At 53.5% G+C, this 142,320-nt stretch overlaps 1 protein-coding gene across 2 annotated transcripts; it reads right to left on the bottom strand.

The window, feature by feature from the left end:
• Positions 1 to 89,376: 89,376 nt before the first annotated feature.
• On the bottom strand, positions 89,377 to 141,593 carry GRM4 (glutamate metabotropic receptor 4). Of its 2 annotated transcripts, none has more exons than XM_052815293.1 (11): positions 141,379 to 141,593; positions 132,097 to 132,879; positions 122,821 to 123,037; positions 110,902 to 111,037; positions 108,419 to 108,573; positions 107,974 to 108,114; positions 101,953 to 102,153; positions 100,917 to 101,053; positions 99,401 to 100,336; positions 93,497 to 93,743; positions 89,377 to 90,255 (listed from the first exon to the last, which is right to left on the bottom strand). In XM_052815293.1, exons 2-11 carry the CDS (start codon positions 132,613 to 132,615, stop codon positions 90,206 to 90,208), a joined length of 2,739 nt encoding a protein of 912 aa, XP_052671253.1. In that variant the 5' UTR covers positions 132,616 to 132,879; positions 141,379 to 141,593; the 3' UTR covers positions 89,377 to 90,205. The 2 variants fall into 2 exon arrangements, with proteins under 2 accessions (XP_052671253.1, XP_052671254.1); XM_052815294.1 differs by lacking the exon at positions 141,379 to 141,593 and adding an exon at positions 138,960 to 138,977.
• Between the last annotated feature and the right edge of the window lie 727 nt (positions 141,594 to 142,320).

Genomic DNA, 142,320 nt, shown 5'->3' with positions numbered 1-142,320 from the left:
TCAGCTAATCTGGGCGAGATGAGCGATGGCTCTGCCGACAGCCCTGCTTGCAGGGATGGCACCAAGCTCGGCACATAATTAAAGCTGGCTTCTGGAGCCAAGCTCAGCTTGCACCAAAACGTTCAACCCCAGCCCTTGACTGCAGAAAGAGCCTTGGCTCAGCCAAAGGGGCAAGTGCCAAACCCCAGCACCGGGTTCTCCTGCAAGGGTCCTATCAAAGCCCAGAGGAGCATCTTACCAGCCCCAAGATCTCTGTATGGCTTCACCAGCTCCTCTCCCTACAAAACCTCACCATGGTGCAACCAGCCCTTTATCAAGGGCAAAGCCCTGGGTGTGCCCTGCCTGCTGCTAAACCCCAAATTGCCCCAGCTGGGGCTCAGCCCCCTTGCAACACCCACCGGGGCTGCCAGCCCCCTCCCTCACCCTGCTGCCCTCCCCAGCTGAGCCTCCCCTGCTCCCTGCCCTCCTCATGCCCTTCTCTAGCAGCTTCACACCTGCTTTTCCCTGGTTTTTTGGGGGCAAGCGGGGCTGCCGGGCTTGTCATCTCTGCTACCGCTTATTGCTGCTAAAGATGCATATTCCCAAGGATCCAGGCCTTGCCCTTTCCCGTCACGGCTGTTCTGCCTCTCCCAGCGTGTCCCTGGTGCAGCTGCGACCGGTCTCATTTCTCCTTGCCTCGTCAGGCACCTAATTGAATTGCTCCCCTGATCCCACCAGCTTCACCATGCAGAGCCTGAGCCAGAATCTCCATTTCCCGTGTGCTGCTCTCCGAGGGGCTGCCTGTGTGCATGGGTATCCCAGCGATCCCAAAGCTGGCTTCTCGTGTCTGGCATCAGCCCCAGATGGAGTGGACAGTGAGATGTGACACCCCAAACCTGGGGACAAAGCACGTGCCGGTGTCCCCTCCATAGGGGCTGAGTTACAGCATACCCATTGCTAAGAGTGATGGTGAAAGAAACTGATAGCCCTGAGCTGGAAAATTGATGGGGTTTTATCTAAAAGTAACCAAGCAGCTCAACGGAGGGCATCCTCCACGTTAGGAGAAACAGCCCATGCAGCTCAGCTCCTCTCCATTGCTGGAGGAGATGGGCTGTCCCTGGGGAGCCACTTCCAGAGCAGCTCAAGCAAATATTGCCCTAATAGGGAGAGCAAGTGCGCTAAATCTGGAGCCGTATATCCTGGCCCCAGGCTAGACCATAATATACCTTCCTAGACCCGGTACATGTGTCCTATCTTGTTATAAGCCATGGTAAGGAAAAAATTTAATACAACTACTACATGGCAAAGAAAAAGCAGTGATGCTTGACAGAGATGTCTGCCCAGGCGGTGCAGCCTCGGGTGGAAGGGCTGGGCTGCACATCCCAGTGGAGATGCTGGACGAAACAAGGCATGGGGCTATCCTGGTGCCGGAGCTGGGATGGAGGCGATGGCACTGCCGCAGCCCCTTGGACAACCGGCTCCTGTGGATGAGTGGGGCTGGAGGCAGCGGGAGCCACACGTTGGGGTTTCCAGGTGCCCTGTCCCACGGCCACGTGTCCTCCCGGGTGCCACCATCAGCTGCGGTGTCTGATTCAGGAGCCGTGCAGGGTGCAATGTGCAGATGTTGGTATTTGCTTTAACGCGCTGCGTTTGCCAGGCAGAGCCAAGGCATGCAATTTTCATTATATGATATCAACATTTAGCTCTAGCGTTGGCAATGTCAACCCTAATTATTTTCAAGAAGTCTTGAGGGCTGCGGGGATAAATCAATATAAATAACAGGTTCATAAACTCTGAATCGTGTTCCTAACAGCATTATGACTTTAATTTGAATCTCAGAAAGAAGGAGCTTGGGTCAGGTGTCCCCCTCCCTTTATCTTTCCTTTATTAATCTTCGCGGTCTGTTTGTCTTCATCCCCCGCATCCCCCGAAGGAGGATGCTGCGGGCTGAAACGGGGAGAGGAGCTCGAAGCTGGGATGGCTCCGTGCTTTTCAGCAGCAAAAAGGAGATGGCGACCTGCCAGTCCCTCCCCAGGCAGGCACACGCATGGGACTGACGGACAGCCACCGGTCCGTGGCCAGATTCGGGGCCGTGATGCTCTTCTCCCCGGTGCTCGGGCAACCTTCTCCTCCCCGGGCTGCGGCGATGGGGCTGGCTCGCCTCCCCCGCCTGCGGTGCAGATGGCCCAGCATATGGGCAGCCTCCCCTCGCGCTCGCACCTTGTAAGCAGATTCTGTCAGGTTTAAAGAGGAAAAGCTTAATTAAGCAGTTGTGTGTGTACAATTACATCCTTAATTATCTCCGCGTTTCCCTTCTTTGTTGTTTCATGTTTGCGGGAAGTTTGGTAACAATCAGAGGCGACCGTTCCTTGAAGCAGGAGCTTTTCTTTCTCTTGTTTTCTCTTTTGCTCTCCCTCCTGCCTCATTTTAGGGATTTTTTCTGGACTGAAGTGAGCTGCAGAAAGAGCCTCAGCCAGGCAAGATGCCGCGAGCCCTGAGCCCTCCTTGCCGGAGAGCTGGGATCGGGTTCCATCGTCCTCAGCTCCCGCTTCAGTACCCAAACCAGAAGCAGGTTTCCAGAACCGCTGCATATGCAAAGTGCAAATTGAGCTGGTAAAAAGCTGGTTTAGCCAATTTTTATTATTTCATGCATTTGTGCTACAGCAAAACCAATGCTCCAGCCCAGCCCCAGCACAGGACTAGCTGGAAAGCACCACCAGTCCTCGCTCCAAACACCCTCGAGAATAAATAGACCCTGCGAGAGCATCATCGGGAGTGATGCTTAATTGCACCCACACCCAGGGACTTGCATCCAAGGGACAGCTCTGCCTAATTAATTCCTGCAATTACTCCACTCCACCCCATTTCCCAGCTTGGGCCAACTCTCCATCTTGCAGCACTCAGCAAGCCAGGCATCATCCCCAGGGACGTCCCGGTGTCCCCTCGCTGCCTCTTTGCTCCCGGGCAGGGTTTAGAGCTGCCTGCAGAGATCAGGGACAAGAGGTAGCAAAAGCAACTGGCTTAATTTGTGGCGGTGCTTTTATTTTATGTGAGGAGCACTAAACAGTCATAAACATCCAGAGCTAGATATCGGAGCTGGGAGTAATTTTATTGTTTGTAAGTCCTTGAAATTTTGCCATGTTTATGAAGCTTTTATTAAAAATAACCCCAAACTCTCGCTTCTCTAATTGAGTGTATTTCAAAAAACACATGCCCGCTTTTAATAGGCTGGTATATTTATATCACCATCAGTTAATTTTTATTTACCTTGTAGTGAAACTCATCTTCATCCTTAATTCCGAAGCCCGTGTTTGCTTTGAAATCAGAATCGGACCTAACAATCAGCCGTATATTTAATGTGCCATCAAATTTTCAGTTCCACTTTCACAGGTTTCAAACCAGTCGGCTTAAAATACAGCAGCGATCCCCCTTTTCCTGGCGTACCAGCAGGCCAGGCAGCGAAAATGAATCTTCATGCAGCTGAAAGATGTCAAGTGCTGGGAACGAGCCCAGAGAGAGCAACAGAAATGATTGGGGGGCTGCAAAGTGAGACCTGCGGGCAGGGATGGAGAATGCCGGGGTTGAGCGGTTCAAAGAAGATAGAGGGGAGACAGGATCACAATTTTCAAAGGTGCAAGAGCGCTGCGGGAGAGGAGAGGTATAATCTGTCCCCTGGGTGCACAGAAAGGACTAACGGGGGTCAGAGGTGGAGAGATTTAGGCTGGGTGGGAGGAGAAGCTCTGTGGAGGGTTGAGCAGGGGAGAGGGAGGCAGACGGGGAAGGCTGGGGTCTTTGGGAAGAGGCAGGACAAGCGAGCGGGAGTGTTGAGCAAAGCACAACCTCATCACGTCCCTCTGACCCCTGTGCTCTGTCCCAGCCCCGAGAAGGGGCTGCGTCCAAGCTGGAGCTGCAGACGGGGTTGTGGAGTTGGCCATCCCTGCCGCTGGGCTGGGGGGAGGCAGAAGAAACTGGGGACAACCCACTTTTCCCTATTGCCAAGTTTCCCTGAAAATCTGCTCACTCGGAGGGGCAGCGGGGAGGCTCCCTCACTTCTTCGGAGCACGGTGGGACATCAGCCTGTCCCCCCCCCGCCATCCGCCTGCCTGCTGCTGTGCTGAATGTGACATCCCCAAACGGTGCTCGGGGCAGCTCCGCTCCCCCCCCCGGCCCACTCCACTCCCCGTCCCTGCCACTGCAGGGAGGAACCACGGCAATGGAGGCCCAGATCCTTGATGTTGGCGAAGAGAAGATTAGGAGACAAGTGGATCACAGCTTGTAATTAAACACCCGGGGAGGAGGTCTGTGATGCCGGAGAAGCCTTTCATCCAGCAGTCAAAGCACAACTTCCCAAGGGATGCGGGGAAGGCACCAGCACTTGGAAGCTTTCATTGATGTCTCACCCCATCCTGGCTCCAGTTATCGGGTGCAGCAGGGAGAGGCTCTGTGCGAGGATCCAGCAGCATCGGCATCGGGATCAACACAGCAAAGTATCTGCTGCTTCCACCCAGCCCTCAACATCACCATGCAAGGGCGGCTCGGGATGCAGGTGATGCTCGTGGCTGGAGCACAGGGTGGAGAAATGCATCCGCACCCCAAAACCATGTCCCTGAGGATGCCGAGGAGCTGAATTCATGGAAACCAGGGCTTGCGCGGCCCTGCCTTCTCGCCTTCACTCCAATGCCTGCTACTGACCTGCCCAGGCATCGTTGCGCTCTTCGGCCGAGCACGCTGCAGAAATTAAACCAGGCAGCGCCGACAGCGAAAAGCAAATGCAATATTTTAAAGTCCTTCCCAGCATAACAATCTCGGGTACTATTAATAACACTTGTAAGGAGTAGTTCTTGAACAGATATGATTTTTATCTTGATGGCGTCTCTTTAAATCATTTTTATCCCCACGAAGTTTGCAAGAAGCATATTTTCTGTGCACCATTTATCTTGCCAAATATCCACCACCCCTGTTTATTACTCACTCCTCCGTTAACCACTACCAATGGGACTGGTCCCCACCCTCCACTTTGGCGCTGGTTCCCAGCTCATGATGCTTCTTTTCCCTCCCTCCCTCCGCCCCACAATTCCCCTTCGACATGTGTTTTATTGGTGGCAGCAAAATGAAATCAAGTGCTCAAATCTCTGGGGCTGAGAAGTCATCGGGAGGTAGGAAGGGGTGTGCGCTTGTCTGCCAAACATTCTTCCTGTCTTTGCTCCTCTCATTTCTTCAGTTAAAATTCAAGTTCATAAAAAAGCAGAAAATTCTCCATTTTTTCTCTGCAGAAAAGTGGCCACGGGCCCTTTGCTGCTGCAAGGAGCTCTTTCCAAAACAAGCCGGTGCATCGCGACATCCTCTCCCTGCCGCCTCCCTTGGCTGCTCCGCACCTTTGACATCAATTTTAGAGGCTCCAGCCCCCAGGAAGAGATCCCCGGAGTTATGATGAGCTGTCGGGATGGGTGGCTTTGGCAACTTCTTGATAAATTCCATGCAAAGGCAGCCTTGTGGCTCTTAAATCAACCCCCAAGGGGTGCACCCCACAGGGATAGCGCCCTGAGAGCAGAGAAGGGGCTTGCAGGGGTATTCACTGGGGCTTCTCCGGCAGCGGCTGCTTGGAAACATCTTGCTCTTTGCAGCTGGAGCCAGCGGGGTCGGGAAGGCAGCGCAGCCGTCGACGGATCGATCGGCACATCAGCGCACGCGGAAGCGAAGCAGCGAAGTGGAAACGCGGCAGAGACGGGGAGCAGCGGTGCTGCCTGCGGCTGCAGGGGAAGGGGCTGGGAGGAGGGTGCGGGGGCATCATCGCCCACTGCGGTGCTGAGCCTGCACCCAAGGGAGCCCTTTTATACAGGGGAGCAGAGCCCAGCCACAACTCCCTGGGGATGGGCTCCCGGCTAGCAGGAAATAGTGAATACAGTGAAGAGTGATATCATTTGGGACAGCCCGGATGGGCCAGCGCAGCCTCAAGTGCAGGGCTCAAAGGACATTTTTTCTCTGCCACTGCCTTGCAGGGGCATGAACTGCCTCAAATCCACGCTCCCTGCCTGAGCCACCCCCTCCCCTCTCCAATTGTAGGTCCTAAATCTTTCCCCCATGGCACGGAGACTTCGGTAATTGCCAGGACGAGCAGCCAGAGCTGGCACACCACGTCGGGCCCTTGTGCTCGGTGGGCTGCAGTCCTCAGGGAAGGACCGTGGAAACAGTGACTGTTTGATCAGCAGCTGAGTTCACAGCCACAGCAGTGTCACTGGCTGTCCCCAACAGCGTCCTCGGTGCGACAGATGGACAAAAGCACGTGAAAACCTTGGGGCAGGGAAGGCAGAGCCAGGCAGCAGGAGGGGCGGTGGCGGGGGGCATTCCTGCTGTCACATCCATCACTTGCTTGGAAATAGACTTTTTTAGAGGAGAACTGCAGAGAAAGGAGCAGATTCTCTGATACAACTTAGAAAACACCAATTCTGCTTTCAGATGGCCCATGCTACTCTCTCGGCGGGGCTGAACTCACCTCGGTGCTTGGGCTGGCACAGGGAGCCCAAAGGTGGGTGAAGGCGCCTGTCAGAGCAGGGCTCTGAGATGTAGGAGATGCAGGCACAGCACCGGGACCCTCATGGTTTTAAATGCCTAAAAGAAGAGCATCCCCATCAGGGACCGTGGCCTTGGAGGGTGCGACACAGTCGCTTTTTCTGCCCACCAGCCCGGGCATGCCACGCTGGCTGGCATCGCACGCCGAGATGGAGGAGACAGCAGAGCAGAAGGTGGAGCAGCCCCCGGTGAAAGCAATGGGTTGCAGCACATAATTTAATTGGAGCGAGATGGGAGGAGGGAAGAAGGAGCACCGCGCCGAACAAAAAGCAGATGAGAGCCGGGAGTAATAAAATATTCCAAAACTAGATTAAGAAATTACAAGTGGGGAAGGCAGAGCACTGGCTGGGCACGCGGTCCTGCTGCAGCTGGGACCGGAGCACACACCTCCCCACGGTATTGTGTGTTTTTATCGGATGAGGCAGCTTGCCATCCCGCTGTGAAAATGAATCTGCTTTTGGTGTATGATTAAAGCCAAGCACTCCCGCTCCCCTTGTTTCTGAAGGCTTCAGAGGCCTTTTTAAAGGAACACCTGTTACCAGGACCTGGTTAATGACTCATTTGGGGAATACTTGAGGCTCTTCTATGCTTAATAGGTTTTGCATGAGCAGAGGAGGGGATCCAGGAGAGACCGAGGCACCTGGAAGCAGCGGGGTTTGTCAGTCCCCACGAGGATTTGCTGCTCGAAGCGATTGCCTTCGTCCCCGGCCCCGCTCTGCCCTGGAGGGACAGGGACCACATCACGCAGCCGGGCTTTAGCTGGCACACCGGGGAGGTGTTCCCAGCCTGCCGGCAGCGAAGGAGCTGGCTGGCTGCTGATGGGCCTGGGAAAGGCTGGAAATTTCCAGGTGTCGACGAAGCCCAGCCTCGCAGCCGGCCCAAGCGGGAGGATCGGCCGGCTGGCAGCTGATAGCTCCTGACCTTTGCAGCGCTCAGCTGGAGCGATAAAAATGAGATTCATTATCTCCTTCCTAACACCAATTTTTGGTGAAAGACGGGAGCCCCCTGAGTGTTTGCATTGCCAGGCACAAGCGTCCTGCCCTTCCCTACACTGGGCCAGCAAGAGAGTTTGGGGTGATGCAGTCACAGGGTGCAGGCTCCATCTCATCCCACTCGTCCTGCCGAAAACCCATCTGTGGGGATGCCCACCCATTAGCGGGAGGCTTTGCTGCACGGCCAACCTGCAAGTACCATGCACCAGCGTTGTGCCGGGGCAGACAGCACCGGTGGGAGAGGTCCAGCATCCATCACTGTGTAGAGGGCATTGGTACTGGTGGATTTGGCATGGCTTTGTAGGATGGTGCCTTGAAACCCCACCATAAAGAGCCGCCCGCAGCAAGGACCCCCTGTCCCAGCCACGCAAGGAGCTCGCACAAGCCACATCCTTTAGGAAGGACAAGAAAGTGCTCAAGAGGTGGCAGACAGTGAGCAGAGGGACCACCTCGCTGGAAAATGAGTCCTGGTGGCGTGGAGGGCCAAGCAGGGGCTCTGCCCACAGGCTCCAGAGCAGCTGGCGGAGGAGCAGACGCTTCTGCACATGAAACGGGAATGGCTCCTTTTGTAGGAAGTTTTTCCTTCCCAAGGTGTGGGCAGAAGGCACCTCCCCGCTGTCAGCAGTGCTGCCGGTGCCTGGCAGTGGGTAATTAAAGCCTTTTATTTGGTGCCTGGAGGCACGGAGGCATCAAGGGCTCTTATCAAAGAAGAAACCCAGCGGGCTGGCTTTGTGCAGAGGGGAGGAAAAAGATGCCAAGGCTGCCTGTGTCGGTTTAAAGAAAGTTTTGGCTTCATTCTCCTCTACTAACTCTTTAAATCCACCTTGTGAACAACTAATCCACGTTTATAAGTTGCTCTGCAGCGTTCAGCTGGGTAGAGGCCAACTCCCCCTCCTGCAGTCGGGGCCAGCACGAGCGGTCAGCCCCGGCACGTGGCTGAGCGGCTCCAGCCCTTGGCAGTGGTCCTCACTCTTCCCTCCCTCTGGATCAGGGTCTGGGTTCAAAGGCCCCATGGCTGTACGTGCTAAAGGGAATTTCTCCCACTCAACCCAGTTATGCACCTTGCATGGGATGGTGAGCCAGGGGTTCCTCTAAGCAGCTCTGCCGTGGCATCTGGAGACACTCAGGCACCATCTGCATCGTGCAAAGGACAACAGCAGCCGCTCAACATGGGCAGGAGGATCTGCATCTGGGGATGGGAGGGACAAACAGCACCCCAAAAGTGCTGGCAGAAGTCCTGGCTGCAGCCCTGTAAGACACACATGTGCAACGCTGAGGCCACACACAACTCAGTGCATTGTGTGGGCAGATGCCCGCTCTGCTGCGGCACCCCAGGCACGGTGCCCTGAGTGGTATCCCCAGCCCAGGTCTGGGGCACCCGCGCCTTCCCCACAGGGTGAACATGCCAGGTCAGGGCTCAGCAGCCCTTGTCTTTTGGGGAACAGGAGGAGCACGGAGGGGACGTGGACAGAGCTGCAAGGTGGAGTGAATTTTCCAGCTCTCAGATATAAGGAAAAATCATAATGTCATTTATCATCTTTAAAGATACGCAGAGTTGGCAAGAGAATGAATTCTTCTTCATAAGCCAGTTCCCAGGATATTTTTACTGTGCATCATAAATTATAATACTTTTTTATTTTTGCTTTATGGCCTGTCCCTCGCCAATTCTGATGATCTACGTCCTCATTCCCCCCCACACTCCCCCCAGTGCTTTAGGAACAATCCCTGCCTGTCTCTCTCTTCCTCCCATCAGTTCCCCAATCTCTCCCCTTCCACCATCTCTTTTTCCCCTTGCCCACCCACGCGCTGCACCGAGACAGGGCTGGAGAGCTGTGAGCATCCCCAGCCCGGTGAGGAGCGAACGGTTGGCACCTCTGGGCTACTACAGAGCCTTGGGCGAGCGTAGCCTGTGGCCACAGCTCCAACCCACCACTCCTGGAGCAGCACAAGCCCCCATGCAGCAGGAGGGAGACCGCTGCTAGCTCCTGCTAGTGCTGCACCAGCCCGGCAGCTCTCTCGGGACCTCCTCGGGTTGCTGAGACAGCCTTGAACATATCCTACCCCAACACACCTTGTTTTACAGCACAACTCCAGATGTTTTCAAGGCTGGGATGGCTCTGAGCTTGCTTAGCTTGGCCCTGCTTCGATGCAGCCTGCTCTCTGTTGTGCATGGTTTTTGGGTCCCGTTTGGTTTTCTGCACCAGTAACAGCTCAGGAGAGGCAGCGGTGTGGGCCAGGGTGGGGATTTCGGCTCTGTTTGCATCTGAAATCCAAAAGGGAGCAGCCCAGTGCAGGTGAATTTATGTAAAACTGAGCAGCCCTGCCTGAGCCAGCTCAAGTGCTCCCAAACCCTCGGTATGAACCTCAGAGGAGATGTAGCCCACCCAGGACAGCATTTCACACCACCATCGATGGCTGCTTACCGCTATGGTGATGCCTGGGAGCCCACGGAGATCCCACTGCTCGGCTCAGCGTCACCATGTCCGTAGCACAGCGATCTCGGCAGCCGTCACTCGCTGCCAGCCTCACCAGCGTCCTCCCGTCCCCACCGCCGGACAGGACCAGCCCAGCTGAAAGGTGCTCAGCGGTATTTCCCCCAGCTCCTTTCTTTGCAAAACCCTCTCCCATCGAAGAAAGAGCAGTTTGCAAACCACGCTGGGTGTGCAACCCCCTCCCCCCCGCAAGAGAGGGGGTACAGCGAAACAAAGAGACTTTTTGAGTGGCTTCAGCATCCCTCCAGCAATTACAGCCTGACACTGCACCCATGGTGGAAAATCAGTCATAAAGCAGAAGACAGAGGGAGGAGAGGTGAGTGTTTATCCCTGAGAAATATGGAGATTTGCTGCGATGAGGCTGGCTAAGAACATTACATTCGGCATGTTAAGCCGGAGAGTTTCAGCAGGTTTATTCAGGGCTCAGGCGTTAGGCTCCCTATCAGGAGAGAAGCTTTAAGCGTGTCAGGGATTTACAGGCAACAAGAGAAGAAAACAGCTGGCTCCTTGGGAATAGCTCGGCAAGGCTGACGTCTCAGACAGGACTGTAATTTCCTTGCACTATAAGATGTTTAGGGGCAGTGACTGCCTTTCTGAGGCTGATACGGGATTTCTAGGACTAATGCAAAAAACTCAGTCACAGTCATTCACATTTTCCATCTTTTTTTCATAGAAATTTGTAGCCTGAGCTAAATGCCCGGCAATAGGAAGTCTCTTTTGCACAGACCCATGTGGATGCACCCTCCATGCCCTTAAAACCAGCATGTGGGATGGGCAGAGAGGAATAACAACTGCTAAATGCGTGGCTATGGGCAGCTGGCAGCAAGTCAGCGGCAGGATCGGAGCTGCGCTTGGCTCCCATCCTTCCCCACCACATCTGGGGCTTCGCTGAGAAAAATTAAGAGTACGGGAGCAGGTTAACAGCCAGGAAAATTATTGCTAACAACACGACCAGGGGCTTGTTCCTTCCCTTTTTATTGGAGACTGAGTGATTACTTGTAGGTAGTTAAAAGGCAGGAGCTGTGTGTTATTGCAGGGGATGCTCGGGAGTAACGGGAGGCTAATTAACGAGCAGCTCTTGCTCGCTGCCGGGGGAATGTTCCCAGGGGCCGTGCTGCAAGCGGGAGAGCGACGGCAGCAGAGTGGGTTTGAGCGAGTGTGCCGAGGTAGCGCGGCACGGGGGGATGGAGGAGGCTGGGAATGAACCTGTTACTCTGCGAGCGATGCTCCCGGCCGAGGTTTTGCATGGGGCACGGTGGGCTGAGACGCTCGGGGTTGGGCTGCAGAACGATTCAAGCCAAATTCCCACTTCAGCCCGGGGAAAGGGAGGACCTAAGAGGCTCATTGGCATCCGCCAGTGGGTTTTGGTGGAGCAAATGGGTCATCTCAGCCTCGCTCAGCCCTGGTGCATCGGCATCAGCGTGCACCGGGCTCAGGGGCTGCCTCTGAACGCAGCCAGGTCTGGGGGGTCCCAAATTGTGATGGGGCTGTAGAGATGGGGGCTGGAAGCAATGGCTCCATGCATGCCCTAGGACATTTCTAAGCAGATGGAAACAGGAGAAGACCTATGGTGCCTGAGGACATCGGGACACACAGGCCACGGGGCTGCCACAAGCAGCTGGCCCTGCGAGATGAGCACGCTGGGAGAAGGGCAGGTGGGAACAGGGCAGCAGTGACAAATGAGTTTAATTCCTAGGCAGACTCCGATGGGAGGGGGTGATTAATGGGAGGCACACCTCGTTGCGGCCTCAGGAGCTCAGGGAGCTGTTTTGGCAGAGGATGGAGCAGCAGGAACCGATGCTTGGAGGCTGCAGGCTGGGAACCGAGTTAGAGACCAGCCTCACAGCTGGGGGACAGGAGGTGACAACCATGTACAAAGTCCCTCTCTCTCCTGCCCACACTGTCCCTCTGACCATCTCCCAAGTCTGGGTCCTCCCCAGAGGTTCACGGGCAGGATTAAGACCCTTCAATCATTTCTCCTGTCCTCTTCTCTCCCTCTTACCCAGTCAAACACGCACACTGGCATGTCTAGGGCTGGTGCATGTTCACTCCAGGACCCTGTTGCTCCCAGGGAGAGATGCCAGCCAGGGGACAAGTCACCCAGAGGGATGGGGATGGCCTGCTCCCGTGGGAGGCTGCTGCCTGGCCCTAAGGCTGAAGCTGAGCCGCTGAAAGAGCAGCAGAAAATATGGGAGGCAAAATATTTCATGTGGGTAGCTGCGCAGAGGGCCATAAAGAGCCTGATTAACACTGCAATCATTGGCCACTATTTCACAGTAACAATAAACCGCCCCAGCTGCTGCTGCTGGTTTTGGGTGGCCTCACAGTGCAGCAATGACCGGGTTTGAACAAGAAGGTCCATGCGTGCAATGAGGAAACCTCCGTGCAAGCACCATTGCATCGCCAAGAGGTGTTTTGGAAAGTCCTGTCCCCACAACCCATGGCAGAGCACTCAGCCCTTGGATGTCCTCTCTGTATGTATCCAGCCGAGAGAGGGAAAGGGCAATGTGTTTTGAGCCTAGTTTTTAGAGCAATAAACTTGGTTCTTGCTAATTCAGCTGAAAGCCAACAGCAGCTGGACCCCATGGGAGCAGGGACTGTGAGGAGCAATAGCAACTTACGCTAATACTAGGTTTGACCCCACAGCGGGGATCCAGGAGATGCTGTCTGGGACGTGGCTCTGCAACCGCAGCACAACCGTGGGACAGCAGCAAAACCATCAGACTGAGCAATTCTCTACTGCAGCTAGTCAGACCCTCAGCACCAACAGCCAGCTCTGCCCCAGCAACCTGTACACATCCCTGCCCATCGGCACCCGCCTGCTCCCCGTCTGCAGAGGGGGACTGAAACACAGTCCTGGAGATTGCAGCAGGACAGACTGTGCCAGGGCACCCGTCACCTTCCCTCCTGCCTGCGGCTCCTCGCCTGGGCTGATGCTCTGGCATTTGCCTGCCTCCGGCCCCATCCAGCTCTGCCTCTGCCTGCAAGACCAGTGCAGAACTGGCTAAACCGGGAGCTGGACAGCCTCTCCTGATGTATCCACGCTGAAGGATTTGCACTTCCCAGAGACAGAGCGATGCCACCAGCGCTGGCTCAGCTGCAGGACCACAAGCAGCCTGGTTGGGTAGCAGCAGGTCCATTCCTCATCCCTGTCCCCTGTCTGGAGCTGCCAGTGCCCCCGACTCCCCCCAGTGCCCCCAACTCCCCCCAGTGCATTACTCACTCAGCCTTGGTCCGACTCCAGCTGGCTTCTCCGACTGATCGGGGAGACTGTCCTGGGCTGACGGCTCACCACAAGTGCCAGGAGCAGCCCCTCGTGCATTGGGCACAGCAGCTGTTAGCACTGATTAAAAAAGGAGAAACCCAACAATTATCAGCCTGTGACAGCCAGTTCTGCTGCCTGCAGCCAGGGCTGCCGGAGGCAAGGTGGGGGGGGCCGGCCAGCCCGGGCAGGGAGGTTGGGTACCCGCTTCGTCCCTGGGATCCCGCAGCGGGACAGGGATATGCCAGAAAACACACGTGTGCAACTTCCACACCACTTGTGACCACAGCGTGCACATACCAAATGCGACAACAAGCTCCATAATGTAACGTCTGCGTGTGGCCATATATGCATATAAATCCGCAAGGACACAGCACCCAAGGATCAGGTTGTGCCGTGCCCGGCGTGGGCTGGCTGTGCCCAGCACAGGGCGCGAGCACACGGGCAGGTGAGCGCACGCTAAGCACACGTGTGCCGCCCTGCGTGCACCCGGCTGCACAGCTTCTCTGCCTGTTCAATCATATCTGTGTTAATCGGTACACGGCTGGACACGCATGTTGCTGCCACGCACACGGTGAGCCCCCAGGAAAGCACGCAGATGGGGCTGCAGCCACAGCCGCTCCTCCGGCTCGTGGTTTTTGGCAGCCCCGTGTCTCTGCAGAGTTTCTGAGCAGCCTTCTCTCCCACCGTGCCTGGCCTCCTCATTAATATCTACCGGTTGAATTATTTATTACAAACAGATGTTAGAGTTTAAAGAGTGTTAAGAGGATACCCTTGGCTAATCAATTTATTTTTAACTAGTTTATGTATTTATTACAAACAGAATTTGGACTTCAGCTACCATTTTAAATTATCCCTCATTCATCATAGTGCTGCTTCGATGCTCGTGCTGTGTCCCTGGGGACCATGAGTGAGCCACAAATCTGGTGTTTGCTGGCCAGGGAGTGGGCTTGCTTATTCCCTCTTGTTTCCAAACACTACATAAAATTCAGACACAGATCTGAAACACATTGCGAACTCCCCGGCAATGAGCTTTGCCTTCATGGGCAGCAGAGAGCTGCAGCCAGGCTGGGTGTGGGGAGCGGGGGGTCTTCTGAGGAAAGCAGAGAAGAGAGAAGGGAGATGTTGGTAACAGGTAGAAGGACTCCAGGCCACAGAGGAAGGAGGGGGAGATGGACTTTGATCGTCTCTCTCCATCTCCCCTGTCCTTGCAGCCCTCCCCAGAGCCATTTAGGCAAGCCCTTTGCCTTACCACCCTCCCGTACCAGGTGCCTCTCTGGGAGCACTCCGGGATGCTTCTGATTCACGCCACTGAGAATCTGACCCTGAAAATCCCATAAAGGTAATTCTGGGATGAGACCAAGCAAAAGCCAAGACAAATTATGTTGGTGTAGTTTGTGCCCCACAGTTGCCATACGCAAACCTGATGACCATGAACCCTGTGTGGTCTCCAACCCCTGAAAATATTAAGAGCAACTGGGAAGCAGGAGCAGGGATAAGGGAGCATCTTCCAGAGTCCAACCATGACCAGGGGCTCCCAGTCCCCACGCTGGGCTGTTACAGCCTCTGCTGCAACCTCAGCCCACTCCAGGGCACGTTTGGGAGATGCCAGTCCCAAAGCACACAGGCAGGAAGGCGGCTCATGCGAAAACACAGCCCCCATCCCGCCGGACATCACCACCTTCACCAAACCGCACACAACCAGCAACAGATGCTTTGCCACTCGCTGCCGCAGCCGTCACAAATGCCCCGGGCGAATCCAAGGCGTCTCCGCACCAGTTCATCACCCGCTGGGAAAGCACCAAAGTCTTAAAGAACCTGTCAGCTGTGAGGGACTTGAACAGCATTTCAGCTTTCAGCTTGTCACCATTTCCAAGAGATATTGGGGAAAAAAACAAGAAGGGGAGATGCTGTAGGAGGAGGAAGATAAATAGTGCCAGGAAGAAGGAGGGGGAAGGAGAGAGATGGGAGACAAAAAAGAGGAGGGAGGGAAGCTGTACATTGAGCACAGCAATTAAAGCCACCCTGAGCTCACCCAATTAAACTGACTGGAGAGAGGAAGAATCCCAAAGGATAATTTCCTGGCAAATTGCTTGTTTGTCTCTCTCAGTCTCCAATGCTGGAATGCTTTTGTGTCAGTCAAGCCACGGAGCTGAGCCCTGGGGAGAGGAGAGAGAGATGTTGGTAATTTAGCGGGCAAAAGACATCTCTTCCGAGAAACCTCCTCAAACATGCCATAAATCTGAGTAAACCTTATCCATAGCTACTACAAAGCAGCGAGAAGGGACACGATGAGGAGAGATGGGGATGGATGGAGTGCCCTAACCCTCCTTGGTCTACTGGATGGGCTTTCTGTCTTGTTACTCCCATCGGGGCATCGCTCCTCATCCGTGCTGGTGCTCCCGGGTGGCATTGCCCCTCTGGCTTGGGTCTGGCTCCCCTCATCTCAGCAAGAGCTGGGCTTGCTACAGCCCGTGCAAAGACTCCATTCTCACCTATGAAAGAGCAAATGTGCTTATGTGTATGGGAAGGATAGAGAGGAGTTAGGGGATTACTGCAGAATAAAAAATGCCAGGCAAATCAACAAGATAGGAGCCTGTCCCAGCGTGATGGATACCAAGGCTATCTTGCTCCTCTCCTTGGCTCATCCATAATTCACAGCAACCTCGAGAGGGCACAGCGGAGGAGCACAGCCACCACGGCCACGGCCCCACGGTGCCCATGGCTGGGCTGCTCCAGCCCACAGAAACACCAGGACCGCGCTGGGGATGGGGAACGAGGTGGGCAGCCGGCTGGGAAGGGCCATGGGGTTTGGGGGAGTTTTTGCTGAGCTGCGGCAAAGGCCATGTGTCCAACTCCTGTGGGACATCTCTGCAAGACAGGGGGTTTGCAGGGGAGACACTGGAGCATCCAGCCTTGTTCATACAGTAGTCCTGCCCTGCAGTGCAATCCCTACAAAGGCCCACTGCATTCACCTTTTGCAAGGATCTAAACATCAAAAAACTCCATCAGATGAGCAAGGGCTGGATGAGGTCCCAACCCTGTGTTTGCAGTCTGAGGCAGAAACCATCCTCTTCCAGGGAGGTGCAGAACGGTGTCCCAAGGCCTGAACAAACAGTGGGTGTTGCTGGCCATCCTTCTGCGCAGAGCTCCTCAGACATCTTCATTCCTCGCACGTGGCCCCAGCCATTCCTCCATGCTGTCAATAAAGCCAGAGGCAAACAAAGACCTGGAGATTTACTGCTGTTCAGTGCTAAGGGCCATGCTGGGTGCTTAAACCCTGGAGTTATGGGAATCAGCAGAGTGCTGTAATACCTGGCTAGACACAGATGAGCAGCTGCCATGGTGAATAGTTCTGGCTCAGAAAGTGCCCAGGGAGTTGGAGGAGATGCAGAACCCCAGAGCATCCAGAGACAAAGCCCAAACCGTGGGCCAAAGGGAGGAGACAGAGCTCAGAGAAGCAGCTTCAGCTCCAAGAAAACCAAAACCCACCCATAAACCAGGCAAGACCTGCAAAGCAAGGACTTTATTGCAGGGGCCTGAGGAGCACTCAACAGTTTTAGCTCTTGGGACACCCATGGGATGGGTGGGAGCTGGGTTAGACCCTGAGCCTCGCACGGTGCATCCAGGCTTCCCCCAGCAGCTCGCCCAGCGGGCAGCCAGCAACGGGGGGAGCCCCATACAGGCACCGTCCCCCTCCCCAGCCCTCCTTCCCCGCTCCCCACAGCAGGCAGATGCTGGCAATCAGTGGGCTCCAGCCGCTTTGCCAGTACCAAGTCTCAGGCAGTCAATCAAAGCATCAGCTTGAAAGTGTTAAAGGCCCATGTCTGTCTTTATTATAATCACAGCACTACACCTTGTCGCCGCATGTGCCCTAATGCTGCAATATTTTGCGCATGATTTCACCAGCTGCTGCTGGAGGCATTAGGGAGCTGATGCTCCTTCGCTGCTCTGGGTGTTTTCTTGCTTGTTTGCAGTTAAGCCTCTTTTTATACTGACTTTTCTTTATTTATTCTCCTTTTGCTTTACAGAGCGGTTGCCCCCTCCATGGCTGGTAGCGCCTTTACCGACACTCAGCCAAAAAGCGCACAAAACATCAAACAAGGAAGGCTTGGACCCAGGGCGGGAGAGGCTCAGCACTGCGGTGCTGGGGGCTTGAGTTAATGTACATCGACTTAACATGAGGATTCAGCCTTGTTGTTGGCATTCACCACAATCCCTGGCCCAGCGTGGTGTGCAGGAACTGGTGGGGCAGGACAAAGCTGCTCTGCTCCCCAGTGGGGAGAGTGCAGGGGGGTCTCCATCCCCCCGGCTCCTCTGCTCTCCCTCTGGCCCCAAAAAGCGCACAGGGTATGGTCCGGAGCCCTTCCCATCCTGCTCCCTGGTCACAGGGGAGGAAAAAGCCTTGTTCAATAGGCAGCCCAGCCTGGGTGTCCCCAAAGAGCTGAGTAAATAACAATAAATGTGGGGATGAACCATGGAAACTTGATTAAAGTAGGATAGCACCCACCTGATAGCTCCATAAACACGGGGCTTTTCTGCCTGACCCTAATGCAGAAAGATCTCGCAGGCAGCCACAGCACCCAGGTGTGCAGCATGGCAGGGACGGTCTGCTTAGCAGGGCACCTGTTGGCCACAGATGCGATGGTCCTATGGGTTATCCAAGGATGCCCATCCAAGGATGTGCACCCACAGCCTGAGGGCACAATGAAAAAAAAAACCTCACCTTTTTTTATTTTCCCTAAATGCCATCACTGTCCTCTGATGGGCTGTCCCTCAAGACTGTCCCCACTCCGCCATTGGGTGCAAAACTGAATATTGCAGGAGATTAATGACCTTAGAAAAATATAATTACACAACAGGGCTCTGCTCTTAATAACTGCGTATTTTACTTGTCAATGTGCCTTAATTGAAAATGAGTAGGCGATACAAGTTGCAGTGGAGTTGGCTGGCAAGCCTTTAACGCTATATTAATTGTAGTAATTAGCAGTCACTTTATGTTGGAGTCATCTATAAATAGGGGGTCCATTAGTTTAGCAGAGACTGTGATTTAAAATGCAAATAAAATCCCAATTATACATATAAATCACTTCTTTCCCCCTGCCCCCCAAATTTACAGTCACGAAAGGGCTGTGATGATGCTCTGGGTGAGCTTTGGTGAGTTTGCCCTTAGGAAGGGAAGTGGTTTGGTTGTTTGCCATCGCAGGAGCAGCTGGGATGATCTCAGCAACCCAAGGAAACCCCGGCAGAAAGGTTTGCCCCCAGCAGTGACTTTGCTTGGTGTTTCCTCAGCTGTGGACCTTTGCCAGGCTGCTGGGTGACGGGCATCATCTAAACCAGCACCCCGGCACTCACCGTCCCACGCCTCCGGCTGCTCAAGGTGGTTGGAAAGGCACTGGATAAATCCCAAGAGCCACGTGGCGAAGAAGCAGACCACAAAGCCAAGTGCTCAGCATCTCTGTCTTGGAGTGGTGGGAATGCTGCCAGGACCACCTTTTGGGGAGAAAAACCACCCAACAGCTGTAAAGACATAGGAAAAAGGAATGCAAGCACCGGCCGGAGTGAGCCATCGCTCCAGCGATGGGGGTCCCATTGCACCCAGACACGCTCTGGTGCTCACAGCCCATTAATGACATGCTCCACTTACTTGATTATTATCAAAGGAAGAACAAGTAAGAGAGAAAGAAGGAATATTCTTTTATTAACACAGAATCACATTAAATTACAGCCTGTACTAGCAGGGACAAAGTAATGCACTAAAATAAAATACTGGCTCCAAAAATCCCAAAAGCAGAGCTATTAAAAATTAAAAAACAAACACAAAAAAATCTTTTTCACTGCTGACCAGTTCTTGGTTTAAAAGAGATCATCCTCTCCCCCCCGCTGGCATGGCTCCTGCCTGCTGCTGGGGTGCAGATCTATTCCTGCACAGCTATTCTTGAGCAGGAAAGAAACAACTATCTTGGGGAGAAAAAAAGGAGAAAAAAAAAAAGAGGGAAAAAAAAAGAGGAGAAAAAAAAGAAAAGGAAAAGAAGATGAGAGGTCTGTATCTGCCACAGGAGCAGCTCCCATTCAGGTGCTGTAAAAAGCCCCAGCACATTCTAATTGAAGATACATTTTTATTAACTCTTCACAGAAGATTTCACGCATTCAATAATTTATCTTCCTCAAAAGTGACTGTATCACAGAGATGAGAGAGGGGAAAGGAGCCGCCAGCTCCTTTCCTCTCCACCGCTCCCCACAGGCACCACAGGCTGAGAGAGGAGATGGGTCGGGACCCTTGAGCCCCCTGCTCCGCTCACCCTCCCTCCACCCCGACACAACACCTGGGAGAGGGGCTGCGCTCCGGCTGCCCCCACCAGCTCTTTTTTGGCTCCTAAGTCACTGGACTGAACAAATATGGACTGAATAAATCCCTCCAGCTCTTCTCCCACAGTCATCCCCCCATGGCCCCCCTCGTCCCTTCCTCCTGCCCCCTCCTCCCTGTGCCATGAGCGGCTCCAACGATGTTTCCCCAGAGAGGAGAAGGAGGAGGAGGAGGAGGAGAGCGAACCCCAGGGCACCCTCAACCCCTGCTCACGGCACAGCTCTCCGACCAGCACAGCCCATCTGGGAGAGAAAATCCCGTGGTATGCAAAGGGGAAGAGGAATAAGGCTTCTCCATCCACATAATGAAAGGCTTCTCGAGACATAACAGACAGGAAAAGCCCATCGGTCCCAGCCTTTGCAACGAGCTCCTGCTAATTATGGCTTTAGCTCCGAGCACGTTCCCTCCTGCCAGCACCGAGCGCCAGGGCCGTGCCGGGGAGGCTATCTGCCACGGTGACTCACCGGTGATGTCAGGTCAGGACACGGTCCCCCCTTCCCGCAGGAGGAGATGCACAAAGCCACGTTGTCGCATGGAGCAGCAGCAGCACGAGGGGACGACTGAGTCTGGTGGGGCGGGAGGAGACTGCTCGGCTTCAGGTCGGCGAGGGGAAAGCGTCCTTCTCCATGTGCCCGAACCGTGGAGATCTCGGAGTCCCCATGTCCACCAAATCAGGAGGAGCAGAGGACAAAGACAAGAGTGAAGGGAAGGTGGAAGAGCTCATATGGATGTTTTTGAGCCCCAAGCGCAGTAGATGAAGAGTCCCGCACCCCAGCAAATTCCCATTCTGCTGCTTGACAGAGACGCAGGAGTTTCGGCCACTGCTTCAGCGAAAGGTGAATGAGCAGAAACCAGAGCAGGGGACTGGGCTCCAGTTCTGTCCCAGTATGTCCAGCAGTACAATCAAGGTCCCCAGTATCACTGCTGTGAAGTCTCATTGGCTCCCCAGGGAAGGACCCGGCAGGTCTGCACTGATGGTGCATCAGGCACAGGGGAACTCAGCACATCCAGCTCACCAGGTCCGTGGTTCAGCTCTGCCTGGAGCCACAAAACACCTTAGCTCAGCCTTCCCCACGCACTGGGGCTCAGCAGCCTGGCTCTGTGCTCTCCTTAGACAGCTTCAAACCACAGGCGATCCCCTTTACGTGCGTGGGGTGATGCCACCTACCTCTGGCTTAAGGGAGATCAGAGGCAAAGCCCTCGAGCCAGCGGAGCTGGGCTGACGGGCTTCAGAGACCAGCATTTCTTATCAGGATTCTTGCTAAGTCTAGAGAAAAAAAACACACAGAGTATTTCTTGCAGTTTACTCACAAACACAGAGCGACCCGATACAGAGCAGTGATTTGTCTTCAAATGCTTTCCTCTGGCCCATACTTCAGCCATATCCGTGGGCTCTTTGGTGCATTCATAGGAAAGGCCAGAATGAAGCTGAATATTTGTAGATCCACCATGGTTGCTTTGCCCCTGGCAGCCAGCTGGAATTATCATATGGTGAAGAGGTGGAAGGAAACAATCAATAAAAAGGATGGGTTTTTCCCCCCCAAATCTTCCCCAAACTTGGAAGAGCAACTCAAGGTTCATCAGACACATCAATACTCAAAAGAGGCGACAGGTCTTCTGCTGCATACTGCCTTCTCTGTAGGAGTGTAATGGAGAACCTGGGATTTACACTGCTAAAAACACCCTCAGGCATGAGTCCTTCGAGATGATGTGGCTTTCGCTGACCCTTCTGCAAATGTGTCCTCTCCAGGGCCCGAAGGAAGGGAGGAATGGCTCCGTAAGCGGAGTGAGCTGTGCTTTGAGTGCTGCCTCTCAACGACATGCTTATCATAAGAGGGACGGGGGAAAAAAAGATGAAATAACATAAAAATAAATACAGAAGCAACTTTGGCATGGAAGGCAAAACAGGATTGATCTTTTGCTTGACTTACTCTGAAAATTGCTTCTCCACTGCCCGTTTATGCACATTAATTGAACGTGTGGCCCGGCTGCATGTCTGTTTAAGTCCTCAATCAATCCGCTTTCAGATGATTGCTAGATCAATAGGGTGGTAATTTAATAAAGGACATTTTCAGTTGGTTTTTAAAAGCCACTGATGGGATTTAATTCCTTCCTATTTTTTAAGAAGAAAAGGGGCAGTGGGAGAGGAGAACCAGGGGTCGAACCACAATCCGGTGCTTTCCCTTCCCAGCAGCATCCTTTTCAGACAAGGCTTGTGGTGAACTTCACAACACTCCTAGTTGTTGTTCTTCCTTCTTGAGACGTGGCACAGCCGCCTGTGATCAACACAACAGTCCTGGTGTGACACTGCCTCTACAGAGCTCCCACAGGTTGGCAGCAATTTCTAGGAAGCAAGTTTTAGGATCGCGCCCTCGTGCACCTCCCAGGAGCAGCAGCAGTGAGCTAGAGAGCAATCGGGAGCCCGTCTCATCCTCTCCCTCACCAAAGTAATGTGAGTGCATTTGATGGCACTGCTGGGACATATGAGAGCACCCTCATCTGTCCCCAAACTCCAACCCTGCTCTCAACATTTGCACTACAAGGATCAGTCCTCCAGCATCTTCAGAGATCCTAGCACAAGGTGAGCTTCAAGCCAGCACACCACAGTACTGGGGACCACATATCCATCTCCTGTGGCTTTTCCGGGCTGAAGAAGCTGCCAAGTTCAAGGCAACTAATGATGCCTCAGGTTGTCTGTCCCTTGCAAGAGGTTTGTCCAAGGGAAGAGGCATGTCCATGCTGGATGTTTAATTGCTAGGTTGAAAAACCAGAGGCAGAAGAGCTCTACCAAAAGCTCCTTTGGATTTATGAATTGTATACATTAGGGCTTCACCAGGCAGGGATTAACATCTTCGGGCCTCCTCCAACCCCTTTGCTCTTGTGCTGCTTGGTTTCAGCCCAGAACTGGTCCCGGTGCCGGAGTGCCTGGCTGGCCTTTGACGTGCATAAGCCTCCTGCTCTGTTTAATGCCATTCTTTCTTCCCAGCGCCTGCACGGTTCAGCGATGAGAGCAATTCCCCCGATCTGCAATGTGCCCTCGCACCAGCATAGCCAGATTCCCCCTCCCCAGCCTCCCATCTCCAGCCTGTCCATGTTTAATTTCCTCTAATCGCTTTCTTCACAGCCATCCTCTCTAAACCCTTTATCTTCCTCCAGGCTGCAATTCCCTCCCTTTGCTGCTTCTCCATTTCCTTTCTGTGATGCTTTGCCCACAGCTATCTGCATTACAGTGGTTTAACCAGCGCTGTGCTGGGAGAAAGGATTATGTCCTGCCCTTCTGCTCGGCTGTCCCTGGCCACATATCCCAGGACTGCCTTTCCCTGCTAACAACAAGCGTTCATCCCAGAGGCCATACCAGAGCCAGCTCTGCCCGCATTGCTTCTGTCCAGCACCACTCAATCATTTTCATCATCGATATGTGGCTTTTAGATCATATCCTCGTTAACCTGATTAACCGTCTCCCGGCTTCACGCATCTCTGCGCTGCACTCAGCTCCTCGCATGGCTTTGCCGGACTGTGGTCAGAGGGCAGAGCGTCCCCCCAGCCCAGTTTGCTCCAACCCTTAGGCTCAACCCCCGGCTTCAGCAGGGCACCATGGGGCTGGTGGGGTGAGGGAGAGCGAGACGTGGCTCCCTTCCTCCCCATCCTGCTGGGTTGGTCTCTTGGAGGAACTTGCTTGATGCCGATACCACTGGAAAACCCTTGATTTGAGGGCAGGCAGGTAGGCAGCGAGCTGTGGTTTCTCCACCAAAAACATCCATGCGATTTGGCTGCAAAACTTCCTATATTTATTTTCTTACAAGCCCTCATCAGCGTGCAGGGAGCTGACACAGCGCCCGATGGCATTCCTGCCGCAGCGTGGTCCTGAAGGCTATTCCTCGAGAGAGGCTCTGGCCGAACACCCTCCCTCTGCTCCAGAGCAGCAGCCACACATCGCAGGAGAGAAACTGGAGGAGCCCAAATCTATAAATAAAAGACATGAATTAAACATGACTCTTGCATTTTCAAGGGTCAAATGAGTATTCGGTCACTTAGCAATATCATCTACTCCCACAGAGGAAAAAAAGGGAGAATAACAATAAGTGTTTATCATTACTTGTTGTTTATCAAGTGACATTTTGAAGGACCAAATCTCACCCCTGCTGCAAGCGTGGAAGCAAAACTCAGTCCCACACATGTTTCCTCTTAAACACACAAACCTCCTCTAAAAAAGGCAGGTGATGACTGTCCCCATTTTAAAGCTGGGCAAAAATTTTCACAAAGATGCTAGATAGATTAATTTGACATACTTTGGCAGAGACGGGAATGCAGCCCAGCCTCCTGCCTTTCCAGCCTGCTTTCCAGGCAGGGAGATAACGAGACCCACACATCTCTGAGGGCAATAGTGGATCTTCCTTCATTTGGTAGCAAATGCACCCTACGATGGCAGTTCCCAAATTTCAGGCGCTCCTCTGAAACCCCTTATAAACTCCCTAATTTTTCTTCAGTCTGCACAAACAAACCTCGCAGAACACTGCGATGCAGGCACTACTGGTGGAGCTGAAAAGGCCATGAACACCACCTCTCTAGCACTCCCCAAACACCAATTGCCAGTCCTATCAGGGAGCACAGAAAAAAAATGAACGGCGATGGATCGGAGGTGTCAACAGCTTTTCTGCTCCATTGCAATCGCTACAAATCACAGCCAGATTTTTCATTTCCAGGCTGGTAATAGATGATAAGGGACCCAAGCCAAGCTCCCGACGCCTGAGACTCTCCCCATCTTGCTGGAACAAAATAACTTCGCACAACCCCATCCAAGCTCATCAGTGGAGAATGAAGCCATAAAAGTCAGAGCTGCACACCCAGCCTCGCATTCCCAGCTTTTGTATTTCAGGACTCTCTCAAGCACGAGAAACTCCTTCTCGTGCTGAGACTTTGCATGATGAAACTCGCCCAGAGTGAGCTAAGTTGGGGACTCCTGAAAACTGACAGTGCTTCCTGCTCAGGTGCCCATCACCATCAGCTACAACTGCACCGGTGACGTGCCCTAATTGGTTTTAACACACAGGCAAGGTTGGATAATGAAGGGAACCACCTATTTATCTGCTCATGGGGCTGCTTTATCCATATGTCACTCCCCATGTAGCAGAAATTTCATGTAACATCGTATTTCCTTTGGGTTAATTTACTTACAGGTGTCAGATTGACTTAATTCCTGGTCTCCTTAATTGGCCCCACTGTTAATACCAGCTCACATGCCTCTGCTTCTCCGAGGTCTCTGTTGCTTTTGCTGTAGCAGCCGCCACCTCCTTGTCCTTCGCCTGCCAAAAATATCCCAGTGCCAGAGATCTCCTGCGGCAGGTGAGACGTACCCCGTGTGTGCGACGGATCGGCGGCGACCTGAGATTGAAGCTGCAATTAAGAACAGCAAAGGCACAACAAGATGTTCACCCCCAAACGCAATCTGCTGCCTCGGGAGTCTGGCACCACGGCAGACATGGGACTGCACAGAGGGGTACGCTCCAGGAGGCTGGGGTTTCATCTGTATTTTTAAAAGAATAAATACACTGCTAAAGTGGATATTATCAAGAGCAAGGTGCACATCAGACTTAAGCAGGAATTAAGCCTTTGGCCCTAGGAAATGCCTTTTTACAAGGGCATGTAGTGATAGGACAAGGGGTAATGCCTTTAAACTGAAAGAGGGTAGATTTAGATTAGATGTAAGGAAGAAATTCTTCACTATGAGGGTGGTGAGGCACTGGAAGAGGTTTCCCAGAGAAGTTGTGGATGCCCCATCCCTGGCAGTGTTCAAGGCCAGGTTGGACAGGGCTTTGAGCAACCTGGTCTAGTGGAAGGTGTCCCTGCCCATGGCAGGGGGGTTGGAACTAGATGACCTTTAGTGCCCCTTCCAAGCCAAACCATTCTATGATTCTGTGAAATCCTTGCCCAGGCATTGCAAACACCCCCGACCTTCGCAGCCTGCCCAGGTGAGAGCCCCCAGCCCCAACCTGCTTCCAGCAGCCCCCGGGATTTCGTGACTCAGGTGTTTATTGGGAGTCCAGCGCCGGCTGCGTGGTGCAGCACCTCATCCCCGTCCAGGGTACCAGCCCAGCCTTGCAGATGCTGCAAGCAGAAACCCGCACACACATGGAGCTTTTCCAGTCTCAGACTCCTGAAAACACCTTCAGAGTGAGCAGCACTGTCAACAAATGTATTTAAATTAAAAAAAAAAAAAAAACACACCAAACCCAAGCCTGATGTGCTTTTAAATTGGAAAATAAATTAATTGCACAGAAGACAGAACAAAAAAATTATTAAAATCTATGTAGTCTTCCATATTTTCCTCCCCAAATTAGGAGGCTGGATGCTCAGCTGGTGTAAATCTCCTTTAAATGGCACTCATGTTAATGATCCTACACTGATTTACACCACCGGAGAAATTAGCTTCCTCTATGCCTGGGTCTCTCTGCACATCTGTCCTTTGAGAATCAATAAATAAAACTTGAAACTAATATTCATCCACCATTTATTCTGCTTAATTATTTAAACTTCAGATTCTGGAAATAATAAAGGAGTAATAAAGAAGAGATTTACCATCCACCGCAATTGCTGGAAGCATCCCATGTTATTTCCTCCTTTACTTTTTAATCTCTCCCTCTCTTTTTCTTTTTTTTTTTTTGGCTCACCAAATTGAATCAATTTATTAAAGTTGTTGCAAAACTGATTTGCTCTGATCTATTGGTGGTGATGAAGAGAAATGGGCTGCTCCGCTCTCCCGTGTCCCCCAAGCCCCACTCATTAAGAAGGATAACGCTGTGCCATCTAGGGAACAGTTTGCAGCATGCCTGAATGGTAAAGACTGATTAAAAGCAAGATGTGACTTTGGAGGGTAAATGATACTTGTGATGACGAATTGCAAGAAGGATCCAGCTAAGAGATCCCAGCTCCTAGAAGACAGGCTGCAGAAGACCGGCTGCAGAAGACCAATCCCTGCAGAAATCTGACGGAGCTTCCACAGTAACTTTGGAAAGTTGGGATGGGCAAAGCCAACTTACTTTAAAAAAGAGACTTTCCTTGATCTCGGGCCTCCCTAGAGCAGCTGGACCGGTAGCAGGAGACGAATCATCTTCCCCACTGCCCGACAAATGGCTGGAGACTGTTTCTGGATTTTTGGGGCTCTGAGTCTGGATGGTCTTGGATAGATCCATCCCTCCAGGCTCCATCAGGACCTCACAACCCAGACCAAACTCTGCCTGAAAAATCACGCCATGCTTCAGCTGCTGGAGGATTAATGGACCTGCCGGCAGCGCCAGATGAAAAGGAAAAAAATAGCCCAGTGAGACAGGAGCTGATAAAGCTGCGTTTCTGAGAAACGTCGGGGGCTCGGATGAGGAAGGGTCCTGCCCTGCCTGTGCTCCCGCCGGCAGCCGGGCTGCGGAGCAGGGACAGCCCGCAGCGTGCCAGCCCCAGCTCCTGGGCGAGCCGTCTCCCCGGGGCCGTTAGCGGGAGCAGCAGGCGGCTGTCTGAAATGAAAACATCAACGCGCCGGCTGTGACGGGCTCTAATCCCAAGCGTTTTGACAGGCCTGTCGCCTGCCATGTTCTCCCCGTGCCCCGTGGAGACAAGCCAGGCGGCCTCGCCACGCCACGATACAGCACGAGTTCCCCGAAGCATTGCGGCGGCTCGGGGGAAGGAGCTGTGGAGGGGTTGGGATGAGCGGGCTGGCGTTGGGCACCCCGGTCCGCTGCTGCTCCCGCATCCTCGCTAGCGAGCGGGGATGTTATTGTGCACCGTGCGCAGCCTGTGTTCCCGAGGTTTCGCGCACGCTTCAGAGCCCACGCTGAGATAACCTGCAGCACTGCACCCTGCTCGCGTGGAAACCTTCACCTGCGAGGGATGGCTTTTGGCCTCTGACAGGGCACGCGTGGCAGAACTGTGTCCGTGCCAGGGCTTTGGAAACACAAGGACATGCCATTTTTTCCTTACCAACGTAGAAACAGCATTAAAACATTTTAGCCCAGACCAGTGCTATTTAACCCGTGCACCCAGATCAGGTTAATTAAGGCTGCCATGCGCTCCTCGGGCAGGCCAGCTCCCGCAGCCCACGGCGCTGAGAGCACAGTGATGCCCCAGGTTCAAGCCACGTGTTTGCTAAGATTCTTTCTGGTCCCACCATCACCCTGCCCGCAGCACCGCATCCCTGCCGTGCTGCAGCAAAGTCCTAAGAGAAACCAAGAAGCAACCAGGTATCCTACAATCTGGCAAAACCCCAAGAGGGTTTTGCTGGTGCGTGTCCTGGGATCACACACCTCCACTCACCCCCACGGCCACCAGCTTGGTCAGCACATCACCGGTGCCGGACCAGCACGACACACGGCAGGATTTAGTCCACAAGCTTCCCCCCGCTCCCCGGCTGGCCTCACGCCGCCGAGTGCCTCCTCTCTCCCCGGTTTCTATTTCCAGCCGCCTGCACGTCTGCGCGCAAAGCCCCAGCTCCCGCCGGCAGCTGCTTTGCCAGATGGGCCAGCAGCTGCGTTGCCACCACTGCCATGCTCGGCACCGACCCGCTGGCAGTCCCCCATCCCACTGCGGTCCCCCGATGAGCCAGCACTGATCCTCTGCTCCGCGGCAGCTACGGCTCCTGCAGAGAGCATTGCTGCAGAGGCCGCGGGACTTCGTGACACAGAGAGCCCCTGGGTCTGGCTTTTTTGGGGTCTCAGTTGCGCATAGAGCTCTCTGCTTGCAGGGCAGGTCAGCCTGCAGCCTGCTGCTCTATCCGTGGGGTAGGATGTCCAGAGACACGGTCCTCGACGGCGAGTGCCGCTTTTGCAAGCAGGGGGACATTGCAGCACCTGCCGACACCTCGGGGCACCCAGTCAGCAGCAGTCGCCGGCACCCATCGCCAAGGTGGGTTCCCACCCCAGGGGCTTGGCAAAACCCCCATGGCAGCCCCATGCAATGCAGGGCACCGGACAGACCCACTGACGAACCCGCAAAGCAGCTTCCCTCGCGTTCTCCGCCTGGCTGAGTTACTGCATCGCTTCCCAGAGGCGGCTGGCAGCGGGACGGCTCCGGCAGCACCGACACAGCTTCCCTCCTCCCCCGCTCCCCGACCCATTTCCCCGAGACCGCTTTTGCTGGGTGCATTCGGAGTGACTCGCGCCATATGCCGCGGATCCGAGCGCCCACCAGGTTCTGCCGGCTTTTGAGAAACAGGCAGCAAAGTGTCAGGACTCGCATGTTATATGAAGCAATTCAGTATCAGAAAGAGGGCAAAGCTGCCACGCGCCTCCTGGCAGCCTGCCTGGGGTCCTGCTCGGTGGGATGCTCGAGCCAAGGGGAGGCAAGGAGAGAGACTGGCTCTCGGGACGCATTGCAAAGGGGAAAGGCACCCGTTCCTGCCCTTCCTGACCTCATCATGGCCCTCTTGGTGCTCAGCACCTTTCTGCTTCCACAGGAAAACCAGTTAAGCCCCTTCCAGCAGGCAAAGGCAGATGTAACAGCAGGGTCTGCATTTCCCAGACCAAAAAGGTAGAGTTTGGAGTCCTGGTCTCCATGCATTGGTGATGTTAGCTGAAGGGGGAAGCTGAGACTGGGCTTTTGGGGCACAGCACTTGCTGCGAGGCAGACGGTGGAGCTTTCCGAGGCCATAAATCCCACCCAGGGTTCATTTTTGCTGTGCTGAAGGAATCAGCACAAGCACCACATCCCTATTTCGGAAAGAGTTTCACCAAACATCAGCCAAATGCACAGTTTGAAAGAGCAGCAAGACAGTCCCAGGTGACAGGTACAAGCTAAAAAAAGTGAACAAAAACTATTCGTAAGATCACAGACCCTAATTCCCGAGTCTCCAGCAACAAAGGTCAAACAAACAAGCCACAGCCCAGCGAAGGATACGCCAGGGCCGGGGATCCCAGTCCACCACCTTCCGTACAAGGTCACCGCAAGGTCACCTTTCCTCTCCCCAGAGCCACAGAAATAAATTAAAAATTAAAAAGATGGGAAATTTTTCACCATGGAGATTTTGAGAGCCAACGATTAATAAATAAAAATAAGTATTGCTAATACTGGGCTTTTATACAGCATTTTAAATTCCAAATTACTCTTGAAGCCTGTATTATTAATTAAATCATTTGCATCCACTATGGCCCTAATATATAATTATTTATCCTGATAAATAATTTGTGGAGGAATGTAAGGCTGCACTAGACTTGCAATAAGATCTTTTCAGCAACTGGACTGAGCCTGCTTGCTGCAAAGCCTCGTCTATATTTATAACCACTCAGTTCCCAGTGTCCTCCCGAAAGGCGGGCGGCCGACTGCTGTCCCCAGGTACACAGGGACCTTGGCAAAGTCCACACAGCCCTGATGGAAACCACTGTAGGATGTTTGGTTTGTTTGTGCATTTTGCATTCGGTGATCTGCTGGTGGCCCTGGGACCAGCTGTGCAGCAAGGAAGAGGGATTGCCGTATCAAGCTCGGCTACCAAAACCCCTGCAGCAGCCACTGCTCCAGCAGAGAAAGCTACCTGAATCCTTTCAGAAGATGCTTTTGCAATCCCTTCTCCCTCTGCCAGCGCTGCCCTGAGCAATGAGGCTGGTTTACGGCTCAGAGCATCTGATCTCCAGCTTCTGTGAACACAAACAACAATTTTCCATCCCACATGCCTTTCACAAAAATGCCTTGTTTTCGGAGGTGCCAAGGCCCGGAGGCATTTTGAAGGTTGGGAAACGGTGGTGAGCTCACAGCCAGATGGATGTTTGGACTCTGTCCTTCCAAATCCCACTAGAGGCCCCAAATCCATGTCTGTCATCCTCAGACCCTGCAAGATTATAAACCGCTGGAGGAAAGATGCTGTCCTGGCTCGCCGCTGGATGGCTGGAGAGGACAGGCTGGAGGCTCGAGTGGGCTCTGCGGTCCCTCAGGCTGCTGCCTTGCGGCTGCTGCCGGATCCCAGACAGACCCAGGGCAAAGATAAGAGGCACTCAGCTGTCTGAAACCAAGGACAGACCTTGAGTTGGGGGGAAGGAGGTAAAATGAAGGAACCCCCCTACATTAATTACCGTAGGCTCAGAGACCAGTCTCCATCCCAGTGCCCAGCATCCCGTGCCGGGGGCTCCAGCTGGGACGTGAGCTCTCCCCCCGAAGGGGAGGACCAGGCAGCCCTCCCTGCAAGAGATGCAGGCTCACGTTTCACTTCGGAAAATGAATCCTTTCAGCAGATCCATCCCCTCCGCAGAGGTTAATTTATTAGCAGGGGAGGGAGGAGCCCCGTTGTTTTAATGAAACGTTTTGGCTGGGTGCACAGAAAATGTATTCACCTAATAGACCTATTATTCCTCCTGTATAGCAGACCAACTTCCCCATTGTGTTTTATCCTTTACTGCATTAGAAATTTAGTCTTTTATTCTGCCTTCAAAGCAGAGGCTGCCAGGCAAATGAATGTACGGGAAGGTTTCAATGGATATAAAACGCAAGGCATCCCCGCGTGCGGCAGGCATCTCCACCAGGCAGCCTGGAGAGGCACGAGGGACGCATTCGCCATGAACCTGTGCTCATTCTCCCCGCACTCTTCCCCAAAAATCCATCTCAGCAGCCTCCCCCCTAATAGACCCATCCCTGGGGCGGCTCCACGTGACAGCTGCAGTGAATACTTTCCTGCCACAAGATGTTCCAGCGTATCTGTCCCTTTGGTGTGTAAATTACAATTATTTTCGGTGCAAGGGAAAGGGAGATGAAGTTAGCTCTGTTTTCCAGCTTGGAGGGCCTGGCTGAAAAATTACACTATGCTTTCACAGCTGTTTCTCGTCCATTAGACTTATCTATTTTAAAGCGGTCCTCACCAGAAGCGATCACTCACAGGGGATTTCCTTCACCTCCTGCCCCAGCTTGCCGGATGGGGAGTCAGGATTTCTGTCTGGGAGGCTGATGCAGAGGATGGCTGTGAGCAAGGCTCCTTGCCTCCACTTCCCCGCCTGCAAAATGGGGCGACCGACCCAAATCCCAGAGGAGGCACAGCGTGGGGTGAATGCAGACCAGGGCAGGGAGCAGAGTGCTGCAAGAAATAGCATCTCCAGGGCGTTTGAAAGCTGTAGAAAACAAGACAGACAGAAAGAGGGGAGAGTTTTCAGCACCTGCTCTTGCTTTCGTAGCACTGCTGCAGCTGCCTCCCAGCAACAACACCAGGCTTAAATCAATGTACGCTGGCAAAAAGTCTCTGTTGGCACAAACTGCACAGTGCCAGCACCAGGTATCATCGAATATTTGTTCTGGATATTAAAAATACAGCTCTGATAGGAGCTGAGGGAAAACAACCTCCAAACCCATAAGAAACCTCCCTTACCAATCAGTAGGTTTTTAACTCCCCCCACCTGGGAAAAAAAAAAAGAAGACAAAACCCAGAAAAACAACCCCACAACTAACAGATTAATCCTGTCAAAAGAGGGGGGAAAAGCCACCTAACAATCACAGACTGAAAAGTTACAAACTAGCAATAGGTGACAAGTAATTATAGAACAGGAAAATGTATAGGGAACTCATTTGGGTGAGCAGCAACTGATTAACAGTTAGAACATTTATTTTCTTTATTTATGGCCTGGCATTGCAGAAAATTGATACGAAACACCCCATATACTACACGGCTGGTGACATGTTCAGCAAATGAAGAGTCTGGGAAGAAATCAACCTGAATTATACCCACTGTTACTCAACATCCCCTTCGTGCCTCTCCCATCCTTTATAGAAAGGAGCGGTGGTGACACAGCACTGCTGTGACATCTCGGCATCCCCTGGCTCAGCAGTACGTGGGGAACAGCCAGGTCACATCTTCGTGGCCATCACCTCCCGGATAGAGGCCCTGCAGCTCCTCGGCTAGTGACCATGTTGTCGGCAGCAATGTGTATCACCTGTCCAGGTTATGCTATAAGAGATATTGGTGCTTAGCTCAGCAGCTGCACTGCCTAACGTCCCTCTGAACCCATTTCCCTGGAGGGCACATGGCTCACTCTGTGGCGTGGAAGTTAATTGGGGTGGGATTTAGCCCACAACCCTCACACCTAAACACCCTGGCATCTGACAGAGGTGCTTAAATAGGAAGCAATCCCCATCCTCCCTCTGCTTTCAGCTCATTGAAAAGCATTAAACATTAAAATTAACATTTGAGCTTTTTGCCCTTCGATGGATGAATAGCAGCAGCTCATCGCAGGCAGGTTTTGCTCCAAAGGGAAGAACATGAATGCGCTGTAGCCCATCTTCACGGTACCAAGGGTTGGAGCATTCGTGGGGCAGGACGAAGCCCACACCCCATCGGTCTCTCCCTCTCCAAGCACCCGAATCCACATCCTACAAGGAGAGCTGCCCCATTTCCAAGATAAAAGTAGGACCATGAAAGGCTCCCAATCCCCTAAATCGGCTGTGGTTAAAAGGCTGTTCTCACAGGCAGCTTTCCCCAGGGATGAAAGGCAGCAGCAGCTTTGATGGAAAACTCACTGTCTGCAAACAAAAGCAACTGCAAGCGAACGGCACCTTGCAGAGTGCTCTCCTTGGGGTGCAGGGGGGGCCCAGGCATCCCCATCGGGAGGGGAGACAATGCTGCAGGTGGGCTCAGGAGGCAGAACAAGCAGTGCTGAGTAACTTCAGCTCCATCACCCGGAGACCCAGCGAAACAGGCCTCCAGTGCAACGTTTTTTGCATTGAAAAATGGCTTTTCATAGAAACTTCTCAACAGCAGTAAAAGTTTCTTACATTTGGAGGGGGAGATTTCCAGCACGCTCAGAACAGAACATCTTCTTGTGTGCCTTCAGAAGTGCCATCTCTTTTTCAAGATCCTGTGTTTTGTGCTGGAGCGTGAATGGTTTTAGTACAAAAAGGAGCTGAAAGGAGAAAAGCTTCAAATTTGTTAAAACCAGAATACTTCAATTCATCCAAAACAGTTTTAAAAATGTATAATTTCCTTACATTCTCTGCACTACAAATATTTCCCTCTGCTACTGTTTCCCAGTTTCACCCAGGTTTGGACATGCCTGCACCTACTCTGATTCTGCTTAGGTTGCTAACAGGGTCTCCCTCTCCTCTGCCCGGGCAAATCCCCTCATCTCCCTTGTGCTACCTCCACTCTGCCTGCTCATGCCAGGGCTGGTCAGCCACTGTTGGCACCGTGGAGGACTCCGGGATGCTCCAGCAGACTGAAATACATGGGTGAGGGTCAGTAGGTACCACCTGTGAGCAAAAAAGTGACATTATTAGCCCCCAGTTTGAGCAGGATAAGTAAAAGTCTCCTCTAACCTTTCCCCCGAGTTAGGCAAAGCTCAGAGCACCCCTTTAAGAGGGATGCTCAGTTATGAAACACGGTTGATTTAAATGCAAATTACTGAAAAAATACAACTTACTTTATTAAAATGCAAATTGCACTTCAAGCCTGCTGCCTCCTGCACGTCTCCCTGGCTGCTCGACAGCCGCTCCAGTCGAAGCCCCGGGACTCCCAGGTGCTGACAGCACACGGTGCCTCGTGCCATCATCCCGGCGTTTTGGCAGAGGAGCCGGCGCGGTGACTGCCGAGGGGACGGCGTGCCATAGCTGGGCTGCTCTGGAGGAACCAGGTGGGCACAGTCCCGGTGAGCATGGCACAGAGGAAAGTGCTGCCTTGCCGCACAGCACGTTTCCCAGCCCGACTGCCTCCCTCCGAGCTCTGTGTTGTGAAAGGTGTCAGTCTGCTACAGCCTCATTTTAGAACAAGATGTGGAGATCAGGTGTCCCAGAACTGCTATTTTGAAGTGAATAATTATTGTTTTCACATTTCCTGAGATCTTTTCAGATAATTTGTTCCTATAGGAGCGGAAAAGGAAAAAAAAAAGTGACCAGGATAGATGCCAGGGAAAGCAGAGACACTCGCATCTCGTAGCAAGGGTAGGTCTTTGGCCAGCAACACCGTTGGCACCAGAATGTTGGGTGTCCATCTCGCCCAGGTACCTTCCCACAGCGGTGTGGTGCAACCAGGCTCTTAGTCCCAACGCAGTGAGGGGAAAGTAAAACCCACAACCATTGCTTGCAGGATCAGGAACCGCTGCTGAGCAGTGGGGGAGCTGGCACCTTCTATACACTCGCTGCACAGCTTCAAGCAAGGCCACCACCTTGTTCTTCACCAGGACACTGCGGAATCTGGATTCTTGGGATGCTTAGGGACTGAGGCAGAGATTCCTGGGGGAGTTTCTCCCTTGCAGCGTTTCCCCATAACACCCCATCCTTGCAGAGCTGTGCGGTACCGAATAACCTGCTTGCAACCCCATGATTCGCCACTTTGCCCAACTCCTCTAGGAAGTCCTGGCTGTTGCCTTCAGCCACCAGCTGGCTCAAGTTGCTGGAAGATTATTAAAGATAGCAGGGACTGGAAAAGGTCCAAAGTGGCTTGTTCTTTCCAGTAAGCCCGTTCCCCCAGGAAAGCATTTAATTGCTTTTTGAATGATCCCACAGCCTCTTGCAGGAGCCTCGCCTGACCACCCAACCATCCTGGTATTTATTCCTCCACAGGGCCTGATTTGGACTTTGTTTTCCTTTCACTTCCTATTACTGTTCCCCTAGTACTCTCCTCCAGCCCTTTCCCATCCTTCATCCTGCATCTCTGCTCTGCCCTTCCTCACTCTGGCTTTCAAACATCCTCGATCTGATATTTAGCAAGGGAAATGTCACCACAAGACATTGCGGGCCTTAGAGATGGACCTGAAATCAAATCCCTACATGTAAACAGCCCAGAGCGTTGGTGGGATGCAGCTAACCACACAAAGTCCAGCAGATCATGACAGGACACGAGCAAACCTCTAATTAATGACCTGAGGAAGGGGGTGCCCCGGGTACGTCTTAACTCCCTGCTGCAAAACTCTCGGGGCAGGGACTGACCACACAGCCTGGGCTTGGGGCAGGTCAGCTCCCGTCCTGGTCACCTCTTCCATCTTGCACGTTTTGTAGGAACAGTGATGGCGGAGAGGAGGCAGGTGCTGGTCTCCCCACCACAGACAGAGCCTGTGCCAGCTGGTATGGGAATGCTAAAGAAACCAAACCCGGGAAAGCACCATAGGAGGACAACTTTCTTACTTTCAGCTATTTATAGAAACACCCGTTTTGCTTAGGCTATTTAAAAATATATGTATAACAAAACCAAGGACCAAACAGACCCACGAAGCCCCCACACCTCTGTGCAACTCTGGAGGAAGTTTTGCTGAGCGAAGCCCCCCAGAGTTGTCTGACAGGTCAAATTTTCCATCCTCCACCCCCCTCCTTCCACACCACCACCGTTTGATCACCATTTGGTATTTAGCATCCAGCATAATAGGCTCATCGTCAAGCATATGCCAGCTTCGTGAAGCATTACTTCATCTATCATTGTCTCCCAGGCTGTCTCACCTACCTCCCAGGCATCATTCCTGCACCTCCCGAAACACTTTGTGCAAAGCCACCAAGTGGGCTCTGAGCCAGCGCAAAAGTTACAGCTCCTGAAGAATGAGCTGGACTTGCTGCTCCCTAAACAGGGCCCCGTCTGTTGCTAGTAGAGCTGATATATTTATTTTCATTAAATTTAATCCAGGGATGTTCTTCTCCTCCCACCTCCCCTCCAGTCCGGTTGCTGAAGCAGCAGGGCTCGGGAAAGGAGCCACCTTCCAGTTGATTTCTTATTCAGAGAAGCCAGGTCCATGTTCCTGTCCCATTTAATTAACATAGAGAGAGAATTGGGTTGCACTGGAAATCATTGCGCTCTGCCTCGCTGCACATCGCAGAAAGCTGCCGTTGGGTTTCCTGCTCCCGGCCTCAATGCAGGAACAGCGGCACCGGGTCGGGGCAGAGGTTCCCCCCGCTCGGTCCCCCCGCTGTGGGGCTGTCACCTCCCACCCAAAAACCCCTCGTGCCAGCTGAGCCATCATCCCCAGCTAGAATGGGGATACTCCAAACTCCTGCCCTGAGATTTGCTTTCAGGCTCCAGCTCCTCCCAGCCCAGGAGATGAATTACACCAGCTCTCCCTACCTGTCACCCAGCCTCTCCCAGGTGGCAGGATCTGAATCACAAATGAAATATGTCTCCATCCCCCACACTCCCCTGCACCTGGTTTTGAAACAATAGCTAAATAACCTTCCTCTCCTCAGCTGCATAAATCACCTGGACAGGCTGAAGTGACACGGGCAAACAGCTGAGGTTTGAGGCAGTTTTTCTGGCCAAGGATAAAAATAATTAAAATAAGAGCTAGAGAAACTCTGCGATCAACTTGACTTCCAGTGCCGGGCTAGGGTTTAGCTGAGAGAAGACACATTTGGGGTTTTGGTGGAGCTGGCACAGCTGCTGCGTGTGGGCACAGCACAGGGATGCAGCCAGTGGGAGCATCTCAGGGTTTGCCGCTCCCTTGATGGAGAATTTATGGGACCCGATATTGTTTCCCTGCCCTGCCACAGGTTGCTGGAACAGCCCCCGGCAAGTCCCCTAAGCAGGATCTGCAGCACCTTCAGTGTGCAATGACCTGCAGCACTGAGGTAAGCTGGCATGGGAAGGAGGGAAAGTTTTAGGGCTAGACAGAATAAAATACTTGTGTAATCAGTGCTAAATTATGTAGCATAAGTTACAGGGGAAATATCCTCAAAGACTAAATTTCCCATTGTGAAGAATTGCTCCCTGTTTAGAAGCACACTAATTATTCCCTTAAACAAGGATGAGCTATAAGTAATTGAAGGGTTTTATCACTCACACTTTGCAATAATATAATTGAGCAAGTGGCAATAAATAAATACCAGAATAAAATGAAGGTGGCAGATTCCCCTCTAAGAGCAAGCAAGGAAGCAGGACTGCATTTCCCGTGGTCGCTACAGTCGGTGGGTTAGGAAGAGATCGGGGTGACCCAGGGGCCGAGGGAGACACTGCCCAGTGAAAGCTCTCCCCCAGCTCAAGCTGCAAAGAAGAGATGTCAAGGTCCCATCCTGCCCATCACCGGTGTTCAGTCACCCTCTCCTTGCTGGGTCTGATGCTTTCCAGACCTGGCAAAGCTGTCGAGCTCTACACGGCAGAGAGCCCCATGGCTCTGGATAGCAACTAAAGAAGCCCTTTGCCTCCAGACCTGTTGATCTCCCACACTAGTGATTATATTTATCCTAGGCATGTGTTTAGGATGATGGCTAGATTTCACCTGGTGAATGATCCAGCTGCTCTCAAAGTCAATGCAAGGAGGTCCCTCCCATTCAGCTGAGCTATGGGTCAGGCCATGGACTGGTAAAGAACAAAAGTCTAATCCTGAATTTCTCACCCTGCGCTCCACACACATTTCAGAGCAGTTTCTGCATTGACTTTCAGAGCCTTTGAATCCGGCTTTCCCACACTGGAGACCCAGGCTGGGGCTACGCGTTTAACAAGAATGCAATAAACTGCACCTCTCCCCTAGTAGTTAATTCTCATTCAACGCATTCTTAATATTCAATTACTATTTATGTAACATGCGGCAAAGGATTATCCTATTAAACCTAAATTAAGTGCTTCGTTCATTAATTAATACATCTTATTTCAAGTGTTGCCAACATTTATCCCTGGAAACGTAATATTTAAAACCAAAACACACAAATGAAGGAAAAGGAGCTTGTTTGCTTGTTGCTTTTACATTTGCTTAGAGATGCTAATGAGTTATGGAGCCTGTAAAGTATTCACCACCAGCTCTGCAGGAGGGGGACTTTCCTAGAAGAGCAGCAGAGCAAAGAAGTCTGATACTTTGGAGATAGTGTGTTGTCTCCCTTGGTAAGGAAGCACTGCAGGGTCAGCCCCTTCCATCCCCGTTTCCTCCATTTCAGTTTTAACACAACAGGGAAAACTCTTCTTCTCCCCAGCCCTATGTCCATCTTGAGAGTCTGCTCCGCTGGGCAAACACGCATGCAACCCCCAGCTCTGGTTTCCTCGGGGACCCCAGGTTGTCACTATCCCACGGACACAGCAGCATCGTTGAGCTCCCAGCGCTTTGTGGGGTCAGACCTCAGCATGCAGCTGTTTGTGGCCAGTGCTGCCTGCGCTCAGATCCTCTGCAGCGCTGTGATTACTGCCAAGGGACCACTTGCTGGTTATCACATCCCTAAGCTCCTCAGAGAGCCACATCCCGGCACCACTTGACCTCCGTGGAATTACCCCAGGGAGAAATTGGCCCATAAGACCTACAACACTGACAGCAAGCACTAGGAAATAGCATAAAATCTAAATTAAGTCGAGAGTCTCTTTTCGAAACAAATTCCTTCTTGAAGAACCAAACCCAGACTTCATTACAACAACTCAATTATACACAAGGCTGAGCTCCAGTGCGCTCGCAGAGACAAGAAGTTCGCCACGAGTATTTCATGCTTCGCTCAAATTATAACTTCCCTTCAATGCAAATGGGAGGTTCGGCGAACAACACGCATTTCCCCAACACCGCTTGGAAAACAAATTACAACAACGTCTATTCAGAGGCAGAACTGGCGCTTCTGTATCGGCAGAATCGGTCCTGGGCTGGATTTCTGTAAGCTCACTCCAGGGCCACTTTTTAGGGTGGAAAAGTAGAGTTTGATCCCCAAAGTCCCCCCATCTCTCAATAAGGGGAAGAGCAAATATGAGGCATGAAAGCTGTAAATAAATTTTTAAAGCCCCTGGGTCTCTCTCTGCCAAAGGAACTCAGTAGGATTAATTTTTTTTCAAGCCATCTTTCACTCCAAATGATGTCTTCTGAAATAAAACGACACTTCTGGCAGGCTGCAGCCTTGCAGGAGGAGAAACCATGCTCGCAGAGGCGCTCGGGCCGGGCCGGCTGCCCTTCGCCCGCTCCTCCTCCCCGCCAGCATCCCTGGGGCTGCAGGAAGCTGAGCACCCCACTCGCACCCCCAGACACCTTTCCTGCATACCCGGACCACGGGCAGAGTCCCGCTGGCAGTGATGGGTGCTGGCTCAGGCGCTCCGCCGGGAGCCTCCCTGCCACCAGCTACGCTGCTGCAAAACCCCCATCCCAAAACCTGCACTTTCAAGAGACCAAAACTCAGAGCAGCAACTTTTACCTACCAGCAAACAGGGACCCAGGGCCCCCTCCTGCTCCAAAACCCAGCTTATGAAATACAAACGGGTGGCCTCCATCCCTTTTTAGAAGCACCAAGGAACATTTTTGTCTCCTTTCCCTCCTGAGTTTCCAGCTGCCGCTATCTTGGTTTCCATCAAAGCAGCAGCTTCCCCTGGGCTCGCGGGGAGGTCATAAGATTTCATGTTCTTTACAGAAATCCATCAAACCGCCTCAGAAAAACAAAAAAAAACCCTGCAGGAAATCTTCCTGCCCGTTATTCTTGGGGACGAAGGAAGAGGGGAAAAAAAAACCAAACCAAACCTAAAGGAAGAAAAATTTACAGGTAATTTCCTTGTCAAAAGTTCCTGTCTATAAATATAATCAAGATAAGACTGACATTGCAAATAGCTCCTTTCTCTCCTGAATGAATTATTCAATTCACTACTGATCCTCTCTAACTGCTTTATATTGCCTTCTGCTTTCCTTATTTATTTTACTTTATTTAGTTCTGTAGAGAAGCGCTGCCAAAAATTGAAATGAATTCAGGCAATTGCAGGATTCAACAAATCCCTGCCGCAGCCCCCAGCAGCTCAGCCCGACCCCCCGAGCTCCTTGCCTGGCCCCTTCCTCACTCTTCTCCCCAAGCTCCCACGAACCATCTCTAGGTCAAAGCACATTGCATTGATCCAGGGTTTCTTCTTCCCCAGGAGCAATCCCTGACAGCAGGAGCATCGGGGCTGGTGTCTGGATTATCCCTCCCTTGGGATGGGAGCTGTATTTTGGGAGAGGTTTATCCAATCTTGGGGTTAGGGGAGCCCTGTGCATCTGCCTTCCCATCCCCAAAGGATGGAGGAAATCCCATCCAACACCCAGGGAATGGCGATAACCCCGCTGAGCTGCAAACTAGCCCAAATCAAGCTGCAAACTGGTGGTTTAGGAGATCAGAGACAGCTAAGTGCAAGCAAATTCTCCTTGGTCGTGTCCCTTAATTGCTCATCCTTGGAGAGATGATAGCCTCTGTTAGAGAGCAGGGGGATTCACAGCTCCGCATGCCTGCGTAGAGTTTTTTAAGACAGACCGAAATCCTAGTAACACATCAATAAAGAGCCACGCTGTAGACAGCATTTGAAAGCAAGGAAATAATATTACTACTGAAAAAAAAACCACTCCACAACCGCACCAAAAGATAATAAAAATATTACTTGAGAAACAGAACTGTTTTGAAGCAGCCAAATAATATCCACGATGATGATTCAATTACACAGAAGATTAGTGTCGCTCTGTCTGTGGAGCCAAAGTTTCTCAGTGAGGTTTGAACCGAGGAGCGGGTGATAACTTCATAAACCTGGGTGTAATGGGGGTGGGGGGCCCAGAAGAACAGAAAAGGGGGGAAACCAAACCAGAAGCCAGACAAATAAAATCTCATTCTAATCACGAAACAAATCATGTGGATTTTTATTTTTTCCCTAGGAGCAGGTTTCAGCCAGGGCAACATTTCTTTAGGTTATTGATTAGCAATTAGAGAGGTGTTTTAGCTGCTTCTCTGCTGTGTCCCTGTTATTCCCTTCAGAATTTCAATTGCACAAGACCTATTTCCACCCTGCAGCAGGGCCGAGAAAACATTACTGCTCGACCCCACAGCCTTATGTCCAAGCCCTCGCTCTTGCCAAAAAGCCTCAGGGAGGAGTGTGGAAGGCAGCTTTTGGAAAAAGAAAAATACTCTGGAAAGGATAAGAAATAATCTCCATTCAATCCAGCAGGAAGCTTCCCCCGGTGGCTATTGAGAAGGAAAGGCTGCTCTTTTAGGGAGGTAACTGCTAATAAGGAGAGCGGTGCTGGGGACCACAGGCAGTGGCTCCGCAAAGGCACTGGGCATGGGGCGGGGATGCGGAGACTGCTCCGCTCCACGGACACATGCAGTTTAACCTGCCGGTGCCTCTGTTTGCCATCACCCACGCTGGGTGGCCCCATGAAATGCCACCGCAACGTCCGACAGCCATCGCAAGAGCAGCGTGAAGGGCAGGAGCCGGGAGCGGAGGCTCTGCGGAAAGGAGTGATGGAGCCTCGCATTAAAAGCCATAAAACCCCAAGCACATCCCCGCCAAGAATCAACGGAGGAAAACCGCCGGCGTCTCCAAGGAAGGAGAGGCCAGATGCCTTCTTTAACATCAATTTTCAAACCTTTTTATTTGGTTCCTCGTAAAAAGGGGAACTTAAAAGGAAAAGAAATAACGAACTGATTTCTCTTCAGATAATTCACAAGGGCTCCGAGTGCATTGTAAATGTATGCCTTTATCCAATAGGCAATTTGATGAATTTCATAGACTGCTTTTGTACTGCTGTTTGCTGAGCAACATCCGCTACAGAAATTGTGGCTGGCTTAATGCTCTCTTTAGCACACAGAATAATTGCCCCCTGCAATTTGTTGCCTGGAAAGGTTACCAAAGAAGAAAGGAAAGGAGAGAAGAACAACTTCCATGCCACAAAGATGATCAGAGGGCTGGAGCACCTCTCCTATGAAGACAGGCTGAGAGAGTTGGGGTTGCTCAGCCTGGAGCAGAGAAGGCTCCAGGGAGGCCTTACAGCAGCCTGCCAGTACCTAAAGGGGGCCTGCAGGAAAGCCAGGGAGGGACATTTTACAAGGGCATGTAGTGATAGGACAAGGGGTAATGCCTTTAAACTGAAAGAGGGTAGATTTAGATTAGGTGTAAGGAAGAAATTCTTCACTATGAGGGCGGTGAGGCACTGGAACAGGTTTCCCAGAGAAGTTGTGGATGCCCCATCCCTGGCAGTGCTCAAGGCCAGGTTGGACGGGGCTTTGAGCAACCTGGTCTAGTGGAAGGTGTCCCTGCCCATGGCAGGGGGGTTGGAACTAGATGATATTTAAGGTCCTGCCCAACCCAAACCATTTTATAATTCTATGAACTTTGTTGGCTGGGGAACAAGGGAGAAGGAGAGAGAAAAAGCCGACAGCATTTGAAACGCAATTTATTCTAGGCCAAGGCATGAAACTGCAAAAGGGCACAGCCCTAGTCCCGTTCCTCACAGCAGAGGGGCTTCCCCAGCACAGACGAAGCCATGGCTGATGGGGATCGAGCTATCTCAGCTCCTGGATGGACGGGGTCCAATAAGCCCACGTGTCCGAGGCAGCCTGTCCACCCACGGCGGCGTGGGCTGGACGTCCCCTCTCACCCTGCACGTACCTCCAGCCCACGGGACACACGGGCAGAGCAGCCCATAGACCCAACCGAGGGGCTGAACCGCAGACACCGGAGAGGGGGGAGCAGGAGGATGAATGGCAAAACCAAACGAGAAAGCCGCAGAGGGAGGAAAGAAGGAAACCCCAGAGGAACGGCTGGAGAAAGGGGTGGAGAGGGGGCGGCTGGCAGGAGGAGAGCGTGCTGGAGAGGGAAGATGGCAGAGGGGAGCGGGAGGTGCGGAGACGGCAGGCAGTGTTTATTAATTTTCTGCTTGGCTGCGTTTGGTGCCATAGCTCCGAGATCATGGAGCCGCTCCACACTCTATTAAATAATTCAATCTGCGAAGAATCCAAGTGTGTAAGCGAACACTCTTATGCGTCTTAAAATTTAATTGCAGAGCTAAACAAGATTAAGTGCAAGGAAGACATAAAAGATATGAAAATAGATGCTGCAGCTTTTGTTTCTCTCGCTGCCCGAGCCCTGCACAAGAACCTTTCCCCATTTTTCACACTATGCCGCTAAAGAGCCGGAGCCTCTTTTCATCTGCTTCCCCCTCCTCTTGTTCTATTTACAGCTGTGTTTGCAAGCAGCAGGCTCGCAAATCACTTAATATCCATTAGAGCAGCTCCATTCACCCTGCTAGGCTCCTGCTCTGGCAGCCTTTCTGTTATAAATCCTCATGTTCAAGGGTTTAGGGAATCAGCCATCAGCACTTGCTCCAGCAGCCCCTTTGCCTGGCTGGAGCCCACTGCCTCCCCCTACCCAGGCTGGCAATTGCTTCCTCGCACCTGTAAATGCTCTCCTCTCCCTTTTATGCCCCTGCAATGCCCCCCCATGCCTGCTCAGCACCCATAAATCAGCAGCTCTGGAGGGTAAATCCCAGCTACCTGCACGCCAGGTGTAACCCAGTGCCTTCCTACACAGACTGGGTCGAGGGGATGAAAGCATCCTCACACCAGCACTGTGCTGGAGCAACCTGTGCCCTGTGCCACCGCCCAGCAATTCTGCATTGGCACAGCTGACCTGTGAAACCTCAGATGAGGGGCAAGGGTCTCGCCTTTCATTTGGAAAGAGGTGGCGAGCCTGTCTCTTGGGACTGGGGAGCAAAGGAGAACCAATTGCTCAAAGAGGCTCAAAACCCGAGACCCCAAAACCAAGCAGAAACACTCATTAGTTCATTCCCAAGCTAGCCTCACGTCCAAGGTGCTGGTGACTAAGAACAGCCTTTGAGGTTGAAAGCCCAGATGTGAGCATTAGAGATTTGCTCAAAACATCTGCAAGTGCACGAAACATCTGCTCCTGCCCCAAAAGTGACATGCCAGACTCAGAGCTTGCCCAGCAGCCCTGGCAGCTGGTCCAGTGATGCTCCCACCTGCTTTCAGAGCAGCTCCCATGGGGCTGAATCCCAGGGGCATCACTCAGTAGTCAGCCACCAGCCTGCAAAGACCCCATGAGGGGGGATTTTGGGGTGCAGACACAACCCCAGTGGGAACACAGGGCTGAGCATCTCCTTGCTTGCATGGGGTGTGCACCTCTCAGCCCTGGTCCTCCGTTTGCTCACAGCTGTAATAGCATCACAAGGATGGCTGAGCTGAGCATCATCTGGGAGGGCAGAGAGGGAAGCGGGAAGAAGGAAATACAGGATAATAACAGGGGGATAACGGGGGAGTGGAGAGCTGCCTTTGCGCTCCCGTGGTTTAATAGGAAGAGCCTTGTCCCTGCTCACCAAGCGTGCTGCCCATCAGCCTCTGACACAGGCAAGCGCCTTTAAGCACTTCTGTGGAGAAGAGAATAAAACCTAAGTGTCACCGCAGCAGAGGGAAGGAAAATTTCACTCCATTTCACAGACAGGAAATCTGAGACCCATCGAGGCCAAAAATCACACCCATGAGGGTTAAAGAAGAAAGTGAAGAGCCTGCTGGCTCCAAACTGCAGGATTTCCCCAGCCTTTCACCCAAGAGCTTCCCACCATCCCTGGGCAGTCAGCCAGAGCTCTCCCTGGGGAACAGAGCCACTTTGGGGACCCAGGGAGACCCTCATCCCTTCACCAGGCAACAAGAGACCAGCGCAGATGTGAGTCTGGGGGCAATTAGTATTTCATGAACTCCACAATTCTTAATTAATTTGTCATCAAAAAAGAGCTCTGTGCAAGGGGGAAAAGGAGCATCTGAAACACTTTCCATGTTGAAGTCAGGAGGGGAAGGCGCAGGGCTTTTACCTGTCATGCTGGGCTCCAACACCTCCTTTGACAGCAGGACCCTGCTCCGACCTGCCTTCTGCAGCTTGTTCCACTGCCAGCCCGGTTCACCTGCCTTCATCCACACTGGGCTTCTCCCAACCCCAGTTAGCTCGGCACAGGTAGCCGGCTGGGCTCCGCATTCAAGTGTGATCGGTGCTGCAGGAAATGCCGAGCTTTAAGCGGTTGTTTATAATGTCAGCAGCATCACCCCATGGAATTATAGCCACGTGCAGCGGGAATCATTGCATGTCATTTATTTTACACCGGTGCGCATGGGAGCTGTACAAAACGTCACCGCAAAAAATAAGAGTCACACAAAGTTGGCGCGTTTTCATATTTTTGCTGAAAGATCAATCAAAATGCTGACTCTCTGCAGGAAAAGCGAGCTCAAACATCTCCTGCAAGCTTGCCTTCACCCAAACAAGGCGTCACTGGAATTTCATCTTTGTTATTGCACACAAGCTCGTAGATGTATTAATATAATTTCTTGCAAAGGGCAAGAAATGAAACCTAAGGCTACTTTGTCTTCATTTAGTTTTGCTGTTGGGCTTTTTGCTGTTGATGGCTGCTGTTACACGGGCTGCTGGGGATGCAAACTGCCACAAAACCACGCAAACTTTCACCATTTGAAATCTCATCAGGAAGCCTCCCGCTCCCCAAAAGAGGGGCAGTGCTTCACCAGCCCATTGCCCAGGCAGGTGCTTTAGTGACAGGGGACCCAACAGTGCTGGTTAGGCATGGATGCCCCCTCCAAAAAAAATTCAGAGATGGCACATTATTTCTCAGGCCCATCCAACACCCCATGCGCACATCCCTGCACACACCCCTCCGGTGACAGATTGCTGTTATAACATTTATAGTGATTGACGGATGGCATAGCAACAAGTGAATTAAACAGGCGCTCGCTCTGACATGAGTGGCGGTAAATGTCATAAAAGATCAACCATTATATTCCAAACGTGGCTTTCCTACTGCTGAGCGAAACCGATTTAGGTGATTTAGTGGAAATGAAGACTGCAGGGAGCACGCAGAGGAGAAAGGGAAGTTTGGAGCGGTGCTGAACTCTGCTCAGAGCCTCGCCGGGAGCCACAGTGTCAGCATCCATCAGTTTGTATCTATCAGGTACAGGTCTGAGGTCACCCTCACAAGAGCAGAGGATCATCTCATCCCCCTGAATAGAAGAGGGACCATGCACAGGCACTTCTTAGCTTGTTTTGCGCCAGGGTACCATGTTTCTTCCCTTCCCTGAGACATGAGCATCGGACTGGAAGCGGATGAGGCCAGTAGTGCAGGTGTGAGGTTCATCCGCTGGCTGTTTCCGGATGGTAATCCAAGACATCCCAATGCAACCAGCCTTCCAGGACCTGCCTGCCTTGTACAATGTCAGAAGCCAGCTAAAAACTTACTGCATTTCACTCTGTGTCCCCAAACAACCCAAGCCACGTGCCTCTTCCCAGATCCCTCGCCCTCCCTGCACAACACACTCCTCCAAAACACCACCCCCCCCCCCAAAAAATCTGTATTCCAAAGACACCTGCCCTAAAAATAATGTTATTTTGCAGTAGTGCCACTTTAAATCTTGAGCAATTGAAAAACCAATTTGCACTTAGAAACATTCAATTTGTTTGCAGGTGTTGTCCCCTTAAGTCGTGCTGGGTAATCGGGGCTGGCAGAGCGCACAGGGGAGCCCCAGACAGGTGCCACAAACTTCAGGGACAGTTTGCAAGACATGACAGGAGAGTCACGGGGCCGAAGCAGAGCTTCCACATCAGGGAAATTAATTTGTCATGTCAAACGAATGGGGTGAGATACGGGCTGGGCTGAACAACCTGCCAGCACACAGGGGCTCACGCACGTGCACATGCAAACCTTCCCCGGTGCGGAGGGGAGACCCTGGTCCTGCGGACATGGCAAGGACAGAGAGGGACGCGGAGGAGGGAGAGGGATGCAGTAGAAGTTCGGCTCTTTGCCCATCTGAGACACGGGAGGTGAAAAAGTTCAAAGAGGGGAAGGGCTCAAGGGGTCCTGCTGCAGGAGAGCTGCCCCGGGTGAGAGAGGGAAGGAGGCTGACAGCAGGGCTGTCCCAAAGCACAGTGTGCACGGTTAATGAGTAATCAATGGATATTTTAATTAACTGTAAATCAGTCCCTAGAAAGTCCCGTGTGCCTAATGCCGTGAGTTTGAGCTGGAAGGGATGAGAACTCCAGGAATGTCAGCTCTTTGCAATAAGAGCTCAAATAAATTATTCCCAAAGCTTACTGCAAGAAAACTCAGTGCAAATCTCAACTTGTTTTGTTCAAGAATTTTCTGATTTTTGTTCTTCTCCCACCCAGGCTCAATAACACAAATCACCCCCAGTTCCCTCCATCTTCCAAGGGCAGCTCCTACAGTGCGCATGGAGGGCAAGCATTGCCCAAAGCAGGGCAGCTCTGTCCCGCACAGCTTCAGCAAGGACCCACACAAGGGCCCAAAATCACAGCTCTGTCGACTCCGTCCCATTGTTCAATCTTGGGCCAAAGACAAGACAACCCACAGCATCTCCCACCATGTCGTGGTTTAACCCCAGCCAGCAACTAAACACCACGCAGCCGCTCACTCACTCCCCCCCCACCCAGTGGAATGGGGGAGAAAATCGGGAAAAGAAGCAAAACCCGTGGGTTGAGATAAGAACGGTTTAACAGAACAGAAAAGAAGAAACTAATAATGATAATGATAACACTAATAAAATGACAACAGCAATAATGAAAGGATTGGAATGTACAAATGATGCGCAGTGCAATTGCTCACCACCCGCCGACTGACACCCAGCCAGTCCCCGAGCGGCGAATCCCTGCCCCCCCCTTCCCCGTTCCTATACTGGATGGGACGTCACATGGTATGGAATACACCGTTGGCCAGTTCGGGTCAGCTGCCCTGGCTGTGTCCTGTGCCAACTTCTTGTGCCCCTCCAGCTTTCTCACTGGCTGGGCATGAGAAGCTGAAAAATCCTTGACATTAGTCTAAACACCACTGAGCAACAACTGAAAACATCAGTGTTATCAACATTCTTCGCTCTGAACTCAAAACATAGCACCGTACCAGCTACTAGGAAGACAGTTAACTCTATCCCAGCTGAAACCAGGACACACCACGATGCCACGCTCCCTGTGCCGGCAGCACGGCTGGCAGCCATCTGCATTTGCCATCAGACGGAGCTCAGCCGGCAGATGTTTGCTTCTCTTACCAACAGCTATTTGCTGTTGGCGTGAGGTGGCGTGCCTGAATCGGAGACATGGGATTACTGGTGAATCTGGGAGATGCTCTGCTGCATAATGAGGGTCACGGAGCATCCATGGGCAGCTTGCAACTGCTGACATGGGATGGAGGTGGGATGGAGATGCTGAGACTCAGTCTGCCCACACGATTTCCTCTTCCCAGCAAGAAGGAAGAGTGACTAACCCCAAACCAAACTCGTACATCAACTTAATCGTTCTCCCTGACACCCAGTGCCCCAGTCCCTCACCTTCCAGCCAGCTGCTTTAAGGTGCACAGCTATTGATCCTCCGGATGCCCGTGTGATTGGAGTCTAAAATCTAATGCCTGAGAAGTCCAGCCAAGCCCAAACCTCTCAAATCATGTTGACACATTTAGGAGGTGCTAGGCGCTTCATCCTCCCTGGTCCGATATGTAATTATGTACGTGTCACCATGATGTAGGTGTTTGGCAGGGCAATAAAACCCCAGGGGCCCTGACAGCTGGCCGCTGCCGTTCCACGCTGCCTGCAAGAGCGTTTGCTGCCAATTTCTTTCTGTAGTTAGACTGGAGGAACTAGAGCTCAATAAAGCGGCGTGTGGATCACAGGAGAAAGTTTGTCTTGAAAAACAGGTGAGGGAGATGTCAGAGGGCTGCTGTCACCCCGGGCCTGCACGGGTTTAAGTGTTACTCACTTTCTCTCCTTCCTGCTGCAAGGTTACAGCCAGGCAAGAGGGGTTAGCAGGTAAGAGCTGGACAGGGCAGCCTGGAGATGCAGGCTCTAACCCTGCACCTTTCATTCCTCTGCTTCAGACAACAGCAGCCTGATCCTACCAGACCCCGCTGTCATCCAGAGACTGCCTTCCCCTCCCTCTGCACGTAGGGATGGGGACAGGTCCTGGAACCTGCTGGGAACATGGTGCTTCCCAGCTTCTCTCGCTCCGTGGGCTCCAGGGCAGCCCAGGCACTGCGGGGTCACGGTCTGATGCCCTTTAACTGCCTGTCACAGCCCGTCAGGCTGGGAAGGGCATCGATGGCAGCTGGGTTTTAGCATGGCAGAGCCAGATCCACACCAGCCCTTTGGCCAGCAGCCTCACGCTGGGCTGCAGCGGCAGCCACGGCAAATTCCCTCACTGATTCCCTAATCCCTTCAAAGCCCTCGAAGGCTTTGCCACTGCTCGGGAAGTTCCCCACCAGCTGGTGCTGGGAGCGGGGTGGTGGGAGGCAGCAGATCTGCTCTCCTGGCTGATGTTCCCCCAAAGAGCACAAACAGTTCCCAGCAGCTCGATTCCTCCCATCAGGGCTCAGGAAGCATAATTTTTCTTCACTAATATATCTTTTGCTTGATGAGCTGTCGATGGCAGGAGGATTTAATCTCCCATACCCTTGCTCTCTCCCAAATCCACTAAGGTGAAGACACTTTATTACAGAACCACTCAGCTGTCCATTCCTATTGATCACGCCTTGGCATGGGTGACCTTGGATCGATAGGCTGCCGATTACTTAGTGCCTGTTTGCCCACATCAAATGCCAGCAGGGCAGGCACCAGCTTGCCTGCACCCAGGCTCTGCCTGCAACGAGAGCCCAGCACAGCTCCGTCCTGAAGAACTCACAGGCAGGAGCAGGGACCCACCACCAGTCTCTAACACCAACTCAGAATGCCAGGGTTTGCCATCTGGGTACAAATGGTCTCTTTTTCAAGTGGATTCAGGCCTTGGGTTTGCTGCTTCCCAGTTTAAACACCCGTGCCCTGCTGCCAGGGTCCATCCCAGGCAGCACTGCCCTGTTGCGGTGCAGACCCACCCCTGGCTCTGCCCACAGCCCCTGGGCAACCTCCCACCCACAGCTTTACCTCTCCTAACCCAGGATCCACATCAGGAAAAGGGCAGCAAGACCCATGACAGACTCAGTGATGTGGAATGCTACTCCTCAGCCCAAGGGTATGAATGATTCCCCCCATTTTGCTCTCAAGCCAAAACCCCTCTCTGTAACTACCTGATAATTCATCTGCCTGCAAGAGATGTCCCCTCCAACCAGCTACTGTCTTACTTTTTAATCAAATCCGTTGCTTCTCTTTCCCTTTAGGAGCCAGAGCCATTTTTCTATTACATACTGATTGATCAAGCCTTCGCGAGCAGGCTGTCAGCATCTTCTTGATACTTCATTTCCAATCCCCACACAGCAGGTTGCTGGGCTGAGCCCACTTGCTCCAGCAGCAGCAAACAGATACATAAATGCACGCAATTAAGGAGAAAAGGCAGGGGGAAAATTGATCTTACTTTTGATTTTATGCCCCCAGCTCAAAACCCTGTATCAAAGAGGGAGCAACCAGCATTAACCCTGAAACACATGAGCAGAGGTGAAGGAGGACACAGAGGTGAGCCCATAATGTTGCTCAGTGCCAAGAGAAAGACAGTCCATCCTTGCGCTGTGCAAAAAAGCAGGAGAATAAGAGAGTCTCTAGGGCTCCAGCATACCTTGTGCTAATGAGTTGTTTTCCACTGTAAGAAACAAGGAGAACAAGCCCAGATTCTGCTGAACAAGGGCTGTGGCTACAACAGGCCAAAGTTCAGCTGCCCCCGAGGAGAATGCCGACAAGATGGTAAAAACATGAAGTGAAACCCTCCTTTCCCTTCCTCCCTATCGCTTGGCAAATTAAATGACTCTGATGTGTGCACATGTGGCTAGAAAAGGCACAGTGGTCCCCTGCCTGAGCTGGGGTGCTTCCCCTCCGATGACCCAGGCAGACTGGTAGCTGCGTAGTGGTCCCTGGGAAGTAGGGATGGGGTGCCCAGGGAGAAGTCATGCTGTGTTTCAGCCCCTTGCCCCATGCTGGCTCTGGATGCAAGGAGCCTGGAGCTGGTTTTGCTCCCCCCATACGCCAGGTGGCCGACAGTCCTGGGACAGGAGCTGTTAGTACTGCAGCAGCTTGGATGCACAGGGAAGACCTCTGATAATTAACACCGAGAGCAGCTCCACAGCTCCCTCCTGCCCATCTCCTGACAGAAGCAAGCAAAACAGTGTTGTAACACCAAGGGGAGAGGAGAAAACGCATGTTTTCTCCCTTGCTCTCCCTCCTTCCGTTTCTTTTCAATTATCCTCTGCTAAGCTGCTGCAGCACTGGCAGTCAGTGGGATTCCGTGCCCTGGCCCACCGCTGGGCTCCCAGGCTCGCAGTGGACTGGGAAGCAGCTCTGGGAGAGGGTGAGTTGTGCCCGTGCTCTGCGGGACGGACCCAGGACAGGAGCCCACCTGCCCGAGCGATGCAAAACCCCCGCATCAGGCTAAGATAGAGGCTCGACAAGTCCATCCTCATTGCTCTGTAGTCAAGTCCCATCCCCTTTCCGAGCACAAGCCAAGGGCGTGCTGGATCAGGCCACACGCTCCCCCCCAAGCCCACCCTTTCCCTGCTGCTGGCGGGCAGCTCAGCGCTCCGCAGGCTGCTGCTGTATCACCCGCTGCCAAAGAGCTGCTGCCTTATCTGCGCAGGCACCAGAGAGCAGGGCTGCCCTGCCTATCAGCAATCGGTGGATTACCAGGAGCTTATCAGTTTATTAGGGGACAAAAGACACTTAGCAGAAGGGTTCTGAGACAGTGCGAACGAACGGCTGATAAGAAACAGCCTTGCTTCTTAGACATCTTAGACATGTCTGGCACATCACAGGCCGGGGGACCGCGTTGCAAAATAAGTGCGCTGAGCGCTTTGGGCAACCGATAGCACTCATGAAAGTCTAACAGCGCTGCCTTGATGTATGGGGGGGGACCGGCTCACTCCCAGCACCACCCCCTCGCCCATTCCGGCAGCCTGGCTGCGGGACTTGGCTCTCCAAACCTGGGCTGGTTGCCTTTTTTCCTCTGGCTCCTCTGTGGCAATCCCTGGCCTGCTGGCTGCACCGCCTCGACGCTCAGCCCTGCCGCCTCTCGCTGCGCTGTGCTACAGACCCTGCTGGGCTTCGGCCAGGACGTTTGGGGTTCCCCAGGTGGGGTGGCAGTGGGGCAGGCAAGCACTCATGATGTTCAAGAGCAAAAAACCCAGGGTGGACAAAGCAGCAAGGCAAAGCACATGAATGCATCAGTGGAAAATACCCAAGAGGCTTTAATTTTCCTTCCAAAGTTTCAGACAACTCCATTTCTTCTTCTCCTCCCCCTTCTTTTTTTTTTTTTTTTATTCCTTTTAATTAACAACATAATGGAACTCAATCCATTTGCAATCTATTCTGGCAAGAAACAACCCTCCCTGGACTCCAAATGACCTGACTAATAGGGTTAGAGGCTGTAAAAAGTGCAAGACAAAATTTTTTAGCTTCCTCATACTAATTATCTTCTCTGAGCAACATGACCACAATGCTACACAGAGCGGCACTGAGCCGCACAGGCTGCCGAGGGAACGCGCAGGGACCGGCAAAGGCTGGCTGCCGAGGGGGAACACGCTTTGCCTGGTCACACTCGGTGCATTTCAAGGCTTCAAAAAAAAAAAATCTGAATTTTCCCTTGCAGCACAGAATGGATTGAACCCAGGTCACAGTCTGGCTTCGTGCCCCTCAAGCTCCCATAACACGCAGCCCAGTGTGACCAGTGTTTCTGGGCATGGGAAATGGGGAGGGAGGAGGTGCAGAGGGGCTGGGAGACGGGGCAAGCTGGTGTTTTGCCACTATTAATGGTAAGAAGGGAACATGGATAAATAGGCTGACAGCTAATGCTATTTAGAGACAGACAGACACAGCAGGTAAATAATGATAATGATCTTCTAACGAGCTTGCATCTGCACAGCACCTTGCCTCCAACCGAATCCCAAAATGCTTTACAAAAAATTTTAAAAAATCCCAACACAATCCCCCAGCCCTTTACTGGTTTATTGCCAGAACTGAAGGTGTGGTGGGGTAAATACTGACTCATCCTGATGCTTAGCCGTGCCCAGCTCTGGGCGAGAGCACCCTGTACCCTCAGGACATCTCTGACGCTGCATATCGGGACACGGAGCAGTTTCCAACCAGCCACGGAGGCCCCCGCCTTTCGGAAAAGCCACTCCTGCACCGCATCTTCTGATTTTTTCCAGCCAGTTGCCTTCAAGTTTGGGGAACCATCGTTTAGGACCTCTTGGGCTGTTTCTTTTGGTATGTGACCTGAAAATGAATGCTCTGATCCAGCCCTTGGTTTTCTCCCAAACTCGGAGCAGAAGCTTTCAACATACCTGTTTCAGGGCTACCTCCAGATCCTGACCATCCTACAGGTTAATCACCATTGTAAAGCTGAGCTGTTATTACCTCTCCGTAGGCTGAGAATATATGTGTTCTCCCAAGCTGTGTTCTCAAAGCACTTGTCTCCATAGACCTTTGGGGTAAAAGGTGAGTGTTCAGGACTATGTCTTTTAGTCCAGCTCTGCTCTAATTTCCAACTCTATTTGTTCTATTGAGTGGTTATCAAGTTAAAAATGCAAGGACTATAGATTTCTTTCCAGCTTAAATATCTGAAAACAAGTGTGCTAATGAGCAACCTGACCACCATAAAAATGATTACCGACAGCACTTCAAGAACCCAACTTTACTGCCTTTAAAACCACTAACAGCAGCAGAATACGACTGATTGTCCCAGAGCCATCAATCCAACCTTGGCCAAGGGGAATTTCTAGATGAATGCTTACAGGAGAAGAAAACAAGCAGAGAGGAAGAAGGAAAAGCCAGGAATCAAATCACCTCTTGCCAAAGCTGCTCCAATCCTTCTATGACTATTTCATGCTTAAGAAAGAGGCCAAAGGATATTTTCAGATGCTCCTAAATCTCTTCCACCACTGCAACTCAGCATGGCAGAGTAACACTCCAGTTGCTTTCAAAGGCCTTCTCAATGGCCATTGCCATCCTTGCAGCACTCAAAGCATCTTCTAATAATGTCTAGGACAAGATCCCAGGGTCTCATATTAGCCATGGGTCTGCTGATATGGCAGATACCAGCCATGGGCCTGCTGGCCCCAGTGCAGCTCCTGGCAGGGTCTTCAAACCATGGGGTCGCTAGCACATAAAAGACCAGTGTAAGAGTCTGAAAAGGGGAAGGAGATTCAAGAGCTTTGTATCAGTGGGAAGCCACATTAAGCCCAAGGAGGGCTCGCTGAGCCCTAGTTCTCATTGCCAGGAGAAAGAGAGGTTTCCACGAACAAGCAGTCCATGCACACGTGATCTGGATCTAGTATGGAGATTAGCAACACTCTCTGAGCGCATGCAATCTGAGATTTATAAAGTCACTCCCTCCAGGGCAGATGATCATCTTAATCTCTTAGTCCACTTTTATTAAAAACTTAACATTAAAACATATTTACACATTGTTTTGTATTTGCTGGGGACTTGGGGCTTCAGTCCCTGGCTGCCATTCCCTGCGGTCACAGAGGTGACCTGGCTCTTGGCTGGAAAGGCAGCTTCTCCCTTGCAGCAATGTAAGTGTCGATGGACTGTGAAGGAAGATGGGGCAGGAGGCAGGTAGCTAACAGAAACTAGAGACCCAGGTTTGGGGATTTGCTGTGCAGATTCAGGGCAGGTGCTTCATGCAGCTGAAGATGGGAAGTGGTTACAGGCAACGATGGACACACAGACAAGGCAATATCACTTCCACCTCCTTGACCCTTTGTGCTCACTCTAAGCCAGCAGAACTGGCTGAAAGCCATGCTCTCCAAAAAGTAGAGACAAACCACCCGCTCCTCGCAGCTGAGGGCTCTCATGCAGATTTGGGAGCAGGACAAACAGTGGGGGAAGGTGCTGGCCTTGCTCCCAGCCCCTAAAATCACCCGACCCCCATGCAAGTGCAGGATGAGGATGATGCCAGTGCTGCTCTCCCATGTGTCGGCTGTCCTGTTCCAAGTGCAAGCTCTGCATCCTCCCAGCATCCAGGACAACAGGGATTTGAACTTTTTTCTCTAATAAGCATGAGTCTTGAGTTGCTTCTCTGTTCATGTGGGCAGGAGGAAAAGGGTACAGATAGCCAGAGACTGCCATCAGCTTGGCACCTCCACCAGCTCCGTATTTTAAAAAAAAAAAAAAAAAAAAAAAAAAGCACTTAAACTGAACAGGAGCAGTCCCAGCAGTGCTGAGAGCATCAGGCCATAGGATCTGCAGCCCTTGGTACCCTAAAGCCAGCCCTAACCCTACCCCAGCCATAGCCTAGGATGCTTTCTCAGCACAGACAGGGTAGTCCAGGGCATCCAACACCCTCCCTTCAAAAAGAAGAAATATGGCATTTTAATCTATAATAAGCTATCTAGAGTCTTTCTTGTCCCAAACCCTACCAGGCTGACATAGAGGCATAACATAACCGGAGGTCAGTGAAGAAAGCATGTAGCCCTTTGAGGCTCCTGGAGCCAGATGAGGAGCCTAATTGGAAAGGCTGCTCTGAACAGCCTGACAGCAGCGACAGGCACAAAGCAGGCTTTTGCTGCTTCAAGGAAGGGAGGAGCAGAGATAAGACAAAAGCCAGGCACCAACATCAATCCCAAGGAAAACTGGGGTGCGGGATCCATCGCCTTCTTGCACACTGAGCAGGAGCAGTGCCTTACTCCATAGCCGCTGTCCCTGTGCTCTGCAGTGCCGCAGGGACCCTACTGACCCAGGTACAGCCAGAGCCTCAGCCAGGGCTTTTTCCTGCTGGAGATTTCCTCCTACACCCTCCCATACGCATCAGCCAACGAAGCTAGGCTTGGCTTGGAAAGTCCTAAGTAAAAAAAAAAAAAAAAAAAAAAAAATCACAGAGCTACTAGGATACAGACTTCAGCTTCAAGGTATTTAACAAAATCCTGCCCTTCTCCAGCGCCTGATAAGTAATGTTCCAGTTTATGCTGCCCATCTGTTAGGATATAATCCTCACTGAAACAAAAAAAAAGGGGGGGGGGGGGCATTAAAAAAAAATCCTGCACCATTTAAACAGTATGGAGATTTATAGGTATTTCCTATGCCTCTTTGTTCCTCTAGTGATTGCCCATTTTAGGGTGCTGCTTTGTTTTTGCAAACAACCACCTATTCTCTCTCTGCTGTCGTTTTACAGCCAATAAAAGGGAAAGGTGCCAAAGACAAAGTTATTTAACATGTAGTTCTAACATCCTCTGGAACAGACAGATAGGAGGGACAGAGCCAGCACGAGGCCGCCATCCGAGCACAGATGGGATCCTCTCCCCGTGCCCTGGCACGGTTGGCAGCTCCTGCGCTGGCACAAGCAGGGCTGGCTTCGCCCGGCACTGGGAAGGGCTGCCACGGGGATTCTCCCTGGGAGAGCAGAGCATTTTTAGACCTCTCAGGAACTGGAGAAAGCCTGGAGCCTGCTCACAGGAAAGGAAAGGGTGGGCATTTTCTAAGGACAGGCCTTGGATGGCAAATCAAGTTGGTGTTCATGCAGGGAGAGTGCAGAGAAATGCACTCTGCCCTCTCTGTCCTGCTGAGTGCTGCTGCCAGGAGTCCATTTGGGGAGCAGGTAAGACAGCTCTTGCCTCCCCTCTTTTTACTGCTGTCACCAGCAAGAGGGAGGAACTGGCTCTGCCTTCTCTCGCCCAGCTTCCCTGTGCCAAGGTACCGGTATGTCCCATTCCCTCCTGCCAGTCCTGAACACAAGGAGACCCATGGGCTGGTGGGGAAAGCAAAGATGCATCCTACAGCCGTTAGGTAACAGGGAGCACGCTGGCCTCATCCTCTGGCCCTGGACACCACAGGGCAGCGGGCAGCACTGCCAACACCTACATCCCCAGGCAGATCCCTGCCAGATCCGTTCACTGCAAGAGCAGGTCAGGGAAGAAGCTGTGAGGGTGCTTGAAGATGGCACCAGTGACTCACAGCCACCTCCTGCAGCCACACTCAAAATGAGGTCTCTTTCCACTCCAGCGCCAAAGGGACTCTCTCGCCTCGCTGACAGCGTGAACGTTCCACAACAGCACAGGCACATGCACTATTAAAAAGGTTTTTCTTCTGGGTAAGATTGAATGAGGCCAGAATTGCAGGCGGAGGAGGAAACCAGCTTAATGCCAGATTCAAGGCGTAAGCAAGAGATTTCCATGCTGGCATCTGGGCCACAGCAGACAGATGGAAGCAGAGCTCATTTGAGACACAGTTCAGGGTCATGTCCTGGGTTTGTCATTGATCTGCTGTCCCTTGGCTTCGCTCTTATCCTTTGCCTAACCATCTTGTCTGTTTAGATTGTAGCATCTTTCACATCTGCTAAGAGCGCATCCCCCCCCTGCACGAATAGCTCCAGTTTAAGAAGGCCTAATCACTGTTAGGACCGCTGGAATGGAATTGTTAGTACAAATAAAAAGGAAAATAAAAGGGAGGGGGAAGGTCAACAACCTTCCCACTGGTTTCCTACCCATCCTCAAGAGCCCTGCATCTGCAGCAGCCAGGCAACCCATGCAAAGGGTGACGGTCTCTATGCAGTTCTGAAGAACTGCGGAGGTTTCTGTCCTGTGCAATCAGCCAGGAGCAAACAGTAAGTTCCCAACCCCAGAGAAGCAGCAGCACATGGCAATCCAGCCTGACTCAGAGGAAAACTCAGAGGGCACAGTAAGATACAGAAAACACACTCCTGGCTTCAGAGGAATTAGAAGTGAACCACAAGTTGCTAAAACCATTGCAGGGGATGAAAGCAACTTCACTACTAATTGGTGTTCAAAAGCAGCCCAGCTTTGAAGATAGGTTTTGCAAGAACCACCATGTGTATTTTTGCCCTGGCAATTCCAAATCAGATTTGCTTTAAAACCCTGCTGTATTTGTAAGCCTTGCTGCCCAAGGCCTGCGCTCCTGCTGGGATCTGAAAGCCAAAGGCTGATCTTGCTGGCTCCAATCAGCCACCTGTAACGGGTATCCTGCCATGCGAAAGCAAGTTACTCTGGCTGCTTTGCAGAAGGCACACAGGGAGCCAGTTGCTCTGCTGGCACCTACGGCTGGCTTTGCAGGGCCAGTGGGATGAACAAATTGAAGCCACCAGACCTGACTGACACAGGTACAGAGGGGCCCACACTGGCAAAGCAAGAAAGAGCTGTTTTTATACAGTCACCTTCTTGTCCCCAAAGGCTGAGAATCCAATCCCAAGAGCTCTTCAAATGCTGGATAAATCCTGCCCCCACACCCAGCACAGTTCATGCCCAGCACACAGGGTAAGGAAAATTTAAGAGCTAGGAAGGTTAAAGCATTTCCCCTGGGTCCCAGCAAGCACAAGACATTGCCCTGCTATCCTGAACAGAGCTAATCCGATCTCTCCTCCTCTCCTATCTTTACAGCCCAGGTCCATAGCTTCCTGCAACGGGCTGGGAGAGAAGGTATCAGGGAGCTGCACAGCACCTCACAGCCCTGTACAAGTCCAGACTCTTCAGCCCTCTGCAGCTGGGTTATGCAGAGGAAGGACAGAGTGTGACGGGGGAGTAACCCATGCACATCAGCAGAGCACAACTTGCGAAGGCCTCCAAGGGCTCTGGTCCAGGCCACAGGGAGGAGGGGAGGGACAGAGACGAGGAGGGAAAACAACACGCTTCCTTCTAATAAAACACTGGTTTTATTAGCTAGAAAAGTCAAATGGCTTTGCAGGAGAATGAAAACCAGGGAAAGCTGCCCACACTGGCCAGATGTAAACTACAAGCCACAAAAGCACCAGAGTCCTTGACACACCTCCCAGACAGATGCAGAAGATCACTCTTCTGCTCATCCCAGCAGTTTCTTTCAGTTTAAATCCAGTCTCTGTCCAAGAGGGGTGCCAAGGCTGTATTCTTAGACCTGCCTCTTGCAGCTGCATTGTCAAAACCCCAGTTACATATGCAAACACTGTACACGGCCATCCTTGGGAAAAGGCTGGGAGCAGGTCACCAAGAGCAACCCAGGTCTGCATTTATCCAACCCAGAGGCTCTCCAACCTACACAGAGAGCTTTTCCACCAAGAAGCTTCGTGCAGAGCTGCAGGCTGATCCACATACAGAAAAAACTCAAGGCTGGTGGCCCTTTTGTGCATAAAGCTGTGTGGCATTGAACAAACAGCAGTACGGGGAGGGGAGAGAAATAAAAGCCAGTGGACCCAAAGGGATCACTACAACTCCACACTTTCTCTTGACTCTTCTGAGCATTGGTTTCTAACAACTTCCCTCCCCATCTCAAACCAAAGCAATTCTCTCCTCTCCCCTGCGCTGCGGGCTCTGACAGCCTCTAAGTCTTGTACTGTGGCCAACAGAAATCGATTTGTGATGAATCAGGCGGTTCATTGGCGACACGGATTGCCACTTTTCACAAGTACTGCTTGGAGATCACGCAAATACATCCACCAAGCAAAACACTTCAGAGAGCCTTCACAAGCAATTAGCGTCCCCAGGCTCCCATCGGGGAGTGTGGGACATTAAAGGGAACATGCTCTGCGCAAGCACAGAAAATCAGATTGCTTTGTTGACACCGGGAGATTAGTGTTTTTCTCCCTGCTCGTGAGACTGCTCCCAGTTCCCAGAGAAGGGCAGAGAAGTCTCCTGCAGAAGGAGCCAGGTTTACTCCATTTACACAGTCCTTCTCAAGGGATGCTTTCCACTCTTTGGTTTTGCCAAAAGAAGGACCCATCTTTGATTCCCAGCCCTTCCCATTACCTCCAGGTCAGGTCTGGCCATCCTCACAGCCTCTATCCAACATGCTACCATCCCAGGAGACCGGGCAGTACGATTACCATCCTTGGCAGACAGAAAACGCAGGTATGCTCTCAAGCCGCAGCAAGATACCAGCTCCCATCAAGTCCACAGGGATCGTCCATCCTCAAATTCCCTCGCTGCTTTGGGCCTGCATAAGGGACCTGCACAAGTTTGTCCAGGACAATTGATGGGGAAGGGATGAACCTCCATTGCCTCACGCCCTGTTCACCAGTGCTTCAAAACCCCAGGCCATCCTTTCTTCACCTCCATCAGCTGTTTTATACCCTCCTTCCATTCCTGGAGAGGTGACCCGCAGAGAGCTGGTGTAGGACACCCTGCTGCCCAGCAGGGCCAGGGTAATCATGCCAGTACAAACACTACGCTGTATAATTAAAGCACATTTACATCCTAAAGCTTGCACCGCGTTGAATGAACTCATTTCATTTAAGTCAGCAACGGGTCAAGTCAACAGTAACTTGCCTCCAACAGACCTGGTGGAAGGCCCAGGGAGAGTTGCGGGAGGAAGAGAAGGAAGCCTTTTTATCCTAATTAAAGCACAACCCAGCAGAGCTCAGGTACCACCTTTCCAACACCTTCCACCAAACTGCTTAATCATGGGCAAATGAGTTTCTGTAACTACAGCAGGAAGTGATTTATCTTGGGGTCCAGAGGTTTAGCAGCATGACCTGAAGAGAAAGCCAGTGTCAGCAAAGAGGATAGCTTACTTGCAGGGGGATCTCTGAGCCATGCAGCCGAGCTCCGAGTCTCTAAATCCCTCCCCGATCTATTCCAGAGCCAGTAAACATCACGTTTATGTGTGCTCAGCAGACCCCTCTGGGAATCGTCTGTTGTGTGCTGTCTGGCACCAAACAACTTCTCCAAGAGGGAGCAGGAACATCCTTGAGAAGGGAAGGATCAGCGGCAGGAAGGCAGCCGCCTTCTCCACGCACAGACGGTTTTGCGCTGGCTGAGCAATATAGTCCCAAGGGTGTCTATTTTCTCCTCTCAAGACAAACGAAGATGTTTCTTCCAAGCTAGAAGGGTATTTGACCACGGGACTACCCAGCTTAAATTTTTTCATGCAACGTTGTTTTCTCACAGCCTAAGAGAACCGGACAGGCCACAGGGGCACTTCTGTCCCTGGTCACAAATATCCAGGGAAAGTGGTGAAAAAGGGCACATGCAGCAGCTCCCCCTTCCCTATATTCATTGCTGGCTTCTGCAAACAACTGGAAAAGGAATTCCTCCGCTTTGCTAGGGTCTCGTCTTAGCAACTGTGTTTAAGTCAATATTCATTTGCTGTATGTGGCAACTTTAGTTAGGTACTCAAGAAAACAAACACTCCTGCGCTGCACTGTCTGGGAAAAGCAGGTTTTGACTCTAGCAACGTCTCCAATGACTTGCTGCGGAAAGGTCTGGAGCACGTGCTGCTTTCGCTAGCAACCCAGGGAATTGCGTGCTATTGACTTTAGTCAGTAAGATCAACATAATGTTTGTTTCTGTGCACGGTGCTGGCAATTTAGACTGAGCAAAAGGGTCTGCAGCCAGCAACCATAGCTCAGTCCTGCCCGATGCTTTATACATGCAAATAGGCACAATGGCTTAATTCGAAAGCTCAGCATGAATTTTCCATCTCTAAAGAATCTCCAAGGAAAACGGAGCACAGAATTCATTCATGACAGGCCATCACAGAGTCTATTTCCTAGTCCCCATCTCAATGTCCCTCAAAATCAAGGGGAAGTCATTTCCCTCAAGCTCTGGGTTTGGAATTAAGTGCCAGATCTTGCAAAGCACTCAGGACCCAGAGCAAATTCAAGGGGCTGAATGCTTCCGAAAGCTGCCTGTCCAAAGGCTGCCCCAGGCAGATTGGCTGCTCACAGCCACCAGTGCTTTCTCTGGCTGCCACAGAAGCACGCTCTGGCCTTTCACTACAGTCTCCCTTTTTTTGCCCAGAGCCTCTTCCCCGTAACTTTTCAAGTTACAAGTAAAGGACAACACGCCCTGAACCCATCCCTGGCTGGGCCAGCTGTTATTCTTCAGAGCAGCTCCTCCTTTCCAATTTAAAAGGAGAGAAAAGAAAAAAAAAAAAAAACCACCAAAACAATACCCAGCATATTGTCACTGTCACACCAACATGCCCCCATGAAGACAAGACTATGCTCTCATAGCTACTGCATATGTGTGAGGAAGGGAGTAGAGACCAACAGAGCCCACGTGCATCAAACTACCTCACACTTTGGCCATCTCTGCCGATCAGCTATAATATGCTGAGATCTGTTACTGCCTACCAAAAGCTGCGTACACCGTCTTGAGCCCAACACAGCTCCCAGTAACAACTCCTATTCCAAACGCATATAGTAGATGGGACTGGAGGAAAACAAGCTGAAACAACTTGATGGATGGTGCAGGCAGTCCGTAGCAAAGGCAGGGTTAGAGCCAAGGGCTCCCGTCCCCCAGCCCAGCCCCACGTGGCTGCGGTCAGCCAAGTGCTGAGAAGCCAGAGCTCACGAGGGAAGTTTCTGAAGTGTGGTTATCAAAGTGAGCTGGATAAATACTGCCACTGCTTAACAGTCCTCTTGTAGGCATTTACAAACCCAGGCACTCGAACACAAGGAGTTTATCTGGCAAAGTGCTTTCTTCTGCACTGGACGCTGCTGGGAGTTTTGCAAAGCGAGTCACAGGTGGGGAGGCAAAATCCAGCTCAGAGGTTCTGCCAGATCCAGAGCAACAAGCAGAGCAAAACCTCATACCGACACCGCTCACAGAGCCTGTGTACAGGCATTACTGGCATCTACCACCACTATGCTCCCTGGGAGATGGATAAACCCTGGTTTCACAGGGGTGAGAAAGAAGCAGCTCGCACGGAAGTACGATTAGAGCTGCAGACCACCTCTCCTGGCAGGCTTGCACGAAGGGCTGAGCAAGGTCTTGGCTGCACACCCTGGAAATCCCTGCAAGTGGCAACCCACATGCTCAGTGGGAAGCAGCTTGGTCTTTTGGATTAAACTGGCAGAAGCATTAAGAAAAAAAAAAAATCAGAAGCTTCTGTTACACCCAAAAGCAGCAGGTTTATGCACTTTTGGAAACACTTCCTCTGAAGAGCAGACTACATCAATACATAGAAAGCACAAGCAAAATACAGTCAGTAGTCCCTTGTCTTATTCCACACAGGATCACATGCAAAAAAACCAAAACAACAAACCAACCCTATCCAAAAAACATTACAGTCAGGAAAGCAGAGCAGAAACAATGAAGTCTTGATTTCCCATATTTTATTTTCCCCACCAGCAACTTCCAGATCAAAACCACTCAGTTTACAAGCAACAGCAAGTTCATTTCCCCCCCCAGCTCAGGCTGGGGTCTGCAAGTCAAGCTGAGCTCTTTCCACTTCATACACCACCAAACCCCCAATACGAGATCCTCACATCAGAGTGGTGTTTGCAACTGCTTCCCTAACACACAGGGCAGGGGAGGCTCCGTCTCCCTCCTCTGCAGTGGCAATCAGCACTACAAAGAAGAAAATTTTTTAAAAAGGAAAAAAAACCCCACAACAAAACTTCATTTGTCTCGCTCAAGGCAACTCAGGGAATCACCCTTGTTTTGGAGCCTGTCCTGGGGACCCCAGCAATGACCCCAGCACTCAATGCTTTAGCCACAGCCTCTCTGCGGTAGGGTCTGTCCAAAACTGGGACCAGTGCAGGGCTTGCACATTAATTAAAGGTTAATGAAGAGGATCAGAGTACAGATATCAGTGCCCTCTACTGGGACCAGTCAGAAGGGCTTATGGGGGAAAGCTGGGCACCCTGTGCAGCTCCCAGCAGAAGGGCTGGATGGACCAGGGATTGGTGCAGATAGGTGTGATACCCACTCCGGAGGCTGGCGGGCAGCGTGCCTTCCCTGGGCACTGCACAGGCTCCTTCATCCCAGCTCCCCATCACCATCCCATCGCATCGCCTCCCCCACTGCCTCCCCACACAGCCCCATCCCCGAAACTCTGTGTTTAAGACTTCTGCCATCAGGCAGTAGGAAATCAAATGGTCTTATCAGAGAGCATTAGGACTAACACATCTTGGCCTGCTGCCTCACTACCAAGCCGTGCTCCAGCCAGGCTCAGTGCCTCGCAATCTCCTCGGCAAGGCACCTCCGTGGCTCTGAGCTGAATCAAGTTTGACAGTGCTCAGGAAAAGAAGATCCCGAGGGAAAGGAAAGGAAGGGGGAAGGTGGGCTTTACAATTTATAAAACCACTTTCAGTTTGACTGCATTAGCTTTGCCTTAGGCTCCAAAACATGACGAAAGCCAGCCAGCAAGAGGGGGAGTGGGGAATGGGGGAGGGAGAGGGGAGAGAGCAATGAAGGAGAAAGCTGTAATTGCAATTGCTGGAATTCACTTTTAATGCTAGCTGCTGAATACAGTAAACACACTCTCGAGTCCAGGGAATAAGCATTGATTTTCTTTGCAAGTGTTCCAGTGAAAAGCTTCAAATCAATCCTGTTCTGTCAGACACTTTTGCCTTTTGGCCTCCAATTACTCACTCTCCACATCCACCCTTCCCGTATCTCACCTTCGCCGGGCACACCTGATGCTGAAGGAGCACTATTTGACCAGGTATCTTGCCCTGCGCCAGCCAACGGGGCTGGGAGGAGCCGGAGGGACCCACAGGGAGCCAACGCAGCACGCACAACCTCAGCATCTGAGAGACTTCACCTGCAAAGTGCGCGTGGGAGTGAGGGACAGCCAGCATGTAGAGAGAAGGTACATGAGTGCGTGGGTGTTTCTTCCTCATCACAGCTCCATACACATCATGGGAAGTGTTTTGAAGGTTCAGTCAAGCTCTGTACACACACACACACAGTGCTTTGTTTTCCCCTTGCCTCCTTCCACCTCATAGGGATGCCTCACGGTGAGATGCTGAGTCCAGGCTGGAGCCCTGGGCTGGGCACAGGACACACAGGAACTTTTCGGTTTTTTGAACTGAACCTTCAGAGACCACTGCACAGAAACATCAAGGACTCAGTCCCAGTGGGAGCCTCCTTTCCGACCCAACTCCCAAAAAGTCCTCCAGCTCTCCAGGTGCCACAGTATCAAGTACATTCCTAAAGCTTCATTTTTAAGTGATGGCTAAGTCAAGGCAAAAGATTGGCTTTTCATTCCAAGCGTCTGTAGGCTTATTAGTAACATTTGGTCTCTCCCACGTTTCTCAGAGGCAGAAGCTAAGGGGGAAGATCTGTGTATGGTAACACAAGCACGGTCATCACTTCCCCTGCTCAGGTAATACAGATCCCAGTGAGTCCTACCAGCTGCAGAGTCCCAGCTGGCAAGCTTCAAAACAAGGGAAAAAAATTTCACTTAGCCAAGGAACAACTCAACACTCCTCTTGTAACTTCTGCAGAGACACCCTGTAAAGATTTTGCAGTAAGTGTGGCATTGACTTTGATTGTCTCTCTGTGTCTTATTTGGGAAGATAAGAAGCGCAAGAGAAGAACCACTCATGAGCTATTTGTTGTAGGGTTTTTGATGCTTCCTGGGACTCTAACCCCTGGATTGCAGCATTTTATTAATCTGCTCCAAGAACAGAGGAAGGAGTATTAGGTAGAAAACAAATCTAGATTGTGGGATAGGGACAGTGTCGTGGTTTAACCCCAGCCAGCAACTAAACACCACACAGCCGCTCACTCACTCCCCCCCCCCCAGTGGGATGGGGGAGAAAATCGGGAAAAGAAGCAAAACCCGTGGGTTGAGATAAGAACGGTTTAATAGAACAGAAAAGAAGAAACTAATAATGATAATGATAACACTAATAAAATGACAACAGCAATAATGAAAGGATCGGAATGTACAAATGATGTGCAGTACAATTGCTCACCGCCTGCCGACTGACACCCAGCTAGTCCCCGAGCGGCGATTCCTCGCCCCCACTTCCCAGTTCCTACACTAGATGGGACGTCCCATGGTACAGAATACCCCGTTGGCCAGTTTGGGTCAGGTGCCCTGGCTGTGTCCTGTGCCAACTTCTTGTGCCCCTCCAGCTTTCTCGCTGGCTGGGCATGAGAAGCTGAAAAATCCTTGACTTTAGTCTAAACACTACTGAGCAACAACTGAAAACATCAGTGCTATCAACATTCTTTGCATACTGAACTCAAAACATAGCACCGTACCAGCTACTAGGAAGACAGTTAACTCTATCCCAGCTGAAACCAGGACAGACAGCAAGCCCCATCATCACACAAAAGATGAGACACATCCAGTCTCCTATAAACTTAAGGTGAGGCAAAGCTGATTATTTGTCATGTTTTAATTCCAGGTGAGCCTCAAAAAACTGCTCCTCTGCTCCCGTAGCAAAGAGAAAGCTTCAGTTCCCCATGCTCTTGACACGCTCTCATACTGTAGAGGCAGAGTGGGACGGTGCTCTGCCAGGGAAACACCACCCATCACCCACCCACGCAGGAGAGCAGAGCTGTCCTTACGTCACGCTTGCAGGAACTGATCAAGTGTATCCCACTAGAAAGCCACAGCTGAAATTTCCTAGGACAAAACTGGGCTCCTTGCTTCTCCAAAACAAACATTGATGGAAGCAGACACTCGCATCCCATGGGCTCCTGCCACACATGCTCACCCTTTTCCTGCCTACCTGTTTGTCCCACACAGATCAGGAATGCCTGGCAGAGAATTTGCTTTCACATACTTAACTGCAGGTGTGAGGAAGAGTTACCATTGTAGTGACATGACCTTCAGCTATTCACAGGCTAGACATTTCTCTCTGACAGCTCCCACATTCACCCTCAAATTATATGTGCTGTATATGACTGTTAAGAATAATCACAGTATTTGTAGTGGTGTGTTAGGCACCAAATTATGTATAGGCAAAGCGATTAGAGAGCAGAACAAAGTGGTTGTTCATGCAGCTAATGGCCAAAGTACCACTATTTTCTATCAAGACAATTTGCAGCAAGCATAGCATCTTCTCACTCCCCAGCCAGGAGCAGCATTGCGTGAAATCTTCAAAACAAATATGTTATCAGAAGTCTCAAGAGCAGAGCTCAGAGGGGGTTGTAACAGCCTTGATAGTTTTTAATTCTTCTCACCCCACCGCCTTTCCTTTCTGTCCCAAGTAGCTTCTACTTCGAGCTTTGACGGCACATTGCTGCAGCTGAGTTGTGTATCTAGTGCTTAATAGCATAAAAACTTCTGCTGACTACCGTCTTCAGAGAAAAACCTGATCTTTAAGTTTGTTTACTAAAAATCAAGATCAACTATCCATCTCAATTCCTTGTCCTACAAGCCTTCAGTCTCAGTCTCACATTCAGAGTCTCGTTTCCCAGGAGGAAGCCAGCATACGCTCAAACCGTACACAGAATCTGTGCCACTGTTACCAGAGTTTTGTCATTGGTAAAGACCTCTGGGTCCAGGTCCACCCAGTGTCTCACACAACAAAAGCTCAATGCTGCAGCAGGTCCAACACAGTCCCAAACCTTTGTCCCATCATGGTCAACTTCTCTCCCTCCTTTTATCCATGGGTCTTCTCCAAGAAGCCAAGCACCTGCCTTCTAAAGCCTGCCCAAGTTTGAGCTAGAAGGCACTCTCCTGTGCTGTGCCCTTACAAATAATGGATCTAACACAGTAGTTAGCACAGCCTCACCAAGAGGGAGATTACTTTAATGGCAGATTGTCCCTTGGGGTAGGAAGGAAATACCAGAACTTTTTCTAGGGAGATGAGGAGTCTGAGGCTGGGGGCTGATGAGCAGCTTGTACCAATGATGGAGAAGACAGGGTGCAGCAACCGTGGGGAACGAAGCAATAAAGCTTTGGAAGTAGGGGAACGGGAATGCGGGTGCCCTTGATAGCTCTCCCTCCAAGGTTGATGGAGCTGCCAGGAGGTACAGCATGTTCTCTCCTATTGATCTATCAATGTCTGCTTTACAGAGAAGGGATTACTCACTTCTGATAACATAGCAAGGTTGCCACTGATGAAAATCAATGGATCTGAGCTACCCAGCCTTCATTTAATTAGATCACGCTGTAAATACGTCGGGAGCAGAGGAGAGACATTCTCCACGACCACCTCTGCTCTGTGTTCCTCTCTCCAGTTTTAGACAAGTATCTTCCCAGGATTATCAAGATAAATGGACTTGATCAACAGACTTTTACTGTCTGTTCTGTAGCCAAAGAAAGGAAGAGTGTACTTCTCCATCACCTTGGTCCACCGCTCGTAAAGCCAGCCAGGAAGAGAAGGACACTAGAGATGTGCAAGCAAATTACTGGCAATTAGCTTTGTGGGAAGGTGCATTGGATTAAGACTGAGTGCGAGATCAGGCAGCTTTTTACAAGCTAAATAAGCAACAAGCAGTTTGAGAGAGATTTCTCCCCCTGTTTACAAGGCCAACCAAGGCCAGGTTAATTAATCTCTCTTTCCAGTTGCCCTTCTCACTAGGGCTTGTTCTCCACTTTGAGCAAAGCACCCGAGACAGCTGCTCAGATCTCTCACATTGCAGGGTGGTGAAAACAAAGGCACAGATGAAAATTGCTTTAGAGCTTAGCCTCTCAGAGAAAACAAACGTGCCCATGCTGTAATTAGGACCAGGCATGCAGAAAAGAACGAGATCTTTGACTGGTGCTTAATCGGGGATAGTAAATAAAAATAACAGCAATCCCTTCCCACATATACACACATAAAAAACCCCAGGCAAAGAAAAGGGGATAGCAAATAAAAATAACAGCAATGCCTTCCCACATACACACAAAAAACAGGCAAAGAAAAGGCAGGCCTATTTTTTTGAAGCTCACATAAGAGGTTGGTTCATCTCTCTTGATCTTCAGACAAAGGCAGATCCCAGGCACAGACTGTGGTTCTGTGCATGCTAAAAACCAGCAGCAATGCCCTATCAAAACAAGACATTCAAACACACACTTCTCCCCCTGGGGAGAGCTTATACACAGCACAGACACGCAGTTACGGTGTTTCATGAATTGCTCAGAGCTATTCAGATCCAACAGCCAGGGCTGCAATACAGAACACCATCTTAAAGTGGTGGCACAGCCCCCTGCAACACTCCCAGCCAGCAGCAAGCAGCTGGGTTAGTGACATGCCAACACTTCCATTTGGAAGCTGCCCTTCCCACTCCTCCTCCAGACACGTTTTAAGGCATTTAGTAACAGTGATAAATTCTCACGCATTTGTTTTAATGAAAAGGTTCCTAGCAATGTTTGCTTTAACTTGCTATTAACAGCATAATTAGAGCTGCAAGGCCGAGCTGAACAGTGCCTCAGCCAGTCCTCTCTGCACAAACACTGCCTCCATCCTCTTCTCTTGAAAAGGCAGCACATCTCAGCTCCTTTCCTAGTACTTATGCAGGAAACAGAAGGCAAAAGTGCAGCAGGCACCAGCACCAAACATTTCCATAGCCCTGCAGTGGGCCGTGAGTTAAACCAATGAGCTGTGCTGCTCTTTTAACACAGCTGGTAAACATACATGTGCAAATCTCCTGTCTGTGGAGGACTTGAGAGCTAAAACTCTGAGTTTGCTGGTGGTTTGGTAATAGAGTTGATGGGCAGCATGATCAATCTGGCTGTCCAGAAACATCAGTCAGCATCAGGATTTGCCCTGTCCAAAAAGAACATCTCTGCTCTCACAAAACCCCTGAAGGGCATAATCCGCAAAAGGCCAAACAAAACAAGCAGCAGGTCAGAAGGTTGCAAGAGCTCTCCTGGCACAACTACCTCAGTGGTAGGAGAGTCTGCAGATACGGCAGGTCTGGCAAACCTTTTCTCACAAGAGACAGGCTACCAACCCTGCTGTCTTCCACCTCTTTCAAGGTCTCCCTTCCAAGCATGTCTTATCATCTGCCAGCCCCGGCACAGCTCTGCAGCACTGTGCAGTCAGTCTTCATCTGTGCAAGAGGCAGGTGCCAAAGTCTTGAGTCACCAGGCTCACATCCGTGCCACAGCCTGGCAGGTCCTTGTGAGCTGGGGACACAGGGAAGGAGCACAGTCTCCATGTGTGCATGCTGCTCCTCAGGATCCGGGCATGATCTCCAACCCACTTGCTGAAAGACTGATGCATTCCAGGGAAGAATAAGACACCCTTAGGAACAGCTCTTCCTCCTCATCAGGGATGACCTAGAGGAATTGCTAAAATATGCTTTTCTCTGGGTTTTCATGAGGGCTCTGCTGGCAAAAGGACAGGCTGCAACTCCAGGGAAGGAGGCTGTGGGGTGAAGTATTCATCCTGCAAACAAGAGGGCAGAAGGCAAGGGCTGCTTGATTAGGAGTTGTCAGCAGTTTTTACTTGGAAAGATTATGGCAGTGATTCTCAAGGTAAGGACTCTCTAAGAAAAAAGGACAAGGGAGGGGAAAAAAAACCCTTATTTCTAGATTATCTTATTTCTCAGACCCCTTGTTATCGATTGCTTTGAGATATGGCCATGGATATCAGCAGGCAACTAGTACTCCTTCATACTGGCTGCAGAACAACTCTAGAACAGGAAAACTGTTCCTGTCCCAGTGACCTCAGTGATTGACTCCTCTTTTTCTATTGTCAACAGAAAGACTGAGTTAAGTTACAAAACAGCACATCTCCAAGACCTTGATTCTTTTCTCAAACGTGGTTCAAATTGGCTAATGTGTTAAAAGATTACTGGGGTAGAAAGGGTAGGACAGATGGACAGAATGCAATCACAAGTGACTCATTTCTCTTGGAAGCTCTATTAACGGACAAGAAGCCCTTTTGCACGTAGATAAGCCCAAAGCGAAGGGTAGCAGTAAGGAAAACAGAACGAAAATGCCTTCCGGGGTCAATGCCTTCCTATTTCACTGGCAGCTTGTCCCAGGCCTTCTCTAGGCTTCCCTGAATCAGCATGCACACAGCACTTTGCAACGAAGACAACTTCCCTGTCATACACACATAGCAACAGCTGATCTGTAATTAATCATAATGCCAACTCAGCCCTGAACTTTTTCTACTCCTTCCATGTTAATTTCTTTAATTTATTTCTGTAATATTGCTAGTCTCATGACTTAACTTTTCTCCATGCAATTGTAAAGGGGAAAGATCTGGAAGTAATTGCACAGCTATGTAAGACAGGAAATCATTTCACACATCAAGTCCCAAAGGCCACTTTGATCTGGGGCTGCTCATGTAAATGAACACAAATCGATTGGCTGTGGTATTGATACCATTGGTGGGCGATAGGCATTCTCCTCCTGTTTCAGGCAACGTCAGGACCCAGCGCCACAGTTGCTAGAGCCCCTGCACTGGGAAACACGTCCCTTGTCCTTGCTGACTTTGATGGAGGTATGCCAGCTGGCATCAGGGGAAGATTTATCCCTTGTCACACAAGGCCATCCTGCGCAGAGCTTGACAGCAGTGCTGGGAACGCTAACACCCAGGAGCAGAATTTCCTTAAGTGGATTCTGCAGACCTGGGCTCAGTTCTCAGCTTTAACAGCCTCTGGCCTGGGATGGCCTGGCCCAAAACATGACACAAGCCAGTCTGACTAGCTTTAGTTCAGGGCTTCACACTAGCACCCTCTGCAATGCTGCTTTCCTCCTCTGAGCTCTTCCAGCCAATGCTTGTTAAGCCTCATCACAAATTGTAAACCTCAACCCAGAGTTCCCATCACCGCCTCAAGCATGCCACCCAAGCGTTGCTATATCTTCTGCACGACTCAAGCAAATAATTTCATCTCGGTACCTCGTTTCCTCTAAGGGATTGTTTCTCCTCTGTTTCTTCATCTCTGGGATAAAGGCTATCCCCAGCTTTAGGTACAGCGTCTAGCACCGAGGGTCCCTGGCGATGCAGATGGGGTCTAGCTGCAAAGGTGATTCAAATGCTCACCCTGCTCCCAAGCCCAGAGAAGCCAAGATGCAACAGCCATCTCCCCACAGGAGCTGCACTGGCAGCCGATTCATTCCCAAGTGACTTTTACATGAGACACAGCTTCCAAAGTCTAATGACAGCACACGTGCTGCTGCAGCACGCGGAGCTGGCCGAATAGCTTATCGCCTTCCCCTCAGCTTATTACACCTCGGCAGCTTTGTATCGGGGAAAAAGGAGCACCGAGAAACCATTTCACTCTGAGCCCTCTAGCAGGGCCTGGCATGGCTTTGAAAGCAAAAAAGCTCAGATAGACACAGGCACGATTTCCTCTGGGTCAGGTGGCTGCTTTATCTCCCCGAGAGGTCTGTGCAGGCAGCGGCAGCGCAGGAGCCCCACACACATCTTGCCAGTGCAGTCACCAGTCCATTCAGTTCAGCTTTTCAGAGGGAGAACACGGTGCCTTTGAAAGATTTCCGATTACCAGCAAAAAGGTCAGGCAGCCCATCAATACTCTGAGCAGGCACGATCCAGGGAGCCACGCAGATGCTCCCGTGTGCACCCCAGAAAAGAAGCCAGCATCCCCACCTGCACAGAGTGGACGTAGACAAGGAGTCCAACTTTACCCCTCAACTGCTTCTGATTTCCCTGAAGTACCATCACCTGGTTTGGGGAGGTACATGCACAAGGAGAGACTCTTTGCCCTGGGCAGAGATAATAGGGGAGCAAAGCTGGGGCACAGCAGTTTGGCTCAGGCCACTGAGCCGGGGAGTCAGAAGCGGGACCAGGTCCCTCCATCACCCGCGGGGCACCACGCAGGGAGCGAAGCCCGGCCTGTCGCATCCAGAGCAGCTCCTCCGTGCAGCAGAGCTGTGCTCTCTCAGGCGGAAGAGACTGCAGCTCCTCTCCACACACTGAAACCAGCTCTGTTGCCAGTTCCTTCCAGTATGTAAAACAAAGAGATGTCAGCTCCCGGTGACAATGAAATTACAGTTTAGGGGAGCCCTGTACCTGTCAGGAAACAAAGCCCTGACCCTCCAGGCTGTCCCCAGAGCTCTGCAGATTGCTAAAGCACCATTGTTACAGGTTTTGTTTCTTCTTGCGAATGTGGGAAGAAAGAATCATCCTCAGCCACCAGCAGCAGCAAACACAGACGTGGTGGAAACAGCCTGTGAAATTAATGGAAATGGTTTCTTTTCTCTGTGAGGAGCAGAGGAGCCTTCGGCAAAAGGGCTGGAAACTCAGAGTGTCTCCTGCCTTCTTCAGCAAGAGTGCCACGACCTCCAGCATGTCAGGAGAGGAAAGAAGAGGCTGAGCTGACACAGCATCAGCCCCACGTCCTGACCTCCAGCTCTGCAGGTGCCCACGGGTTGTGGCATACACCCCAAAGGAGAGGAAGGTGAGAAATGCAGTGACGTGGCAGGCAAGACCAAGAGCCCTCCCTGGTCCAGGGCAGCCCTGAGAAATCATCTGGGTCTGGTGCAGTGGCAGGGATGGCCAGGAAAGTGAGATGGGGAGGCAAAGGACTCGGATTTAACTCAGGCGTGCAGTGAAAGTTCAACCCCATTCCGTCTTCAGTGGGGGTGAACTCCGGTTGCCAGCTCAAGTTAAACCTAGGATGCCTGGCTTTCCTCTTCTTTTAGCTCAAACTCAGTACAGGCCTTTTTTTTTTTTTTGTTTTTCTTCCTCTAGTGGAGATCAATCTATGGAAATGAGCTCAAAGACAGGATTGCATTGTTTGCGTATGCTTTAGAGATGCAATATAAGGCAACTAACGACATCCTGGAGCCTCAGGCATACTCCCTGCAGAGAAAACACCAACGTGTTGTAGAGCAGCTTATTCATTTTGAGATGCGGACCCCCCTCGGGTTGAAGGAAAGCGGTGAAGATGGGCCGGGCAGTGGCTGCAGGTGGCACCACGCGGGTGGGCTCCCCTGCTCCATGCTAGCAAAATGGCTGCGGCATCAGGGTGCAGGTAGGCTTCCCTGCATAGACAGCAAGAAGCTGGGCTGCTGTGGAGCACACAGAGGGAGAGTTTCTAATTAAAATCCCCCAGGAAACTGCTTTGGAAAGAGAAAGAAAAAAAAAAAAAGTCACAATTGCAAAATTCCTGACTGAACCATTTCATTTTCGTTTTATACTACAATAGGAGGAACGCAAACAATAGCTGAAAGGAAACACTCTGATTGTCATGAAGCAAAGTGCCACGTTCATTTTTCATCAAATGTGGAGGAACCCTATTAAAAAAAAAAAAAAAAAAAAAAATCTATTTCCTCACTTCATTATCTTCTCCCCACAGAAAAACCATCCCCTCAGGAAGGCTCATTGCCGGCTCCATTCCCAGCCCTGCCACCCTCATCCGCAGCACCAGAGCCGCTCTGGCTGCTTTCCTCATGCCTTCCTCCCCAGACCCGAGAGATTTGGGGAGGAAAGGTGCAGGAACGGGCAGGTCCCCACCCCAAGGAGTGCACCATGCCGCCATTCCCTCAGTGCCAGACCACCACAAAATGGCTGCCTCCCCTCATGAGGCCTGGCCATGGTGCCGCTGCTTCTCCCCATCAGGCCAGCCATGTCTAGCTACTGACAAAGCGCTTATCCCCCTCCACAGCGGCAAGGAAGAGGAAAATGAAGAAAATTTTGGCCAGCATCACTGCCACGAGGACCAGGAGGGCCTCCCTATGCACCATGGCGCCTGCCTGGGCAGCCCCTCGCAGGGTGACAGGGCAGGGTGGCACCCACTCAAGGGGGATTCACCGGGCCGTGCTCACTTACACTGTTACCGTGGTAACGCCCACTCAGTACAGCGTGTGAAACACTCCATTCGCTTATTGATTGAGCCGCCGTCAAATTCAATCACAAGTGAAAATGGATTTTTTAATGCGACTATTAGCTGCTTTTGAAAGGCAAATTGAGTTCAGTTATACCGAGTCAGCCATCAAAAAACAATTTGCCGTCAGCCAGACGGTCCGGTGAGGCGCGCAGCCCGGGGAGAGACGTGGAGGGAAGGAGATGCCGCTCGCCCATGTTTCGGGAGGCCCAAGCCAGGAATGGAGGGGAAATAAGGCTTTTTTCCCCCTCAATAGCGCACTGGGTGAGGAGGATGAGGTGCAAGGCTGGGCTTTGAGGACCTGGCATGGACACTACCCCACGTCCCTGCGACACGACAGAGCTGGAAAGCCATCACCTGTCCTGGGGGGTTCAAAGATGGGAACGTGAATCATAGAATCGCTTATGTTGGAAAAGACCTTTAAGACCACCAAGTCCAACCGTTAACCTAGCACTGCCAAGTCCACCGCTAAACCACGTCCCTAAGCACCACGTCTACACGTCTTTTAAATACCTCCAAGGATGATGACTCAACCCCTGCCCTGGGCAGCCTGTTCCAATGGCTGACAACCCTTTCGGTAAGAAATTTTTCATAATATGCAATCTAAACCTCCCCTGATACAGCATAAGGCCATTGCCTCTTGTTCTATTGCTTGTTACTTGGGAGAAGAAACAGAACCCTGGTACAACCTTCTTTCAAGTAGTTGTACACAGTGATAAGGTCTCCCCTCAGCCTCCTTTTCTCCAAACTAAACAACCCCAGTTCCCTCAGCCACTCCTCACAGGACTTGTGCTCTAGACCCTTCACCAGCTTCGTTGCTCTTCTTTGAACACACTCCAGCACCTCAAGGTCTTTCTTGTAGTGAGGGGCCCAAAACTGAACACAGTATTCAAGGTGCAGCCTCACCAGTGCCGAGCGCAGGGGGACTATCAGTTCCCTAGTCCTGCTGGCCACACTATTTCTGACACAAGCCAGGATGCCGTTGGCCTTCTTGGCCACCTGGGCACATGGCCGGCTCATATTCAGCCAGCTGTCAACCAAGACCCCCAGGTCCTTTTCCACTGGGCAGCTTTCCAGCCACTCTTCCCCAAGCCTGTAGCATTGCATGGCATCGTTGTGACCCGAGTGCAGGACCCAGCGCTGAGCCTTGTTGAACTGCATACAATTGGCCTCAGCCCATCAATCCAGCCTGTCCACATCCCTCTGTAGAGACTTCCTTCCCTCAAGCAGATCAACACTCCCACCCAACTTAGTGTCATCTGCAAAATTCCTGAGGCTGCACTCAATCCCCTCATCCAGATCACTGATAAAGATATTAAACAGAACTAACCCCAATACTGAGCCCTGGGGAACACTACTTGTGACTGGCCGCCAACCGGATTTAACTCCATTCACCACCACTCTTTGGGCTCGGCCATCCGGACAGTTTTTTTACCCAGCAAAGAATACGTCTGTCCAAGCCATGAGCAGCCAGTTTCTCCAGGAGAATGCTGTGGGAAACGGTGTCAAAGGCTTTACTAAAGTCTAGGTAGACAATATCCACAGCATTTCCCTCATCCAGTAAGCAGGTCACGTTGTCATAGAAGAAGATCAGGTTATTCAAGCAGGACCTGCCTTTCACAAACCCATGCTGACTGGGCCGGATCACCTGGTTGTCCTATACATGCTGCATGATGGCACTCAAGATGATCTGCTCCATAACCTTCCCTGGCACCGAGGTCAGACTGATAGGCCTGTAGTTCCACACATACTCCTTCCAGCTCTTCTTGTAGATAGGCATCGCATTTGCTAACCTCCAGTCAACTGGGGCCTCCCCAGTTAGCCAGAACTGCTGATAAATGATTGAAAGTGTCTTCATGAGCACTTCTGCCAGCTCCCGCAGTACCTTTGGGTAGATCCCATCTGGCCCCATAGATTTATGCACGTCTAAGTGGTGTAGCAGGTCACTAACCATTTCCCCTTGGATTATGGGGGCTTCCTTCTGCTCCCTGTCCCTGTCTTCCAGCTCAGGGGGCTGGGTACTCCAAGAACAACTGGTCTTACCATTAAAGACCGAGACAAAGAAGGCATTAAGTACCTCAGCTTTTTCCTCATCCTTTGTCACTATGTTTCCCCTGCATCCAATAAAGGATGGAGAGTCTCCTTAGCCTTCCTTTTGTTGTGACTGTATTTACAGAAACATTTTTTTATTGTCTTTTACAGCAGTAGCCAGATTAAGTTCTAGTTGGGCTTTGGCCCTTCTAATTTTCTCCATGCATAGCCTCACGACATCCTTGTAGTCCTCCTGAGTTGCCTGCCCCTACTTCCAAAGGTCATAAACTGTCTTTTTTTTTTTTTCCCTGAGTTCCAGCCAAAGCTCTCTATTCGGCCAGACCAGTCTTCTTCCCCACTGGCTCATCTTTCAGCACATGGGGACAGCCTGCTCCTGTGCCTTTAAGATTTCCTTTCGGAAGAATGTCCAGCCTTCCTGGACTCCTTTGCCCTTCAGGACTGCCTCCCTAGGGACTCTGTCAACCAGTCTCCTAAACAGGCCAAAGTCTGCCCTCCGAAGTCCAAGGTGGTGGCTCTGCTGACCCCCGTCCTTACTTCTCCAAGAATCGAAAACTCTATCATTTTGCGATTGCTATGCCCAAGACAGCCTCTAACCATCACATCACCCACAAGTACTTCTCTCTTCACAAACAACAGATCCAGCAAGGCGCCTTCCCTAGTTGGCTCACTCACCGGTTGTGTCAGGAAGTTATCTTCCACACACTCCAGAAACCTCCTAGACTGTTTCCTCTCCGCTGTATTGTATTTCCAACAGACATCTGCTAAGTTGAAGTCCCCCATGAGAACAAGGGCTAGCAATCATGAAACTTCTCCTAGCTGCTTACAAAATATTTCATCTGCCTCTTCATCCTGGTTGGGTGGTCTATAACAAAATCCCACCATGGTATCTGCCATGTTGGCCTTCCCCCTGATTCTTACCCATAAGCACTCAATCCTATCGTCACCATCATTAAGCTCTAGGCAATCAAAACACTCCCTAACATACAGGGCTACCCCACCACCTCTCATTCCTTGCCTAGCCCTTCTGAAGAGTTTATAGCCATCCATTGCAGCACTCCAGTTGTGCGAGTCATCCCACCATGTTTCTGTGATGGCAACTATATCATAGTTTTCCTGCTGCACAACGGCTTCCAGCTCCTCCTGTTTGTTTCCCACACTGCATGCATTGGTGTAGATGGGGTCATGATGGGGTGATTGGTGATGATGGGGTTCATCATAAAAACCCAAGCCAGGCTTCAGGATGAGCAAGATGGAGGCTTTCCCCAAACATCAGGGTGTAGGAGAGAAGCCAAGATGAGAAGGACACATGACCCAAGCAATCACAACAGGCTGCTGTCCACACCAAGAAGACCAAAGCGAAGGCAAGCCAGCATCACCCACCTCTGTACCACCCCACATCCAACACGATTCAACAAAGCTCATTTCCTTCTAGCAGCTGGAAAATAAGATTTTTTCCCTCGCTGATTAGGGAAGCAGATTCTCATTACTATGTTAAGTGAGGATCAATATTGCAGCCAAGTCTGAAATCAGCCCTGTCTGGTGAGGTGCTGAGCACACCAGTTTCCCCAATTCAGGGCTGAGCACCATTCCTGGGGGGCACAGACAGTGTGCTCCAGGATGGCTTCACAGGGACCAAGATGTGGCGATGGAGGAAGGTGGTGGGACAGGACAGAGCAGCTTTTTTGCTAGAACTTGAAGTTCAGACAAAACTACACTAGATGTGGCTGGATATGCCTGTATACACATATCTATATGTAAAAAACTTTATATGTAAAAAACACTTAAAAATATATACCTTTTTTTTTTTTCTACACAGCTCAAGAACTAGGATATAGTTCATTAATTATAAATGCAACTTTTCAGAAGCCCTGAGAACCTAAAAAAAGCAGAACTCAAATAAATAAATCGGGGTGCCGGCCTTTCTGATTGTCCTCTCAATCCCATGAGCAAACCTACTCACAGGCATTATTGAACGCTTGCTACAGCAGTCCAGGAATTTCTGTAGTGGTGTAATCCAAAGAGACCTGCTTTCAAAGAGTCTGTGCTTCCTGCAAAGCTCATAGTCTCACCTAATGAGAGCTTAACCACATGTTTGTGACGGATGAAATAGTATCATTTTGCAATTATTATCATTCAAACATTATTTATTTAACCTGCAGCCGCATTATATTGACTGCAGAACTGCTGTCATTTTTACTTTTCATGGCTCTCTTATTGAGCTGAGCTTGAGAAATTGTGTTTTGTGTTCCCAGCATGGGAGACATTTTTCCCCTGCATGCTCACCCTCCCCGCAGCCAAAACCAAGTCTCTGCGCCAAAGCTGGTGGTATTTGGTGCTGGGCATCCCCAAACAAAGGGCCCATTACAGGCCTTTTCACATCTTTTCCTCTGGCCCACCTTCCTCTGCTGCTCATATTCAGGGAATTAATCCATTCTTACCATCAGTACAAAGCACCATGCACCAAAGAGTTCCAGATGCCGAAGGACAGAAAGTGGACTTTATCATCGAATAGTTTGGGTTGGAAGGGACCTTTCAAGGTCATTTGGTCCAACCCCCTGCAATGAGTAGGGACATCTTCAACTAGATCAGGTTGCTCAGAGCCCCATCCAATCTGACCTTGAATGTTTCCAGCGGTGGGGCAAATGCCACCTTTGCAACCTCCCCAGCTGCTCTGAAAGCTTGTATATAAGAGCTGTAGAGGTGTGGCAGCAGCTGAGGGGCTCTGTGCACCCCAGAAAGTCAAAATGCAGAGCTAATATCCTGCCTTGTGCTAAAAACCCTTCTCCAAGAGAGGCTGCAGGGAAGCAGCAAGGTGGGTCACAACCACCATCCCCAGTTTTTGCATCAAATAAGTACCAAGGGGTGCATTTCTCAAGATCTGAATGCCAGCAGGGTAAAAAAAAAAATCTGTCCTCCCTTTCTCTCCTGGCCCTGGTTCTTCTCCCACACGTCCCTCCCCTGAAGCCTAGTGAGATGTATTCACACAACAGGAAATCCAACATTCTCCTTCGCCTTTTTCTTTTTTCCTCTCTTTTAATTTTCCCCAAATATAAAGGATGAAGTCATCTCTCCTCCGGTGATGAAACATCTGCCTGGAGAAGCTTACAGTGCAATGCAACATATTTTGATCACTGCTACATCTAATTACAGAGAAGAGGAAAATCACAAAGCAGGGTCTGGATTTTTTTTTTTCCCCAAAAAACACAAGGCATCTGAAAGATAATGGAAAAGTAGCAGCACTGACAGTCAGACCGGAGGCAGCTTCCCCATCAGCCTTGAAAAACAGCACCAGAAGACAGAGCCCACTTGGAAAGAGAGGGATTTCAAAGAGTGAGATCAGGGAAAGATTAATTGCTTACGCCAAGGTCACATGTGAATCAAATCAGAATCTCGGTATCCTCAAAGCCAAAGATCACTCAAGCCAGGACACGGCAATCGGCCTACATGTCCATGCTTTTGGGTTCACCAACATTTATTCAAGGTCAAGTTCTTGCAGGTCCCTCACACCTACTCCAATGCACAAGGAAGGGAGGGACAGTGGTGGGGGAAAGACACATGTGCAAGAACAACGTTAAGCCTTAATGACTCATGTTCACAAGTTTCAAGACCAACCAAATACTTGATCTTCAGGAGCCAACATGCAGAGGGAGCAAAGGCTTGCTCTCAAAACTGAGAAGCACTGTCTTACCCTAGACAGAGGCAGTGATACTGCTCCAGAAGTAAGTCCAGGTTGTTGTAGGGAAGGTCTGAAGTCATTCAGATACAGCTTAAAGCAGGCAACAGCAGTGGCAGAGCCCTCACGTTGGCCTCAATTCCTGAAGAAAGCATGCCGACACAACAGGAGAGGTCTCAAAGGCACGGCAGGCATCACCACTCACATCCCCTTGATATTCAGGAGGGGATGATTGCTTCCCTTGTTTATCTCTTTGAAAATTTCACTGTGAAACACTAGTGGGATGCAGCCTCCAGCTGCTCTAGGATGTTGTTTGCCACAGGAAATAGAGATTTTAGAAGTTCAAAATAGCAACAATTGTTGCTATTTCCCTGTCTTGCTCTTCAAGCTCAAAGGGAGTCCATGGCTAACCAGAAACAAACACCACCTCTAACAGGACCTTGCATGGCAAGGAACCAAATGCAGACACCTGGGGAGCCTGCTCAACTGCTTCACTGGAGATATGATGACAGCTTGTTTAGAGCAGCTTACAGAAAGGCAGTGCAAAATAAACAGAAGGCTACCTTCCTTCCACCCCTCTCCCCACTGAATTTCAAGGGAAAACTTGATTTCTTTCTAAACGTTTCAAGTTTCCAGAAGAGGAAAACAAAACACTGTCTGTGATGAATGGAGTTTGGCAGCTGCTCGGGACAGGTATGGCACTTAAAGCCATGGGAAACTGGCCCAAAACCTTCAGACGCTGCAAGGAAACAAATGGTTGATGGGAAAGATGCCCACAGACAGGCAGGGGGGTCCCAAGTCCCCATTTTCCTTCACAGATATTTGTCGCCAGCATTCTGCTGGCAAACCAGCCCCCATCCATTCTGCGAGCAAGCTCTCTTCTAAAACAATTGCTCAGAGGATTGTATTTGCCACTTCTTATCCTGCTTGAGTATGAAGACACACGAGTGAGCAGCAGGTGCCTGTCTCAAACAAACAACGCACACTGATTTAATCCAAGTCCATCTACATGTGAAGAACAGGCCGAAATAGCTGCAGCATACAGACCTCATCACTGCCGTGAGAAAAAAATAAAAGGGATACACTTAGAAATCATGGCTGCCATAGATGTTCTGGCGTGTTCCTGAAAGGTCACGTCCCTCCACGTTCTAGATTTCCACCAATCATGTCTGTCAGGGAGAGAGAAAAATATGACCCTGGGGCTCTCTAAGATGGAATTAGTTCTCCGAATTCTCCCCTTTGGGCACGTGCGTGTGTGCGTGGAGGGAGTGTGTAGTCATCTCTGCAGAGCACCACGTGCTCCCGTTCCTCAAGCAGCCCAGATCTAGTGTTGACAAGGTCAAATGCAAGGAGAAAGCTCACCCAGGGCTAACGAGAGGCAGAGAAGAGAGTTGGAAGATTAGTCACCATCCAGATGTCTCCGTTTACAGGGAAAGAGAGAAGTGCTGGAAAAAAAGACCAGCTGACGAGGGGTGGAGGACGTGAGAGATGCAAGATGGTGTGGGACTCAGACTCTGGTATTTAGTCCCTGGCTCTGCCTCCAATCCACACAGCATCTGCTTTCCTCTCTGCATGCCCCCAATTCACCTCTTGGTCTCTGTCTCCTCTCGGGGCACTGGAAGCTCTCTGGGGCTTGCAAGGGCAAGTTCTTCCAAGCATGACCAAAATCCCAAGTCCCAAGTAAGCAGGGTCAAAGGCAGAACTGGTCCTAACCCTTAGCAGGACAGCCCTGAGAGAAAGAGAGGTTTCTTCTCAGCTATTTCTGCTGTCTTGCAGGACACAGGAAAGCGTTCCCAAGCCGATCTGCCAGTCTATTTGGAGCATCAATGTTTGCCTAAGCAAATAGCTCGGAAAGCTCCACAAATAGCAGGAGAGTTGGCTAATTGGGAAAAAGTCAGAGAATCACAGAGAAAAACACATGCAGGCAGCACCAAAGGCAGCAAAGAGTATGGCTGAAGGGGTCTGGACACCCCAAGGGCACATTTGCCCTCCATAAATTGTTGTTCTTGGTCCCAGTGCCTCTGTCAACAACACTTTCTGCATATGCAAATAGGACCATACTCCTGCAATTACATGGCAATCAGAGGCAAATTACATTCTTGCTGTTTACTTTCAGTGTCCTTAATTAATCCGGTTATTAGACGATTAATGAAGCTTGTTTGGTGAAAAACTCATAGCATTTACAGCAAGAGCTCACACATGCACCCGGCTGGCATCTGGCTCTGCAAAACCGGCACGCTGGGCTGGAGGCAACAAGTCCAACCCCAATCCACGAGGCCAGCAGAGCCGGGCTGACACTGCAACCTGCCCCACGGCTCAGAGGGGCGCAGGGCTTGGGTTTTCCAGCCAGCCCTCCGCTCCACAGCGAGACAAGGTGCTCGGTCCTTCTGCTCAAGCTAACCACGCAAGCTCAGCCTGCTGCACATGCGACCACGCTGCTGAGACCCCAGCATCTGGACAGCCCTCTCCAGGAAGGCTGGGGCAGTCTGGAGACGCAGATGGACCCTTGCTCGCTGCTCCTCTCCAAAGGCAACAGAAACAATGCCGACAGCTCCTGCCAGTACGAAAGCTGCTAGAGAAGACTCCCAGCTCCGTGCAGCCGCTGGCCGCTATCTTCCCTCTGCCGCCAGCCCGCTCCCAAGACACCCTGCCCTCCCCAAAGGTCACCCCAGCTTGTGTTTGGTTAAGCTGCAGATAATTACGTGGCATGTTCATCTAATGATCAAATTGCTGCACCAGGAGCATGAAAGACTGAGGAGAACTAATTAAGAAGCTCATTTGCATACTCCAGCGTTTCCGGTGCATGTATGGGGTTCCCATAGCAACCAGTACAAAAGCTGATGATGGTGTGTGGGTTTTATTGGGTTTTAAGTGCTGTTCCTTCCTTTTGTTATCCTCAGCAGATAACAAAGGCTCTGCAAGGAAGGTGGTGTGACACCTGGCTCAGGAGGGGGATTTCTGCATAGTAAGGAGGAACGCAAACGTGCTGCAAGCATAGCAGGGGACTGATCCTACTCACGGTGCCATTTGATTCAGACACCAGGAGAGCAGGTATTTTGGGGGCAGATACACAGCCTGAGGACACACTTGAACATAAATCCCTGACCTGATGCTGCTCTATCAAAGAGACCTTTGTGACTCACTTTGGCCCCAGCTCCATAACAAGCAGACAGCTCCAGACAGAATTTTTGCAGGCGATTGCACCAAGTGTCACAGCATCCCAGCATACATGTACCCTGCACTAGGGCTGGCTGCAGGGACCCCGGGTTGCCGCTTGCAGCATCCAGGACATGTCGAGAACTGTGGGACTGGGCAAGAGCCCCGAAAGACTGCATCCCAGTATGGGCAAGAAGAAAACTGGGCACGTGCCAGTGAGGATGTCAGCTCAAGTTGCAGCAGGTTCCCAGAACTGGAACGTAGTCCAGCACCATGCTCCTTTCATCACGTCACTTTTCCTAAGCACCAAGGTTTTTTTCTGCTTTATATTTCTGGCAAGAAACCTTTGCATTTAGATAAGGAATAAAGCCTGGGATCAGATCTGAACTCTGCAGCAGAGAAGATCAACGTTTTAATGAATTAAATATATTCTAAACTAAATGTAACCTCTTAGTGCTCAAAAATTTGAGCGAGAATAACTTAAAGAAAAAGCCAACAATCCAACTCATTTCAGCGCTCTCTGGCTGTGAACTGGCCACAGGCCAATCAATTATCTTGAATTTATTCGTTATTCAACTTCCCTCCAACAGCCAATTTCCAGGCTGTGAATTGTAGGTGAGCAGTTCCTCCTGTGATGGCCACACTCTTATTTCAGACCAGTTTGCAGGGAAGCAGCTTCGCTGGGCTGCCTGGGAACAACGCTTGGCCCAGGGCCATGCGCAGCATTACACAGGCTGGAGCAAGTCAGGATGCTCTAGCTGGCACATTCAGCATTAGACAGCGCTGGGGGGATTTGGAGGGACATAGGTTGTTTGACATCCAGCAGCAGCATTTACAGATGCAAATACAGCCCAAGCTGCAAGGAGCATCCCCCAAAGGCTGCGCAGTCCTGCCAGGCCTGGGAAGATACATTTAATTCCTCCCCATTAATTTGTTATTGTGCAGGGAAGACATATAGGGAGCTATGTAGCCCTGCATCAGCAAAGCATGTTTTGTCACAGAGAGCAGATGCCTGCAATTGAAACATGAAGACCCGGTGTGTGCGCAGATGTTTGCTAGGCTTGGCAGGGTGGTCTTGGGAGTGGGAGGCTGGAGGGATGAGACCTCAGCTGCTCTGCTCCAGGCTAAGCCCATCCTGGGCTGTCCCCACTTCAGCTGCCCTGCAGGTTGGGGTGCAGATGGAGCAGGGCAGCCCCCCTCTCCCAGGGTACTGGAAGGACAACGGTGCCGAAGACCACAACAAGGCAGCAGAGGAAGCAGCGTTGGTACTTCATGCAGCCCACACACACACACCACGGTTTTGCTGCAGCTAAAACACATGCAGGCACGATCAGGGCTTGTGGACACCCAAAGCTCTCACACCTCCACTTGAAACACTGCACCTTGCTATTACCCACGCTAATACAGAAGGAGCCCTTCCTCTGTCTCCAGTCTACCAGCATCCTGGAAAGATCTCCTAAGCCTTCAGGCTGCAAGAAATCCCCCTTGCCCATCCAAAGCCTTCTCCTCCCCTAACATTGTTTTCATCCCCCCCCCCCCCCTTTTTATTCTCAATAAAAACATAATTACAGGCTTTTAAAAAAAGCAAATTATAGTGACATACTTTAATTATCTCCAAGCAATGGAGGACTAAATTACACAGTCAGGGAATCAGAGGTTACCTAAAAATAAAAGCAAGAAGCTTCATTAAATGCTAATTGCAGCTTTCGCCGCTGAAGTGAGATTTCAACACAATCTGCCATTGACTCGCTTGGCCATACAGGAGAACATTGGCACCGGGGAGAGACCCTCGCATACATGCCACGCACACGCCTCCATCCATGGCTGTGGTCTCCAGCCGCAGGGACCGCTTCGCCGAGGAGAAACCAGGCAGTCGGCATGTCCAGCTCCACTCTGCCACTAGTCCTTCCCCAACTGCAGGGCTGGGGTTCTTCCACCTCCCTCTGGGGCACCCACTGTCCCCCTGAGACCACTCAGAGGCATCACCCATCTTCTCAGCAGCACCGACGTGCTCATCACAGCTCTCCATCCTCCTTGCTGGCTTCCCACAGCCCGGGAAAATTAAGTTCATGGTCTCCATTTGCATCTTCAAAGCTCCCAGTGGCCCAACAAGGGCCTGATGCTCCAGGCCAAAGGTTTTGGCTCGCAGCGGGTCTTGGTGGGAGAAACGCTTTGTAGCTTAGAAATTAGCTCAACTTGCTTGCTGCAAAGCTGGTCCCCCACTGCGTAATGAACCACAACATCTGTCACAGGCTTTGCTGCCTTCTGCTCTAAATGCAAGTTGCACCTTGCTCTGAGCAGCACTCAGCTCTCCTGGGACCAAAATGGGACTCCGTGGCTCACCCTGTGGAAGAGGACCTGGATGGAGACCTGTCTTGGAGCAAGGAACAAGCCACCTTCTACTCCAGCCCTGCTCTTTCCATCCCCTTCCTCCAGATTTGCTTACTAAGGAGCTTCGCCATGGCTTCAACAGGAGGTCTCCAGACCTGGGTGGCAGGGGAGTGATTTTTCCCAAGTCAGTGCTATGGAAGAGCAAGGGACAAGGTGGTGGGCAGACGGAGAAATTCACAGAGAAATTATTTTGGTTTTCCGTTTCCCATTGAGTTGGCCTAATTGTGCCACTAAAGTCTGTAATTTGCCTCTCACAGAAGAGAGTTAATGACAGGTTCTGCACTGCTGCTGCTCCATGCAGGGCTGGGGATGTGAGCCTACGCACAGCTTCCTACTCCAGCCCCCAGCTGTGCCGTGGAAAGGGTGGCAGGACCCCAAAAGTTCCCACTTGTCCCTGGAGAAAGGAGCTTAAGAGAAGAGCTGGGGATTGGGAATGGCAGCCAAGGCCAACAGAAAGTTCGAGGAGGGGGCAGATACGAGCAGGTGATGGAGGGAGATGGCACCAGCCCGGGTTTCTCCCCCCACTTGTCAGATTCCCAGAAAAAGCAAAAAATGTGCAGGTCAACCACTCAGGGAACTCAGGCAATTATTGCTATTTAAATTCAACAACTCTTCACAGAAATAAGGGGAAAATCAGACAAGTGCTTTTAAGCTGTAAGGGAGGCAAGGAGGAGAAACAACAGCACAGATTTCAGCACAGGCACCTTATTTAAAAAAAAAAAAACAACACACGAAGTACCGAAAACTAGGAATCTAGTATCTAGGAATCAGTATCTACTCTGCTTTTCTTCTGCTCAGCCACAGGCAGCAAAACTGCTCTCAAAAATACTAAGCAAAGCAGAAACCCAATCCTAATAGACACCAGCTAGCTCCCAAAACTGCCCCAGCAGCAGCTATCACTTCTCTGCAAATATCAGCACCAGAGCCTGCCTAGATCCACATCACTCTACATCCATCTCAATTGCTTATAGACTGCTCCCTTTTAATTAGCTTTTATAATCAAATAAGTGTCTAGAATTAAACAGCACTGTATCATGAAATGCCGTATAAAATTAACCAGCCATGTTGGGAGGTCACTGCATCTGCTGCTGAAACTCACCCAGCACTGGGAGGGATACAGGTCTATTTAGCAGCACACAGTAACAGTGCCAGTACATGTAGGTTTCAGCTGATAAAAAATTGGGCCAATTAAAATTCTGGTTTGAGACCAGTGAGGTTAGATTTGTGCAAATATTTTGCATATCTGTTTAAGAACATCTTTATACCATTTAAGCTAAAGACTATGAGGAATAAGACTGAATCACTGTAAAGCACACTTACACCAAAATAAGTACCCACATGAGGACTCTTTTGATTTAATACTCCACCAGATCCATCAAGAAATCGGGGTAGCTATTGTGTTGAAATAGGGTCTGATGCAGGAGGGGAACATGAATCTATCTGAAACCACGTTCGAAGTTTAGCCAAGTGACTTCTTCCCCGAGCACCAAGCAAGCATCAAAAGCACCCCTTTGAGATGTGCCATCCCAGCCACTGAAGCCCAGACCCCACCATCCAAAGCAACAGCTTTTGGAGCTGCTGTGCATTGCTGGCTGCCAACAGCGGTAGCACAACTCTCATTTCTGCACACCTTTCGGCTATAACATCCCACAGCAGCACAGCCTGAGCGGCTGGCAGGACACACTCCAGGGCTAGCTGCATTTCTAGGGAAGCAGTTTGAAGGCAGAAATGTTTGAGAACAAGACAGACACAGAGTAACACCTTGAAGAAGTACTTGCATGTGCAAAAAACCAGCTCGTTCAGCTACTGAAGCAGAGCAGTTAGATCAGCACAGCTCTCTGCATCCTGCCTGGGTAGAAAGCATCAACCCAGGTAGACCACGTTGCTAGCACAGGTCTCTTCTTTCCCACACCCTGTCCAGCTCCGGTGTCTGCACCATGCCCTGCAGAACTCCCCAGACCATCAGAGGACAGATGAGCCTGGAAGATCTGCTGGCTGGCAGCACGGTCAGTCCCCAGCCACAGCCTCTCTGGAGGACTCAGAGCATCCCTCCTCACAGATACTGCAAGGGAAGGGAGGGGGATGCTGTAATTAAGGGACCATCAGCCTTTCCAGTCATTATCAGGCAGAATTCGGGGTGGAAAGCTGCTTGTAAAAACAGTAGAGCAGTATCTTAGAGCTAGAAACAGCACCAGAGACATCAGCTCAGGTTTTCTGGGAGCCTTCTGAACCAGGCAGCATTTCACATCTGATCCGACAGCGATGGATGCGGTGGGAACGAAGCAGGTTTTTTTTTCTCCTGAGAAGCTCTCTTGACAAGTATGATCTTATCAAAGTTTCAAGCTTTTCATTACACTTCTTTTTTCTTTTTTTTAACTCCTGCCTTCAAGCCATACTCTGTCCTCTCCGTGCTGGCAGGGAACAGTCGCATTTCCCTTCTGGCACTGATCAATGGCTGAAGTTCCCTGCGGTGCTCGGAGCGGCACCAAGGCCTCCCTTCCCCAGGGCATACAGCCTGGGCAACTCGCTGGAGCGAGAGCAGAGCTGCGATTAATACACAAATAGGTCTAGAAACATGCAAAACACAGGGGTAACTTCACTCAGGCTCAGAAAAGGGAATATACGGGCACCTCCAGGCCAGGAGGAACACATGCAAAGGGATGGGGAGACGTCCCAGCACACTCGTTGCCTCTGCAAGGTCAGGACACTGGCACCAGCTCCAGCGCTTTTGCTGGGCACCTAAAGCAACAACCTGCCCCAAAGCAGGAGGCGGCTCACCTCTCTGGGACGGGCAGCAGCACCTTTCTCTGCCTCCTTTCCCCACCTCCCATCTGCTCTCCAGAAGACAGACAAGCTTGGATCACCCTCTCCTTACCCAGCAGGAAACAAGCACAGCCACCCCCTTTCCAAGGGTCTTTCCAAGAGCACAGGGGCAGAGACACCATCAGCAAACCCACCAAACCTCCCCAAAACAGGCAAAGCCAAGACTCTTTGAACAGCCACATACCTTGCACACCAGACTGTGCTATCCCAAGAAGGCTGAAGCCAGGAAGGGCAGAGCTGCTCTTGTTAGCTGGCAACTCCCTAATTAGCCCAGGTTGGTCCTGATGGGGAGGGTGGAGCTGGCCCTGCCTCTGCACGGGGGGGAAGCCCTGGAAAATCCTCTCTGCTCCACCCCTCCAGCCTCAGCCCACGCTTGGGGGAAAAACAAATGAGGAGGAATTAGCCCTTTCTGCCCCAGCTCCTGCCCCAACCCCTGAGCGCTGGTGCAGCGCAGACTACAGCGTGCGCCTCAATGCGCTGTGCCAGGGTGATGCTGAGCTCTCCTCTCCCCGTCCCATCCCCTTTCACGAGGACCCTGTTTGCAGCAAGATGGCCTGGAGAGGAAGGACACCAAGCCCCATGCTGTCCTGGAGCGCTTGGCCACCCAAGACCTTCCCCGTCAGCCAAAATCAAGTCACCTCCTGGAGCCTGGAACGAACAGTCACCAAGAGACAGCAAACGCTGAGTGCAAAACCATGGTCTTTTATTAGAAATCTCCTCGTATAAAAATGATCATGCTCTACACAGTCATCGAATAGTTCATAAACATCCAGGCACTGAACTTTGTTTTTTTTGTGTGTTTTTGATTTTTGACTGGTCAGTACATAAAGCAGACATATTTCAATCCATATGGTCATCACATACATTAATTAACCACCTATAGAAATCAGCACTTTGAACACAGTCTAGGTTTTATTTTATTTTATTTTGTTGTCTGTTTTTTATTTAAATTTTATGTATTTTTATTTATTTTTCCTTTTTGCAACATATAGAATTTGGTAGGGTATGGGAGAAAGAGTGAAGAGGGACGGAGGAAGACAGGAACAAAAGAAAATGGAGGATTAAAAGAAAAGAAAAACAGAAGGTTCTGCACAACCACGAACAATCTCACAAATTCCAGAAAAGGGAAAATGTTGGGTCTCTTTTTTTTTTTTTGCCAAGATACAGAAAAAAAACCCCAAAGTCCGTCACCTCTTCCCCGCACCATGTCCCCCCTGCTCAACTGTTCCTGTTCCTCCGTGGGGAGGCATGCATTGTCACGGTGGTCAGTTGGTCGGTGGTTTATTTTTATTGTTTCTTTTTTTTTTTTTTTTTGCTGCTGTTGATCACCATCTTCCCCAGGAGCTCTGCCCAGCGGCCCCACCAGGAGCGTGTGTGTCCCCCCGCTGCCACCTCCCCATCCCGTCCGGCTCCCCCTCCAGTGTCCTCCGACGAGCGATGCGACTCAGCTCCCTCCCGCGTCGTGGCATCCACAGCCTCCCTCTACGCCAGGCAGTTGCGATCGCTGGAGCTAAATCGCGTGGTTGCTGTAGCTGACGTAGGTCTGTTTGGTAGCCAGTGCTGGAAAGAGAGACAGACTTCACATGTATCATTAATGAGGTCCACCCTCCCTTTCTGGCTCCCCTCCCGTCACCCTGACCTGACCGTCATGCCAGGAGATGCTGGCAGGGACGTGACATGGGGTTTGGTCATGGATCCGGCCAGCACCGGCACTCGGGATCGTTCCCTGCAAGGACACTGAGCCGTGGCAGAGGGGCTGAGCCCACAGCAGCCCTTGGGGGCTCTCTAAAGACAGTTCATCCCGAAGAGAGACCCCAGGACATGACATGAGCTACAGGGAATGTGCTCTCAGGCTCCCATTCACTTCCCTCAGCAACCTGTTACAGGCAAGCCCGCAGGTGCTCCGCATTCCCAAAAGCTCAGCTTTCCCCAGCCCTGCAAGAGCACGATTTGGGGTCCAAGCTGGGCAGCCTGCACCCCTGCACGCCGCTCCATGGCAGCTGGGAGCTGAGCAGCAGGGCACTGCCAGCACCGGCAGCGGGTGGCACAAAGCCAACCAGCCTGGCTGCATACCTCAGCTGAGGATCCCCGTGCCCGTGCTCGGGTGCTGGAGGAGCAGGGCACGTACGCCAACCTGCTGTCACCTTCCAGCTTCCCCAGCCCTCGGGACGGGGTTGAACACACGAGGAGAGGAGGCAGCGATGGCTACAAAGCCACCACATGTCCCAAACTGACACCGGGGGAGCTGCAGCAAGGACCAGCGCCAGGAAAATGCCAGATAGCAATAAATCCTCCCGCTCCCTGCAGGGCTGCACCGCTGCCTTTGGGCTCAGAGGCTGCAGCACGCCACTTGCTTTTAGCAGCAGCCACAGCTCAGGGAGAAGTGGAAGCCGCAGTTTGCTATACCCTGGCTTGTCTCAGCGCTTCGGCCAGGCACGATGCTCTGCACAGATCCCACCATGAGGTCCCCAGGTACCATGGGGCTCAGCAAACACACGGACACCCTCCAGCCAACGACAAGTCCTCCCAAGCACTGGGACACAGAGCAAAGCCCGAGACACCACAAGCAGCACAAACGTGTCCTCTGCAGAGACCGGCACCACGCAGAGGGGATGCCCAGCAGCTCTCCCTCTGTCTCGGTGCCTTGCTGACAAATGAACCTTGCTGCAGATTTCAGACTGGTATTCCCAGATAACAATTAGATAGGCCATAAGAAATTAGAGCTGACAGAGCTATTTGTTAGCTGCAATGTTTTCATAGCCAATCTGCCCATATCAAAGCCCTGTGAATTATTTATTCTGTTGTTTATTTAAGGATACGTGACCCGCCAGTGACAGAGTGAAAAACGGCCCCCTTGGTCCTGCGCTGACAACCCCACCGTGCCTCCTGCCCCCAGCACTGATGCCGTGCCCTCCTCCCCACCTTGGCACACCTTGGGAGCGTGCCGCCAGCCCCGTTCACACCGAGCTCCCGTATTCCCCATGCAAGACACATCGGAGCTGGAGACGCAGCAGACGGAGCCTCCCCGCTCCTAGCACGTATGATCCTCAGAGGCTCCTGCTGTGAGTCCCGTCGGAGAGAAGGATGCTCAGCACAACGAAGAGCATATGGGAATGTTTGGGTTTGGGTCCCGGATGAGGTGCTTGCTGCATCCAGATCTCCAAGCCCTGCTACAAAGGGGGTACTGGCCCTTTGTGCCAGCAGAGCCCCGGCCAAGAGCCGTGTGTGGCTGGAGGGAGACAAGGTCACACATGCACAGCGTCACAGCCTGTGACACTGATGCCATGGGGAGTCCGGCACCAGGTGGCTCCCCAGCCCAGGGCTGGCATGTTCCCAGTGAGCCCTTACCATGGGGAGCCCACAGATAGCCCCAGCCTTGCATGAACCATCTCTTGCACAGACAAAATGGGGGCAACAGAGGGACCCCTACCCACTGCCACTTTGGGGTAGGATTGCAGACCACACAGATCTGCGATAGTGGCTGACAAAAGCCACTTCTAGCACAGGTGGCGAGGGGGTTCTGACCGTGTAGCTGCCCTTCACAACGCAGGTAGGTAGATGAAAGAGTTGATTATGCAGAGAGACTGCCTACGGAGAGACATCACCTACAGAGCTACTGCCAGCAAGAGCCATTACACAGAGCGATGTGGATATGGAGGTTATACAGAGATGCCAAGGGACATTAAATAGCTGAGGCTGGAAAGAGAGCAAGCGTGGGATTACAAAGACAATCACAGCTTTCCATGGAAATGCTGCTTGGTCTCCATCCCACTGACGCTGGAACCCAGAAACTCTGCTGGTACATGAGGAACATTTGTATTTCTGTGAGGTTTTTCTTCAGATTAGCCCAAATGGGACTTCCCTTCTCAAAGGACCCCAGCAGCATTGGCTCCAACCACTTCTTCCTCCTGCAAGGCTCTGGTTTTGGAAACCCAAATGCAGAACAGGCATGCACCCACCTTCCCAGGGTTTCCTGAGCCCCCAGCCTCTCTTCCCAGGGGAGACCGGTGGCTCTGTCCCTGTGTCAGCCTTAGCTCCAGCCTGGCCCTCGGAAACAGCCCACAGGCAGACACCGAACACCCTTTCCCGTCAGCCACACCAGAGCCTTCCCAGGAGCAGCTCCGGGCACCCAGGGTGGGCTGACATTAGGGTCCTTCTCGAGGTATTCAAGCAGATTTCCATGTGCCCCAGCCGGCATCTCACCCAGCAGCAGCATGACCGTGTCTCCAGCATTATTTCCCCTGCTACCCACCCAGCAGCATTTCCCATGGGATAACACAAACAGGCCTATGGAGGGATGGGAGTACCAGGAGCAATCTTGATCAGAGGGAGGCAGGACATGTCCTGTCTCAGCAACGTAGCTGCAGTAATGGAAAACAGCATTTCTTGGGTGGGAATAAATTAACAAAGGGGGAATCTCCCCTGCCCACAGACAGGAGATGATGCTGTCCCCTCGCCGAGAGCCAGGAATCCCTGCAAGTGCCCCGGCTGGAGTGCAGATAACTGGAGCACACCTCCCTCCTCGGGGTGACTTTGGGCATGGCGGGGAGCAGAGTGGCCCCCAGCCCGTGGGATGCATCCCTTCCCACGCTGCCCTCGCTCTTGGGAGATGGCAGGCCAAGCCATGGGGCAGGAGGGAGCTGAGATGTCCCTTTGCCAAGGAGCAGAGCTGCCAGCATTGTTTGCACCCATGGAGGACAGCATGGCTATGGCCCACCAGCAAGCCAGGGCTTTGGGCTTCCCAGCACCACGTCAGTCCCCGGCAGGACCAGCTCCCCAGCCCCACAGGGAGCCACTTTACCTTGTGTTTCCAGATTTTCGCAGAGCTCCGATTTAGCCTCTCCATTGGGGCGGAAACCTCCCTTCTGAGAGAACTTGTTGGACATGGTGGCTGCCGTCACCACCGCCTTGAGGCTCCGCTTGCGCTTGGGGACGTTCTGCTCCGGGTGGAAGAGGATGATGTACACCTTGGGCATGTAGAGCATGCCCAGGGACACCGAGGCACTCAGACTCACCGAGATGGTGAGCGTCGTGGTCTGGATGTACATCTGCAAGACACAAGGGCACGAGCTGAGACCCACCACGGCTCTGTAGGGGCTGGAAAGGGTCAGCTGGGAAAGGAAGAGAGGAAACGGGAACATGGGAACATTGGGGTTAAATAAATGAAGGGATGGGGAGCCAGGGTTGGAAATGTTGACAGTATTGGATCTTAAACATCAGACTCAACTTGTTGCATGGGCCAAGGTGCACCCAGAGAGGTCTCTGGCTCACTTTTGCTGGTGTTTCCCCACCTGCAAACATGGGGAGGCTGTGCCGGCGCCCTGACCCGCATTTCGGGGCCCTGGCACAGCCTCTCTGTGCCAAGCCCTCCCAGCACTCATGCATGCTCCGGCAGCAACCTGCCAGCACCCCAACTCAAAAACATCACCAGAGACGGAGCCCTGTGCCCTCTTCACCCTCCCTCTCTCCTCCCTAACACTCGCAGCACACTCCACCAGCCGCAGGGCGAGAGCTCCGATGCTGCGGTGATGGGCACAGCAAGGACACCCACTCCCAGGGACCGGCCCAGGGCACCCCCAGCTGCCTTCAACAGGTAATTCCCATTCCCCAGCCGGCTCCCTGGGCCGTTGTCATGTAAGTCACATATTACACACCGACGTTGCCTTTCTGCAGTCAAAACTAATTTCACGCTCACTGTCCAGGACTAACAGTGACAGATGTTTTGCAAAATGAAAGCCCATTAATCTGACTGTAGAATAATCCATTTTTCTATGGAAAGCATTTGGCAGGCTCCTCACAAGCCGGGGGCATCTGAAGCAGGCGGCAATGGGAGGCAAGAGAGACCCCCTCCCTCCGCCCATCCCCACCTCTCACCCCCGAGCAACACAGGAGGCCGGGCGGGCAAGCCCCTCTGTGAGCATCCCTGCTCCGTCAGCATCCCTGCTCCCGACACAGGGCTCCATCCTCTCCAGCGTCCTCTCCTCTATCCCAGCATAGCTCACATACTGGGTCTCTCTGGGCTGAACAGGGAGAGGGCTCTGGGTCTTCGGGTGCCTTTGTGCGCACCTTTTTTTCTTTTCCAGATGTGCTCAGATGCCGGGGCTGTTTTGCAGGTTGCTAACAAGGTTTTAGGAAGAGGCTTAAGGCAGTTTCTGAACTTTATCCCATGGCTCAGTCACAGAGTGGTGTCCGGGGTTTCTTCTGTAGTTTTTTCACGCGTGGGATTTGGTGCCGTGCAAGGTGGCAGGACCTGGAGGAACCAGGGGGAGCCCAGGAACCGCAGCATCAGCGAGGGCAAGGGGTCCCCACCTCCCCAGCTGCACACACTTAACCTGTGGGTTCATTTTCCAGAGTCAATAGAGCAAAAAGGTGACTGAGGACAGAAGCTGAGCACAGAGGCTCTACAGGGCTCCCTGGGGAGAAGATACACAGAGGCAGCTCCATCCCACGAGTGAGCACTGGCAGGAGGCAACAGCTCCCAGCCAGGCCTGTCATCCCACCGCAGGACCTGCATGTCCCAGCTGTGACCGTGCAAAGAAAACAAACACATGGACCCAAAGTGTTCCAACTCAACTCGAAAGAAAAAAAGCAACAAAGCTTGTTCTGAGTCAACAGAAAAGTTTTGTTTGTCCCCAGAATAAAACCTCTTGCTGTCACATGCGCTGGTTTGTTTGTTCCACCTTCTCTCTATATGCACGCAGAGTCAATCTAGGCAGTTTTTGGAAATAAAAATGTCATTTCATCAAGGAAAGTCAAAACATATCTCTGTGCCAGAATATCTGCTCTTTTTTTTTTCTTTTTTTTCTTTTTTTTTTTTTCTTTTCTTTTTTTTCCGCTGAAACTCTCCAGACTTTGCCGCAGATGTCCTGGACTTCTCAGGAATGAGGGCAGCACTGGGATGCCAACTCTGGGCACCCCAACCGTTGTCCCAGGGACCGGCACAACTGTGCTTGGCACCAGCGTGACAACCCGTGGGGCACGGCTGAGGCTCAGCAGCCCTTCACCTCCCCGGCTCCCCCGCCTGCCCGCCCTCCTGCTCCTCAGCAGATGCCTTTCGGAGGAGCCTCACTTTTTGCAATACAGCAATTTCCATATTTCCTGCCTCTGCAGCGACTCCCACCCGTGCCTCGGGACTCGGAGGCGTTTCGGGAAAGAGCAGCTGAGCTCAAGCTCAGACAAGACGTCTCCACGCATGCTTCTTCCTACACGCCTGGGTCAGGGCTCCATCCCCCCGTGCTGCCAGGGACCCCACTCCACCAAGACCCCGGGTGGCACCAGCTCCAGGCTCCCCCCGTCTCTTAGCCCTCCTCAAACCCCTGCAGCACTTTTGGGGTCTCACAGGGCCACTGTGGCTACCTTCACCCTAATGATGCATTTGCCAGAAACAGCCCCATTTTTTGCAGCCCGCACTAACCTCAGCAGCTTTGCACTGTGCCGCAGCAAGCCCCTTTTCAGCTCAGAAATATTTTTAGCCTGGAGTCTAAACACCGCCATAAAGCACAGCACAGTTAACCTTTTGCCACATCAAAAAATGACCATTTCTCACGATTTTGGTTCCTACTCTCTTAATTGGTTTCCAACCCAGGACCCCACTTTGCCCCTCTGTTAACAACACTTGATCTTTCTCCAGAGCCCTTTGAGGTGTGCGCTGCAGTTATCAAAGAAGTTACAGCTCCTGGCTCGGCAACATTTGCTGCTTCGTGGATAGGATCAAAGAACACAGCCTGTCTCTGACTCAGGACGATGACGCTGCGTCGAGGGACCACAGCAACCCTAAATGACCCAGTGCAAGTCCCCAAGCCCAGTGCCGTGCTCAGCCTTTGCCCCAGGGCTGGATCAGCCCGTCCTGCCCCAGGGGAGCAGCCCAGGCTCAAGGCACAGCCCTGCAGAGCTTATGTTTGTCCCAAAGCAAATCTCTCCCATTAATTGGCAACCCTCTGACTCTAAATCCAGGCCTGAGCCAGCTGCAAGAGATTTTGTACCACCACGGGTGCTGGGGAAGGGAAAACCCGCTCAAGCCTCATCCGGCACTGCTAAACAAACCACTGGACAGTCCTTCTCCTTCCTTCCTCTCTCCCTCTTTTCCCTCGCTGAAAGCAAATGTGATAAACAGAGAACCAGACAATGACACCGCTGTTCAGCTGCCGCCTTATCAGCGCAGGAAATTGTCTCTTTCTTTAGATCCTCTGTTATTGCTATTTCTGTAATCCGCTGGGATCGGCAGGGATAAGAGGTTCTTTTGAGAAAAGGCTTCGGGGACTTGTTATGATAATATGCCACCTCCATGCAAAGTTGTAGGCACGAGGTAAAGCAAAATAAAATAAAATGGAGATTTTTATCCAACTCCTCCAGACCATGAGGCAGCCTTGGCCACAGGCTCAGATGGGGTCGGGGCAGAGGTGCCAGCCAGCGTTTGGAGGTGTGGGTCTGCCCCATGGCATCCTCAGGACTCGAGCAAAACTCCAGCTGTGCTCTATGGGGAGAACAACGGCCCAGCCAATGCTCCTGGCTTTTCTTTTCCCAGGTGTGCTGACCCTCCGCAGAGCCCAACGGGGCCTTAATCCCAGCAGCAACAGGGCAAAAGTGAGGGGATCCCTCCCCGCGGTGGCCTGGGGATGCCCAGCTGAGCATCCCAGGCAGCACCAGCACCACCATGGGGTGATGCCAATGCCAATACCACCCAGTTTTCATCCCAAGGATGTGATCAGAGCCAGATCTTCTGTGCAGGCTGTGTAACGACACCTTTCTGATCTTTTTCTCCCCAAGACTGCAAACCAGCAGCTAAAAGCATCGAGGCAGTACCGAGCACCCAATTCCTCTGGCTGCCCCTTTAAGCGCATCTGTCGCCCTTCAGCCACAGCCTGGAGACGCTCAGAGCTCACATCCCGCAGCGGCACGGCCGAGCGCCAAGCTGAAACACCACAAACCCCTCCTGGGATTGCTCAGCGGACGCCGTGGCAGCAGCAGACTTTGAGAAAGAGAGCTGCGTCCAAGGGGAGTTGGGAACATCACTTTTTCCGCCTCTAATCAGCTTGTTAGCAGCCTAATAACAGAGAAGCCCTGCACATTACAAGCCCCCGAAGTGAGGCACAGCCTATTGTCGAATTGCTGCTTGACAGCCAGCTTTCGGCAGCCCTAAATTATCCCATGACAAGCTGCAGTGAAGAGGTGAGCAACCTTGCGCATAATCTACAATCATTATCATTTCCATCTTTATTACCCACAGTATGCCGAGCACATTAAGGAGGCTTTAAGGGAGCTTTTGTTTTGCAATAATTTCTTAAAAAACCTGCTTTCTTGTTAGTATCTCCCCTGCCATCTCATCAAAATGGAAATGCTGGAAAAGGCTCCATTTATTTCCTTTAATTCTCCTTCACACTTCCAGCCAGCACGGGCTAGCTTGGTAGAGACTTTTTGGTTGAGCCAAGGTGAAAGGTGCCTGTGCAGTCTCGGCCTCCTTGAGCTCCGGGGTTTGATGCTCTGTGCAGAGACAGCTCTCCAGGACACGTCTGAAACTGGTGTCCACAGCAAAAGATGTCTCAGCAAACCACCCCTGGCCCTTTTGCAATAGGTGTTTCCAAAAGCCGTAGCGTCAGCAGCTCAGCATCGTGGTGGGGACACTCGGGGGAAATTATCCCAGTCATGAAGGGTCCAGAGAAGGAATCTGGGTGGTGGGTCACCCCAGGGATTTCCAGGGAATAGCAACACTGAGATTTATTTGTCACAGGCAGCGCCAGGCTGGCAGGCGTGAACTGTTTGCATTTAACATAAATGTGATTCTTGTTTTGGCTGGCAGGCAAAGGGGATTTGGGTCTCATTCATGAGATTTTTTTCTTCTTTGTTCTCGCTCCCTCTCACTGGAGCACAGAGCTTCATCTGGGCTGGCCTCGGTCCTGTGGGTACCTGCACTGGGACCACCCTCCAGGAGCCGAGGACGGGGAGGCAGACGGACAGACAGGTTGTTTCACAGCACAAATCCATCTCTGGGATTATCTGGCCTGGCCTCATCTACACTGTGTGCAAAGTCACATTCAGAGTCGCAGGGGATGCTCGCTCCACAAACTCCTCAGTGAGACAGAGCCGTTCTGCTCCCCCTGCAGCTCTGTGCCACCCTGCCCGCCGCAGCCCAGCCGAGCAAATTGTCGTCGGTGCCGTGTTGCCAAACACACAGGTGTTAATTAAAATCACAGTGAAACGGTAATCAAGTGAGAAGCTGCAAGCTGCCACGCGCCCTGGCAAGGGAGGGGATGGGCTGAGGGCTTGCTCTGCTCCCTCTCCTTTGCCCTTGCCCTCTGCTGCTTCCAGCTCTTGGGGATTTCAAAGGGCAGCTCCATCTCTTCAGCCTCCATCACTGACTCAGCACCAGGAAAAGGTGCTGTGTGGGCAGCGGAGACCTGGATCTGCCCTGGGGACTCATCCTCCTGCAGCCCACGCAGCCTGTGCTGCCCACTGCTACCCAGTCCAGAGAGGGGCAGCGGGGCCAACAGGGCACAGAAAACCAGAGGGAAAGGGAGAAAATGAAACAGGGAAGTCTCTGCTCCCCAGTAGCACAAGAGGTTTGCAAACCAACTCTTCCCACCACGATTCCCAAGCTGGCAGAACTGCAGAGAAGCACCCCTCCTTGCTTAGGACATTTCAGCTTCTCTCAGCCCCCTTCCTTGCAGCCCACAGGACCATCAGCCAGACCTCTCCCCTCCTCCCTTACCTTTTCCGCCGACTGTGACGTCCCAAAAAATATAGGGATGAAGGCTAACCACACAATGCAAGTAGTGTACATGGTGAACCCGATGGGTTTGGCTTCGTTAAAGGTCTCCGGGACCCCGCGGGTCTTAATAGCATACACAGTGCAGGTGACCATGAGAAGCATGCTGTACCCAAGCAAACAGATGAGGGAGAGGTCCGAAATATCACATTTGAGGATGCCCCGGGCAAAGTGGGGGTTTGTAGTCCGCTGGTCCTCGTAGTCAATGATAGAGTGGGACGGGTCCACGATGAACCAGATGCAGACGCCCACGAGCTGCAGCGAGATGAGGCTGAAGGTGATGACCAGCTGGGAAGCGGGGCTGATGAACCGGGGGGCACTCACCGACTTCTTGCCCTGCTCGAAGATGCGGTAGATGCGGTTGGTCTTGGTGAGCAGGGCGGCGTAGCTGATGCTCATGCCGAGCCCGAGGAAGATGCGTCGCAAGGAACACGTGCTCAGGTCGGGCTCGGCGATCATGAGGAAGGTGGTGGCGTAGCAGAGGAAGATGCCCGTCAGCAGGACATAGCTCAGCTCCCGCCCCGACGCCTTGACGATGGGCGTATCGTTGTAGCGCACGAAGGTGACCACCACAAAGAGGGTGGCGATGATGCCCACGATGGCGATGAAGACGGGCACCACGGCCCAGGGCGAGCTCCACTCCAGCTTGATGATGGGGATGGGGGTGCAGCTGGTGTGGTTCTCGTTGGGCCGCTCATTGAAGTGGCACCGCTTGCAGTGGAACTCGTCCAGCTGGTACTGGTAGCCATCGCAGCGCTCGCAGTGCCAGCAGCAGGGAATGCCCTTCACCAACTTCTTCCTCTCGCCCGGCTTGCAGGGCAGGCTGCAGATGGAGCTGGGGAGCTGGCTCCCACCCCCTGGCCACAGCATGCTCTCCACCTGTGGGGCGAGATGGCACCAGCCCCACTGACGCTCGAGTTGGGCATCTGTCAAGCATCCCTGGGGCACGGGGTGATGCCCTGCTGCTGCTCACAGCAGCGTTGCCCAGATCTGGTCCCTCGCCCCATCAGAACATCCCATGAAGGACCCCAGCCCAACCCAGGATGGGGACAGGGAGGCGGTGAAGCTCTCCATTGGCTTTTCGGGAAGATTCAACACCAGAAACCCAAACCAAAGTCCCTCCTTCCCTGGGAAAACCCCCTCTGCTCTGTTCTGGCTTCTCCTTCCCTTACCAGAGCTGCAAAGTCGGATGCCCAGAGCCCGTGGGATACGGCCACACACATGGATGGTGGGTCACCATGGCTGAACCATGTACAAGTGTGTACTTGGGGGACACCCTCCCCTCTGACCGCCCCCAAGTTTAGCTGCCTAACTTTGCACCCATGGGCTCCCTGGCTCCCAGCCCGGTTTGCTACACCCTACGTGGCCTCAATGGGTGCAGGAGAAATCTGCAGGACCTTCCCCTTGGCACGGACTGTGCACAGCCACACCGCAGGCACCAGCCAGCCCCCAGCCTTACTTTTAGGTGGAGGTGGTCGGTCCATTGCCCGATGACTTTGTACTCAGGAGTGGAGTTCCTGATCTGATATTGGTAGATGTCGTAACGCCCCGGCGCATCTCCGTTCTCATTGAACGTCACGGGAGTCCCAGCAATGCCTGCAAGAGAGGGAGGGCTCAGCACCCACAGCACCCAGCAGCACAGGGTGCCCTGGCTGATGGTGTCAAAGGGGGCTCTGGTTTGATCCTTCCCCCTTGGCGTGGGGTTTCTCACTGCTGGAAGTGCCGCAAGCTGCCAGGACGATGCCAGCATGGGCACAGCATGGAGGAAACAAATGGGGAAAAGAAAACCAACCCCAAACCTAAGCTGGTGCAGGGACCTTGTGGTATTGACCCACTGATCCCCCCAGGAGCCAGAGCTCACTGAGTGATGCCAGGCACCAAGCACTGTTACACCAGCTGGTTTACTGCTTCTTTTAAGAAAGGGGGGAAAAGCAGCTTTAACGTTAAATCAGGTGAACTGTGCAGATAAATACTAATGAAAGGAAGGAAGAGAAAAATCAAGCAAGAGGGAAAAATAAATAAAAGAGACACTGCAGAGGAGATCACAGAGTGGAGATAAATAGAAGTAATAAGGAGGAAAAGACAGAAAATGTTTATTAAGGAGATAGAGCAGAGGAAAAGATGCATTTCCAGAGGAGCTCTGAAGACAGACAAGGACACGGCAGTGTGATTCAGTGGGACCTCTGCCAGCCGTGATGCGAGGAGGCGGCAGGGGGGAGCGGGCGAGAGGAGAGGCCAGGCAGGCAGGATGGCAGAGTGAGGGCAGGATTGTTGCTGGGTTACTCTCCAAAGGCTCCCAGGAGATGTGGAAGCTCAGACCTCCTCATCTGCTGCAAAAGCACCCCATCTTTGCTGCCAGCATTTGCAGTGCGGTGGGTGCCAAATGGTAACGTGAATAAATTGTGGGTGCTGCTGTGTGACCCATAATGGGGGACAAACCGAGACACCCAGCCCCATGGGGCCGTTCCTCCCCACCGCCCCGGGGACGGACAGACCTGAGAAGTTGACGTTGCGGATGTACTTGAGCAGCTCCACGCCGTCCACCGGGTCCATCCTGGGGCACACCCCTACCTTGCCAGGGCACAGGTTCTTGTGCATGTTGTGCAGAGCGTGGCCCATGGCATAGACGGCATCGATGACAAACTGAACCTTGCCCTCCTGCTCGTACGAGGAGTCCTGGCCGATCCGCTCTCGGTCTGCAGGTACACGTAAAGCAGGGCTGCCATCTCCCTGCAATCCCCCACAGGGACATTTCTGCTGCAGCCAAACCCTTGCAAACAAGCTCACTCTGGACTGAAGCAGCTGGAAACTCCAACCCCATTCCCAAAACCACAAACCCATCAGCTAGCCGGGGCACCTCTTTCCCAGCAGAAAGCTTATGCTACCTAGGCATGCCCCAGGAAGGAGCAGCAGGGCAGAAATGCATCTCAAACGAAAAACCAAAACAAACAAAACCCTCCCAAATGAAAACCCACATTGCAGCTGTATGTCGCAGTGCCAGCCCAAGGCATCGGCTGAGTCTGCACTGCCAGGGCTTAGGGCTCGAGCCTCTCTGCCAGCTGAGAATCCTCCCATCACCTGTGTGTCCCTTGTCTGGAGGGGTCAGGAGGGACAGCCGGGGGGGACGCTGTGGGTCCCAGCCCCTCTGAGCAGCACAGCGGGAAGGTTTGGGGTACGTGAGCTGGGCCCTGCAGCCAAGAAACGCATTCACTGGGGAAATACCCAACCAACCTCCCTGTAAAGTAGTGCTGAAAACGTGGGTGCTGGCACCCAGCTGCGCTGCCAAGAGCCCTTGGGATGTCACGTCCCAGAGCCATGGGACATCCCCGTACTCCCAGGTCCCCCAGCGGGATGCAGGTTGGGTTGTGCGTGACGTCCCATCCCCACCCCTGCGGGCTGACCTCCTTCATCTTGCCAGGAGATCCCACCGGCTCAGTCTCTATCATTTCATTTCCAAAGCCTCCTGTCACCCTGCTCCCCTCGTCACCCCCTGCCACCCTCCCACCCCGCTGACCCCGCAGCCCTTTGCAGCCTCCCTGGCCATCCCGGCTTGCAGGATCCTGCAAAGATCTGGTAATTACCGGTGACAGCTGCCTGCCTCTTCTGTCATAACTGCCCTTAATGGGACTAGAAACATGTTAATCATTTAGCAAAAGACGCCGATTAATGTAGCATGCTGTTAATTACAGCTAAGAAAGCATCTCCCATGGGGTGACGCCACGTCAGAGAGCCACGGCCTCTGCACCTCCATCATTGCCTCTGCGGAATGGCCGGGCACCCTGCCAGGCCACAGCTCCTTCAGCAACAGCGAAAGGGAAGGAAGGTTCCTCAGGGAGCTGAAGGCACAGCCTCCATCCTCCAGAGAGGCAGAGGCATCCCAGAAAGCCATCCGAGGGTGTCCAGAATTAATTCGGGCTCCACCATGCACGGATGCTCCCTGATGCAAGGTGGGGATTTACGGTGACTGCAGGGGACCAGGGCACAGAGCCTTTGCAGATGGGGACAGAAAAGGCACAGGCAAGGAGTGGTTTCTGATCCCCTTCTTCCCCGCTGCAGGAAGGTGGGACAAAGCCAGCGCTGGATGCGGAGCAAATGTCCGCCGAGCGGGGACGGCCCCGAGAGCCACGCACCCGGAGGTCCCTGCACCGGGACAGAGAGCGAAACGTGCCACTGACAAGACGCTAAACCAAATTGATAGCGAACTGACCAACAAGAAAAGATGATATCAAGGAGGTGAATTTATAGCCCATCCTTCAAAGTTATAAAAATGCTTTTGGACTGTGTGGAGATTACTCATGCGAAACCCGTCATGTTATCCTTTCTTCCACATTATTGACAAGAGCTATTAATCTTCTCCCTCAACTTCGGGCCTTTCCCCACACTCATCTCTCAAGGCGCAGACAAGCCACTCTATCTTGTCAAGATAATTACCTATTAAAAAAAGGGTGTAATAGACTGTCCGGGGGACCTAAGCCTGTGGGCATGTCCCAGCCCCACTGCCAGCCCCGGCACCGTCCTGCTGCCCCGCAGAGGCTGTTGCGCCCAGGGGATACGCAGGACCCAGGACTCATCCCTTCCCAGCTCCTCAGCATCCTAGCAGGTACCTCAAATCCCACGCAGGTCCCAGCAAGTAAAATACAACCCGCTGTCATAACACAGGCTGTGGAGGCTAGATTTTCCTCCCAAATGTCCCTCTGGCTTGCAGCGACCAGCGTCAGCCCGGCGCAGTAGGAGAAGCCGGCTCCGGTGCCAAAGCTGAGCCGCTGCAGATAAGCAGATGTCCCCAGGGCTGTTGGTCGGGCACCTTGCCCCAGGCTCCAGCCGCTTTTTGCAGATGGGAATTAGGCTGGTGCACAGAGGGGGCAACGCGGAGCAGAAAGCTGAGGCTCATTCCTGACATGGAGACAATAAATCTCCACCAAACTCGCAGTAGATTAGGGCCGCAAAAGGGATGTGACCCTGCTGATTATAATAGCAGGGTCGTGCATCGTTCTACAGGGCTGATAATTAATTTTCAAGTGCGTGATGAGCCTCTGCGGGCACCTCTCGGAGGACGGACGCAGCTATCTTCTCAAGCAGTGGATGAGACAGGATTAGCATCAATTCCCATCACATTGCCAGCGCCGGCTTTCAGTGGGAGTTAATCAAAATCGCTCACAGTGCTGCTCTGGAGAGCCGGGGGATGGTGTCGCCTCTGAATCTCATGGGTGCTGGCAGCAGCGCCCAGCACCCATTGTCGCGTTTTCGGGCTGGATGAGCCCATCCGGAGAGCAGGGACTGTTCCCCCGTGAGGGATGCTCGCTGCAAACATCTCTCTGCAACGAGGGCTTGAGCTGCCCTCGCAGCGAGGCTGGCAGGGCCCGTTTGGACAGCCAGTGGAACTGAAGGAAAGCCGAGCAGAGGCATTGCTGGGATGCCCCTGCCCGCTCAGACCCAGCCTCGGTCAACAGCAGCCTTTTATCATCTTAACTACCAGGCGAGCAGTGCAAATCCTCCCCCGTTGGCCTGGCTGGGGCATGCTGTGCTGGAAAACAGCCAGTGCCAGAAAAAAAACAACCCCATATTAAGAAGAGACCGGAGAAAAGCAAAACAGAAAGGGAAAAGAATATGAGGAATCACAAATAAAGAAGGAAAATCAAATAAAACCTCCTCTCCCCCCCCCCCCACGCTGCTGCTCTGCATCTATCTGCAGCCTGGTCAGGTGGAGGTGAGAGCGCAGAGAAATCCCCAGCCCTGCTTCAAAGCACAGTTACCATCCAGCCCTGCTAAATGAAGGCCATTAATTAGCTCTCCTGGAAAAAGAGTAGCCCGTAGGGCCTGGGAGCATCCTGCAGTCCCCGTGCAGGTGGCAGCGGGGAGATGGACCCCCAAGCCATGCCCCGTCCTTCTGCCCTTGCCACCCCATCGGCCCGGCAAACCCGGCGCTGCCATCGGCTCCTCTGTCTCCACTTGCAGCACCCCAGGACCTCCCCGTCTGCATCCACACGTGTGTGAATTATTAACGAAGCAGCGGCTGGCAGGATCTTTTCCAGCCCGGCCGGGCGGGTGCAAGCAGGGCTGGCTTCCCTGCGGCAGCCTGCCCAACCCAGGAGGGTCGGGGACACAGCCCGGCGGAGAGAGCTTGGAGGTGAGGAAGGATGCTATGGAGATCCTACTGCAAAAGCATCTGGGAGACAGGTCCTGGCCTGATCCTCGTCCCAGCAGGACAGCCTGGGGATGGAGTGCACAGGTCCTGATGGATGCTAGGGCTAGTGTTGGGGATAACATGAGCTGCTGCCAGCAGGAATTGCCCCAAAACCTGGTGCCCACCCCAGCCCTTGCCCCTCACCTTCCTCCCAGTTCTCCCATACCTGAAGGAGAGCCATGAGCTGTCCTATTCAGTGGTGGGACCCTTCGGTTTGGGTTTTGGGATGCAAAAGCAAGCAAAGCCAGCATTTCTCTGTGCATGTTGGGCTCTACCCAAACTTGAAGCTCACGGAGAAAGTCAGTACGATTCCCTCTAGAAAACAGCCCCAAACGGGACATTTGTATAAGCCGTGCAAAGCAGGAGCACATGGATCTGCACAGGCAGGTTATTTGCTTCATCGTGCATTATTTCCCCTCTCCATTTATCTGCCAAGCAACCGTTCAAGACATAATTTATTTGCTGACAAATTCAGATAATTTAAAGACAGTTCCTAGGACATTTGCCATGTTGTGGTTTCAGCTGCCTCCACTAATACCTTGGCCCTGAAATATCGCTTGTTTAAATGCTACATTACTACGAAGATGAAGAGATCAGTGGTTTGCAGGACCCGCTCATGCATTTCCTAGTGCCAGGGATTTCTTGATGCAATCCCAAAAGAAAAAGAGCTCTCAGCTACCCCAAGTCCATGGTCACGGGCAAGTTTTCTTGCATGCCCTTGCTGCTTACCAAACTCGTGCCTATGCATTGGCTGCAAGACTACTTGGGGAAGCTGCAGCACTGGAAAGTCCTTGTGGGGACAGAGAGGTGTCCCCAAATCATCAGCTGAACATTGGGAAATGCCTGCAAGGGAGAGAATGTGGAAGCACCATCCCTCTCATCCTCAGCAGTGAAAGCGGGGAAAAAAAAAAAAACCTTAATGATCAAACTTTCCAGGCACAGCCAGGTCCATCCGCCTGTTGGCACGCCATGGCTTCCACAGACGTCCCTCCCAAGGGGACAGGGCAGATGCGTAAATGTCCCCAAGTCCTGCCACGTCGCAGCCTGTGAGCCGCCGCGTCGTTATCTGTCTTCAGCCGGTGCCAGGCAGGCAGTAAATCTCTCCCATCTCTCAGTAAACATGTCACCTCCTTGAGCCTCCAACCATCACCTCGGCAGCAGCACTGTCAGCAAGACAGATCCCCTGGTTGCTTGTTTACTGCATTAATCCCTACAAGCCTCTTTTAGCTGGAAATGGCTAAAAATGCACAGTGGGGGCTGAGGAAGGGATCGGGGGCCTGGAATCGGGCTCTGCTGGGATGAGGTTCCCTGCCTGGGGTGGCAAAGGGGCACATCAGCAAAGCAGTTTGCGAGCAGACAGGGGCAAATGCCACTCCAGCACATGCCCAGGGGCGATCATCTCCTCTCTGGGCATCTGTGCACCCTCCCGTGGGGTGCCCAGCAGCCCCCACCCTGCCACGGGCACCCTGCGGCCGCAGCCTCGGTGCTGGCTAAGCAAGAGCCAGATCCTGACCCTGCGCTATCGATGGGCTTCGTTTCTCTGCAACCACCCCACCTTTTAGCCTGTTCAGGTGAGACAGGAGCTGCTTGCAATGAGCAAGGATGCACCAGTGGCTTTATGCCTTACATGGGACAACAGTGGTTCTGCCAAGCACACGATGAGAAAGGCAGTTGTCCAAATGCTGCAAAATAATGCCTCGAATCTCCCAAATCCCCCAAATCTGGGTGGTTTTGTACCCACAGAAGACGGCACCAAGGGAAGGGAGATGTGCAAGAAGCGTGCACGAGAGGGAGCAGCCCTGGGAGCTTTGCATGGGGAGGGTGCCTTCGCACACACACAAACCAAGCAGGCTCCACACTTTCCTGGATCACACACAGCACGCAGGGAGACACAAAAGCATTTTTGTGCAACACTCCTGTCCACTTTGAAGCGAGCTGCCAGCATCACGAGTCCACTGGACACCCGAGTGCCCGTGGAGGCAAGAAGCTCTGCACCGCCCACGTTTCCCACGCTGCAGAAGCGCCAGCGTTTCTCCAGCCTTCCCCAAATTCCCACCTAGCTTTGATGCTTAGTTCAAAAAAAACACGCTCACAACCGAGACTGCACGCATGGAGCATTAATTGCCATGTAGCTGCCTTGAGCTGGGCTGGCAGCTCTAGAGCAATAAGGACGTGCCTGTGCTGAAAGGCCATAAGGGGAAAGCAAGCGAAACTTTCCTAATGCCTGCCCTGGGCTCTCTGCCATCGCCTTCACGTCCCTGTGCACCCCGTGCAATACAGCACCACGTGCCTGTGAGCCTCCGCTCACCCACAGCATCCCCACAGCTCTTACTGGTGCACTTCTTGATGCTGCTGCCCTTCTTCAGCGCGTGCCGGCTCAGCTTGCAGTGGAAATTTTCCTCCCAAAACTCAGCAAACCAGATGTTTCGGCGGTTGTTGTCCAGCGTCCTGCTGGAGAAGTAGCGGTCGAAACCTGCCCGGGGAAGAGGGGACGGAGGGGATAAATCTCTGGGTTGGCAGAGAGATGCTTAACATGGCCCAAAACTCCCCAGGCAGAGGGGAAGGAGGATCTTGCGAGCAATGAGGTCTAGGGAGACATAAGATTGCAGTGGGTTTGTATCCAAGCTGCCACTCAGGCAAAGCCGCAGGCTGGAAAACCCACTCAGGGAAGACCCACTGCAAAACACGGAGTCTTTCACAGCGGTTAAGGGGATGCCGTCAGGGGGGTGGCTGACCCAGGGGGGAGCTGAGGGAACCCACCGAGCGCAGCCCGTTACCTTTGACAGAGACCCGCTTGGGCAGGATGGTGACAGAGCCCTCGGCCACCTCCTCCAGGTGCAGGACCGGGGAGATTTTGGAGCCCCAGCTGTCCGAGCCCATCCAGATGAAGTGTCCCGTCTGGTTCGCCCTCTTGGCCGCCTCCAGCACCCTTCTGCGGAGAGAAGCAACAGGCGCTGGTGCTCGCTGGCACCACGGGACCAGGGCACCGGCTTCATGTCCAGCCCTAGGGAAGCAGGGACACTGGCATGGAGCAGGGCTCAGCACCGTTTGCGTCCCCTGCTCCGGGCACTCAGTCGGCACCAGGCACCATGCACAGCCCGGTGCGTATGGATACATGAGAGCAAACCATGCTGCTGAGCTCCCGCACCCTCCGTCCTCCCCAGCCTGGGCACACAGGCTGCTTCTCCCACCTCATTTGCATATTTGCTGACTGGTAATTGAATTTCCCCCTTAATTACCCAACATTAGGAAAAAAAATTAGGTTATGCCGCAGCAGGCAGGAAAAGCAGCAGCACTGGAGAGTGTGTGTGTGCTCTCAGCTCCGATCAGCATTGCAAGCCATGGGAGAGCACCAGCCAGTGTGGCCAGTGCCCAGGCTAGAGCTAAACTGGGCCCTGCTGGGCTCAACTGGGCAGCTGAGCGGCATTGGGGAGCCAGAGATGCCATTCGTCCTGCAGAGCATCCCTCATCGTGGCCAGACACTCAGCTGCACACACTTGCACGGTCCACCAGTGCCAGCCAGTTCAGAAAATCTTAGTAGGTGGATGGGAACTTTCCTGGATCCGACCCTCCGGGCTCTTTTTTCCCAGGGCTTGCTGTCCCCTCGGGGACTTGTACGGGTCCCCAGCCCCGTGGGAGTGGGACCCAGGGCAGCTTTGTCTCCCCGTCTCCCCGTGCAGTGAGGAGGCAGGTTTGTGACTCACCCCCCACCATTGGGAGCTGATCATTTCAAGTCCAGATGGTGTTTGAAACGCGTAATGAGGAAAAAAAAAAAAACAAAACCATACAAATCGAGCGGAGAGTGGAGACAAGACGGGAAGAGGCAGGCATGCTCTGGGAGCCGCAGGGCCAGCAAGCAGCCGGGGAGTTGTGCCGGCTGCTCCGTGCTCATCCCGGGTTGCCCCAAGCTCCCGGCACATCCCGCCGCGGGGAGGGCAGCGAAGCCCACGTCCCGCTCCGAGCACAAGCAGCGTCTCCAGCTGCCTGCTGTCCTCGTGTGGGGCAGGATCTCCCCGGGGTAAATTGAGGACGTTCCTGTGAGTTTGGTGATTTGCACCTAATCTGAGCCAGGCAGAAATTCGAGCAACGACCATTGCTAGACCATCTTGCTCGGCAGCATGGCCCTGCACATTTCGGGAGAGGCAGCACACCATCTTCCAGGCTCCGCAGCCCAAGCTGACACGAGGGTCGGGATCACGGCAGTCTCCATGCCCGGGTTAAATCCACACTTCCCTGGCGTGAGGTGGGTGTGCGTAAGCCACTGTTCATGGGATGTAATCCTATTTGGTTGGGTAAATGTTTACAAACCCCAGTTAATGGGGCTTGCCATTTACACAGCGAGGTAAATCCCCCGTTTCTCACCACACACCCGCGTAAATGTCAGGTTTGCAGACATTTCTATTAAGGGAGCAAAAAAGAAACTCGGAGCGTTTGCACATCTGATGTAAACTGATTTAAAATCGCAGTTTACCCACATTTACATAATGTTTGCTGATTAATAAATTAGATACTTAGGAAATCAGGGGTAGTTCCATGTGAATCATTCTGCTCCATAAACAACGGGAGCTGCAAGACGTCGCTTTGCCTGCAGAGCAGCTCATCACCTCGAAGCGTGGCTGCGTCCCCAGCCCTGCCGGGCAGGCAAGGTGGCAAGGGGGGGGTCCCGAAAGGCCCCCCCAGACCCGTTCCTCTTCCACGCTGGGGGCTGAGGCTGCACAGCAAAGCAGAACCAGTGCCTGGATCCTGCCACGGCCGGTGTTCAGCGAGGCCCCACGCCAGCTCTGACCCAGCCCGTGAGCGGTGTGAAGCAGCTGGGTCATGACAGCAGGGCTTTCCAAAGCCAACAGAAAGCGGATTTTTCCTCCTTTGAGCTCTGTGTTGCTGTGGTTTGAAGGCAGCAATATGCCAGGCGACCACTCTGAAGTCAGCTCTGGTGGGTCCTTGCTGCAGACGTGTCCGTGCCACGCTGCAAGGTGCATCCTCTCCCCATTGCAGACACGTCCGTGCCACGCTACAAAGGCAGCTACACAGGCACAATCTGCTCCACGTTGCAGACACATCTACGCCACGTTGCAGACACATATGCACGCTGCAGGCACGGCGTCTCCTGTTGCAGTGCCCAGCTCCTGCCATTAGCATCCCGCATCCCCCACCCCGGCCAGCAGCACGCGTAGAGCAAATGTCAGGCTCGATGCCAGTGCCCCAAAGCACGTTCCCCCCACCCTCGCCTCACCTCCCAGCTAGGTCTGCCCCTCCGAACCTGATATCATCTTCGTTAGCGAAGATGATGACGGCCCGCGCGTGAGAGGTCTCCAGGAGGCGGCGGATGATCTTGTCGAACTCTCCCGGCTTGGGCTCCCGCGGGATCTTGACAGACTGGGCCACGCACACCGCCCCTGCGGCAGAGAGAGCCCCGGCACTGAGACACCCCCGTGAGTCCCCATCACGCCGGGACAGCCCCTCTCCCACGGCTTCTCAGCCCCGTGACAGGCAAATGGGGGTCTCCCCAGCTCACCTGCACTCCCACCCCTGTGAGGAGCTCAGCACCACACCATCTCCCATGGCACCACACCGTCTCTGCAGCCCACCGCCCCCAGAGCCCCCTTCCCACCACCCAGCCCCCCCAGGACACATACCCAAGCCCTCCCCTTACACTCCCTCTCCCAGGTCGCTGCCTTCACCTCTCCTCTCCCTCACAGCTCAGCCCTTCTGCATCGCCTTCCCTCCCATCCCATATCTCCGTAGCTCATCTCTGCCTTCCACCCACTCCTCTTAGTACCTGTCATCTCAAGCCACAACAGCATCCCACCCCGTCCCCCCCAACAGACACACGATCCCATCCCAGTGGCTCAGAGAGGGTTTTCCAGCCAGCTCCGAGCACCAGCCCCTCCCCAGCCCAGGACTGGGTTTTGCAAAGAGTTCTGCACATGCAATGATCAAACACTGGCAAAAACAGCCCGTGTGAAGAGGAGACCATGGGCTGCAACCCCAGCTTGAGCCCTTTGCCCCCGAGACAGCAGCCTGGCCCTGCAAAGGGTTTTATTCCCATCCCTGCAGCACCAACTGAGCTCACAGCCCAGCTTTCTACAGGGCAATTGCAAATGCAGCTAATTAAAATTAAAAGAGACAAGGGGAAGCTGGCAATTGGAAGAGTCCCCACACACGGCTGCTGGGCTCCCAGCCTCCAGCTCTGAAAAGCCAGAGCCCTCCTGCTCCTGCATTTTTGCAGATGCCAATAAAAAGAGAGATAGGAGAGAAAATTAAACATTGCGGGACCTTCTGGATGTAATTGATGGTCTCAATTTGCATAGTAAATGACACGGCTGATACCTCGCCTGCCACTAAAAGATCCCCACTTAAGCAAAGGTCAGGGTAATTAGCACATGGCGGCAGAGAGAGATTTCCCAGCTTATGGCCCTGGAGAGGAGCAGGCGGAGGATGGGTTGGGGACAGGCACCGAGGCGGAGGCCTCTGATACTGGAGGGTTTGCTCCCTCCCGCAAGGCTGGAGGAAAATTGGGGCAATTTGGTCCCTTGCAGCCAGACGATGGTGCGGGGGGCAGGATCTGATGGGTGCTGAGCACGCAGCAAGGGAGGTCGCAGGGGTGGGGATAACAGCATTGCCCAGCAAATACCCGCTGGCTCGGGGAGCATCGCCTGCCCCTGGCCCTGCACAGCCCAGCCACGGAGAGGGGGTTTTTCGTTTTTGGGGGTTTTTTTTCCCTATGGTAAGAAATTGGGCCAATTTGCTGTTTGTTTCCCATATGGGCAGCCAGATGGATGGAGAGGAGGGAGTTGGATAAACAGACTCCCGGACAGACAGATCAGCCAGGCGAGACGGGCAGCAGCAGGCAGTGCCGGCAGGACCGGCACGTCCCCGCCTGGGGGGCACTCGGCCCCGGTCACCATCGAGCCCCCGGCCAGGCCAGGGTGGCACCGGCTGTGCCGCCAGAGAAGGTGACTCTGGCTAAGAAGCCAGTGCAGCTTAATTACAGTTTCCATGGCAATAAAAGGAGAAAATCCAACAAAAGCAGCAGTTTGCAAACACGAGAACTTTCCAAAAGCCCCGGCGCAGAGTCGGGCGAGTGCAGGCACACGCGAGTGACAGCTCAGGGCTGGCACAAGCGCACACCCGTGTGCCAGCGGGCACCAACACCACGAGGCTCCTGTGCTGCGTGTGCTCTGCTCTGGGCTTGTGTGAGTGCGGGAAGGCACACACCGTGACGTGTGTCCCACCGTGACATGTGCCCCTCAACACGTGTGCACTCATGAGTGTGCAACGCAGGGACATGGGGGTTCTGGGTGTGCACATGGCAGCTGCAGCACCGGCCCCTTCCCAGCACAGCCAGAGCAAACCCGGCTTTGAGACTTTCCTGGGACAGCAGCAAGGCTTTGCATTGGGGTCTTCCACGAGTGTTTTATTCCCCTCGCCCCTCACAGCGGCTTTGAGCATCCCCAAGATCCTGTGGCACTTGCAGGGGAAGCAAGTGGCCTTGGGTGAGCTTGTGGCCGGGACCGTCTTCTTGTACCCATGGGAAGAAGGGGTGGCAGAGGAGATAAGCCCATAAGTAAATAAGAAAAGAGAGTAAATCGATGGCAATTCAGAGATGACCAAGATACTCGGCAGCTCCGTTAAATCAAACTAATGAGGAATGTAACAAAAAAAAGATACGGGCAATTAGGACATAATGAGGACCTTATTAACAGAGTGGCTGGAGAGCGCGGAGCACGTGGCGGGGATGCGGCCAGGCCAGCGGGGATGGGGACCCAAAAAAGTGGCTGGATGCTGGGAGAAAACTGCCCCAAGGATGGACATGGGTGTCTGCAACCCCTGGCTGCACCGCCTGTGCCCTCCAGTTTACTACAGCTCATCGGGGCTCTCCAAGCTTAAAAATAACACAAACCCAGCCCTGGTAAAAGCTCCCGGAGGGTCTGGGAGCCCCGCATTCCCACAGTGCCCTCCTCCGGCCCCTGTACTGATGCTGACAACACACATAACGTTTTTATCTTCTTAATTAATGAAATCTTCTTAATAATGAAAAAAAAGAGGTCAAGGGGGTCAGGGAGAGGTGGCTGGGGTGGGCAGAGCTGTGCATTTCAGGGCAGCCCCTCTCACCTCCAGCAGCCCAGGCTCTCAGCGCCTGCATTATTCATAGCCCCCAGGCGCCACGGCGGGCTGGGGGATCTGCCAAGCAATGCTACTACTGTCTTCGCACAAAAATCCATTTAGTCAAAACACTCCTTTAAAGCAAGAAATCAAAGTGAGGAGGCGGCGGTGATGGGAAGGAGGCAGCCAGTCTCCCTCCTCAGTTAGGACAGCACAGCATCTGTCCCTGACTCGGGCCAGGGTCTGACTCTGGGAGAAGGCAGGAGGTGAGGAATGGGGACCCCTTTCCTCCTCCAGCTTTGGGAAAGGACCAAAGAGAAGCAGAAATAGTGAAGAAAGCCTCAAAGACCAGGGCAGCATCCCACAGCCGGCTGCCAGAGACAGCTTGGAGACAGGCACCCGATTTAAGGATGCTCAGACACAAGATCCCATGCGCGCCATCACTGACAGACAGTGGCACAGGATGCGGGGTGCTTATAGCAAGAAACAGCCTTGAAAAACCCAGCTTGGACCCATTCCCAAACCTCACAAGGGCTGGAGCAGCAACCAGGCACCTGGAGCTGCAGCCCCAGGGTCCGGGAGCACCCAGAGCTTCTTTCGGCTCCTGGCCCGAGCTCCCACAGCGGTGGCAGCCCGGTCCCACAGTGGCAGAGCCAGCAGCTTGACAGGGAGCTGCTGGGAAGAGCCAAGGATGAAATATTCGGCAGCCTGCATCCAAGGAAGCAGACACCAACAGGGAGAGTGAAACGGTGGGGACGTAGCTATGGGAAGTGGCCAAGCATGCCCAACGCTGCACTTGCAGCCCTTTCTCTGCCACCTGCCAGAGCTTGCCATAATGAGCCCACCCTGGTTAATAAGCAGCAGCCACCCTATCCCACCCAGGCAGGTCTCAACACAGATGCTCATCAGGGCAAGAGGGAAAATCCCCCACGCAAAAGGGGGACATGCAGCAAGAGCAGCTTTGCAAAGGGAGGGGTTTGCCATGGGGCTCATCCTCCGGCAAACACTCCACCCTCCTGCCAGGAGAGCCAGGCCAGCGGGAACGTGTCTGCACCCAACTGCCACCTCGGCCCCAGGGGCAAAACCACGAGGGTCTGCACCCAGTGCCACCCAACAGCCCCCCGCACCCATCCCAGCCGTGCAAAGCTTGCCTGTGAGCATATCACTCCCACCCCGGGCAGGACAAAGCCCTCCAGGAGCAAACCGCTGCCTGCACCATCCTCAAGCACGTGGCCGTGTCCCTCCCATCAGCATCAACCCCAGCCCGGTGGGATCTCAGCCTCCCCCGGCATCCCCACGGCTCTGCCGGCCACTCGCCGGGAGCCTCATTACAGTAGGGTTAACGCGTGTTGTCAAACACAGGTCAGGGTTTAATCTCCACCATTATGGGCTCGGTGGGAGCACAGCTGCTCCGGGAAGCACGACGCTGAAGTGCCCTCTTGATTGCAGGTAGATAATAAGCTTTTGCTGTCGCTAGTGTACACCATCAATCAGGCAGCGCTCTGCCGGGGCTCCCCGCAGAGCCAGCGGCTGCCAAGTGCTGGGTGAGCACGGGCCTGGCGCGTTGGAGAAGAGGACCCTGGCTCAGCCGTGCTGGGAACAGCGACGTGCATGTCCCCTCCACCGTGACACGCTCCCCGAGCTGCCCTGGGCACCCCGAGGAGGGGATCGGGCTCTGCACAGCCCGGCAGCGGTGGCCTTCTGCAAGCAGCACCTGCAGGGCTCCCCTGCACACTCCTGACCTCCCCTTCCTAACCCCAGCCATTTAAATGAGATTCCGAAGCCCAGAGTCTTAATTGGCAAGTGGCAGGCTGCTCCCCTGCCCCGGGATTTATTATTCATGTCACTTCAAAGCCTCCAGGAACTGACTCATTAGAGGAGAAGTCATTAGGGACACGGCTCTGTGCCCTCATGGAGGCAAAGCTCCTGTGCCATCCTGAGACTGGTACGCTTTGGTCTAACCACAGAGCACAGGATGCCCTGCACAGGGCGAGGGCTTGTGTCATCCATCCCTCCATCCATCCATCTGTCCACCCTCCACACTGTAGCAACAAGTGGCTTTGCAATTCGGGGAAGGCTCCCTAGATCCCGTGGGTACCCGCACACAAGCTGGGCTGGGGAGAGCAATGTGATGGGGAAACAGCCCCACGCCACGGCACGAGCCAAGGCATAACGGCAGCACCGGCAAGCCGCCCCAGGTCCCATCACACACGGCTGTAATCTCTGCTGTGGCGGAGCCCTGATGACAGCCATACCCGGATTATCCGGCACCGAGGCTGCGATATCCCATGAGTCCCAGTCCCGCTGCTGGCAAAGTGCCTCTGCTACCAGCTCAGGTGTGCTTGGGGACACCAACCTGCCTTTGTCACCCAAAACCAGCCCCAATGTGTCCCCTGGTGCAGCCAGATCTCAGCTCGCAGACTCCTGCACTTCACTGCAAGGTGGGCATCTCACTCCTTCCCTCCTGGGAAGGCAAAGCAAGGAGTGATGGTAGCTGCTTGATCCCCACATTTTTGCAGCCTGGTGCCACTTTGGGCATGGCAGGTCCCTCGTTGTGTGTCCTGGGCTCTGCATCACGCGTCCCCATCACTAGAGGCTCCTGGCACTTGCTGCCTGCCTCATCCCTGGAACCGGCTCAAATGCTGCTCTTCAGTGTTTTGAAATCTCATCAGACATCATGAATCTGAGCAATTTGAGCCTGCTTTCCAACTGCCTGCATTGCTGGGCTAAATCAGTAATTAATGAATTTGCAATGGGGAAAAGAAGGGAAAAAAGCAAGTCCTCAGCTCAAACCTAGGCCCTGGGCAGGACACCAGGGAGCAGAAAATTCAGGTTTCTCATGTAGATAATAACACCACCACAATCTATGTCCACAGGAAGGATCTTCTGCTAAAGACCTAATCAGCGACTCGGGTGAGTCAAACCCCCCAACTCCTGCAGCCCCCACTGCGGGCGAGCTGCCCCTTGGGCTGCGTCTCCTTCCCCCTCACCCTGCTCCAGCCCTGAACTGGGAAGAGCCAGGAGACTCTTGGATTTTGGGGGAGGTTTATAGCAAGATTTTGCAGTCTTTCCCCCATCTACTGCTCTGCAAAGGGAGCATTGCTCTGCAGTCAGAGCCTTAAGTTTATTCTCTGCAGCAGAGACCCCCACCCATCACACGACTCCGGGAGCTGGGGCTTAAAGTGCCAGATGAGTCCTGAAAGCAAAGACGGCTTTTCCCATCATTTATCATAGTAATTTAGCTCATCCCTCCTAACCCAAGCTCACATCATGGAAAAGCACCCATGCTCTCCGCTTCAGCAGTCCCTGAGGGCTCTGTCACCCATCTCACCCCATCTCGGACCGGACCTCGCCGGGAGATCCATGGAGCCACTGGCATTTGCGTGGCACGACCCAGCCCGGGGTCACCAGCCTGTGGGCACCCCCCAACACACACCAAAAATATTAAAGAGCAGAATATCGACTCGGGCTGCCTCCAAAGCCCAGGTTCGGGCTGCGAGCCAGAGCCCGCGCGCCAGCCTCGACCACAACTAATAGCTCCTCTTTGTCCAGCCCCACTCGCCTCCCTCTCCGCTTCCACCGCACAAAGGGAACGCCGCGAGACATGAAAACAAGGAGCGGAGTTAAGAGGCAAGGGCAGCGTTATTTACAGGCAGATTTTAGCCAGCAAAGGCATTGCGAGTTCCAGGCCTGGACTGAGTGTTTTCCCAGGCAGCAACGGCCAGTAGCCCCAGTCCAGCTCTGGCTCTCCCCAGTTCAGCTCTCGCTCTCCCCAGTCTCAGCCTGCCTGACACTTTGCATCCACCAGCAAACAGGTCGAGGGCAGGGAAGGTTTTTGGGTGGGGAAACTGAGGCACCTCTCCCTTCAGGCTGTATTGGGGTACACAGTGTTGGCAGTAACAAAAAGCAGCAGTGGGGGGAAAGAACTAGGAAAATAACCCAGGAAATGTGGTTTCTGCCTCCGACGAGCCTGCAGGAGTTTCAGGACCCAAAGTTGCGATAGCAGCAGAGCCTCGGTGACCAGACCTGTCCCTCCAGCTGCCCCATCCAGCACAAAGAGGTGCTGCATCCAGCAAGAGCTGGCACTAAATTTTGGGCAAGGGGTGGGATGATAGAGACCAGCACAGAAACTCAGGGGATGGGTGTAACCATGATTTTGGCCCGTGGGTGCCAGGGACTCTGAGCCATGCTGTGAAAGGACTTCTCAGAGATGCTTCATTCAAGCCCCACAGGGGACAGATGCTACCAACCCTCGCTGTTATCGGCCAGAAAACTCCTGCAGGAAAAGATTCAGCCAAAACCCAGCCTTCCTGCAGAGCAGGGACCCTTCAGGCTCTCGGCATCGTGCCATGAAAAAATGTCCAGCTCTGTGCCGGCTGCTGAATGGGAGGATTTGGCTGGGGAGCCGAGACGCCGGCAGCAAATAACAGCCCTCCGGTGAGCCGCGGTAATTGAGTGCTGACTGCACAAGAACAGCCGTCCTCGGGGATGAAAGGGAGCTGGATTGCCAGCCCTGCTCTGCCCTACCGCTCATCACACCTCGCTGTCACAGGGCTGAAGGTCACTCACTTGAACTTCTGCACGCTTTGCTGGGGAGGGGGGGAACTCCAGGGGCAGGTACCCACCAGCATCATCCTCCCGGCCATCCCAGCTGTCCCAGGGGGACAGCATCCATGGGACCCAGAACAACAGCACTCCCCAAGACCAGCAAATAACCAGGATTAGCAACCTCCATGATTGCATATACAGATGCGCTGTAAAGTCATATTCTATGCTTGCTTATGCCTTAAGACTTGGGAGCAGCTTTTTGGGGATGACATCCTGATGCATCAACCAAAAGTAATGAACCTGGCTAAAACCAGAAAGAGACAGCCATGAATGGCACGTGGGGATGAACAAATGCATCACAAATATCTATCAGCCTCTTAGCTAAAAATATAGAAAACTCAGCGAAGGATAAAACAATAAAGGGGGGGAAATGACAGTGTAAAATTGATCCAGACACATGACTAAGGAGTCTTGCATTTGGCTGGAAATATTACCCTCTTCACAAAACCGAGCACTGCACATTACGACGCATGGCATAACATGCTGCGCTCACCAGTTAAATTACATAAACATAAATCTAATACTTCATCTCCAAGAGCTCGGCGACAGCGGAGATGTCAACTCACGCAGAGCCAAAGGGCTGCAGATGGGTCTGTCCTTCCACCGAAATGATGTCACGGATCAGGGTCAGAGGGAGATGCTGTACAAGAGGGGCTGGAGATGGGGACACGGGGGACACCCCGATGCTGGCCCTGCCTTGCACCTTGATGCCAAATGTAAATACAGCTGACACCCCCTGCCTTTGCAGGATGGTTTGTGGGAGCAGGATGCTTTGGGGCAGCACTTAAAACACTTAAAAATTGCCAGAGAAAATCATCCTCTGCAGATGTAACATCTCTGCAATGCTAGCACCCAAAAAACCATCACTCTAGTGAATAAGGACTATCCGGCCATCAGTGCAACCACCAGCAATCACCCGGGGCCAACAGCGTAATTGCCAGATTAATTACAATATATAAGATATAATGGCCCACCCAGGTCAGTCTGTCTCGGTAGCCCAGAGCCAGCCTCAGCTAGAAGAATAACCTGTCCCCAGGGCGAGTTTCTTCTCCCCACACCAGCGGAGGGGGTCGGTTTGTGCCTTGAGCAGAAAAGCTTTCCACTGCAACGGCGAAGGCTTTAACATGAGGCTTTGCTAAAAATTGAAACTGAAGGTCAAGTTGATAATGCATCAGAAAGCAAACAGCTTGAATGCTAACTGCTAACTACAGCAATGAGCATTATTGCCTGATGGAAATAAAAACCGACTCAGAAGACTCGGGCTTGGCATGAAAAATGAAGCAGAGTGCTGTTTGGGAGGAGAGCGGGGAGATGCTCACCCTGATCCCAGGGTCGGGTGAGAAACCCTCCGGGCAGAGCCGGTGCTGCCCCTGCAGCTCTCCGTCCCGCAGGAGCAGGGGCTGGCTCTTTCCCCTGGCATAAATACCCCCGTACGGGTAAACTCCACCGCCTGACAAACTGCTGGCAAGCCCTCGGCAGAGGCCAGATCCTGAGTCAAGCGACAGCTCTTTTACATCACTTTGACAGGCTGGAGGCACCTTGAAGCAGCAATAAATCACAGGACCCTTTATGCTGCTGGAGAAGTGCAAATGAGAGCCAGGCATATACAAACAGGCTATAAAAGAGGGGATGGATCCTTCACCGATTGCCAGTGGCTCTGCACTGGTGTAAAGGTATTTGGTGTCAGCAGAGCCGTTTTTATGGGGGAAGATAGAAAGATGAAGCAGGCACAGCCCGGCTTTTCCTCCAGCCTTGCAGTTGCCGCCACAGGAGGCAAGGCTGGGGGATTTTCAAATAAAAAAAGTAAAGGGGAAAAAAAAAAAAAAAAAGAAAAAAAAAAAAAGAAAAAGCATGTTCTTGGTCCAACCTCACCATTATTCACGGCCATAGAGCTATCTTCCACAGGTGAAGGAGCAAGGCCAACCCCCAGCGTTCCCTCCCAGGGGAGATGCTTTAGGGAGCAGCTCAGAGCCCACCCAGGCACCCAAGCAAAAGCCGCTTCCCCGGGACCCTATGATCAGGCTGATATACAATGGCTCTTATAAATAAACGTATTCCTGCAGCACGAGCAGGGAAGCGGCATTACTGCTGATAACACACGGGCTGCACTTACACCGCTGTTGTACCGCAATTACAGTGGAATTATGCTTTTTGATAACTAAATTATCACTAATGCACATAATCGCTGGGTTATGTGGATACACAAATTACAGGACTGCCTCAGCCCTGGATTAATACGCGTGCATTTCGACTCCATGTACACTCGTTTACTCTGCAATTACGCTGTCATATCATTAACCATCTGGTTATAGGAATTCGCGGTAACCACAGGTATCTCAAAGAAGAAGTGTTCATGCTGCAGCGGGACCACCAGTCACGACAACGGCTCCTTACTGGTGCTTAATGGAGGAGGAACGTGGGTTCGAATCGTGCCTGTGCACCAACCCGCTTCCTCCCAGTACACGTGCAGCCCGGCACCCGGACCCCCCAGGGGAGCAATGGCCACGGACGGGGCAGCAGAGCATCCTCCGGCCATGCTTGCTGCAGGATAAGGGCACAACAGGGCCAGGCATGGGCTAACGAAGCTGCTTAACCCGGTATTACCGTCACCTCCCCGTGTCACCCAGCGGTCCCATCAGCCCTGCCCCGGGCACCCCGCGGGGCAGGACCTGACGGCCCGAGGTGCGCAAGGAAACTCTCCTTTTTGGGTGGAAAAATGCTTACGATAATGCAAAATGCCACCCCCCCCCCTAAAAAAAAGGCTGCTTTCCCTTATTCCTCCTGTAGTCAGATGAGAATCTCATTATCATCACTAGCCAGATGGGGCTGCTGTTAGCATTCACAAACCCCGCCAGGGTTAGCGGCAAAGCTGTTAACAGAGCCATAAAGAAGCAGCCCTTTGCTCGCAGCCCTTCCACGGGGCACCCCATCCCGTGGGGCACCCATCCAGCTTCCCCAGACCAGCTGGGTACCACACATGCCCGATGGCACCTTCCCATCTGCAGCCCCGTGTATCCCCTGCAACAACTCACCGTCACACCCGGCTGCGTGCAGACACAACCCCAGCTCAGCGCAGGTACCCCGGCACCGCTCGCACCCGCATCCCCATCATGGGGCACGCAGGCTGCGCGCCCCACACCCAGCCGTACAACGAGCATCGCACCCGCCTACGCGGCAGCATCCCCACGCGCTCCTCCTTGCAAAACCGCAGCCCCGTGAAAATATTCTGCTTTTCAAGTTAAAATCCTGAAGAGCAGTTTCCAGGTTGAATCCCCAGATGGATTTCTCTGCATATTAAAAGCACAGCCGGTTCCCGGTGCCAGGGCGCGCGCGCGAGACGGAATTAACGCTGTTCCTATTTATAGGGCTTTGATTAGGAGCTCGTCACCTAGAAGTTTTTATTCCCTTTATCCATTTATAAGGCCATAACACAGTTTGACTAGCTCCAGATAGGCTGGTGTCCCACCGTTTTTGCCAGAACTTAATGTGCCATTCAGATACAGTTAAGCCAGTAATAGGCAGCAGCCTGTGCGCTGCAGGGTTTTAACTGCCTCGGAAAACACTCTTTAGATCCCGTCTCGCCCCGTGCACGTGACGCTGCGGAGGCGAAGCGATGCCGGAGCGAGGAGGGACCCCAGTGCTGTGCTGGTCCCTCCACGAGGTCTCAGGGCAGCTTCGGGCTCGCGGTAACAGCACCCACAACGGCAACACCCGGGGATCCTCACCAGCCCAGCTGATCCTGGGATTGGTGCTCAGCCACCAGTGGGTACCCACGAGCTCCTCCGCCACTCCCAAGACTGCTAATCCCCCCTAAGCATCCCAGCGCTCCCGTCAGCAAAACGCTTTCTGGCTCCAGACAAATCCTCCCAAAGAGTTTTGCTGAGCACAGACTTTCCGCCTGTCCAAAGCCTATAGACAAGTTAAAGCACCTGCCCTTGGGGATAATTCCACTAAAATTCGGAAAAGCGTGCATTGGTGCCAACTTTATTTTCTGTTAAAACCTGGGAGTATTTGTAAAAGTCTTTTCTTCTGGAACGTGCCTAGCGCCGTGGCTCGGCCGTGGAGGGAGGGGGTTAGACCAGCTCAGCGGATCTGAGGTCTCCTGGTAAGCAGGGAACGGGATCTCGAGATTCTTTCCAAAAGGAGCTGCCAGCAATAAAGCAGCCTGCCCCGCAGAGCAGAGGCAGCTTGGGATTGCTGGTCCCGATCCATGCTGGAGAGCTTGGATCCTTGCTGGACACCACGCTGTCCCTGCAATCAGCAGGGTAACCCCAAAACCCACACCGCCCTGGGATTGTCCCCCAAACCGTGCCATCCACCCCTGCTCACGCACCGCAACCGCAGCCCAGCTCAGGCCAAGAAGCCCAACCTGATGCATCTCTCCATTCCCATCCATTGCCTTTTCTCCTCCACCCCCAGCTCCAAAGCACACGCCGAACTCCCATCCCAGGAGAAACCCACTCACCATCCTCCCTAGACTTCTGGATGAAGGCCTCCACGCCGCTTTCACCATAGCTGCCCTCGGAAGCCAAGGTGGAGACGTAGTTCCACTTAAGGGCTTTGACGATGTCCACCATGGCTTGGGCCTGGTAGGTGTCAGACGGGACGACGCGGGAGAAGAAGTCATAGCGGCTGTTGTCGCTCAGGTCCGGCGCGGTGGAGGCATAGCTGATCTGGGGGATCTGGGACGGAGAAAGACAAAGCGTCAGGAGAAAGAGGTGATCTCCACCTCACCGCGATGCCCTCACCTTGCCGATGCTCCCAAAGCCCTGCTCTGGAGGGAGGTGGAAATCAAGGAAGACTATGGGTCAGGTGGGAGCACGTGCCACCAGACAGACATGGGATGCTCCACGGCACCCAGGACCAGCAACTCATGGAGGGGAGACCACAAAGTAGAGGATGATCAGCTCTACTGGGTCCTGTGGCAACCCAAAGGCTTTGATCTGGTGATTTCCACCCATAATTGGGTACAGGAGACACAAAACCACCCCAGCCCACGCCGGGACACACATCTCCTTTGCGCCCTCCAGACCGGTCTATACCCACACACACCAATGTCTGGGAAGGGGAAAAATAAAACCATCAGAAAGGGCAGAGCTGCTGCTTTACATTTCTGCCCACAGAATTGCCTGGCTGGGCAGAGCCCAGCAGGTCTGAAGGACTCCAGAATCTCTCGAGGAAGAACAGAAACCAGCCCTATGGCAGAGCAGCCACCAGTAAGTCCCTTTGAGGTCCACCAAGGAGCTAGGCAGCCCTGGGCTTTGCAGGGAAAGGTTCAGAGCATCCCAAGCTTTCATTTCTGCATGTAACATGCCTGCCTACCTACTTTGATCTCTTCTCCCTGCTCCCCAGGAGCTGCCAGCCAGAATGAGAGCTGTGGGTGCCTCTGGGTGCTGCCTGGGCAAAGGGGACCAGCACCATCTGGGGAAAGCAAGTACCAAGCCTTGGCCACACAGGCTGGCCCAGCCCCTGGAGATGTCGGGGCTCGGGGACCACCTGAAGCTCAGGGACACCCGGCAGGACCCCAGAAGGGCTTCCCGAGCATCAGATGTGCCCAGCATGGGAGAGACCAAAGAGAAAACCTTGCTCCTGCCCCAGACAGCCCTGCTAAGGTCTCCCTTTGGCTTTCTGCCCTAGGAAGGACAGATCCAACCCCACCCTGCCAGGTTCTGTCCACCCAAGCCATAAATAAGCCCTTTAAATTAACCAGAGCTGCCGCACCTCGCACAGTACATTAGAATGATTTAGCACCACAGGATCATGCGATGCTTAACACTTACACAGCACTTTACATCTCCAAAACACACCACAGATGTTAATTTATCTTAAAGATGGAAAAGGCTTATTAAATTATCAAGCCCACGTTCTCCCCACCAGCCTGAGCTCCCTATCAAAGACACACCGAATACCCAGACAGCCCCTTCCATCATCCCTTCATCCCACACCCCAGCAGGTACCTGTTCCCAGGTGCAGCCCAGCACATTGCAAGGGCTGGCAGAGCCCTGACCAAGACCTGGGCAAGGTTTTAAATTCAGCAGTGATATAATCGCAGGGGCTGGAGGTACAGAACAGCAGCACTGCAGAGATAGTGACAGCCCTACCCGGAGCCAGCACAGCCCAGGGAAGGGTTCGGCCACCCGCTGCCCTCATGCCTTCCCGCAGATGCTGCTTTACTGCCAGGACAGAGCAAACGTAGGAGGAACAGCCCAGGGCATCATCGATCCCAAACCACCCCGTACCTTGGGGGCAAGTGGGTGCAAAGCAGAAATCCCCAGCTTTTAAAGGACTTTCCCCCCTCTCCTGCTCCCTCTAAATCCAGTTTAGGAATAATTCAGTAATCGCCACTTGCAGGAGCACAAACGCTGCCAGAGCCACAGGGGACTGTGATGGATCCCAGTAATCCTCTGGGCTCAGCAGGCACCTGGGTCGTGCCAGATGTTCAAATCGGCTCAGGCTGCCTTTGCCCTCACCCATCACGACTCCCCATTAAGCAATTAGCCAATTCCCAGCAGCAGAGACACCCGGGTGGGCTTGGAGGGGACAGGGAGAGGTTTGGGGTCTGTGGGAATCCTGGTTCGTGTTATAAAATCAAGCCACCTTGCTAGGAGCCTGGCTGGGTAGCAGCATCCCAAGGATGGAGAAACTTGCACCGGAGCCGCCCCACAGACCCTCCCGGGTCTCCCAACCCTCCGAGCCCCCACGACCCATTCCATCCTCCTCCGCTCCTGCTCCCAGGCTGCATCTCACAGTTTCTCCTTTGTTTCTCTGTTATTTTCCCCTCTTCCACTCCACCCACCCCCACCCCGTTAAATGCAATACTGGTGTTATAAACCCACAGCTCCACCTGAATGCTAAAAGGCCCTTGGAAAGGAGCAGCCACCCTTCTACCTACCTGCAAAATATAAGAGGAAAAAAGGGAGACATGGAGAAGGAGTGGGAGAGGGAAAGGAAGGAATCTTTATCAAGGCACAAATAGGATTACTCTCTGTGACAATCTTTGTGCTCCTTTCCGAGGGGCTGTGATCTGCTCGTTGGGTATCCATGACCGGGAGCCGGTGCATGAGACTCGATTAAAATTCTGCTCAGCAGGCGAGGCGTTCATCTGGCAATCATTCATCCTGGGGAGGGAACGGGGAGGGGGGGGACTGCTCCGCGCCTGCTCTCCTTGCCTCCTCCCTGCTTTGCCTGCAGCAGTGCTGGCCAAAGGATGGACACGGGAGCTTGGGGTGGAGGCGATGCATGCAGCGTGCCCATGCGACGCGGGCAAGTGGGCATGGAAAGTGGCGGTGCCCACGTCAAAGGAAATTTGGGGGCAGGGATGCAACCCTGCCTTTCCAGAGGATCCTTTCCCAATGATTTTTTCTCTGCAAAGTGGTTTAGTTTAAACAGATCCCTGCCTCCTCAGCAGGGTGCTGCTGATGGAGGCTTCCCAGCTATTCCCCCGTGCCACTGTGCATCCCATCTATCCAAGCTCAGACGGCCGAGGCACATCTGGGTTTAACCCCCAGGCTGCCCATCCTGCTCGAACCCCTGCTGGAAAATGAAGCCTAGAAAATACCTGTTGATCTACAGGCTATGAACTGGAAGCTGTACTTTAATAAACAAATGGAAAGAGCTTTTCTCTCTTGCTCCTCCGCCTTGAATGGAAGTGAAAATAAAATACCAGTTCCCAAATGACTGTTTCATAGACTACTTCTGCCTTTTTCTCCCTCTGCCTTTTTGATCTCCTGGTCTACAATAGCCCAACTCCTGGCACCAGCTATTTTCTCAGATAAAAGACAAAAGTCCTTGTAGGTCCATAAAAGCAAAATGCAGGCAGGGAATTCAAGGTTCTTAGAAAGAAGAAGGATGCGGTGGGGAGGGCGATCTGGAAACCTATCTATATCTCAGTTGCATATTTGGGCACCGATGGTACCTTGCCTAGCTCATCTCCAGCCTGGGATAAATACTGCGGTGGCAGGGGGGAAATCAGTGGGACCTCCTTTGTACCATCAAGAGTGGGGAGTAACCCCAGGGCAAGGGTTAAAACCTCCTTCCTCCCTTTTTTTGAACTGAAAACCAGAGTCAGCATCATCCAGAAGCACCCCCAACCTGGAGAACTGTCCCTCAGGGTAAGAGAGCAGGTGGGAGCCGGGGTTGGGGGTGTCATCCTGCTCCCCCCGGACCCCTGGGTCAATGGACCGGTGTGATCGACCTCAAATGCACTGCAGAAGCACCTGGATTTTGCACCCATTTCATTAACGCCAGCTTACGAGCCGGTGCAGCATTTTCTCTACCAGCGGAGGACAGAATCCCTCCAGACTGGGAAGAATTAGGCAAAGGTGGTGATTTCAGCATGGCCCCAGCCAAGGGTTAAACCATCAATCTGAACATTGGCCTGAGCAGCCAGGAGGGAAGAAGCCAAAAAAAAAAAAAAGGGCCATTGTACAGCCAGAGCCATGCACACCGGTCGGGAGCATCCCCATAAAAAGGGGCTCCTGCACCAGCCCCACTGCTCCCAGCACCAGCCCCCCCATACCAAATGGGGTCGGGAGCAGCTAATTCCCTAACCATAATTATTAATTTCATGCATATCTTATGCAAACCTCTGGTTCACTGACAAGATGGAATTGATTTAATTAGAATTTCCATCATCGAGCCATTTGGATGGCAGCTTTTAATTAGGGAGAGTGTAAAGCACCGCAGGGGCTGGAGGAGTGGGGAGGCTGAGCGGGGATGGTCAGACCTTGTCATCGGAACAGAGTGAGCTGCAGCCCCCGTCCCGCGGGATCAGGCCCAGTACCAAGACAGGATCCAGCCCTCGGCATCTCCTCGGAGAGCAATAAACATCCCGCACCCCGCAGACCCTGGGCTGTTTACCAGGTCTGTGTGCCTCAGTTTCCCCAGCTGAAAATGGGGGGGGGGGGGGGGGGACGGACACACAACAACTGCTCCTACTGCACAGGGCAGGCAAATCACTTGGGGATCACGATGCACCAACACGATGTGGAGCTGATAACAAATTCCTCCATTTCCAATCTCCAGTGCCACCAAAAGGCAGCCGCTCTGGGGTGACACACGACAGCCATGCTCGAGGGGACACAGCTTGGGGCAGGGAGCAATGGACTCCCCGACCTGCCCGCTCCTTTGCTGCAACCTGTTAAACCAAGCGTGTAAATCAGGCAGCTCCGACACAGGCTGACGCCGGCTGGGCATGGGCTGCTCGATCCCCTTCAATAAATCTGGCTCTTGTCAAGAAATAAAACACCGGGAAGCGCAGCAGCTGCAGGAGGATCTCTCGGCCAGCCCTGGCACGTGCCTATGCCAAAAGGAGACGGCTCATCCGGAGGTGCTGGTGGCAGATGTAAAACCAGCAACGAGAAAGAAAACTTTTTCTTAATTGCCCACAGACCCAGCTTCCCGCGCTGGGGAGGCAGCTCCAGCAGAAAATCCCAGTGCTGCCAGAAGGTGGTTGCATCCCTTCTCCCAAAAAACAGCTCCCATCCCAGCCGAGAGCAAAGCACGGGGTGCAGAGAGCCGCAGATGCTGCCCTTCAGCACGCTCCTCGCCGGACCTGCCGTACGCCCTGCCTTCGGCCTCCCGCTCCTCCTCGCCGTGCCGTGCCATGCCCAGGGACCGAGGGTGGAGCTGCCGCGGCCGGGGCAGCCCGGGGGAGCCAGGCGGCTGCAATTTGTTTTAATAAACCCAGTGAAGAACAAGGAAATGAAGTGGCAGAAGCGGGTGATTAATCAGAGCGTCCCCCAGCCGATTTCCACCTTCTCGGCTTCATGAAGGTTATTTACCCACTAAGTGGGGAAGCGTGGTGCCGAATGCGGCATCCCTCCCGTCCCACCACCCTCAAAGCCTCAGGGCATCCCCTGTAGTGGGGAGCAGACACAAGCCTGGGGGGGCTCAGCACGGGGGGCCTGATCCAGCTCTGCAAGTCCCCCCACCAGCTGCAGCAACCCAGTCCCAGGCAGCAAAACCTCACGTGCCTGCAGGTGCTGAGAACCCCCGGCTCCTGCCACACACGCAACAGGCATCGTCCTCCGTTAGGTGAATTATTCATGCTGTACAACACCCCTGTGCTAGAAAGAGCTGCTGCACTCGCTGCCACGAAGAAAACAAGCACCTCAAAGTGTCCAGCACGTGTAGAGTCCATCCTCTGGCCAGGGATGCTCCTCAACCCAGCTGAGCACTTGAGCTTCATCATGTCCCAGGCCTTTCTAGATGGGATTGAAAAATGCACCCCAGACCCTAAGACAGCTTTTCAGGGATCACATTTGCAGGGGATGGAGCTGGTTCCATTTACACCATCGTCACTGTGGTGGTTCAGGAGTAAGTGGGTAGAGCTGGGGCTGGAAAGCTAGCAGAAAGGGGTGGGAAGGAGCTGGAGCATGCCAGAAAGCTCTCGCAGTGACGCCAGAGAGATGCTATCGCAAGGAGCCGAGACCGGAGATTTGGGGGAAGGTTTTTCTGCAGGCAGAGCTACGAGGAGAGATGAAACCGGCTTGGACAGAGGATGCCGCATCTGCAAGTTGTTCCACTGACATACAGCTTCAATTAGACAGTGGCATCTAACGAAGGACACGTTAGTTATTTATGTTATTTATGTAGCGTGGGAGCAACAAAACCCCTGGCAGGGAGGGGCAAGGCTCGCTGCTGGTGGGGGAGGGCTGGTGGGCTGTGTGGGAGGGGAGCATGGGATGGGGCGAGGGACCACGGAGGGGGACAGCATCATCCCAGGGCAGGAACGGCCACCTCCGCCATGCAAATGGTTGGAGGTAGAGAAGGGGCTGCTCCAAGCTCCAGGGGATAAACTGGGGGGGCTGCTGTGTCCCCCTCCCAGCGAAGGCTCCGCAGCACTTGCACGGTGGGATGCAGACCTGCTGCAACCCACCTACGGCTGCTGGAACAGGGCGAAGGGAGCCGTCATTGAAACGCGGTCGGCAAAGGGAGGGGACGGCTCCTGCCTGGAATTCGACGGGCACACGGGTGCGAGCGCATACCCAGGCGCTGGGGCGGGCGGTGGGGAAGCTGTTTGCTCCTCGCTTTGTTGGACTTTCTAATCGATTTTGTGCCTGTGCTGCTCACTGGATGTGCTACAACCCTCCCAGAGAACCACTTCAGCGATCTAAAAATCAAAGTACTTGAAGAGCACTTGACATGCCCCCACGCTTCCCCTGCCACCAGCTGCTCATGGGGAGAGGGCACTGAGCCCCATCCAGGGCAGGAATCCCCAGTGCTCCCCCCAGCATCGGGAGCAGGACCCCCCGTTTCAGCTCCCAGCACCAGCATCCCCTTGCTGGGGGAATGCCGAGGGCTCCTGGCATGGGCATTCAGGGGGACGTGAGCAATACTCGCCTCGTGGCACGATGCCACGGCAGGAGCCACAGCTCCGGCAAAGTGTCATTCCCAGGGGAACGGGCAAAGGCAACCGCCTGCGCAGCGGCGCCTGGGAAGGCAAACGCTTTGCTGAACCTCAGAGCGAAGTCACCCGCGCTTAAAGGTCAGCAGCGGCGTGAAATGGAAGTTGCCTTATTTTCATTTTAAGCATGTCCCTGTCATAAACCCACTATTTGAATAACAAAGAGCGGCGGCAGCTCTCAGGTCATAGCGGGGTGGGGGGGGAGGGAAGAGCCCTCCCGAGCCCCCCCAAGCCCCCGCTGCTGCAGGAACCGCCGCAGGAACGCGAGACCCAACATCTCGCAGGAATGACATCCCTGTGCTGGGGACCACCGGGAGGGAGCGCACCCACTCTGCACCCACCCGCATGCACACCCCATCACCCACACACGGGGATTCGCTGCTGTCTAGGAAGGGTTGAGCTCGTCCTGCATCGTCCCCTCCCAGGGATTTCGAGGTTTCCATCCTCTACCCGCCTCCTCACTGTAACGTTGGGCTGAGATCAGCTCTGGGTTTTAAAGCTGCTGGGGACAGCCAGGGCGTCAGACATGTCCTCACCAGGCCACCAGCAGCACCAGTGCCTGAGCTCGGTGACATCCTTCCCGCACAGGTCACAGCTGCTTTGCCCAAGGATCAAAATTGGAGGAGAAGGGGGAGAAAAAAAAAAAAAAAACCAACAACCTAGAAGGATGTAGGTACCCCCCACTCCTCCAACTGTCACTCTCCTGCCTCCTTTCCCACTGCCTGCCTCCCTCCTCCTCTCTGAGGCAAGCATTCAATCTTTTTTGTCTCGGCAAATAGCTTTTAAGTTCCTCCCGCTCCCTCTAATTTATATTATTTTAATTATTGAATAGCCCTCTCACTCACTGCCTGGAACATTAACACGTTTTAAAAAAAAGGAACCCAGAAAAATCAAACTCCATCAGCGATCTGTTTTTTCCGTCTTCACTAACAGCTTCCAGCCCTCCCAAGAGGGCACCCGGCGCTCTCAGCACACCGGGCTGGTGGAGGAAGAGGAGAGGGGGGGGAAGAGAAAAAGGAAAACGGCATCAGGCCTGCAGAACCGAGGGGGTTTGGGGTGCTGGGAGGGGAGGCAGAGCTGGGACCCCGCTCTGGGCGCAGCACAGGGCTCCCACCACTGCTGGGTGTGCGGAGTATTTACATTTCCCCCTGCCATTTGCTGCGGAGGGGGCTCTTGTTCAAACACTTTCTCTAGCCCAGGGACGTTGCTGCTGATAAATAAATGCACAGCGAGGGGCAAAGTAATCATAAACTCCTCGGCTTTCCTGCGACTGGCATGGAGAGCAGGAGGGAGAGCCAGCCCTCGGCCCACCGCAGCCCCGAGCGCCCTGTGCCCCCCTGCACACCCGGAGCTGGTGGCACAGGACAAGTGTCCCCCAGCCTGGCTGATGTCCCCTGGGCTGGAGCACAGAGCGGTCACGGCCGTCCTTGCACCCCGTCGGCAATAGCTGCCTCCATCCCGGCGGTGAACGCAGCAACCCTGTGGCTCCCCAGCCATTTGGCTCAGGTGTGACCTTACATTTTGGGGGTATAACCCACACCCCCTTATCGAGCCGTCCCCCATAACGGGTGTCAGGGTGGTCTATATTGAAATGCTCCCAACTATCAGCTGCTTGCAGGCAGGCCAGTCGAGAGAGTTAGTCTATAGGTGACAGCCACAGGCAGGGAGGTGACAGTCGTATCTTATATGATGGCAAAGGGTATCTTACACCCAGGGTGCTCAACAGGACGGCCAGGGTACCCCCCAGGCTGACTCCCCTGGGTGACACTGCTCCCGCAGACCAGCCAAGCCCCCTCAAGTAACAGCCGGGGAGAGGGGTGAGGGCTGCACCCCAGAAACCCTCGGGGAGCTCCCAGGGAGGCTGGACCCTCTCCAGCCTCCGAGGTTTTCAAGATCCACCACAACCAAACCCTGAACAACCCAGTCTGACCCCAGAGACAGCCCCGCTGGGCACGGGCAGTGGGCTGAGCCCCCAGGGTCCCTTCCACCCCAAGTTATCCCACCCCACACCCATCCTCAGCCCACCTCCCCACCCATCCCCTGCAAGGCAACCTCCCTCCCGCAGCCCCACTGACGCCAGGAGCATCAGCATCCCCCCCCTCGCCACGAAGCCGGGGGAGAAGAGATAAAAATCCTCCTGCTAAAATTGTCGTCACTGGAGGGGGATGGAGGAAGGGATCCCCAGGGACCTGGGGGAGGCAGGAGAAGGATTTTAAAGACACTGGCTCCTGCCTACCCCCAGCCGCGGAGGAAGAGGCCCGCGTGGAGAAACACTGCAAAAAACACCCGCGGTGGTTTGGCCGAGCGGTTATTTTTACCCTCGCCAAGCCCTACCTTGAAGAGCCGCAGGATGTTGGCCACCATGATGGAGACGGAGCTGCCCGAGGCGCCGATGACGCCGACCACCCGCTCCGGTTTGGTGATGATGGGGGGACCGCCGTTGACGCAGCGCACCTCGGTGCTGTCCTTCTCGATGAGGGCTTGCACGAAGGTCAGCGACTGCTCCAGGGCGTGCGTGTCCCGCGAGCACGTGTCCAGGATGCGGGCGCCCAGGGTGATGTTGGGGAGCAGGTCGGGGTCGTTGTTGATGCGGTCCAGGGCGAAGAGCATGGCCTCCAGGCGATGGATGCCCTTCTCCTTCTTCAGCTCCCCGCAGGCTTTGCCCTCCACGCCCCGGCCGTGCACGGGGAAGAGCCCCCCGAGCGTGATGTCCCCGTCGATGCGGATGGAGTTCATGTGCGGGTAGCCCTGGCCTTTGGGCTTGGCGGCACCCCCAGGCGCCCACCCCCAGCTCCAGGCACTCAGGAGGAGGCAGAAGGAGAGACGCTCCATGCAAAAATAACCCCCGCTCATCGCCAAAGCCGTGCTGGGGCAGAGCTCGCAGCCCGAAACCCGGCGGCGGTCAGGGAGCGAGGCTGGGGCGGGCGGGCGGCATGGCTCCCGGTGGGCTCCCACTCATGGCACCGTCAGCGGCTCCCGCCGGTGATGCCGGCCCCCGGGGAGAAGCCGGCGGCCGGGCTGCAGGAGGGCACCGGGGTCTGCATGGCTACGCCGGGAAGAAGAGGCGGCGGCAGAGACGTGAGCCCAAGCAAAGCTTTGGGTCCTTCCTCCGGAGCCCTTTTGGGGGTGGGGGGGAACAGGAGGGAGGGAGAGAGAGAGACAAAATTAAGCAGGAGCATGAAGAGGCCATCAGCTATTCCAAGCTTTCATCAGAGAGGCCGGCAGAAATTAGCACTGGGGGTTATTGCAAAAAATAGATTTGGGATTCACTTGATTTTTGATTCACGCCAGCAGCTTTGGCTCAGCCCCAACTGCATCTGGGCAGAGGGGCCAGTGCAGGGACCCCCGCCTCGCTCTGCCCCAAGGTCGGTGGCCAGCTCGGGGCTGGAGGAGGCCCTGGGACCCCGTCCTATCCTGTCCCCTCTTCAGGGAGCTGCCAGCGTGGGACAGGCCCCAAGACAGTGCTCAGAGCGGGGCAAACCCCACATGCACCCATAGCCCTGGTCCCTGCCTGCCCTAGAGCATCCCTCCTGCCCCAGGGCACAGCCAGGCACAGGAGCCAAGCAGCCGCCTTAATGCTGATCTTGATTTAGACCCTGAGCTGATCTGGGGAGAAACCTGCTCTTTAAACAGCCCCTCCATCGAGTGGCAAATCCCCTCCTCTCCTGAGCATCTCCTGCTGCACCCACCTGCCCCTTCCTTGTCCCCATCGATGGCCCTGCCAGACGCAACCTCCAATCTCCAGCAAAGCAGCTTGAGGCTGAAGATCTTCCCAAGCCTCCTCCCAGGTCTGCCAGGCACGTGGCCTCAGCGGGGGTCAGAGCCACGAGCCATCCCTCATCCCCTGCACCACCGAGCTCAAGCAAGGAGGAGCCGAAAGAGCTGGGGGCTGTTTCCCAATGGGCTTTTTAACCGCCTGCCACGAGTCCCCACGTCTCGAGCGCCGCACAGCAAACCGAGCAGGCTGGCAGATCCTCTGTGTCCTAAGCGAGAGCCGACACGGCCAGGCGCTGCTGAAACCCAGTGTTATGGATCTGAATCGCTACCCTAAGCATTGCTGCTCCTGCCGCTCTTCCTTCAGGCCACTGATTTCTGAACCAGCAGCTGCTTCCTTGCAAGCATCCATTATCGACAGCTTCCAGCAGCAAATATCGACAGCACAGAGGGCTCGCCTGAGCCACGGGGGGAGTTTGCCTTTCTGGCTGCCCCAGGCAAGCAACCTGAGGGTCTGCTCAAATTAAAAGTGGCAAGGGTGGTCAGCTGTGTGCCAAGAGCATCGGGCTGCAAAGGCCCTTGGACCCCAAGGTGGGTGCCCACGGGGGAGGAAGGAGGGAGCGAAGGGTCCCATGGGAAACCAGGAGCAAAACTGGTGGTGAAGGCACTGGGAGCAGTGCCTGGGCGATGCCCTCAGGCTGTGCCCATGGATACACACTGCATCCCGACCCACATCCCAATGCCTCCCCGAGGGCCACGGGGCATCGGCAGCCCCGGCACCAAGCACGGCCCATGGGGAGCATTTCGGCAGCTCTCCCCTGAGAAGCAGCAATGGAAGAGCATCCCTGCCCTGCAGCACAGTGTGGGGAGGAGGCACCCGCGGGTCCCAATTAACCATTGAACAGCATGAGGTGGGTGAGACTTGGTTCTTTCACCAGGCGGAAAAAACCCACCCGCTCTTGCTAACTGCTGCCTTGCCCCGCTGCCCCAGCACACCAATGCCCACACCGTATCTCGGAGGTGCTGGCTCCTCCAGAGCCAGCAGAGAGGGCTCAGCCCATCCCAGCCCCTCCATCCCAGTCCCACACCCTCCTGGGAGCCTCCTGCTCACAGCTGGGAGGGAGCCCGGGGGGGTCTCACCTCTCTCACCAGCCTCCCGCAACCCCTTGTGCCCTCACCTTGACTCTTTTGCTTTCACCACAGAGTCCCTCGAGTGGGCACAGGGTGCTGTCTTGGCTCCGAAATCGCTGCAGGACAGCCCTTCGTCCCCCTCCCCGTGCCCTGGAGCTGCCCCTGCCCAAGCAGCACAGAGCCCTGCCTCGGTTTCCCCACTGGGGGAAGGCTCTCCCTTGCAGCCCGTCCTTGCTGTCTCCAAGCAGCCGCTGATGGATGCTGCGAGGGCAGCGCATGATTAATGCAAGGCACCAAAAAGCAGAGGAGAGCCGAGCAGGCAAATGCATTCCCCAAGCAGGATGGGCTGCAACAGCAAGACCGAAGAAACAGCTTAAATTAATCTCAGCTCCAGCGCAGAGCCCGGCATTCGAGCCCACACCTGCCGGGCCAGATCCTCAGCCGGCCCCGAGGGGTGCTGCCCGCCAGAGCCTGCCATGCTGAGCCCCGTTACACCACGGAGAAGGTTCCCAGCTCCGCAGCCGCCCCAGCCAGGAGGGCTCTTGCCTCAACTCACCTCCATAAATTATGCACCTCCCTGCCTGTCGGAGCCACTTGAAGGCCCATCTCCAAAGCATTTCTGACAGCCGGGGCTTTTAAGCAACCAGAATTACTTGGTGCTGAGCTCTTTGCTTCAAAAGGCAGGAGATTGGGAGTGCTGCCCTGCCGCCGAGAGAGCCCCTGCGAGTGCAGCCCCGCTCGGATGGGGATCAAGGACAGGGATCGACCCTCCTCGTCATCCCGTCTCCTTTGCAAGAATCATCCCATGCATCAGCAGCGGAGCAGGAGAAAGCGGCTCCTGCTACAGCCTGGAAGCGGGTCAGGCTGTGCCCGTGGTGAGGAGGCAGATGATGGGGAGACCCAGAGATGCTCCAACACTGCAGCCCCCCCACGCCAGCTGAAATCAGGTCATTTTTTACATCCTACCCCAGGAGCCACAACATTTCTGCCCATCGGAGAAGGTGCGATGGGTCACCACGTGGACCCACTCCCAGGAAAATCCTCTGAGCTGGCAGTGCCCCCAGAGCCCACAGCCTCTCCCTTTCTTCTTTTAAGCTTTTTCCTCTCTGTTCTCTCCCCTTTGTGCCTCCTTTGATCATATAATCTGAACGAACTGAAGGTAAAAATATCACGGCAGGCAAGAAGAAAGCGCAAATAATGGGGAGGGGAGGGGGGAGCTGGTTTGAATCCCTCACTGAATCGTTAGGGGAGATGCAGCCTGAATTACCCAATGAGCCTGTGCTGCAAACAGCCTGAGCGCTCGTCGGAAAGGGGCAGGAGACGAGCATCCCCTTCCCCCTGTCACCCTCCACCTGGCTCAAGCGTCCCCACGGCCACACGCAAGCTGCTGCTCCCTACACAGCCCAAATCTTGGTCCCACCCATGCCGGGGATGCACCCAGCCCATCCTTCCTCCAAGGTGTGGGACCAGCCTCTTCATCCCCAGGGAGCCCAGCTCCTGCAACTTCCCAAAGCAGCCCTTCCACCATAAGGCTGGTCCTGCACATCTGGAACGAGATGCACATCTGGAGGGAGACGCCTGCCTACAGCAGGTGCTCGTGGAGCAGGGAACAGCCTTACCCACACGCCACAGGCAGCAAGGGGACAGAGCCACCCTCCTGCCCCATCTGCACAGCTCCGCGAGGGCAGCACGGCCCCAGGGAAAGAAATATTTGCAGATTTGCAACAAGTCAGGTGCAGGTACGCACCCCCGCGGGTGGTAATAAATGGGGTGGGATAAATGCACAGCACCAAAGGAAGGAGCAATGCTGCTTCCTCCCACTTCCCACAAGCACATCGTCGGTGAGGAACAAGCCTTTCCACCACCCTCATCCCGACCATGCAACGGCCAGATCCACGATCTGGAAAGCAATGCAAGGACTAATCAAACCGAGCGCTAGACCGATCTAATGAGTGCTAGGAGCTGCAGAAGCGGGTGCTGGGGCTGCTGCAACCGCGGGACAGGGAGAACCAAGGAGGCCACGGGCAGCGCTTGGCTCCCAGGCTGTGCCCCTGCCCTGTGGGTCCCCAGCACCCCAGGACACGGTGCCAGTCCTGCACGGTGGCATCCTGCCCCCCTCTAGCGGTGGCCATGCCACCGAGCCACCGGCATCGCCATCCACAAAGGCCCCTGGATGGGACAGGGCGAGGGTTCAGCTGGGCAGGAGAAATCAAATTTTTGATTAAAAATTCCCTTGCGCCACACAGAGCTCCTGCTGCAAAACCAGCTCCAGTGCCCGGAGGATGGACCGTGTCCCGGAGGCAGGGACCGGCCATCCCGGACTTCACCTCTGCAGCTCCTTCCCGCAGCTCCTTCCGATGCATCCCTGCAAGAACCGTAGCGGCCAGGGCTGCACCGGCACCAGCAGAGCTGCAGCAAGACAGAATTCAGGCTCACCACGTCGTGCAGAGCCCAAAGGTCCTCACAGGCACTGGGATGCATCCCCGGCTGCATCGCCACCGGACACACGGCCCCGGAGCCAGGCAGCCTGTCCCGTTGTGGGGATCTGCACCCCAAGGCTTTGGAGCCAAGGCAAGCGCTTGCGGTCGCTGCCCGGGGCTGGTGCATCTCCAGGAGAGGCAGCTGGAGCCCCCTCGCATGCATGGCATGGGTTTTGTTTGCAAAATTTCCCTTGCCCGGCTTGGTTCTGCCACAGCCCTGGGAACAGACAGCCCAGAGGGAGCCCCAAATTGCACCGACCGATCCTGAGAGAGCAGTCGCCCAGCCTGACCCCCAGCCCTGGGACCAGAGAAGACCTGGCCTATCGCGGCTGCACAGCACAGGGAGGCTCTTTGCTGGAGCCCCCCAGACCTGCCCCTCGACGCAGGAATTTTGCGGCAATGAAAAATCTCCTTCAAGGGGGGAAATAAATAAATAAGGAAGGAAACGGCCCATTTCTCTCCCTCGCTCCGCTCCCTGCAGAACTCCCAGCAAAAACCAAGTCATTTTACTGCCATTAGCTCCATGGAGCCCATGCCGCTGCAGGCAGGCGAGTTCACGTCTCATGTGCCATCAACCCAAGTGCCGGCTGAGCACTAATCACCACGGCTTTATCATCGCCAGCAGTGGGCAAAGCCGAGAGGCGAGTTATTCAGATCCCAGCCAGGGCTTATCGCAGGGCGGCCTGAGCATCCCACCCCTCTCTGAGCAGACCCCGCTCCCATGGACCACAGAGCTCTGCCTGCAGCAGGACCGGGCTCCTTCGGCTGTGCAGGACCTGTTGGCTCCCAGTTCAGAGCCAGGGCACTCACTGGTTTTGTGCTGAGCCCACCCAGTTGCATTGGGGCTTGTTAAACCAGGCAAAGGCTGAGCTGGTGACACGGGCCAGGAGATGCAGCCAAGAGCATGTGCCCAGCACTCACCTGCACAACCCCTTCCCCAGCTGCCAAGAAGCCGACCGCCTGTCAGCCCACCACCAAGGAGACCTCCCCAGCCCAGCCCCGGCACTGGGAGGGCTGTGCCGGCTTCTGCCACGCTGGCTGCCGTGAGCTCACTGGCATCTTTTTGAAAATCAAGGCCGTTTCTTTCCCCACCTGCTATTCCTTCGGCAAGCGGGGCCAGCCGGCACGCAGCACAATATCCCAATTAGCACACGCTCGCTCTTCCCCACTTGCAAGCGATTACAGGGAACTTCGCTTTGGCTCCTGGTTTTTTTAATTGCAAAAGCTCCGTGAAGTACAGCAGAATTTAGACACGGAGGGAGGGGATGCCAGGTTAAGTTCTCTCTCGACAGGCAAAACCTTAAGTATTCAGGTCAAGTACCCCAGCATTTGCTTGGAGGAAAGCAAAGCCACAGCTCTGCAGGCAGCAGCGAGCAGAGACCCCAGATTTTACCATCAAAACCCACCCGACGCACCCCAAGACACAGCCCCCCCCCCCCAGCAATCCCTCAATTGATGCACGAACTGATATCACAAGGCTTGCATAAGCCCAAGCCCATAGCCAGGCTGCCGACTCGACCTCTCTGCAACCGGATCCGGCCAGCACCCGGCTCAGAGCCCCGCAGGGAGAAAAGCCAGGTATCACCACCCTCCTCACTACCCCAGAGCATCCCCTGAAAGATGCTGAAGTCCAAAGAAAAATGCTCCCACTGGGCATGGATCAGACCCAGGGAATATTTATCACACTATATATATATATATATATATATATCTATCTATCTCCTTAACTGCAGGCAAGCTCTTTCCTTCCCCCTCCCTCCCCACTGCTAAGCAGGCCAGGGCTAATCCTTCACTTTGAAGGATCAGATAGTGCAGCAAGGGGAAGGCGAGCAGGATCCGGCTGCGGAGCAAGCGGAGATCACAGCAGCTCACCTTGCGGGAGGCGGCGCGGGGTCTCTGCCAGCAGCCAACGTGCACAGAGCTCCAGCCGGGAGAGGCCGGAGGGAGGGAAGGAGCTGGCGCTCATCCCCGCTCCTGCCACGTGCAGCAAAATCCCGCAATTAATTTTTGATCACCTTCTGCAAATTGGGATGGCGCTGGCTCGGAGCAAGAGCGCAGCCTGACTGCCGGTCCCCAGCGGTACCCGCGACACTGCCCGGCGTTTCTGCTCCCCATCACACCTACACCCTGAGACTGCAATCCGGCAGCACAAGCCCCTGCCCGTACCCAGCCTGGGAAAACCCCAGCGGGGGCAGACACCCCCGTCCTGAGCCGGGCTTCGTGCAGGACCATCCACAGCACAGAGGCGCGGGCAACCAGACCACCCCACAGAGGAAACCCTTCCATTAGATGTAGAGCCCGAGAGGAAGAGATGGTGCCCGCAGCGGGCGCGAAGCTGGGGAGGGCGGCGAGAGCGGGTTCGCATTTGTTATAATTAGGACCTGCCACATCTTCAAGCCGTTGCCTTTCTGGGAAGAGCTGGAAGGGGGTGGCTGAGCTGACAAATCCATCCTCCTCCTGCCTGATGCCAAAGTTGAAGCACGTGACGCTCTTTTTCGGGGAGCCGGCAGGCTCCTCCGCAGGGCGATGCTGGCCTCCGGGATGCGGGGCCGGGCCAAGGCTGCACCCGAGCTTCGGTTCCCGCTGTAAAATCCCCCTGAAGCTCCCGCTCTGCTGCCCTGACAGCCCGGGTTGCAGCTCAGCACCACCAGCCAGCGCCTGCTGCCCTCCCCAAAATGGGTTTGCCTGTGCCCCCCCAGCCTGGGGCAGCTGGAGCCTGCTGCTGCCTGAGGGGACCCACCACCCTGACAAAAATAGCCCACCCTCGCCGCAGCCCCCAGTGCTGCATCCCCTCGGCTCGGCTAGGCTGGCCAAAAGCAGCCAGGATCTCGGCACATCCCTTCGGACCGCGGCACAGAGGCGGCAGGTCACAGGGAGGAGGGTCTTGTCCTGACTCTCCTCCCAGCCAGAATCATGCCCAGCATGTCCCCCCGTACCCCCGACCCGCTGCCCTGGTACAGATAAAGCCCAGCTTACAGGGAGCAAAGGGAGGGAAGGAAATGAGCTTTTTCTTTTGGCACTTCTTTTGGCGTTTTCCCGAGCTCCTCGCTGCATTCAACAGATCGGCTCAGTTCCCTCCCTCCCCGGGCCCTGTCTCAGGCAAGCAGCCAGTGTCGGTGAGCTCCTCCGGTCACGCCAGCCCACCCCAGCCCCGCTTCGTGCCATCCCCCCGTCAAGCCCCGAGCCACAGGTCACCCGGCGGCAGCGATGGCAATGACTCACTCCGCAGCCTCTCCGTCGCAGCCGCCTCTGAAGGCAGTGGGCATCCCCCCCCCCAAACCTGAAGCAGCCCACAGAAAAATAACCTGGCTGGCAGAGCACGGCAAACTCATCACACCAGGAGGAGGAAGAGGAGGGCGGTGGGGCTGCGCCCAGGCAGGCGGTGGGAGAGTTCTCTGGGTTTTTTTTCCCCCCACGGCTGCCAACTTCCCCAGCGGCTCCTGAAGCCACGCAGATCCGCTCTCCCAAAAAGCACCGAGGAGCGGGAGAGAGCGCTCCGGAGAGGAAAACAAACCTGGGAGCGTGTGCCTGCAGGCAGAGCGGGGCTCCCTGCCCCAAACCGGGGATGCCTCCGTGGGGTCGTTCCAGCTCCGGGGAAGGGTCTTACCCCCCCAAAGCCCCTCCAAGCCCAAAGGGGCAGCTTCTTCTCCGCTGACCTGGGCAAAGCACCGACTCTTTCTCCCCCTGCCCTGCCCTGCGGCGGGCTCTGCGGGCCCTGCCCGCTGCGGCGAGGCGAGGGCAACCACCCGCCTGCGGCTTGGCCACAGCCACCAGCCCCTGCCCGGTGCCTCCTGCCCCAAACCCCTTCCCACCCCCCTCCAGCCAGACGAGCCCCCCAGCTCCCTTCCCGCAGCCCACTCCGGAGTGATGGGCACCTCTGGGGACAAAGGTGGTGGGTTTTGGGGATTGGGGTAGGGGGTGTTTTCCCCCCACACACAGTGGGATGCAGCGGGGAGCAGCGCTCCGCAGCCCCACAACTATGAATAATGCAACGAGTGGGAGAAGAGGGAGGTGGGGGGCAGCCGGGGGGGGGAGAGACAGGCTGGGGCTCCGGGGGGGGCTCCCTGCTGCAGCCCCCGCTGTCGCAGCCCCCCCCCCCCCCAAAAAAAACCCAATAAATAAGAAGGAAAGGCAGAAAAATTGCTGGAGCGCTGCAGGGGGGGGGAGAGCAGCGGGGCTGCAGGGAGGAGGAGGAGAGGGCACCCCAGCCCCTCGGGGAAGGTTTGGGGGGACCGGGCGTCCCGGGGCTGCTCCGCACCCCCCCACCCCCCCGCGCTCGCCCCGCACTTACCCGCGGGCAGCGCGAAGTTGGCGACGCCGCCGACCCCGTCTCCGCCCGCGGCCGCTGCCCGGTGCCGCGATCCGGCTCCGGCTCCGGCCCCGGCGGGGCTCGGGCACCCCGGGGGGGCCCTGCGGCATGCGGCGGGGGCAGCCCACGGTCCCCGTCCCCCCCTCCAAACCCCAGCCCCGGCCCCGGCCCGGGGAGCCGAGCGAGCCGCAGCCGGGCGGGACCCGCCGCGCTCCGCAGCCGCGACGGGGAGGAGGAGGAGGAGGAGGAGGAGGAGGAGGAGGAAGAGGAGGAGGAGGAGGGGGAGGAGGAGGGTCGGGGCCGGGGAAGTTTTGCATGAAGAGGCGCTGGGAAGCCCGCCGCCGGCTTTGCCAGCCTTTTAAAGCACTAGCGCATCGCGGCGGGGAGGCGGCGGGGGACCCCCGCACCCGGCTGCCCCCCGGCTCCCGGTGCCGGAGCGGGGGGGGGGATCCACTGCAGCCCCGCAAGCCCCCTCCGCCGGGCAGCGCCGGGCACGAAGGGCTGCAAAAGCCCCGGCTGGCAGGAAAGGGGAGAGACCTGGTCCCCCTGATGCCCTGTTGTCCCCAGCACCTCTCCCCTCCTGGTCTTTGCATCGAGACCTATTTCACTGGTACTTGTCCTTCTATCCTTGCCCATTACCTACAGCCATCATCGCGGCCATGAGCACAGTAGCAGGACTGACGGGAGCCCAGGCCTCCAGACCCCGCGGTGCTAAAGAGCTTCCCACAGGTCACATTCTCTAATTTCAGGATTTTCCAAGGCGGAGGCCCACGACAGCTCCCATGGGTGCAAACACACCAGCCTTTGCCAAGCCCTGCAAGGAACACAGTGCATGGCGGGGACACAGGAAGGGTCCCCCACACCAGGCTGCTGAGAGGCTTCGGCTCACACTGCATGCACCAACAGCCATCCCCAAATTTCCCC

This window comes from Harpia harpyja, chromosome 19 (assembly GCF_026419915.1).
Source record: "Harpia harpyja isolate bHarHar1 chromosome 19, bHarHar1 primary haplotype, whole genome shotgun sequence".
Taxonomy (NCBI): Eukaryota; Metazoa; Chordata; class Aves; order Accipitriformes; family Accipitridae; genus Harpia; species Harpia harpyja.
This window is presented reverse-complemented; position numbering and strand designations above follow the sequence as displayed.

What these genes read in the sequence shown, in the direction of transcription:
- GRM4 (XM_052815293.1), bottom strand. Translation starts at nt 132,615, where the DNA reads ATGAGCGGGGGTTATTTTTGCATGGAGCGTCTCTCCTTCTGCCTCCTC. An exon ending in CCAGAAGTCTAGGGAGGATG is followed by an intron (nt 111,038 to 122,820) that starts GTGAGTGGGTTT and finishes TCTCTGCCGCAG; the next exon opens with GGGCGGTGTGCGTGGCCCAG. An exon ending in GCTAACGAAGATGATATCAG is followed by an intron (nt 108,574 to 110,901) that starts GTTCGGAGGGGC and finishes TTCTCTCCGCAG; the next exon opens with AAGGGTGCTGGAGGCGGCCA.